The sequence below is a fragment of the Neomonachus schauinslandi genome, chromosome 3, assembly GCF_002201575.2.
Source record: "Neomonachus schauinslandi chromosome 3, ASM220157v2, whole genome shotgun sequence".
Lineage (NCBI taxonomy): Eukaryota > Metazoa > Chordata > Mammalia > Carnivora > Phocidae > Neomonachus > Neomonachus schauinslandi.
Window position 1 is genome coordinate 8991613 of NC_058405.1, and position 141115 is coordinate 9132727.

General features: G+C 40.5%; 4 protein-coding genes across 4 annotated transcripts; 3 read left to right on the plus strand and 1 right to left on the minus strand.

The window, feature by feature from the left end:
• Positions 1-1351: 1351 nt before the first annotated feature.
• On the minus strand, positions 1352-43500 carry BIVM (basic, immunoglobulin-like variable motif containing). Its single transcript, XM_044913512.1, has 10 exons — positions 43175-43500; positions 36862-37461; positions 30931-31057; positions 22789-22884; positions 22057-22161; positions 21743-21837; positions 7755-7887; positions 6378-6464; positions 3662-3758; positions 1352-2182 (listed from the first exon to the last, which is right to left on the minus strand). Exons 2-10 carry the CDS (start codon positions 37337-37339, stop codon positions 1889-1891), a joined length of 1512 nt encoding a protein of 503 aa, XP_044769447.1. The 5' UTR covers positions 37340-37461; positions 43175-43500; the 3' UTR covers positions 1352-1888.
• A 518-nt stretch (positions 43501-44018) lies between these two features.
• POGLUT2 (protein O-glucosyltransferase 2) lies at positions 44019-55021 on the plus strand. Its single transcript, XM_021695999.1, has 10 exons — positions 44019-44200; positions 45493-45698; positions 45821-46026; positions 46392-46469; positions 48669-48841; positions 48957-49194; positions 50488-50697; positions 51579-51668; positions 52861-52968; positions 54789-55021. The coding sequence occupies exons 1-10, from the start codon at positions 44019-44021 to the stop codon at positions 54804-54806; spliced, it is 1509 nt and encodes a 502-aa protein (XP_021551674.1). The 3' UTR covers positions 54807-55021.
• A 17180-nt stretch (positions 55022-72201) lies between these two features.
• TEX30 (testis expressed 30) lies at positions 72202-79058 on the plus strand. The gene is made up of 6 exons (XM_021695994.2): positions 72202-72307; positions 75467-75540; positions 76014-76244; positions 77012-77063; positions 77774-77979; positions 78585-79058. Exons 2-6 carry the CDS (start codon positions 75526-75528, stop codon positions 78756-78758), a joined length of 678 nt encoding a protein of 225 aa, XP_021551669.1. The 5' UTR covers positions 72202-72307; positions 75467-75525; the 3' UTR covers positions 78759-79058.
• Positions 79059-84222: 5164 nt separating this feature from the next.
• On the plus strand, positions 84223-111649 carry CCDC168 (coiled-coil domain containing 168). The gene is made up of 7 exons (XM_021696011.1): positions 84223-84450; positions 85024-85067; positions 89997-94382; positions 94965-96141; positions 98605-101829; positions 101954-109144; positions 109241-111649. Exons 1-7 carry the CDS (start codon positions 84223-84225, stop codon positions 111647-111649), a joined length of 18660 nt encoding a protein of 6219 aa, XP_021551686.1.
• The last annotated feature ends 29466 nt before the right edge of the window (positions 111650-141115 follow it).

Genomic DNA, 141115 nt, shown 5'->3' on the forward strand with positions numbered 1-141115 from the left:
GGGTGGCTCAGATGGCTGGGCATCTGCCTTCGGCTCAGGTAGTGATCCCAGGGTCCTGGGATCGAGCCCCACATTGGGCTCCTGGCTCGGCGGGGAACCTGCTTCTCCCTCTCCCCCTGCTCATGCTCTCTCTCTCTATCTCTGTGTCTCAAATGAATAAATAAAACCTTAAAAAAAATTATTTATGGCCAATAGGCAATCTCTATAAACTCATCCTTAGGTGTCACTGTATTCTTTATGTTGCATTTGTCTCCTTTCCTCTTCATTCTTCCTATCCACCTCTTCTCTGAAATGTTTCATTGAACTCTATGAAATTGCTGATATTCAACTATATTTGACCTACAAAAATGACAACTTCGTTTGGTTCAAGCTAATATAACTAAATTTTCTATTTCCTATTATAAAGTCTTATAGGAATCTAAAATTATAGTCATAATGTATATTGTTTCATTGATTATAAGTCTGATACAAGACAGTTTCTTATAATATACTACTTAGGCGCAACTGTCGCATACTTCAAACAGAATTCCAAGGGTACTCCCTACCTAAAACAAAGGTTCAAAACATTCACATTATTAAAAGTAGAAAACAAAACTTTATTTGATGAAAACTTCTTAAAAGTTTCAGTGTGAAGTAACAAAATCAACAACCTACAAATCTCTTTCAGTCCTTTGCATTTCACGCAAAATATTCTCTTCAGAAAAATGACCATTTCATAATATATATCCCTCTCTGTAGGCTAGGCGTGTCTGAATGGATAAATGGATATAAAATTCAAAAGAGAAGAAAATGAAAATATTTTAAAAATAAAAATCTGAACCCTTTCCTTGAGGTGTATTGCAATGTGGTTACCAACATATTCAGCACCTTGTAATAATCAAGTTACTGATTTGAGTCATGGAACAGCCCCTGAAAAGAAAGAACAAGTCATAGGTTGGAAGCAGAAAAATTGACATCAACTAGAGAGGAGCTCAAATATATGAAATCCACTCTTTCTGAACTATTTTAACACTCACTTCAAACAGCTAATTGTACAGATTTTTAAAAGCAGCTCAGAATTGGGAATATGGATATTTCCCTAATGCATCTTTAATGCTGTTAACAACATAGGACTCCACACTGAGAAGCTAATCAAATATCAGAAGATCTCATTTCACAGATTACCTCAGATGTAGAAACTTTGGATCCCACTTGTTCTTTTATTCTATCCCAAAACAAGGTTCATTGGATAGTAAGATACCAAGTCAAAAAAGTCAAGAATATCCTGAATCAATGCACCAGTAGAAAAGATGAGTTTCTTGAGTCTTCTCTTTTGCCTCTTTTTGAGGATCCTGAGAAAGTTAGTCAGGAAACAAATGAGGCAGGCAGATACTGCTTACAAGTAAAAGAATTCTAGATTCACTAAATAATTTTAAATGAGCTTTAACCATGAGAGGAAACTAGAAATCAACAGCCCCAATTGTGTTTAAAAGGGCAAATGGTGCCTTACATCTTGAGTTTAGGAATAAAACTATCTGCAGCAAATGTCTGGTGATTAAGTCATAAGAAATAATTTCATGCTTAAGTATTGCAAATCATGATGCTATTAAGTGAATTTGTGTTTGATCTGCTTATATGCAATTTATTGGATTTTGTGAAATGTTTTCATACTCTTAACTTTAAAAGGACAGTAATCTGTGCTTATCCACTTATATATCTGAAATCACCCATCATAATCATATACAAGCTTATTTACTGGAGAACTACAAGGTTATGTTGTACCATATGTATCTTGTACCACAAAATCTGTTCCTGTTTAGGGTAGACTTAATAAAACTTCTACTGTCTTAATGCAGTATTGTATAGACCAGTCATGTGTGTAACACAAGATGTTCGGTGCCCAGCATGGTCAGTCATTCCCGTCATAATCACTATAACCCTGGTAGCCACTGTTCCTTCTCTCATGGATACTGGACATCTTTTTCCATGCCAAGTCCTGATGGAAACTAGCACTGAAAGACCGGCCCAGACGCCCATGATGCTTCTTGGAGATATTATCTTCGCTCTCCGATTTAGCAATTCCCTGGGCATGTGTTGGAGGTTGTGATTCTTGTCTCATGGTTCCAAATGGAAAGTTCCAAAGGCCAAATCTCTGCCAATTAAGTCTCTGGAATGCTATGATGCAATGCAAATTCCCCCCAACCTGAGAAGAAGAAAAAGTTGGATTAAAAAAATAAAAGGACTTATGCTAAAACATTTCACTATAATAGTGTGGGTTCCATGGGGTGCCTGGGTGGCTCAGTCGTTAAGCATCTGCCTTCGGCTCAGGTCAGGATCCCAGGGTCCTGGGATCGAGCCCCGCATCGGGCCCCCTGCTCAGCGGGAAGCCCGCTTCTCCCTCTCCCACTCCCCCTGCTTGTGTTCCCTCTCTCGCTGTGTCTCTCTCTGTCAAATAAATAAATAAAATCTTTAAAAAAAAATGTGGGTTCCTATAAATTCCCTTATTTTCCCTCCTTCACCTGCCTCAAAACAGACATCATCAGATTGCCTTACCCTGTATCTTTCTTGACCAGCTGCCTTTACAAAAATATAACAGTGCCCACAGGAGCCAAAACACCTTCCCCCCATATGCCTCTCCACCAGTCACACACACTGTAACTTCCCCATTTGCCTAATCCAAACTCCAAGATTTGGGGTGCCTAGATGACTCAGTCAGTTAAGCGTCAACTCTTGATTTCAGCTCAGGTCATGATCTCGGTTGTGAGATCGAGCCCCACGTCTGGCTCTGTACTCAGTGCAGTCTACTTGGGATTCTCTCCCCCTCTGTCCCTCTGCCTCCTCCCCCACTCACTCTCACACTTGCTCACTTTCAAATAAATAAATAAATAAATATCTTCAAACACCAAGATAATTCCTCTTCCTATCTCCCATACGTTCTTGCTGTTAGTAGGATCATATCAGTGGGATGTCAATCCACAGAACCTACCTTTCCCTAAGAACTTCCCCCAGCCACCTTGTGCACACATGGCTCTGCTTCATGGCCACAGTTCATTGTGCTCAGGAGTGAACACCTGACCCAAGCTGGGCCAAAACTATGGAACTGGGCCAGAAGCAGGTGAGTCTCAGTCTAGACTGCTCATCTGAAAGGGAGATGTAAGTTGCAGTTCCTGATCTTTAGGAAGTAAATAATCAGATAAGAATAGCATACAACTCCCAAAAGAATGAGACAGATTAGGGGCGCCTAGGTGGCTCAGTCATTAAGCATCTGCCTTCGGCTCAGGTCATATGATCTCAGGGTCCTGGGATCAAGCCCTGCATTGGGCCCCCTGCTCAGCAGGAAGCCTGCTTCTCCCTCTCCCACTCCCCCTGCTTGTGTTCCCTCTCTTGCTGTGTCTCTCTCTGTCAAAAAATAAATAAAATCTTAAAAATAAAAAAGAATGAGACAGATTAGCTACTTGGCCCCTGCTAACATTCTTTTAGTTGATACCAGTCCCTTATGAATCCAGGCTATAGTCTTTGCCTTTTCATTCTAAAGATACCCTTGTGTCCTGAAAGTAATTTTCACTTTTCTATCTAAGATAATCTAAAGTGGATTTCTATTATTTACAACCTAAAGCGTGCTGAGTAGAATACTGTATTTTGGCTGGTTGGGAAATATCTTCAAATACTATTGTGTTCTTACCTTCTTTGTTTTTCGGTACTGCAGCCCCCTCTCCAAGTGTCGGATATCTAGATATTCTGGATTTTGAGTGTTGAGATCAGTAACAATATCTGCCCATCTATAGTGAAAGAGAAAGGATAAAGCACACTTTTAAGTACAAAATACCATTGTAATGGAATGTTTTTAAAAGATGTTATTTATTAATCTATTTATTTATTTATTAGAGAGAGAGAGAGCACACGAGTGGGGGGAGAGACAAGCAGACTCTGTGCTGAGCCCAATGCAGGGCTAGATCTCACAACCCCAAGATCACGGCCTGAGCTAAAATGAAGAGTTGGACGCTCAACCCACTGAGACACCCAGGCGCCCCTGTAATGGAACTTTTCACATGAGCAATTTGCTACAATATTACCATGACAGTAATTCTCTTATATCAAGATTGTTCCACCTGCTAAGCTTTAATTCTTTTTTTATGACATTTTTATGTATAACCAACTATGGCCAACATTCTCAGTTTTAAAAGGGTTACTTTCACAAAGAAATACATATGTATCAACCTGTTACATGCCATCCTACAGGCTAGAGTAGAAACAGTCCATATTTCCTTTTTAATTAAAGTCAAGTTTTCAAAAGATTTAAAAGTTACGTGAGGGCGCCTGGGTGGCTCAGTCGATTGGGTGTTGACTCTTAGTTTCGGCTCAGGTCATGATCTCCTGGTTGGGAGACGGAGCCCCGCCTCCAGCTCCACATTCAGCTTAGTGGGGAGCCCCTCTCCCTCCACCCTTCCCTTCCACTCCCACATGCTCATGCTTTCTCTCTCTCTCTCTCCCTTCCTCTCTGAAATAAATCTTTTTTTAAAAAAAGTTAATGTGCATTTATTCACAGACAACATGATTGATTGTATAGAAAATCCAAAGCAATTACAAATTACTTTGGATTATAAAACTACTAAAATTAATGTGTTTGATAAAGATGCAGTATTCAAGGCCTATATATATAAATAAATTATATTTTATTTTTGTACACTACTAGAAAATAATTAGGAAGTGAAATTTTTTAAAGGAAAGTGCCAAAAGATGCAAACTTCCAGTTATAAGTACTAGGGATATAATGTACAACATGGTGACTGTAGCAAACACTGCTCTATGATATATAGGGAAGTTGGTAAGAGAGTAGATCCTAAGAGTTCTCATCACAAGGAGGATTTTTGGTTAACTAAACCTATTGTGGTCATCATTTCACAATATATGTAAATCAAACCATCATGCTGTACACCGTAAACTTATATAATGATATGTGCCAGTTATTTCTCAATAAAACTAGAAAATAGACAAATTTTTTAAAACAAATTTTTTAAAAACCAATTTACAATACCATTAAAACACTTCGGGATCTGTACAGCATGGTGACTATAGTTAATAACATTGTATTGTATACTTGAAATTTGCTGAAAAAGTAGATCTTAAGTGTTCTCACCACACACACACAAAAGGTATCTACGTGAGCTGATGGATATGTTAATTAACACTTGATTGTGGTAATCATTTCACAAAATATATGTCAAATCAGTACATGGTACACTTTAAATATATACAGTTGTATATGTGCATTATACCTCAATAAAGCTGGGAAAATAAAAAAAATTTAAGTAAAAAAAGGAATAACAATATCAAATATTGGTGAAGATATGAAGAACAACTGGACTCTCCATACAATGCTGGTGGGAGTGTAAAAAAATGGTACAAACCCACAGGAGAACGTCCTCCCAGTTTCTTAAATACACATCCATCCTATGATCAGCAATTCCACTCCTAGGTATTTACCCAAGAGAAACAAAACATATAAACATGTCCTCAAAAAACTTGCACAAGAAAATGCGGCATATCCATACGGCAGAAAATTATTTGACCATATAAAGGAATGTAATTTGGTCCAAGCTACAACACACGTGAACGTTGAAAACATTATTCTAAGTGAAAAAAGAAAACAGACACAAAACGCCACAAGTTTTATGATTCCATTTATATGAAATGTCCATATTAGGCAAATGCACAGACAAAGAAAGTACATCAGGGGCTGGGGGGAGGGGGCTCGGGAGTGACTGCTAATTGGTATGAGGTTTCTTTTGGGGGTGATGAAAATGTCCTGGAATTAGGTCATGGGGACTGATGTTCAACTCTAAATACACTAAAATCCACTGAGCATTTTTTACATTTTTAAAGGGTGTACTTTATGGTATGTGAATTTTATTTCAATGAAGCCGTTACTCAAAATTTTTTTAAAGACATGTACATTAATGTTCCCAACAGCTTTACCCACAATAGACCACACTCAAAACAATCCAAATGGTCATCAACAGGAAAACAGATAACAAACTGTAGTATACTTACAGTACCTAATACCACTCGGCAATAAAAAAAGAAGCATGACATGCATGACAGTGGATGAATCTCACAAGGCCAGACAAGAAAGAATATTGTATGACTTCACTGACATGACTTTCAAGGACATGCAAAGCAATTCCACAGTGATAGAACAGAGACTGTCTCTGGGGACTGACAGGAAAAGAGAATGAGGGTACTTTCAATGCAATGAAAATCTTCCATATCTTGATTGGGGTGGTGATTACACAGGTGTATTCAGTTTCCAAAATCCACCTAATTATACAATCAAGATCTGTGCATTTCACTATGTGTAAATCTTACCTAAATTAAAGAGAAAGGGGAAATTAACATACTTTTTACAGTGAATAGCAGGATGTTTTCTACTTGATTCTCCAATTAAGATCCAATATTCTACTTCTTGTGGTGAGAGGGGGCCCCTGCTAAATATAAAATACATTCATAGTAAGCTTAATAAAGGCCATTCACTCCTTTGAAAATATTGCCTCAACTATGTTAATAAAAGATATACTAAAGTTTATTCAAATATGACATTCATTAATGCTAGAATAGATACTGGAGTATAGGCTTGAACAAATTTCTTAAGGCCATTAAAGAGAATCACGCTTAGTTCTTAATCCCTATTATAAAATACAGGACTAAAAAAAAATGAAATATATACCACCTCTCTCAGCATCTAAAAAGAAGAAAAACATCCTAGCATGCTACCAGCATTCTCCAACTAATCCTCTCCTTTCACTGTGTATTTAAAAAGTTTCAAAACGCATCCTAAAAATAAAACCCTAAAGTATACCGATGCCCTAATCCCACCTCTGGAAACTAATTCAAGTAAATCTTGAATAGAGCGAGGGGAGGGATTAGCCCAGCTGTAAAGGCATCTCAGGCTATTGTTAGGTACAGGTGGAGGTAGAGAACTCTCCCCTAATGGGTACAAAGTAGGAGGACCTACTGTGTCACGTTTTATATTGGATAGATGTCTGGAGTAAGGTGAAGTTGCAGAATGAAACCACAGAAGAAACAACATACCTCACCTCCAGAGCAAAGAATAAAACATTTCAGGATTTGGAGAGATCAAGTAGTTTCCCCCTTGCTCCTCATTCACAAAAATACAATGTCCAGCTTCCTGATTCTCCCAGGTCTCAGGATCCTGTCCCAGGACCCCGCTACCCCACAGCACCTTGAGAGGGACTCACGCTGTATGGCCTCCAGCCTCAAAGAACCCATCCCACCCCCAGATGCCTGAGTCATGCTCTCCCTGCCTGACCCTCAGGTTTTACTGAAAGAGCAATTGCTACCCCTTCCTTCTCCTCAAGTACCAAGGCCACTCACCCGGGACAAAGGGGGAACACTGATAAATTCCACATTTTTCACCATGAGAAAAGAAGATGCTGTTTAATGTACTCAGTTGGGACAATTTTTTTATATTAGACTCCATAATTCATTTTTCCATGTGGGACAGTGGATGAAAACACCATGACATAAGATGGGACGTCCTATGCAACCATTTTATAATAAACGTAAGAGTGATTTTTCAAACGTGTTTCCCTTCATGAGTCTGAACAACAGTATCAAAGTGGATAATGTAAAAGCACAACTAACCAAAAGCAATTCTGCAAAAGAATTAGCTAAAATATTAAAGAATAGTCTAACTTGAAAAAAAATAACACACATTTTCTTGGCGAATTATCCACATAAAATATGTAAATGCTTACCTGAATGCTTTATTAGCTTTAACAGGGGTTGCTTCAAAGCCAATTGGACAAAAATAATGATTTTGGCAATGATAGATATAAGCCAGCGATTCATCTTTCAATCCATGAGTTAACTTCGACAAGGCCCCTGAAGCTACATAAAAGAAAAGCAAACAAACTGAGGGACCATAAAGCACTGTAGATGCTTTACACAAACAACTAGTTAAGGACTGAAAGACATTACTTGGAACGCACCGACACTGCTGAGGAAAAGTGAGAAACTACTGACAGATACAAAAACTATTAATACATTTACTTTCAGTTTTACCCTTTCGACTGAAATTCAGATAAACTGAACCGCAAACTAAAGACCTGAACGGTGCCCTTGCTTAGCAAAACCTTCTAGGGGCACCTGGGTGGCTCAGTCGTTAAGCGTCTGCCTTCAGCTCAGGTCATGATCCCAGGGTCCTGGGATCGAGCCCCGCATCGGGCTCCCCGCTCTGCAGGAAGCCTGCTTCTCCCTCTCTCACTGTTTCTCTCTCTGTCAAATAAATAAATAAAATCTTAAAAAAAACACCTTCTAATAGCACATCCTCATCTACAAAATTTAATTACCACATAAAACCCAATACCTCGTGTAAACAACAATGGTTTCAACTTTCCTAGTTGTGCACATCTGTCACTGGAAATTTCTAAATAGACATGCCCATTAGAAGCATTTTTGTTTACAGACTATATAGACTACTGTACTAATATGACTTTGTAAAAGATACACAAAAGGTAAGAATTTTTTAATTAAATTAAAATACTGGCATTCTAGTATGTTCTTCCCATTCCACAGCGGTCATCTTGCACAGCTCCGGTGATATGTACACTGATGCTGATGGGTAAATGTAAACTCCAGATAAGACACAAACCTCCAAAATGCAAACTTTTCCCCACAACACACACTTTAGTCTTTCTACAAAAGCTACCCAGACTAGAGGGACAGCTTTCATACGCCAAGTGATAAGAACATCTCTCAGACAGGCTGGTCATACCACAGAATCCTCTTACAACCATTCTTCCTTTTATATTTCCTACAGCTCTGTTAGTTGTGAAGTCATTTCAAAAGTCTTACCATAAGCAGTAAGTTTTTACCAGCACTCAATACTTAAAGCCATTAACTGAGGTTTCGTTAACTTGCATCTCCTGGAAGAAACTAAATTATTAATGAACAAATAGCCCGTTAAAACTGGAAATCCTAAAAATAGGTGAAGTCGATGAAAGGTGGCAATTTATGGTTTCCCTGATTGACTTTCTGGCCACTGACATAGCTGAAGACCTCTAAGAACAGCAGGTCAAAGCTAACGCAGCAGGACGCCACTGCACCCCTGTACACACAATTTGTGAGCTGCACGGGGACAATAATATTTCTAGCTTCAATCCGTTCTCCAAGGCTTCATCTAGGTCTTTCCCATAGATTTCTACTTCATGGCCTACCACCAGGGCATATCTGCATGGCACGGTGAACTTTTCCACTAAAATTTCTATTTCAAAATGACAAGTGATAAATCTTTCTGCAGCTTTTGGTTGACTTCCCTTGGCAATTTAAAAACTAACATCCAGGGTACCTGGGTGGCTCAGTCGATTGGGTGTCTGCCTTCAGTTTGGGTTGTGATTCCGGGGTCCTGGGATCAAGTCCCGCATCAGGCTTCCTGCTCTGCCGGGAGCCTGCTTCTCCGTCTGCCTCTACCCCTCTCTCTCTCTTTCTGTCTCTCATGAATAAATAAAGAAAATCTTAAAAAAAAAACTAACATCAAGGGCAGTTCTAATGAATGCTCAACAGAACTAAAATTCAGAAGAGGGTCTTATGTCATTACCATAGTTGAACGTCATTATAGATAGGTTCCAGGATCGTGAGCAAATGTAAATGTATGCATTTGGACTCCTAACAAATTCAATAATTACAAAAGATGGTTATACACATAACTGGTTTAGAAAAAACTCTTAAAATCTTTTTTGAAATTGTGAAAATGTCAAATAGAAAGTTTTCCCAAATAACTAAAACTTTAAAAATAACTAAAACTTATAATAAAAGGGATTTTTATTATAGCTTTTTAATGGATATCTTTAAGTATTTCATATTTTCCTTCTTTGAAGTCAAATGTAAAGCAAAACACCTGACTTCGTTAGTGTGGCTGTGAAGAATGATGACTCTAATGTCCTGGACTATACTCAAGATTTCAGGAGCATATGTGATAGGTAAGAAAATTTGCTCTCATTATCCTCATTATCCTTCACATCTTTTTGTCTGCTGCAAACACTCTTTGACCATGTCCTTTTTTCTAGAAGACATGAGGTGGGGGGTTTTTTTCTATAGAGTAACAATTATGGGCTTAGTGCTAGTCAGGGATGTTCCTGCTCCTTACTTCAAGGTTCTGGTTGATTCAGATTAGGGATTAGCAAACCTTTTCTTCAAGGGCCAGAGAGTAAATATTTGAGGTTTGTGGGTCATGAGCACTCCTCACACTCGTCACCTCTGCCTTTGTAGCATGAAGCAGCCATAGGCAATGTGTAAGCAAATGGTTATGACTGTGTTCCAATCAAACTTGGTTTACAAAAAGGACTGTAATTTGATGACCTCTAATTTAAAAATAATTTTCAAACTTTTTTGGACATGGAACCCTTCTTTTTTTTAAAAAAAAAAGATTTTATTTATTTATTTGACAGAGAGAGACACAGCGAGAGAGGGAACACAAGCAGGGGGAGTGGGAGAGAGAGAGAAGCAGGCTTCCCACAGAGCAGGGAGCCCGATGTGGGGCTCGATCCCAGGACCCTGGGATCATGACCTGAGCCAAAGGCAGATGCTTAATGACTGAGCCCCCCCGGCGCCCCCACGGACCCTTCTGTAAGGAAAGTTGACATGGCAGGCTAGTGCATTTAAAGGCTAAAAGCAGAGTTGCTGTGGCCAAAAAGGAGGTAGGGAATCTGGATGCCCAGTCCTCTCCCCTCTCAGCACCAAAGTACTGCCATAGAATTCCCATGGCTCAACTGAGCGCAATTTGAAAATCACTGAATTTCCTATCAATGGAAGACCCAGCTCTTGATAGAAAGACTACAGCAATAGTTCTCAAGCTCGACACACAGGGCTTGTTAAACAACTGATTGCTGGTACCCACCCCCAGAGTGTGTGACCCAGTAGGTCTGGAGTGGGGACCAAGAACTTGCATATCTAACAAGAACTTGCATGTCTAACAAGTTAGCAGGTGATGCTGCTATTGGTCCAAGGATCACATTCTGAGACTTGGTCTAGAATTAATGGAAAATTCCATTTAACTCAATACAGTAAACAATTTGTGAGCACCTACTAACTATACCAGGAACTGCAGGAAAACAAGAGGCAAGTAATGCATAGTACCTCGACCTGCCCTCCTAGGGAAGATAAAACAAGTATTATTACATTATTATTTACTATAGAGTGGAATAAGACAGTGCCACAGAAAAGGGATATAATTCAAAGGAGGAAGAGCACATCAGGTTTGAAGAATCAAGAAGGGTGCCATTCAAGACAGAACTTAATGAAGTGGTAGGATTTCAACAATCCAGACAGAGGAAAGGCCAGGAGGAGAAACAAAATCCTTGCAGGGGAGGGATGTAATCAGGGAACAGCAGGTGGTCTAGTTTAGAATACAAGGTATGACAGCATAGCTAATCCTACCGTAGGGCACCCCCAGAATTTCAGGACAAGGTCAGAAAAAGATCACCCTCTGAAATAAAAGACAGTAAATACAATATTTAATACATTAAGGTGGTCATCCAAGGAAGAACTTCTAGGCAGGAGAAGACACAAAAATGTGTTACTGATAGAAATGAAATTCAGCATGATGTTCAGCCTAAGCCAGAGTATTTCTAAAAAATCCAAAACCTACATGACAAAGCAACCACTTCCAACTCCAGGGCCTGATCTGTATGGCACATAAGAAGGAGAAAAGAACTATGAGAACCAGCTGGACTGCTCTACAGTGAGGAAGAACATACTTCCCGAGCGGCCAACGAGAGAATTCGGGTCCCTTTGGTTATGTATTTCTCACTCTAAGTGAATATATAAACTTTCTGGTATTCTCTGAGTCTGTTTAGTGCAAGTTTGTTCTATAGAGCCTGATCATCTATAGGAAAACTACAGAGAACTCTGGAAGAATTCATCACAATTATTTTATACCTTCAAAGACAAGAACCAGATTCTTTAATCCAGAAACATAACATTATCCTGCAAGGTTCTTCCTCCCTTGACATCTTTTAAATGCAGCTGGTCCGTGGAGGACAGCAGTGGAAGGCCAGTCTGCATTGGCTTTGAACGATGCTAAGGATTTTATGCTTTAAACAAGCACTGGAGCGCTCCTAAAGTAGATGGGTCTATTAACACCGCACGCTGAAAAGTGCCGTGGTGTCTAATAAGAATTGGGAGAAAGCAGCGGATGAGGAAAACAGAATATTAATGCCTAGTCCACCTGAGACGTGCTAAGGCACAGTGGTAAGCTCCTAACAGTGGCCACAGTGAGAGTATATATGAGTCACATCGGGAAAGGGTAGAGGTAGCTGTTCTCGGTTAAGCAAAACTAAGAAGTTATAATACATACCAGAATAAAAATGAAATACATGAACATTAGTATAATTGTTAAGCTAGCTGATTAAAAAAAAATTAATCTAGGGGCACCAGAATCACTCAGTCAATTAAACATCTGCCTTTGGCTTAGGTCAGGATCCCAGGGTCCTGGGATTGAGCCCCATGTCTGGTTCCCTGGAGAGTCTGCTTGTCCCTCTCCCTTTGCCCCTCCCCCCCCCCACTGGTGAACTCTCTCTCTCAGAGAAATAAATAAAAATCTTTTAAAAAATAAAAAAAATTAGACTTTCCTGGCACAAATGTTGGTGGCTAAGTGAACCAACAGTTTTTTTTTGTGTTTTTTTTTTAAGATTTTATTTATCTATTTGACAGAGAGAGACAAAGAGAGAGGGAACACCTCAGGGCGAGTGGGAGAGGGAGAAGCAGGCTTCCCGCGGAGCAGGGAGCCCGATGTGGGGCTCGATCCCAGGGCCCTGGGATCATGACCTGAGCCGAAGGCAGACGCTTAATGACTGAGCCACCCAGGTGCCCCTGAACCAAAAGTTTTAAGTTACCTGAATAATAATAATAGCAATAATTATATTACGTTATGTTATATTATATTATATTTTATTAAGTGAACCAATAGTTTGAATTAGTTGTTGACCACTTACCACACAAACTTTTATTATGAATAATTACAACTCTGAATAAAATACTTCTACTCATATTAACAGTTAATCTGTTAATTTCACCAAAACCCCTGCATTTTGCTTTTATTCCTGAGTGAGCTCGGTTTCCATTTACTGAGGGCCCCCTGGAAATGAGCATGTCAGCAAGCACTGGGGAGTTACAAAGTCGAAGAAGCCTAGTACCCAGGAAAACAGGCCTAATAATTCTTTAAAAATAATTGAAACAAAAAGAATATGCATCTCAAAGTGTTTTTCAAGTGAATAGCAACAAGGGACAATGGTTTTCACTACCGAACATCCCAGAAACAAATGAGAAAAGCCTATTTCTCAACTCTTTCTTCCACAGAAGGAGAACAGGAAGGTCTTTTGCTTGACACTGTACCACTCCTCCCTCTGAACACGGTCAGAAGTTCAAGGGCAGCCCCTGCAAGGTCATGGGTCGCCATATACGGACTCAGGGCTATTGAAAGATGTCCCTATGATCAAGGAGCTGGGTGCACACACTGAAAAGATGAAACATAAGGCTGCAGAGGCCAAATGCCAAACAACAGATGCAAATGATCAGTCTTGTACGAAGAGGAAGTGGCACGGGAAGCGGCAGGGGGAGCTTCAGTGATAGAGCAGGGTTTACACAGGACAACTGATTACTGAGGAGGAAGACAAGAAAAGGCCAGCGTGGGAAGCAGATCAATCATCCTTCAGGAAATACGCACAGAAAAAGACAAAGTCAGGAGTCAAGTATTGTAACAGGGAAAATGAAAACAGAAAGAAAACTGGGAAAATATATTATTAAAATTCATTTGAAGAAATGGCAGCAACCCGCCCCCCTGCCAAGGAAAGGGGGTTGGGGCAGGGGAACAGGTGAATGAGTAGTTTATTCCATTCCTCAGTGAAAAAGACCTGGCGGATATTGGAGGAAATGTGAACATATGGATAAAAAAGTCCATAGGGCCTAGGGCCACACAGCCTAGATTATTAGGGACACTGGTGAATCTACACATCAAATCATTAAGTTAAAAAAGTTATGAAGGTGGGGCGCCCAGGTGGCTCTGTCGTTAAGTGTCTGCCTTCGGCTCAGGTCATGATCCCAGGGTCCTGGGATCTTCTCCTAGGATCTCCTGGGATCTTCTCCCTCCCCCACTCCCCCTGCTTGTGTTCCCTTTCTCGCTGTGTCTCCCTCTGTCAAATAAATACATAAAATCTTTAAAAAAAGTCATGAAGGACTACTAGGCTATTAGGAAATAAAAAAAATACAAACCCTGAAAAGATCTGCAAATGAGAGAGTTTCTAATAAAAGTAGGGAATAAAATCTTAAAGTTGGACGGGACATTTGGACAAAACGAATTTAAAATTCCAGAACAGCAGTTCCTAAATCAACTGTCTCCAGGGCCCTATTAGTATTTTCCCACATTCCATTAATAAGTAACTACATTCTCTTACTTTGGGAATTCGTTTAAATTTACATAACTGATGCTTCTGCTATGCCAGATTTTCTTTGATACCATATTCTTTCTGATACCATATTTCCTTTCATATTATAATTTCAGGGTCTTGGTGATTCCCCTGATTTCCTTTGATTTTAGTGACCCTTCTCTGCATAGGTCCTGCCCCTCTATCCAGATGCTGCTGATAGTAATACAACAAAAATCCATGAACTTCTCTGATGAAATCCTCTTCAGGCTGGTAAGCAATAGGACAAGCAAGTAACGGATTCATGAGTCTTAGGCTCGTGTCTCCAGGGCCCCACTCACAACGCAGTCTTGGGACAGCAGCCCGAGAACTGTATCACAGTACTTTTCCACGTCTCGGACACATACGTGTGACATTCTCTCCATCGATTATTGCATTATTTATAGAAAAGTTCTGCCAATCGCTGCTGTAGGTTAATGATTCTCAGCGTGGACACATCCAAGTGGTTACACAAGACCCCTTGGGGCACAGACACAAAATATTAGAATATTTACTTTTCTTTATTGTCACACTAAAAAACCAATTAAGTTTTACTAATATTTATTCTATGGATTGAGCATGCATGTCACGGAAGTTCACATGTCACACACGCGCAGTCGTCAGAGAAGGGTGGGAGTCCCACAGGGCGGGGCCGGGGGGGGGGTAGTCCCACGGGGCAGGGGGCTCACATCACTAATTACTGTGCCAAGACACCCTTGCTCATCCACTTGCTTCCAGCAAACTTCCATCTTCAGTGTAAATTTTATAAGACCTTTAATGAAGAGAATCATTATTATACTTTGTAATATACTGGAGAACCATTAAATCTTTGCGGCCAGAAAAACATTCTATTTATCTTGTGAAAATGTTATGATAAAATCAAGGTCTGGGGCGCCTGGCTGGCTCAGTCAGTTAGGCACCTGCCTTCAGCTCCGGTCATGATCTCAGGGTCCTGCGATCAAGCCGCGCATTGGGCTCCCCACTCAGTAGGGAGTCTGCTGGTCCCTCTCCATCTCCTTGTGCCCCTCCCCCTGCTCATGCTATTCCTCTGTCTCTCAAATAAATAAATAAAATCTTTAAAAAAATAAATAAAAATAAAATAAAGGTCTTCTAAAAAGTATCCATTTTCTTTCATAAAAATGTCCCAAACCCACTGACTAAATAATGACATTCCAGTAACACTGATACCAATAGCAGTCATCCTGGCAGATACTTTTTTAATGAGAAAAATATGTGAGACACCTGGGTGGCTCAGTCGGTTGAGCATCTGCCTTCGGCTCAGGTCATGATCTTGGGGTCCTGGGATCGAGCCCCGTCAGGCTCCCGGCTTCTCGCCCTCTCTCATTATCTCTGTTGCTATCTCTGTCTCTCTCTCTAATAAATAAATAAATAAAATCTTAAAAAAAAATCTGAAATCAAACAAAACCCTTGTGCTAAGGAGACATGGAGCATTTTGGGGAAAAAAAATGTTTAGTAATGTTTCTATCAGTATATAATTTTGTTGCTGAAAATGATGTACATTAATTATAAAAAATATTAACCATATAATAGCTCTAAAATGTACTAGGAGCATTAAAAGAACACAACACTGGGACCCACAGAAAAACAAGTGGTTAGGTTTGAAATCTGAAATCAGGCAGACTAGGTCTGAGGCCTGAATCTACCACTCACTAGAGGTGCAACCCTGTTCAGCTTACTGAACTTTCCATGTCTGTTTCCCCATCAGGGAAGGGGGAATGATACATCTGTACAGGATTGCTACAGAATTAAAGCAAGGAAGTCTGCACAGTGCCTAGCACACTATACACCTGCTAAAAGATGGTTTTACTAGTATAAAATTAATTTTTAAAACTGAGAAGTAGGAATGTATAGTAAAATGTATGAAAATGCCCTTACATTTAAATGAAATTACCTGGGGCACCTGGGTGGCTCAGTCAGTTAAGCCTCCAACTCTATTTCAGCTCAGGTCACAATCTCAGGGTCCTCGAAATCAAGCTCAGCAGCTGGCTCCATGCTCAGCAAGGAGTCTGCTAGACCCTCTTCCCCTGCTACTCGCCCCACTCACAAGCTCACGCACTCTCTCTTTCTCTCTCTCTCTCTCAAATAAAGAAATAAATAATCTTTAAAAAAAAAAAAGAAATTACCCTCAAAAGTTAATATCATATGAACAAGATGACAGTGGTCAATATGATATATAATATGATCATGGTAATGATGAGTATCTTGTTTTACAGACTGATATCATAAGCTAGCATCACCATAAACTAAAATACAGACCTGGCTAGGATAAAAATCTAGAACCAACATAATTAATATTATTTTCCTTTAATTTGAAGAAATAAAGTATAAGATGTCTCTTTCCTAGAACAAAACATATATACATTCTTAGGAAATGTGTCATGGGGCTAACAGGCAGAAATTATTAAATATTAGTAAAAAGTACATTAAGGAATCACCAGGGTTACCAAAGATGCTCCTTACTTGTCAATGCTGATTAAAAACAAACAAACAAACAAAAAAAAAAAACCAGACCAAATACCTTAAAACCCCAAAACTGTATAAAACATTCAGTATTAAAGCAGGAATAATTAATATACCAAATGAAAGTCAAGCCACTAATCTGAATGATACAGTTTACGGAAAACTCTCTATATATCCATAACTGGTACTGATATGGAAAACAAAGGCAAAAGAAATGTAGCTTAAACTAAAATCTCCTTACAGCTTGCAGCCCATTGATAGACACCTGAAACATGCAGAGCGTGACCTTCCTCAAGGAACCCGTGGCCGCCTTAGTGCCTTCAAGTTTAAAAGGAACCTTATCTTGGCAGCATCTGGCCCTCATGGTCCTGAAAGCCTTGCTTCCAGATTCCTTGGAGATTGGCGCTATCCCTAACCCCCATTAATTAAAAAGTATACAATCAGTCACTCCTCACAATCCCAATATAGCTCTCTCTGCCCACAGGTCCCATCCCATGAATAGGGAAGGCGTGAAGGTCTAGGCAGGAGAGACAGGAGGCCCCTGACTAGGCTCCGGAACTATTCCTGGCAGGAGACACTGAGACAGAGAAGAACAAGAGATAAGGGAACAAACCAAGGTTGCAGAAGAATGTCAAGGCCACAAGCTTTCCAGTCAGTTCTCAATAGAAGACTGCCAGTAAAAGCCCATGGTGACAACCCATTCAGGACCCCTCTCACTCTGGAGAGTTTTTTTCTTTCCTTTCTGCTCTCACCTTCACTTAATAAACTTTCACTTGACTTCACCCTTTTGTGTCACAAGATTCATTCTTCTACTCCGTGAGACAAGAACCCTGCGATCCTGCAACAGTACCACTGCTAATTAAATTGTGCTTGGTTTAGTTCCTATATGCATATCTACAAATAAATCTGTTTTAAAGAGATAGACGTTGATCGTAATACATAAGTTTAATCACAGAAAGATTCATAGCATTCACAGTATATTGTCGTCTAAAGAATTCTGAGTTTAGGATTGTTCCATTCAACAGAACATAAATGTGAAAATAAACACAAATACATAAAGTTTTTAAACTGATCCATCAGTTTTTCTTCCTGGGGATACAGAGACCCTAAATAGCCCTGCCAATGACATAACAAACATACTGGATAAAATATTAAAAAGATCTGTTAAAATACATAACTGAAGAATTTCCAGAGACTAAAAAATAAATAAAAGTAGAGGTCCTATGAAGGCCTTTGTCCTGAGGGTTTCTGCTAAACCCCATAAAAGGTAAAGTTCTACTCTGATGGCTGCAGGAGGTCTGCAGGAAATAAGGCTGGGGGGGGGGGGGGCGCGGGTGGGCAGAATGGAGCGGGAAGGAAACCAAAATATGCCTGTCACCCAAAATATGCCTCTCTGACATAAAAATTATTTTGAGCTGAAGGCAATTAAGAAGCCGCAAATGCAGGAAAAGCTCTCTCAACCCTCCCCCTCCCTACCTAAAGGCAGGATGTAAATTCTCCTTTTACCGGAGACAGACTCTTAGCCCAGAGATGGCACCAGAGGAATCTGCAAACAAACCTTACTCCATTAGTTCCCTCCCACATAAGTAACCTTCCCTGGGATGCCCTGGGCTCCCCAAATAGCCTCCTTTTGTCCCGTCACTTCTCTACAAATGTATTGTTCTTTGTTGCAGATGCTAAGTAAGCCATTCTAAGCCACCAGGCTGAGTTACTTTTCACTGAGGTTTCTCCCACATGAAGTGCGCCGTACGTGTTAATAAACTTGCTCATCTGTCTTTTTGCTACATGTCCCAGCTGAAAACCTAAGATGGGTAGAGGTAAAGTTTTGCCTTCCCTTGCAAGAGGACAAGAGGAGAGAACCCATGCAAAGCTAGAACAACAGAGGCAGTAAAGAGGGGAACCAGAAATAAAGTGACCACGTGGAACAGAGACCAGAGAAATGTGCCGGTCTAAAGTTTGGATTGATGGTGCAGCCAAGATTCCCTCCAAGAATTCAAAATCATAAACCAGTTCAGAATGATGCTATCTGTATCATCAAAAAAAATCTTCAATTAGAGAGTTTAAATAAAAATTGTCCCAGTTCTCCAGGAAATGGGCAAAACTAAATGCAAATCTTCTCTCAAGATTCTTAAATTCAAACCAAGCCCCAAACCCTGCCACAAAAGTAGATCCAAATAAACAGATTACAGTTTTAAAAAATTAAACACAAAAAGAAACACAACATCTCAAGTGAAATCCAAAAGAAACAAGAGAAAGTAGAATCAGACAAATTTTAGATATTAGATCAAATACAGGGAAAAAAAGGTTTATTGTATTTGAAAAAAAATAATAAAGGGGGCTTGAAATTATAAGAAACAAGAGACTTTAAAAAATAAAATGGGGAGGGGTGCCTGGGTGGCTCAGTCATTAAGCGTCTGGATGGCCCATGTCATGATCCCAGGGTCCTGGGATCGAGCCCCGCATCAGGCTCCCTGCTCGGCGGGAAGCCTGCTTCTCCCTCCCCCACTCCCCCTGCTTGTGTTCCCTCTCTCTGTCTCTCTCTCTCTGTCAAATAAATAAATTAAATCTTTTTTAAAAAAGATAAAAAAATAAAAAATAAAATAAAATAGGGAAGGTGAAATGTGTGAAGGTGGTTAAAGGCACAAACTTCCAGTTATAAAATAAGCCAGATATGGGGATATAATGTACAACATGGAGACTGTGGCTAATAATGCTGTATTTTATAGTTGAAAGTTGTAAAGTAAGTAAAGCTTGACAGTCCTCATCACAAGAAAAAAAATCTGTAACTACATGTGGTGACAGGTGTGAGATACACCCATTGTGGTGGTCATTTTGCAATGTATACAACAGCAAATCATTATTATGTTACATATCTGAAACTAATGTCATGTTATATGCCAACCATACCTCAAGTTTAAAAAAAAATTTTAAGATTTGAAAAAGAACTAGGTATTTTTGGAATGAAAAACATGACTGAATTTTTTTTTTAAACTGAAATTCAGTGGACAATTTTCTTTAAAAAAAAAAAAAAGCAAACTAAACACAGTGGAAGAGAAAATTAACAACCTGGAAAGTATATCCTTTGTTAGTTTTTGGTTTTTGTTTTTGTTTTTTTTTTAAGATTTTATTTATTTATTTGAGAGAGAGAATGAGATAGAACATGAGAGGGGGGAGGGTCAAAGGGAGAAGCAGACTCCCTGCTGAACAGGGAGCCTGATGTGGGACTTGATCCCGGGACTCCAGGATCATGACCTGAGCCGAAGGCAGTCGCTTAACCAACTGAGCCACCCAGGCGCCCCCTTTGTTAGTTTTTAACTGTCTGACCAATTCCTGAGGAAGTGTGTTGAGTCTCACCAGGAACAGAAAAGAAAAAAAAAAAAACACACACACACCATTCATTTAAAGCTGTTTTTTTCCACAGGGACAGGCTCTCTGCAAATGCACAGAATTCAGGGAGTAAGAATAAAAGCTAACATTTACTGAGTCCTTACTCTGTGTCAGACAAGGGGCTAGGCATATAACAAATATGTCTCTTTTTATCTTCACAGTGACCCTATGGGATTGGTACAAATACGGAAAGACAAAGGTCTACACTGGACTCAGTAAGTGGTCCTAAATGCCTTGTTCAAGGTCACAGAACCAGCATGTATAGAAACCAACACCTGTCAACTCCCAAGTGTGCCTGACTCATAACCAACTTGATATTCCTGCTACAGGTCAACAGGCTATATCCTACTCTCTGTTCAGTCCTTCACCTTGGTAAACCACGTACCCTCTTTAACCAGACTGGTTAAGTTCCTCAGAGCCCTCTTCTCTACTAGGCCTCCACCTCAGACTTCTGTGTCCATCCTTGGTTAGTCCAGTTTTAGCAAGAATCCTGCTAAGCCAGTTTAAGGAGACTCTGTCACCCTTAATACCTGATCAGTTTCCTCATGCCCCACTCTTGATGTCTAAGCCTGTAGCCTGCCATTGTCCTGCCTACCATAAGAATCCTCTCAGACCAGTTAGCAAGGATTGCCCTAAACCCCCCTTCATGCCCCCTTATAGTAACCTCCCATCCACTCACTTTGCTAATTGGCTATAAATCCCAGTAGTCTTTGTTGTACTCAGGGTTGAATCCCATCTCTGCTCCCATTATAATAATCCACTACAATAGTCTTGAATAAAACCTCCATTACCATTTTAACAAGTGTCAAATAATTTTTTTCCTTAACTATATTATAATTTTCTAATCAGTAAAGTCAAAAGGCTATGATGAAATGTGAAAGATGGAAATTGTCAAATATAACAAGCATATAACTAAAACAGTCCTGAAGATCAATTCCATTACTCTCTGTTACAGCCAAGACTATTCTGTAATAGAACTCTGTCACTTTCAAAGACCATTGTGCTGTTGTTAGATGTTACTATGCAGACCTACCATCAGATATTCTAAAATCCTGGCATTCTTTTTTAGGAAGAGGAACTGCAAATTCCATGTTGCTTCCTGAAAGAGTTTTACCAGCACACACACACACACACACACACACACACACACACACACACACACACCCCATAGGCCCAAACAATACAAGCAATGCATTAAAGTAGTGTTTAGGACATACTTTAAAATTCTAAAAGTTCCACATGCAAAGATGAGAAGAGCTAAAAATATTCACCCATGTTATGAAAAGTACCTTACAGATTTCTATTAAGATTTCCCCCTTGGATAAAGACATATAAAAATAATAGACTGTGTTTAATAGATGTGTTTAAGACAGATCCTAAGGCGTGTGTGTGTAAAAATCTTCTATATGCTTACTTACCAGTTTCTCCAGCTGTTTTGTTCTTCCCATGAGGCTTATATAGAACATATGAGCATCCTTTTACGTGGAAGTGGTCATTAATTTGTCTAAACCATCTGAAAATGACAAGAAAGTTTGCTCATAGCAACAGTTCCATAGCACAGATGGCACTATTCCCATTCCAGCAAAATTCGGGCAGCACCCAAGTTTGGTGTATCTACCAAAGGCTGGGGCCCAGCAGCTGGAAACATGGTTTTACTATCAACACACATCTACAGCACTGTTATTTCGCAGAACTAGAAATAAGGTATTGTCTGTAAGCGAGGACTTCATACCTCATAAGTGTTGTATTTCCAGTGAAAGGACCGAACCTAATATCTTCAAATGGGGGTTGAAAGCCCAAAATACGTAAAGCTTCTTCTTGGGTAATAGGTGGAAGACTACAAAAGAAACATTACCTTTCATTTTACAATTCCAGTCATATGCAAATATAACCTGCCTCAATGTTCATATGTCCGTCTGATTTGCAAACAATTTTAGTAATACAGTTGACCCTTGAACAACATGGGTTTAAACCACACAGGTCCACTTATACACAGATAATTTTTTTTTATAAATACAATGCAGTACTTTAAATGCATTCTCTTCCTTATGACACTCTTAACATTTTTTCTCTAGCTTACTTTATTGTAAGAATACAGTATATAATACATACACACACAAGGTATGTATTCATCTACTGTTTATGTTATTGGTAAGGCTTGTGGTCAACAGTAGGCCATGAGTCATTAAGTTTTTGGGGAGTCAAAAGTTATATGTGGATTTGAGACTGCCCTAACCCCTGTGTTTTTCAAGGGTCAACTATATGCTTAATAGTTATTTTGTCACAAATAATGCATGCTTATTATTTTTAGCTAAAGGCTTATAACAAAATGCAGCAATTTTTTTCTTGATGTATGAAAAACTTATTCTTAAAACTCTTCAATTACAGAAAAAGTGTATTGCTTTTTACTAAAAAACTTCTGAATTTGGAATTTAGGGATACCAATAAATTAATAAATACTTACTTTCCAGCTCCCATTGTGCTATATAAAAAATTCCAACACGAAATTAATGAGGAGATACCACAAGAAGTCTTATATTGTGGTCGGCTTATGCAGTACCTAAGAAAACAAAAGACTGTTTTCTCCACTTGAATGAATATAAAATGTGGATACAGAAATATAATATTCATGGCAACTAAATGTGTTAGCATAATGAAAACTTTACTCATATAAGCCAATGTCAAATCTTTACTCAAAATATTTTTATATTTATTAAGTATATTGTAAATGCCTAACAACAATAAACCATCCAGTTTAATAAAGTTAGCTAAGTTTAACTAACCACAGATGTTATCTAAACCAATGGAAAAGAAATAATAATATATAAATGTAGGCACCAACTACTAAAATTTCAGTGTAAGCTCCTAATTGAGCTGCATACATGATTATTTGCAACTTCAAAAATACTGGAGAAATGAAACAAAGCACTGTCCCCATGTATCAGTTTTTCAGATTCTTCAACTCAGACTAAAAAACAATTTATCACCGACTATGTCCAACTAAAAACCCTTGGGTGAGAAGCAATGGTTCCATTGTCCCAGAGAATTTTAAAGTGTAACACAAAATCCTTCCATGGCACAATTTCATTGCACTGAGTAATCAAGACAATTTCCCAAATTGTCACGTGTCAAGAGAAGTGACTGCAGCTAATGTGAACAGAGGAGAAAAGAAGCAGACTATTCAATCAGAAAAAAAAGAAATAGTATTGGCTTTCAAATTACTTTTTCCCAACTGCTTTCTTTTTTTTTTAGATTTTATTTTTTTTAAGGAATCTCTACACCAAATGCGGGGCTCAAACTCACAACCCCAAGATGAAGAGTCACACACTCTATGGACTAAGCCAGCCAGGTGCACCTCCCAACTGCTTTCTAATGAAGGTGCTCACAGTGGCCAAAGCAAAAAGGAGAAATAAGACTTAGCACTAAACACAGTTTTAGTCTTACCTTAAAATTAATTACAAAAAGAAAAATTACAGATACATGTATGTATATTCATATATGTCCATATAATATGCATAATGGTGCCTCTACAAATCAACAGGCTGAACTAGAACCTTTAAGACTAAGATACAAAAGATGCTTATGGTCGCTTAACTATATGGTTATTATGTAGCCACATAATACACGAATTGTTATGGACTGACCTACACCTCCCTAAAAAGAGTTGAAGTCCTAACCACAGGTGCCTATGAATGCAACCTTACTTGGAAACAGGGTCTTTGCAGATGGAATTGCGTTAAGAGGAGGTCACACTGGAGTAGGGGTGGGCCCTTAATCCAAGATGACCAGTGTCCTTATAAAAAGAGAAGAAGGACACACAGAGAGGAGAATGCCTGCCGGACGAAGACCCAGACACATAGTGGGGGGGAAACACAGATGGAGGCAGAAGTGTCGAAGCAGCAAGCCTAGGAATGCCAAGGGCTGCCAACAAAGCACTGGGAGTTAGAATGAAGCAAAAAATTCTATCCCACGGCTTTCAAAGGGAATGTGGCCTTGGCAACACCTTGACTTCAGACTTCCAACCTCCAGAACTATGAGACGGTTTCTGTTGTTTTAAGCCACCCGGTTTATGGCTCTTTGTTATGGTAGCCCTAGGAAACTCACACACTAATCATCCTCCAGGAAAGACTACAAACTGGTTTACATCCACAAAAGAAAAAACCAATGAACACATTAAGAATGATTTTGTTTATATCTATTTGCAAGGCTGTTTAAAAACGAACTCCTACCCACAGAAATGATCCTGGCCTGAGAGTGTTGGCATTATAGAGCTCTCATTTCAAACTCGGAAGCTAACTTCCCTAAGCTCAGGTATTCATAGCTCCACCAACATTCTGTTCTGCGACTAAATTGCCTATAAATGGACTTAGTAGTCAACATGACTTGTTTCCTACTGCTTTCCATTCCTTTCTTTACCCCCAATATCTTGGGTGATTTACATTCCTTGTTGAATGGCTAAGAGCTCATGGGTTTTGTTGGCACTGAATTCTCACATGATTTGGGAGTCTGTTGCTTCCACACTTGAATGACAATGTGAATGTGACATCTGGGTGACTTTTTCTCTCCTGAGAAACATGACTCCCCTGTAGCCTGGCAGCCAGTGCTGCCATGGTGAAGACCAAGACCAAAGGGATAATTTCCCTTTGTATAACTGTTTTTGCACCTGGGCGCCCAGGACTCCTTATGCTTGAATTTCAGTAACTCCGCTAGAACATGCCTTGGTGCTCATCAATCTGTACTGACTTTCCTTTCCTGGGACACAATTTACCCTTTCAAATCTGCAGACTCTAGCCTTTCCTCATTTGGGGAATATTCCTTCCAGTTGTGTCTTCAAATTATTTTTTTTTTCTATTTGCTCTCATCTCTTCCTCAAGAATACCAGTTAGTACTATTTGGAGCCTCTGTCTGTTATCGGTATTTATCTGTTTGTTTTTTTTTTTAAGATTTTATTTCTAAATAAACTCAAACTCAAAACCTCAGGATCAAGGGTCACACACTCCACCAACTGAGCCAGCCAGGAGCCCCAATATTTATCTGTTCTTTCATCATTTTTATGTCTTTGTTATTTTCCATGTGAGTTTTGTGCGATTGCCTCACACTGGCTCACCATTGACTTGATTATGTTTTTCATTGGGTTGGGTTTTTTTTTTTCCTTGCTTCAAATGTGGTTTTCACCTCTACAATGACTTTTTTTTTTTCTCCACTTCTTTCCAAGGGCCTGTCAATTATTTCCTTCTGTTGTCATACAATCTCTTCTTTGACTTCATTTTGAGAAGTGTGTAAATTACAACTCTTTTGATAAGGAGGGCTTATTCTGAATTTTAACTTTACTTCCTAGACTAACTCTCCCAAAGATGTATATACCTCCTGCAGTTGTCCCTGTTTTTGCTTATTTGCAACTTTTATATACATGTATCAAGTTGCTTCCTCTATGATTTTACTCATCCTTGAATAGAGCCGATTATCACTGAAGAGTTGTCTGCTATCTTCGACTCTCCACTGTCAAACCTGCCCCCCATTTTTGTTTGTTTTTTTTTATAATTTTGGTAGAAACACAACATAAAATTTACCATCTTAACCATTTTTAAGGGTACAGTTGAGTAATGTTAGCTATATTCATATTGTTGTGAAAGAGATCTCTAGAACTTTTTCATCTTTCAAGACTGAAACTCTACACCCACTGGACAACACCCTTTTCCCCCTCCCCTCAGCCTCTGACAACCTCCACTCTACTTTCTATTTTTATGAGTTTGACTACTTTACACATCACATAAATGGAATCTACAGTATTTATCTTTTTGTCACTGGCAACCACCATTCTACGTTCTGTCTCTATGATTTTGACCACTCTTAAGTACCAAGTGAATCACATATTATTGGTCTTTTTGTGTCGGCTTATTTCATCAAGCATAATGTCCTTCCTCAAAGTTCATCTATGTTGTAGCATGCGTCAGAATTCCTTCTATTTTAAGGCAGAATAATATTCCATTCTAGGTACATAGCACATTTTCTTTATTCCTTTATCAATGAACACTTGGGCTGCTTCCCCCTCTCAGCTATTGTGAATAATGCTGCAATGAACGTAGTATGCAAATATCTCTTCACGATCCTGCTTTCAATTCTTTTGGATATATACCCAGAATTGGGATTACTGGACCATATGGTGCCTTAGCTCAGGCAGCTATAACAAATTGCAGTGGAACTGGTAGCTTTGACAACATTTATTTCTCACAGTTCTGGAGGCTGAGAAGTCCAAGATCGAGATGCCAGCAAATCCAATGTCTGGTGAGAAGCTGCCTCCTGTTTAGCATATGACCACCCTCTCCTTATATCCTCACATCATGGAGCAGAGACAGAGAGGAGGAAGCAAGCTCCCTCTTTCTGTCTCTTCTTATAAGGCACTAATCCCATTCGCGGGGGCTCCACCCTCATGACCTAATTACCTCCCAAAGGCCCCACCTCCTAATTCCATCACCCTGGGGGGGTTAGGATTTCAATATATGAATTGAGGGGAGACACAAACATTCGGCCCATAACATACATACTCTTTTTAATTTTTTGAGAAACTGCCATACTTTTCCATAGGTGCTGTACCATTTTATAATTTTATATTCCTACCAACAGTGCATAAAAGTTCCAATTTCTCCACATCCTTGCCAATAATTATTATTTTCTGCATTTTTGATAGTGGCCATCCTAATGGGTGTGAGGTAATATCACACTGCAATTTTGATTTGCATTTCTCTGATGATTAATGATGTTGAACATCTTTTTGTATGCTTGTTGGCCATTTGCATATTCTTCGGAGAAATGTCAATTCAAGTCCTTTGCCCATTTTTTAATCAGGTTCTTTGATATTTTTTGTTGTTGCTGAATTGTAGGAGTTTTTACAGATTCTGGATATTAACCCCTTATCAGATATATGATCTGCAAATATTTTCTCCCATTCTGGAGGATGCCTTTTCATTGTGTTGATTGTTTCTTTTGATGCACAGAAGTTTTAAGGCTTGGCATAATTCCATTTGTCTATTTTTACTTTTATTACCTGTGCTTTTGGTGTTATATCTCAGATGTCGTTGTCAAATCCAATGTCATGAAATTTCCCCCTATGTTCTCTTCTAGGAGCTTCATAGTTTTAGATCTTTATATTTATGTCTTTAATCTATTTTGAGTTCATTTTTGTGTATGGTGAAAAGTAAGGGTCAAGTTCATGCTTTTGCAGGAGGATAGCCACTTTTCCCAGCACCATTTGCTGAAGACACTGTCCTTCCTCTGTTCTGTGGTCTTGGCACCCATACTGAAGATTGTTTGCCTATTTACATGAGTGTTTATTTCTGGGCTTTCTATTCTGACCGCTTTGTCTACAAATCTGTCTTAATGCCAGGACCACACTGTTTTGATTATGTGGCTCTGTAATGTTTTGAAATCAGGAAATGTGAGGCCTGTGTTTCACTCTTGCCATCACCAACTTTCCCAGCAATTCACTAGAGGCACTGTCCTTGGCTGGAAATGAAGGGGTAAGATAATCGAGTGGCAATCAGATCAGCGGGAGGTCTCCTTCCACAGCCCCTACCTGCATTTCTGTAGCGCTGAACTGGATCTCCACCAAGAACTCCAATGTTTCTCCACTGACGCAGCTGCTCCACACCCCTGGATCTAACCAGAGGGTCACCAGATGGTTTTAGGACTGCCACACGAACATTAGGGAAACCTGCGCTGTTTGAGGCCCACCATAGTCTGTGTAGCCCTTAGTGTCCTCTCTCTGTTGGTCCAGAGTGCACAGGATTTGATAAACTTGAATTAAAACCTATGGCTTGGGGATGTTGCTATTTCTTTGTTTCAGGGAAGATAGAGTTTTTCCCTTTTTTTTTTTTTTTTTTTTAAATTGTGCTATTGTTTCCATGGGTTTGAGGTGTAGGTGCCAAGGGCAGGTCACCCCAAGTTGGACAGCTTTGGCACGAACATTATTTTGAGTTAAAAGCAACCCAAACCCAGCAGATTCAGAAAAAGCTCTCTACCAGCCCCCCACAACTGCCTGCTTTTTAAGAGGAAGAGAGCTATTGACAGAGACTCCCCTTTACCTAAGAAACTGATCTGCATAATAGGGCAAACTTTGTTTTTCAAAACATCTCCTTTCACCTTCCTGCTAATGGCCTTCCTCCCCTTTGTATCCTCAGACTCCTACCCCTCTCCTTAGCTCACTAAGCTTCATGTTAGCTCATTGTCTTTGGAATTTCCATGTCTGTGTGGATTCCCTATACATACATTATTAAATTTGATTTTCTCCTGTTAATCTGCCTCATGTCAATTTGATTCTAAGTCCAGCTAGAAGAACCTTGAAGGGCAGAGGAAGGTCTACCTCTCCAACAGAGAGAAGGAATGGAGTAAAAAGACATCCTGTCATATTTAAATCTCTCCCTTCCATCTTGAACACTTCTTCACCAAGCCTTAGGATCAATCCTAGGCACCCTTAAGATTTTCCCTATTTCTTCATCCATCCAAACTTGTTTTACTGGTCTTGCTCGTGACTGGCCTACAACTTTAATTGACTTTCTACTATTTCCTATGGGTGTTTCCACTGCAACCCTAATCTTGTAATATTCTCAGTGGGAAATGAGCTTGTCATCCTGGTAATTTTTCCCCTCAGGTTATTTCTCCCATCTATCCTCTTCATCCAAGCCTTTATGGCTTTACATGTTGTACTATTAAAACACAATTATCCAAATTTGTTTTTAAAACATATCTTAAACCTAAGGGATTAGAAGCAAAAATGGGCAAAGCCTTTCTCCAAAGAAACTAACATTACTGTTTTGGATTATAGTGTCTTTCTCCAACACACTCTACATACTTACTACTACCAGTTTATCTTTGTAAAATGCTCTTTTGTTAAGAAATCATCAATGGGGTGCCTGGGTGGCTCAGTCGTTAAGCGTCTGCCTTCAGCTCAGGTCATGATCCCAGGGTCCTGGGATGGAGTCCCACATCGGGCTCCCTGCTCAGCAGGAAGCCTGCTTCTCCCTCTCCCACTCCCCCTGCTTGTGTTTCCTCTCTGGCTGTTTCTCTCTCTGTCAAATAAATAAATAAAATCTTAAAAAAAAAAAAAAAAGAAAGAAAGAAAAAAGAAATCATCAGTGGTTTCTCTCTACATCATAAGAAAAAAACTAAATCCTTAGCCTGGTGTCCAAGATATAGATCATGACAGGTGTTACAAAGAAAGAATATGAACTTTGGAGTCTGGCTCTCTTCAGTTTCAATACAAGATCTACTTATTCACCATGTGATGTTGGGCAAGTTTCTAGGCTTCTCTGAGCTTCACTCCAAACAAGCTTGTCTAATCTTCATTACCAACAAGCAAGACACTTTCCCACCATCCATTCAAAGACCTTTGGACCCTCCATCCCCTCAGATTTCCTCTCTTAAGACCTAGCTCTTCAGTGAAGCCTCTCTTACGACCAAGCTCCTCATTACCTCCTCTACTAATGGTAGTTTATTCATACTCATCATCTGACAGATTGCCTGAGATATTTTATATTTTTTCTGCTTAGTTCCCATTTCTCACCTACATTTTAAACCTTGAGAAAACAAGGGCCATGTTTTGTGCATCTCTATTCTCAACCCACAGTAAAGGGTCTAATATTTATTAAATAACTGATAATATCTAGCATTTTTAAACCTCATACAAATAATTTTTAAAACCTCAAATCATAGACTAGTAATATTTAAAAGCTATCGTTAATTAAACATTTTTTTCTTTAGAATAGGAACTATATTCTAAGGTAACCAAATAGCCGCAGCTGATGAGTGAAAGTTCTTATTATTAGAAGAATATCAGCTAATAAAAGGAAAAGAAATGATAGAAATTTGAAATATCACCATTTTGCAACAAGGATTCAGGCAACAATTGTCAATGGGGTTTGGCCAAAACCATTAGGTGAAAAGTTGATGGGGACAGGATATTAGTCTGATGCCACTGCCACCCCACTGATTACATGATGGCTGCAGAGGGGAACAAAGAACCTTGGTAATGTGGGCTAGGCTGTCACCACTGAAACCCAGCGATCACTCTTAGAATCTAATCCTGGGTGACCAGATACTATGTACCTCCTGATGTGATGCAATACGGAGGACACAGGATCACACTTAGGCAGTATTCTTGCCTAAAATGTTCAACCAGAATCTAAACCAAGTCTTTATGTCTAATTTCCAGCTTTCAGGAAATACTGAGGTTACAGAAATAATTTAGACAACCATCAAGGGAAAAAAATTAGACAAATCCAGAAGGTAGGACACTCGACAAGATATCTGGCCAAGTCTCTTTAAGAAGTCAATCTCCTAGAATTAAAAACAAAACGAAACAAAAACCGTGAGAGAAGTCAGGTAGAGACTGTTCTAGATTAGGAGGGACATATAGGCCACAACAAGCAAACACAAGGTATGGCTCATGGTTGGGTCCCACTATGAACAACCAAGCGTGAAGTTACTTCAGAAAAATCCAGGAAATCTAACTTTAGCCTGGGAATCAGATACTATGGAAATATTGTTAATTTTATTAAGTATGACAGTGGTATCGTGTGGTTAAGGAAAAAAGTCAATTTTTAGAGATTACCATCTTCTGAGATCTAATACTTTCCGCTGCTTAATATCTTCAAGAGGAGAATACTGAGGCCACTCCCTTTGATGTCTTCCTTTTTTATCTGAAGTTTTTTTCTTGGAAATTTGTTTCTTTACGTTGCCTAGAATACAAGAATACAAAATAAGCAAAATGCTGCAGATGAAATAAACTACCATGGCAATACAATTAATTATGTAACAAAATTAAAAAGCAATGCCACTAGTTCTCAAAATACTTGCGAACATATTGAAGAAATACACGTATCTTCAAGAATACTCCCCTGGCTTAAAGAGAGAGAACAAAAACAAGTTTAAGCAACCACGAGTGTTAGTTCCTATTAGATTCTTATATTCCAATTCCTGATCTGGTTGCTTAGCTAGTAAAAGGTGCAATCACAAAATTTTTGGTTTAGAAAATCAAATTACCAACAGTAAACTATTTAACTAGGCCACTTTCCAAAAATGAATCCTTTCTACAAAACAATAAAACCACATTAATGTAACTCTGTTAAGAAAGTAAAAGCACTAGATCCAATAATGTAATGATGTGATATTTAAAAATATCTCCAGGCCTTGCAGAGACCACAAAATGAATTAAGAATGATACTCACATGTATATTATTAAAATGCAACTTTAGCACCAGAAACTAGAATGGAAAACAAAGTCTCCTTTCTGTGTGTGTGTGTGTATGTGCTTATGCATGAACACACACGCACATGCATGCGCACATACACACAATCTCTCCAAAAGACACATAAGGCAAATAATAGTAGTTACCTAAGGAGGAGGGGAATTGGGAGCTAGACAAAAAGACAAAAATGAAATTAGACTTTGCACTGTTTAATTTTTACACTTTTTATTTCTGAATAATGCTAATGGATTACTCAGGCAAAAATTATTTAATTAAAATCTTAACCATAGAGAACAAACTGATGGTGACCAAAATGGATGGGTGAGCTAGGTGATGGGGATTACAGAGCGTACTTGTAGTGAGCACCGGGTGATGCATGGAAGTGTTGAATTACTACACTGTACACCTGAAACTAATAAAACACTGTCTGTTAACTAACTGGAATCTAAATAAAAACTTTAAAATATATATTAATAAATACCATTCAAGTTTCATGTCACTAAAATACCATTAACATTTCAGACAGCTATGCTCAAATATTTAATAATTTTCACACATACTATATTTTCAATGAAATAATCAAATCTGCTATAAAAATCAAATAGAAGCTAATGTTTTATTTTTATGAGTTATGCATAATTATAAAACATAGATTATATAGATATACGCCTAGAAACAGACATGGAAAGGGGCTTGTTTCATTCATTCAAGATGCTCTACAATGAAACCCAAACGAGCTGGAACTCAGAAACTCTTGTGACACAGGGGATTTCTCTGATTTTTGTAAGATGTCATAGTGACAAACACTATAATATCCAAAAACAAGTTTTTCCCCATTCCCTCTAGCTATTCTCTTTAAGTCTTCACGGAGAACACAAAATTTCTACAGAGCTGAACAACCACTGGCAAACATGAGTTAAGTCTCATTCTGGAAAGTTTCTTTTCACTAATAAAATAAATATTAGAGAGTAAGAAGATGGAAAAACAACTTTCCAACATTTTTTCCCATGTCTTCACTGCCCAACAGTACCTTAATGCCCTACATAGCTTTCCCAGCCACTTAAAATCTTAGAGGCCAATGAAGTGTGGTAATCTGTGACCCCAGCAGCCTCCAGAGTGGTCTGGACCCGCATATTTCCTCTAAGGCTTACCTGAGCCTGCCCTCTGTCCCCTTCTACTTTACTCCTAGGAGCCTCCTCGGCTAAATAAGTGTGGGTTCCAAATGCGCACCCTTCATGAAATCCTCACATTGCCACAAGGAGAGCTGGTCCCACAGACAAAATTCCATGCAGTTCGAGGGAAGCTCTGGCAAAGTGGAAGCTAAGTTTGAGAAGGGAACATAACATATCAACACCTCAACACTCTGTCTCCCCATCTCATCAACTCCAGGAACGTTTGCCCACCTTCCCTTGTCATTGTCATATTCCTTCTTCCATTCCTCACCCTACCAATAATACACCCACCTAGCCCCAACACCAAAGAAACATACATACATACACACCTACCTCTAGTGATCACACTGGCTTTAAGAGAAAGGTCTGAGGATAGCAAATATTAGTAGAATATCTGCCATTCTTTTGACTAGAGGAACTACGGGACAGAGTTTTGGGCAATCACTGTCACTGGAAAGTAAGGTAGGTGGGGAGACCAGAAATAAAAGAGCCAGAAAAGGGGAGACTCAAATTTTGTGTATACATTTGGCCCAAATCTTAGGCTAATCCCTGAACCATGCATAAAGCAGACCCCAAACAGCACAGCTAAGGCTTAAAAAATTGGACAGAGATTTGAAATGTCCTCCAGAGACAAAATCTACAGTTTTAGTCAAACCAAATTCATTGCTGCTAAAATTAAAAACAAACAAACAAATGAACAAACTTAAATCCACTCTTTGGAGGAATATACCAGAATCCAAAATCACCACAACATTTCCAATACCTCGGATACCATCCAAAATTATTGAACATGTAAGGAAACTGAAAAAGGTGATACCTTCTCAAGAAAAAAAAAAAAAGATAAGACCAACTCTGAGATGACCCAGGTCTTAAAACTGGCAGATAAGGATTTTAAAGTGGGTATTATAACTACGCTTTATGAGATAGATACAATCTTCCAGTAATGAAAGAAAAGATAGTAAATCCAAGATAGGAAACAAAAACTATTCTAAAAATCTAAATTCCAGAACTAAAAGAAACAATACCTGAAACAAGTAATTCATTGACTATACTTAAAAGCTATCTTTAAGAGATGCACTTTAGGGCGCCTGGGTGGCTCAGTTGGTTAAGCATCTGCCTTTGGCTCAGGTCATGATCCCAGGGTCCTGGGATCGAGCCCCACATTGGGCTCTCCACTCGGTGGGGAGCCTGCTTCTCCCTCTCCCTCTGCCTGCCTCTGCCTACTTGTGCTCTCTCTCTGTCAAATGAATAATAATAAAAAAAAAATCTTCAAGAGATGCACTTTACTTTCTTTCAGTTATAAGATTTTTATCAAGAGGAAGATGAATCATGTCTTTTCTTTTTTGAGTGGATTTGACACACAATGGTACATTAGTTTCAGGTACACAACACAGTGATTCAACAATTTTAGATATTATGCTCATCTCAAAAGTAGCCACCATCTGTCACTATATAATGCAATTACAGAATCACTGGCTATATTCCCTGTGCTGTACCTTTTATTCCCATAAGGTATTCATTCCATAACTGGAAACTGTATCTTTCACTCCCTTTCACCCATTTTGCCTGTCCCCTCCACCCTCCTCCCCTCTGGCAACCATCAATTTGTTCCCTGTATTTATAGGCCTGATTCTACCTTTTGTTTGTTTATTCATTAGTTTTGGGTTTTAGATTCCATGTACAAGTGAAATCATATAGTATTTTCTGTCTGACTTATTTCACTTAGTATGATGCCCTCTAGGTCCATCCATGTTGTGCCAAATGGTGAAATCTCATCGTTTTTTATGGTTGAGTAGGAGACATGGACTTGAAATATAAAAAGATACAAGTTGAAAATAAATGGATGGAAAAGGATATACCATGCAAACACCAGTCAAAAGAAAGGTGGAGTAGCTAGATTAATATCTAAGTCGCTTTCAGAATAAGAAATATTACCAGGAATAATGAGGGACATTTCATAACGATAAAAAGGTCAATGCAACAAGAGGAAATAAAAATCATAATTGTGTGTGCACTTAATAATAAAGTTTCAAATTGCACAGAAGCAAAAATCAACAGAATTAAATGCAGAAAAGACGACAATCACAGCTGATTTTTAACACCCCATTTTCAGCAATTGATAGAGCAAGACAAAAATTAAGTAGCAACATAAAAGATGTGAACAACACTCTCAAACACTTTGGCCCAATAAATATTTATAGAACACTACGCCCAACAACTACACAATGGGCAGGCATTCTTTTCAAATGTACATGGTACATTCACCAACATGGACAGTATGTTGGGTCATAAAACTAGTCCCAACCCATCCTAAAAGATGGAGATCATATGTCCTCTGTCCACAATGGAATCAAATTTGAAATCAACATTTAGCAAAAGCCTCAAAATATTTGGAAATTAAGCAGCACAGTTGCAGCATTACTAAACAGTAATGCATATATCAAAGAAGAAATCACAAGGGAAATTAGAAAATACTTCACATTAAAGGATAATAAAAATAAAGTGTATCAACAGTCAACAGGCTGTGGCTAAAACAGTACTCACAGAGCAATTTAAAGCACTAAATGCTATAGGAGAAAAGTCTTGAATCAAAAAGCTGAAGAACAAAGCAAACCCAAAGTAAGTAGAAGGAAGAAAATAATAAGCAGAAATCAGCAGAATAGCAGACAAACAATCGAGAAAATTAACAAAGCTAAAAGCTGGTTATTTGAAAAGATGAACAAAATTGATAAAGCCCTAGCCAGAAAAAAAAAGAGAGAACATACATGACCAGTATCAGAAATGAAAGAGGAATTATTACTAAAGACCCTGTAGGTATTAGAGGGCTATAGAGGGTATAAAGAGGACTATTAGAAATAACTTTATGCCAACAAAACCAACAACTTAGATAAAACGGACAAACTAAAATTTGACAGAATTAAAGGGAATCAAGACAACTCCATAATCACCGTAAGAGATTTTTTTTTTCTAAAGATTTTATTTATTTATTTGACAGAGAGAGACACAGCGAGAGAGGGAACACAAGCAGGGGGAGTGGGAGAGGGAGAAGCAGGCCTCCTGCGGAGCAGGGAGCCCGATGCGGGGCTCGATCCCAGGACCCTGGGATCATGACCTGAGCCGAAGGCAGACGCTTAACGACTGAGCCACCCAGGCACCCCTACTGCTAGAGATTTTTAATACCCCTCAGAAAACAGGAGAGATCACTTCCCAACTTCTCTTAGGAGACCTGCATAGCCCTAACGCCAACACCTGAAAAAGATATTATGAAAAAATTATAGGCCAATCACCCATAAAAAATAGACACAAAGTGAAACCCCCCAACACACCGAGAATTACGAATTTACATAATATTCTGCGAAACAAGTTGATTTGGCAGATGAACAAGTAAGGTTTTACAAAATGGTCAAAGAAGCCTAGAACATAATCCCAGTTCTACCTCTTACTAGCTATCAACTTTCCACAAGCAACTTATCCCCTCTGAGCCTCAATTTCTTTATCTATAAAATAAGGATAAGTGTACCTACCACAAAAAAATCCTTTATTACTGTGAGTTCAAAAGAAAGAAATGAAAAGCTGTAGTTTCTGTCACAGGGCCACCATACTGCAATTTCGAAAACTGTGTATTGCACCCTAGGTGAACAGCACCCTCTTAAATTGTGCAGGACACAACCTACTCAGTGGTACCTGGAGACCCTGTTGGGTGCTCTAAAATTTTAACAAGAGAAAGCCACAATGTTATATGGTAGAAAACTAAGCATTTAATCGGGAAAGATGAATTCATGTCTCTGCAAAACTACAAAATAGTGGTATGTTATTCTAGTGACCTCATGAACCATTTCTAAGCTACCACATACTTATCTGCAATACCTGTATTTTACAGCATTCTTAGATTTTTCAAAGCTCTCAAAATGCCCAGGTTATGTGTGAAGTTTCCAGTGGTAACCCATTAATGAACTAAATGTCCTCTGCCCAAAGTTATATTTTAACTACAATGACAGACAACACCACGGCAATGTTCCTTGTTCAGCATTATAAAAGGAAACCGTGTTTAATGGCAAGCTTAAACAAGATATATTGTTTTCTGATTATTTTCACATGTGAAATTCAAGCCTCCTTCCTTACCTGATTTGTGCTTCAAATTTGTGGTCACCCCATCAAATTCAGATTTATCGATTTCCCATGCGAGAGGTAGCTTGCCCAGGCTATTGGATAAGTTTTCCAAGCTATTTTCTTCATTGTAGATGATTTCTGATGTACTCGTTGGGATGCCAATGTATCTTGATGGATTATTTCCAGCAGATAAAGAGGTACTATCAGGGAGGCAAGAAGAGCGGGTTGAATTTGGAGTTTTATAGATTGAGGTTGCCTGGTTGAGAAAGGCATAGTCTGAACAGATGGCATAAATTTTCTCCCGAGTGTGGGTCACTGGACAGCTCCACGGGTAATGACCATCTCCTTTGGGACCCAAGGGTGCCCCCGAGGCACGAGTGCAGAAAGACTGGACAGCACCTTGTAGATTCTCTTCAGGAGACTTTCTCTCAGATTTGTGCTCACCATTTCCAGAATCATTTGCCCTTTCTGCTTCTGCAATGTTAGGCATTGAATGCAACTAGGAAAGTTCTGTTACGAAGGAGAAGTTGCAACTCTTTCTATGACTTGAAAACCAACCGTGACAATTGTTTACAGCATTCTACAGAAACTTGAGAGCTGCAAGATGGGCTCCTAAGAAAAGAGGGAGGAGAAAGAAACATCAACAATCCACTAGACACTACAAAAGCACTAAAAAAATGAATCAAGTATTTCACATGCCTTCATTCAATAAATATTTATTTTACAACTACTATACACTTACAGCCACAATTGCTGGCCATGTGTCTTATTAAAAAATTATTTTACAATAATGTTTTATAATAACAAAAAAGAACTCAATAAAAAAATGGGCAAAATATCTGAAGTCACTTCTCCAAAGACAGCGTAGAAACGGCCAATAAACACATGAAAAGATGTCAGCATCATTAGTCATCATGGAAATGCAAATCAAAAGAACAACAAGATACTATGTCACACCCAGCAGGATAGCTCTAATCAAAAATATAGATAATAAAAAGGATTGTTGAGGATGTGGAGAAACTGGAACCCTCATACCCTTCTGATGGAAATGCAAAATGGTCCAGTCACTTTGGAAAACAGCTCCTCAAACATTTAGAGTTACCATATGAGCAAGCAATTTCACTCTTAAGTATACGTCTAAGAGGAAGGAAGACATACATCCACACAAATGTTCATAGCAGCGTTATTTATGATAGCCAAAAAGGAGAGACAACCCAAAGGTCCATCAATTGATGAATGGATAAATAAAATAAATAAAATGTAGTATATCCATGCAGTGGGATATTTTTTGGGCAATAAAAATAAATGAAGCTCTGACCCATGCTACAACATGGATGAGCCTTGAAAGCATTATGCTAAATGAATGAAGCCCGTCATGAAAGAGCCTAATAGTGTATGATTCCATTTATATGAAATGTAAAATAGGCAAGTCTCTAGTGAGAGAAATTAGATTAGTGGGTTACCTAGGGCTGGGAGGGAGGAGGAGGTTGGGGATGATGGGGTTTCTTTTTGGAGTAATGAAAATATTCTATAATTGATTGAGGTGATGAATGCACAACTTTGTGAATACAAAGCTATTGCATTGGACATTTTAAACAGGGGAACTGTATGGTGTGTGAATTTCATCTCAATAAAGCTGTGCATTCATCACCACGATCAATTATAGTTAGTAGTCACTAACTTCTGATCAGTCTCAGGAAAAACCGATTTTCAAGTCTACATCAATTCCTTCGGGGAAGAAACAGAGAACAGTTCAAAAAGCAACCAAGCACATTTGAGGAAGCTGACGATTTATATGAAAGCAAGACCTTGATAAGTCAGACCATTACAGGTGGTAGAGGAATACTCAATGCAGGTGCCAGGCTGAGTGTGCCCACCTCACGGGGCTCTAGCGATGTCGCTCAAGAGACACAACCCACCCCGGGTGACCGTTTTGACGTTTACTAGTTAAAATTTCTGCCCGTTCACTTATTTAAAAAATTAGAAATGAGAATAATTTTCATAGGTTACAGAAAAATGATTATATAAAACCCATCATACAAATACTGAATGACAAAAACCTCTAAGGCAATAAGAAGTTAACAGAAGAATGATCACTCTAAGTCTGTGAGGAGAAACCAATAAAGGTAATGCCTGTCCTTCACGTAATTTAAGGCAACAGAGCTCATTACAAGGAGGACTCCACATAACTAGAAAAGATTCCATTTTCTTTATTTTTAAGGAATGCTTTCCCTCTATTCAAATCTTCAGATAGTGTTTTGTTTTAGTTTTGGGGTTTTTTTTAGTAATTGGTGCAGAATTTATAGTTCTTTGCAAGAAGGTCAGTTTGGGGGCGCCTGGGTGGCTCAGTTGGTTAAGCAACTGCCTTCGGCTCAGGTCATGATCCTGGAGTCCCAGGATCGAGTCCCAGGATCGAGTCCCGCATCGGGCTCGCTGCTCAGCAGGGAGTCTGCTTCTCCCTCTGACCCTCCCCCCTCTCATGTGCTCTCTCTCTCTCATTCTCTCTCTCTAATTAAATAAATAAAATCTTTAAAAAAAGAAGGTCAGTTTGGCTGGAGCTTCACCACCAAAGATGGAAACCCTAACGGTATCTTTTGGAAACTTTTTTCAAGAAATCCTAGGAGCACTTAGAGCGGATCCCTAGACAGGAAGCTTTTATGCCTTCTCCTTCTTCCTCATCTCCTGGCGTCCTGGTCATGTTGGAGGAAGATGTAAAGAGAAGGTCGGTGCCTGAGGTCACACAGACCAAACTGGGCTTTTCTGAGGAGTCGGTTTCTCTGATTCTTAGCAGATGACCTCACAGAGCATTTTCTACTGATCTGTTACCCTCATGCCTTTCTCGAAAAGCCAGCTTGGTGGGCAGAGGTAGGTATTATTTGTGGTACTGGGGAACTAGAGTGTATTATGCTAAGCGAAATAAGTCAATCAGAGAAAGACAAATATCATATGATCTCACTGATGTGAGGAATTCTTAATCTCAGGAAACAAACTGAGGGTTGCTGGAGTGGTGGGTGTGGGAGGGATGAGGTGGCTGGGTGATGGACATTGGGGAGGGTACGTGCTATGGTGAGCCCTGTGAATTCTGTAAGACTGATGAATCACAGACCTGTACCCCTGAAACAAATAATACATTATATGTTAAAAAAAAAAAGAAGAAGAAGAAGAAGATAGCAGGAGGGGAAGAATGAAGGGGGGAAATCGGAGGGGAAGACAAACCATGAGAGACTATGGACTCTGAGAAACAAACTGAGGGTTTTAGAGGGGAAGGGGGTGGGGGGATGGGCTAGCCCGGTGATGGGTATTAAGGAGGGCATGTATTGCATGGAGCACGAGGTGTTATAAGCAAACAATGAATCATGGAACACTGCATCAAAGGCTAATGATGTAATGTATGGTGACTAACATAATAAAATAAAATTAATAAAAAAATAAATAAAAAATAATGGTCACTAAGCAAGAATGATCTCTTTGGTTGTACTTCTACCAAAAAAAAAAAAGTGAAGATCATCAACATAAGGACATATTTTATATTGATTGTCAATAAAAGCCAACAGTGGTCTGAACACTTTCTCATTTGAACCATTGTTTATGGAAATTTCTCTTTGAAAAACTGTGTGATATTTCTAGATTTTTACCATAGAAGTAAAACAAATGACAGAAAAATATTGCAAAGTACCAAGATATTACACAGAAAGAGAAAATTATCCAAATTCCATGACCCAAACACTGCTGGAGTTTATTTTCTTTCCTTATTCTCTGTTAGATCCATGTCTGTTCTCCCTGTGTCAATGGGAGCCCTTGAGGCTAAGGGTGCTAAGGGTGCTTATCATTATCATGTCCCCAGGCTTTCTACAAGTGAACTGAGCACAAGTTATTACTGATAACAGAATCATTAGAGACAGCAATTACTGTATTATGTTGTAATTATAGCCTCAGGAAATACTGAGATACAGAGGGGGCAGTTTGTCCCTCCACTAAATAGCCTGCAGCTCCTACTGTTTTGTACAATCTTGTATCTCCTTTTGTTTCTATTTTTGTTCCATTCCCAATTCCATCCCCACTCCTAGCACTGGCACCATCCCCAGCCCCTCCTGGGTTGACATTTCTAATCTGGCCTGTGCAGAGGTATTAGGAAATAAAGCTTGGACACAGATATGATCATATAACTCCCCTTCCTAAAACTTCTGCTCTTAGAAAAAAGCCAACTCCTTGTCTGGCCCCATGATCTATTTCTAACTCTACCTCATTCCTCTTCCGCCTTCCTCCTTCCAACCTTCCATTCTCTGGATGTGGTCTCCTCCTATTGACCTCCCTGTATTCGGTTAATTCCCATTTGTACTGCACATATCCTTCAATGTCACTTCAGAGGATTCTTTCTTTGCTCCCCAAACTAGGTTCTGTCACCCTGTACATACTCAGTACCCTTCTCTCACAAGGCTTGCCAGGGTTATCCTTAGGGATGGGCATTTGTGAAAGTTTCATCAACAAATAGTTACGTTTAAGTGCCTAATCATTCCGGGCATTATTTTAAGCTCCGGATTAGGAGCCTAGATTCCAGGAGGATTTACTAGGAGAGGCCTTAGGAATCAGGAGCTGGACTTTTAACCAAGAGGCCTCTTTTTCTCCTCCCTGGTTCTCATCTGTGAGATCTGAGTTTCCAGAGAGGTGATGCTCCATTAAGATTTTACAAGGAATGATTGCATAAGGCTCAATTTAACGATGTATTCTTAGGATCACGGCACAAGCAACCGAACAAAATTTTATAAAATGCACCGCTAGAGTAACGATTTCTAAAAGTCACTAGAACGAACTGTTCTGTAAAATCAACGTTCCATTTTTAAGGTCAATATTTATCGCCTAGGCTACATTCTTTTCGCGTTATATTTTCAATCCGTATTTTTTAAATAATCAAGTTTGCTTAGGGAACGACGATCTTCAGAAGGGTCTTCAGCAAAGCCTCCCCCATAGGACAACTATTATGATCTATTATATTCTGTATGGAAGGCCACGGAGACGCAGGAGCCTGAAAGTGACTTACTGATGGTGAAATACGCGCCCCCGGGCTGGTCCCGGTCCTACTCCCGGGTGTCAGCCCCACACGCTCCGGGCCCCCTGCCGGGTCGGCCCCGAGCCCCTCCCCCGGCTGAGGCCGCCGGCCTACGAAGGATACCGGGTCCTCCCGCGCGCCGCAGCAGCGTCCCACCCAGGCTCCGGGGCAGGCGAACGGAGCTCCCACCGCCCTACTCTGCGAAGCTCGCGGCGCTGCCGGGCTCAGAAGTCGCCGGGACCTAGGCGACAGTCTCGCAGGCCGGTCCCCGCCGCGCCGAGCCGATGTGTGCGGAGGCGGCGCCGACCGACAGGAGGAGCGAGGCCGCGCTCTCTGCCTGCACCTCTCCGGCGGCCTCCCCCGCCCACGAGCGCTCCCCCAGGCTGGGCGTCCTCCAGTCCCCGTCCCCGCAGCGAGGCCTCCGGACCCCTCCGTCTGCCTCCCTCCGCGGCCGGAAGCCAGAGTTCGCCGCTAGAGGGAGCGGGCGGAGGCCGGTGGAGTGACCGCCTCCAACCAGCCCCGGGCCGGGGGAGGCTCCCGGCTCCCGAGGCTCCAGGGCCGGTGGGACGCGGGCAGTTACTGCCCCTGGGCCAAGGGGTAACATACGATTCGAGCTTTGAATGCACCAGTTGATATCAATACTCAAGACAATTGCAAAAAAAAAAAAAGGAAAACAGAAAAGCCTCGCCTGGGCCTCCACCCAGGGCAGCTTTGGCCAGCGGAACCCCCCGGCCCGTCTGGGTTTTCGGGGCAGCTGGCAAAGGTCCAGAGAGGGAAGAGGGAGGGAGAGCAGGGGGCTCTGGGTCCGATTCCGGAGCTGACCGTGACCCCTCCTGGTGACCGCCTGGCCGCAGAGCCGGCATACGGGGAAGAAGGGACGGCCACCGCACGCTCCGGGCCAGGCCCGGCCTTGCGTGGCGTGGAAACCCGCGCCGGGCAGGAGCCATCGGTATCCACGCGGGCATCTCCAAATCAGGCTTTGTTCCCGAGAGCACTCGTCCCTCGTCTCCCTAGCACTTCCCCCATCTTGCTGCCCAGCTCTTCGCCCCACTTTTTCCCGGGAGGAGGACGGGCACGGATGCAGCGGCCTCCACTCGGACGGCCCCCGGGCTCCCGAGAGGCCGTGGCCCCTGGCCACCCAGGCAGCATAGGCGGCGCCCAGAGCCGGCGGGCGGCAGCAGGCCGGGCTCGCGGCGCGCGGGTGCCAGGTGGAGGGCCCCGCGCACTGGGCGCACAGAAGCGGGAAGCCACCTCCGCCCAGCCCACAGCCCGGGATACCTCTGGCCTGTCCGGCGGGGTCGAGTCGCTGCGGCCGCCGCAGAGCGGGCGCGGGACTCAGATCACAGCTTCCCGCGCGCGGCCCGCGACGCGCCTCCGGTTACCCTGGGGCTGGCGTCTCTCGTCCCATTGGAGCGCGCGGGGACAGCGTCCTGGACGGCTGTGCCCGGCGACCGGTTGTCGGATATCATTGACAACACCTTCCTTTCATCGTTTTATACCTGCCCTCTGCACGTGCGGAGGATATGGTGACAATTTTTTTAAAAAATCTTAGTTGTGTCCCCGCACGCCACTCTATTGGGCATCTAGTTTATAACTGTTCCCTGAAAGCGGTGACCGCAAAGTAAATAAATGAGTGAGAGGTGGTAAAACCTGGCAAGATTTCCGCTAGTCCTGTCGCGAACTACAAGTCCCAGGAAGCCTTTGAGCACGGACGCCACTGAGCCATCCACTTGGAGAAGGCCTTACTCAGCCCAGCCGACACGCAGGCCAATCCCCTCGCCCTGCACCTTGGGCTGGAACCTGAGACCGATTCGCCCCCAATGATGCTCCAGTTGCAGGAGCAACACAAGTTTATCTTTGTCCCAAGAAAGAGGAGTAGCGTGGTTCCTGCTCGTTTGAGCAAAACGACTGGCATCCGTCAGCTGGACAAGCCAGCGCTCCGCCTGTGATTTTCCTGGGGAAAAGTGGAGACCCGCGCGCCTGCCCTGCACAGCAAGGGACACCTTTTGGAGTCGTGTTTGCTGCTGTGATCGGCCAACGTGCCCCTGCCCAAGGCGCGGCTGGTCCCGATCACCTCTTACACTTCATTTATCCGTGGATCATTTGAGAGTCGGTCTTGTAAATGTTTAGCATTTTGCTGCTTTACTGCTTCTTTGCGGGGACAGTGCCAGCACTCGCCGAGACCGGCAGAGAGAGGCGACTGAGTCCAGAGAAGAGCGAAGTATGGGGACCCGGGCTGAAGGCAGCCGTCGTCCTTCCCGCACGCTATTTCTACATTCAGGCGGTGGATACATCAGGAAATAAGTAAGTCGAGAAACGGCTCCCTAACTCTTTTGGAATGCAGTTAAAATGTACTGTTTCTCCCGCCCAAGATCCCGTTTTTCCACAGCAGTTTAAATTCCAGGATATTTGGATGCTATCCACATCTGGTTGTAACAGTCTTCCCCGTCCCAATCAATTTTATTCTCTGTAGCTTTAGAAATAATTCCGGATTAGCTCTTCTCCTGGCTGTTTTGATAGGAACTCACACAGGACTGGAGACACAAAGCCCCTGGACTTTGCTAGAAGTACCTTTTCCACCTACTTTGGCATAAGCTGTTGTAAGGAATGTAAACCTAGTTGTTAAAAACTTGGTTGGTTCATCTTTCTCTGGTGCTGCCCTCTGTTTTCAGGGAGACATCTGCAGGTAAGCATGTTTTGAAACTCAGAAAGAAAAATGAAGCACTCTTTGAAACTTTAAAGTTACAGAAACTTATCAGAAAGTATCTGATACAGAATTTGATACAGTATTTGATACAGAAAATATCAAAGTGTGAATCTATGTGTTTGTAAGGAACATTATTTCATTCCACTGAATTCCAGCAATTAAATTGATAACTCAAAGCTTAGTTTTAGAATTCACATACTCTCAAAATGATTGTCTTTTTTTTATTGGTGGATGCTGACTGTGTATATTTTGTAGGGAAAAAAAAACTTGGGTATTTTAAGAGAAACTATCTAGACGTTTTCCAAAGCAGAGGGAGAAAAAAGTTATCAGTTTTGTCACTTGGTTATAACAATTGGGGGAACTAAATACCATCTTAAAAATCTTCATAGCAAGAGCACTCACATTAAAAAAAAAAAACAACAACTTTATACAGTGTCACTTAGATGATACACAACCTACTGGCTTTTGCCCATGGCTGAACATGATTTATAATACTGCTCTTTTAAAGAATCATTGAGAGAGATTTTTCAAAAGGTCATTATCTTTAGAGGCAAATTACCAGGTGCATAGATTGATAAGAATATTTTTATATATAGAATGCGTAAGTGGGTTCTATGTTTACATAAATATGTAGTCTTTATATATTCCCTTGTAATTTTCTAATGAAATGTTTATGTTATTGTGGACATTTGTCTTCCTCTGCTTTTTTTTTTTAAATCTCTGATCCATCACATTCATTCTGATACTACAAGCATGTGAGAGAAGCAGTAAGCATGTATGTTAGGGAGAGAGTATGGAGGAAAACAGTAAGGCTAACAGACGAGAGCATAATCTTTGTGCATTTGTGCCTTGAAATAATCTTTATATGTTGCTGTTCTTCCCATGACAGGTTCACATCTTCTCCAGGTGAAAAGGTGTTCCAAATTAAAATCTCAGCACCAGAAGAGCAGTTCACTAGAGTTGGAGTCCAGGTTTTAGACCGAAAGGATGGGTCCTTCATAGTAAGATACAGAATGTATGCAAGCTACAAAAATCTGAAGATAGAAGTTAAATTCCAAGGTCAACATGTTGCCAAATCTCCATATATTTTAAAAGGTAATTTGTAACATAATTTTAAAACAACAGTATTTATGAAGCCACATAATGGATATTTCTTAGCTGTTTTGAATGCTGAGTGAAATTATTACTGTGATATTTTGTTACTTGTGTGTAATTAGGGCCAGTTTACCATGAAAACTGTGACTGTCCTTTGGAAGATAGTGCAGCCTGGTCACAGGAGATGAACTGCCCAGAAACCATTACTCAGATTCAGAGAGATCTGGCACATTTCCCTGCTGTTGATCCAGAAAAAATTGCAGAAGAAATCCCAAAAAGATTTGGACAAAGACAAAGCTTATGTCATTATACCTTGAAGGATAACAAGGTACGATTTGTGATTAAGGTTTGCTTGTTTGCCTTAGTGATTTTTTTATTTGTTCTGTCCATTTGGCTCTAAGTAGCTACAGAGTTTTATTAAAAATCATTCTGTGGAATGCTTGGCTGGCTCAGTCGGTGCAGCCTGCGACTCTTGATCTCAGGGTGTGGGCTCAAGCCCCAAGTTGGGTGTGAGGATTACTTAAAAATAAAATCTTAAAAAAAAAAAATCATTCTGAGGATCATTGTGATAAGCTTTACCTCAATGAAATCTGCCAGTACTTTTAGATTAACATAATAAACAAAATGGAAATAAGGGTGACGGAAAATAAACCATTTCTAGGTTAACTTAATAAATATTCAATTCTCTTGTAGGTTTATATCAAGACTCATGGTGAACATGTAGGTTTTCGAATTTTCATGGATGCCATACTACTTTCTTTGACTAGAAAAGTAAGTATTTCTTTTCTCTTAGGTATAATAGACAGTTTCAGCCCAGGTTTTACTATATAATTTTTTTAAAAAAATAACAGCATCAGTGGTGTTCTATTCTGGAACCTTATTATAATACTGTTCTGAAGCTTTATGTCACATAGGGTACCTATATGAATTTCCTAGGGTTGCTGTCACAAAGTACTGCAAACTTTGGTGGCATAAAACAGCAGAAATGTTTGTTCTCTCGTAGTTCTGGAGGCTACAAGTCTGAGAGCAAGGCGTCAGCAGGCCTTCCCCCCCACCCCGAGAGCTGTAGGGGAGAACCCTTTCTTCCTCTCCCTGCTTCTGGTGCCCGGCCGGCCATCTTGGGGCTCCTTGGCTTGCAGCCACCTCACTCCAGCTTCTGCCCCTTACCATCCGCTTCCCCCGTGTGTCTCTCTCTTCTGGTAAGGACACTAGTCATATTGGATCAGGACCCGCCCTACTCCAGTAGGACCTCAGCTTAACTAATTGTATCTGCAACAACCCTAGTTCCAAATAAGGTCACATTCTGAGATACTGAGGTTTTGGACTTCAGCCTATCTTTGGCGGGGACAGAATTCAACCCACAGCAATACCTTATAAGGGAAAATGTCTTAGAATAAAATTGTTTTAGTACTAAACCTACTTTGAGCCCAGAGAAGGCTTACTGTATGCTGAATCCCGTTTCTTGGTATAAAGTGCTTTTCGCGAGGTTCTAGTAGAGAACCTCACAGTGATAGTAAACTGGCTGATAGGAAAAACTACCCACATTGTTACCAGTTGCTTAATAACAATTTATTGGATAATCTGTGCTTATATCTTGATTGAATTACTCATGGAAAATCACAGTACCTTCTCAAGCTTGCAGAGCACTTATAGTGAGTTTATTCTGAACATAGGCAGCTACAAAGCATCTGTATTCTGTCTCTTTCAGCTAAGACTTCAGGGTGCTGGCAAGTTTTCCTTGCTCATCTGTGTCAATTTGTGGAAAGATAAGACTGTTCTTCAGGACTCCAGTTTCTCAAGATACTTTTCAGACTGACCAAAAACCCCAAACATTTACCTGTGGCTTGATTAAAAAAAAAAGAAAAACCAAACAGGTTCTTTGAACATGTTTGTACCACTCGTCAGTAGAGGTGGTCTAGTTTGGAAATCCTTAGAGCTGGCTTTGGTGTTGGGCTTCCAGAGTTCAGATTCTGGTCCCCCCACTATCTGCGGTGGGGAGTATATTTCTTAAATGGGCACATCTGGCTCATTAACCAGGAACTAGGGTTAGAGTCCCAGTGCTTTGAGCTGTAATTGTTTTCCAGTAATTCCCTTTCTCTTTCTGATCATCCTAGAGTCTCTTGGCAGCAATAGAACTGAGATTATCTTTGCCATTTCATCTCTTTTTGAAGCCAATTTGCACGTCACAGAAAGGATATCTAGTATGCTTATATATATGACAGTATTCTAAAAAATTACCCACTATTCAAATTGGGGTAATTATCGTCACCTGAAGCTTGTAAAGTTGGTCTTTCATTTGGTACAATTTCTAAATTTTCTTGTGTTTCCAGAATTTCTAATTCCTAATTTTCTTGTCACCACTGGGTGGTCTGGCTGTGCTGCAGGATAGGATATTACGTGAATCCGGCCAAAGTGAAAAGGCAGGTAAATGCCACCCAAGGAAGAAACCTGTGAGGGATTCGAGGTTGCTGAAAACAGACAGCATGCATACCAGCCTCAAGGGCTGTAGCGCTTACTTGTAACAGAGGACAGGGAACAAGATCCAGTCCCTTGCTGTGTGGCCCTACCCTGGGCCTGCAGATCTGCCCACCACCACCCCTGCCCGCATACCCCCCCCCCCCCCACTGCACACTGTGGCTGCAAGCACCTCACTTCTTGCTGCAGTGGAAGCTCCCTGATCCCTCCCTGTGGGGTCTGGAATACGGCAAGCCGGGCAGCCTGAGGGCCGTGGACACCTGCGCTTAAGCAGAACAAGAAGTACATTCGCTCACAAGGAGGTGAGCCCCCGCCCAGACTGCGAGGGCTCTATCTCTTGGTAAAGAAGTGTTCCAGACCTGACACCTGTTCTTACGTGGCCAAGCAGGGGTGGAAAGACTGCATTCACGAGGCTGCCTTTCCCCACACATTGATCCATAGAAGGGATTATCCACTGCCGCTAATGTAGATAAGCTCTTTACCCTCCTTTTCCAGGTGAAGATGCCAGATGTGGAGTTTTTTGTTAACTTGGGAGACTGGCCTTTGGAAAAAAAGAAATCCAGCTCACACATCCATCCGATCTTTTCCTGGTGTGGCTCCACGGATTCCAAGGATATCGTGATGCCTACCTACGACTTGACTGACTCTGTTCTAGAAACCATGGGCCGGTGAGAGACGGGTCTAAGATGACCCAGAGCCTTGGTTTTCTTTCCTTGTTGCGTTCAGCCACCTTTGCGCTGTGATGGTTGGGGAGGAAAATCTGTGGCCCTTTCTGTCTTCCAGAGTAAGTCTGGACATGATGTCTGTGCAAGCTAACACGGGTCCTCCCTGGGAAAGCAAGAACTCCACCGCTATGTGGAGAGGGCGTGACAGCCGCAAAGAGAGGCTAGAGCTGGTTAAGCTCAGCAGGAAACACCCGGAACTCATAGACGCTGCCTTCACCAACTTCTTCTTCTTTAAACACGATGAAAGCCTATATGGTCCTATTGTGAAACACATTTCATTTTTCGATTTCTTCAAGGTATGACCTCAGTTGTGTCCAATCCTTTTTGTTTTTCCAAATGTCTTCATTTGGGGGAGGGAAACCGAGGCCTATAAACGATAGGGGGTGAGAGAGGTGAACATCAAGGCATGAGGCCCCAGGGACCACTGTGGCAATGTGGGTTGTACAAAGTACCCAGACCTGACCTTAAATATGCATCAAGGGAGCTTGGGGCCTGGGTAGAGCTAGAATTTTTTTCTCCAGCTGGCCCTCAAGGTAAGCACATTTCAGCTCCAAATCCTTTCTTATTATTAAATGTATGTATGTGAATTTTACAAATACTTCTCCCAGAGCATCGCAAAAGACTAAAGAAGATATAAACCAGGTGTCTCTTATCAGACTTTCTGATGGGGAAATGTCTTGAAACCCAACCAAATGATTGCCTGGGAATTCTGGGAATTAGGGAGGGCTTTCTGTATCTAAAACCTGGATTGCTCATGTTTCCTGGGGAGGGATCCTTTTTCTCACTCTTTCTTCTAGGCAGTGGGACACTGCCCTGTTCTCCAAACCACTAAGTGGTTTCTAAAGACCCACGTCATGGAAGGAATGGTGGACAAAAGGTAGTCACCTGTCCTCTGTATGTGGGAAGGCAAGTGATTAGCAAACTCTATCTGTGTTGTAGATAGCCAGGTTTTCTTTTGATGGGAAGCAGGTAGACCTACACAATGCCGTAAGTTGAAATGTCAGTGTTTCCTCCATCTGCATATCACAAAGACTTCTGAAAGAAATGGTTATAAAACCAAAGAGAGCTGTTATCAGCCACCCCTCATCAGAGGGTGTTCTGTCATGCCTTTGCTTTATTCCTACCTGTTGAATTTGCTACAACTAAAGACTAATTGGTTACCACAGCTCTATGAATATTTTTATTCATAGATGCCCTTGCCCCAGAGCTTGTTAATTTCCTTAAAACTTGCGTGTAGCCATCTGTAGGCTGCCATCCCCTTAGGTGCTCACATGTGATCAGTAAAGCAGTAGAGGGAATACAGAGTCACGATAAATCTATCTTTCTTAAGACAGCAGTCTTATTATTTTATTGTCTGCTTTAGCGTCGGACTCGTGGCCCCTTTGTGAAATTCAGGAGGGCATTGCCATAAGCCTTTAGCTCTAGGTCAGGTGTTCTATAATAGCATTTACTCCATGGCAGAGGCAGAGGGCAAAATCTGGCCGGTTTGCACCTGACAATGTTGAGGCTTCAAGCGTGGAAAGAGGAGGAGAATCAAGAGTGGAGAAAGGCAATTTAATGACGGCTTTTATTTTACCACTGTCTTGCAGCATAAGTATCAAATAAACATCGATGGCACTGTCGCCGCGTATCGCCTGCCATATCTCCTAGTCGGTGACAGTGTTGTGCTAAAGCAGGACTCCATCTACTATGAACACTTTTACAACGAGCTGCAGCCCTGGAAACATTACATTCCTGTCAAAAGCAACCTGAGTGATCTCCTAGAAAAACTCAAGTGGGCAAAAGATCATGATGAAGAGGTAAGGTCAGTCTCTTCTACCCCAGTAGCAGGGGTTCATTTTAAATGTCTTGTCCCTGAAAAGCATTCAGGGTGCTCAGATTTAGACCCTTACTGTAAATGGAACGCCACCTCCCCATGGCAACACATCAGCCCCCCTCGGGGTGAACACAGGCGCCCAGGCTTGGATTCACTGTCCACTCTGCACTTGAAACCAAAAGCAAAATGTTGCCCTTGAGGATGCCTTGTCTTTTGGTCAGGTTGACCGGAGCCCCAAGCACTGCGTCACCTCTGCTAGCAATGTGAAAATTAAGACGGCCAGACTGGCAGGAAGGAAAACTCACTGCTCTAGATTAGAAGGCGGGATTGCACGAAGTAAACTGAAGACGAACTGCTGAGAACTGTTACGGCAGTGCGTTAAGCTTTGTCTTGAATTTACTTTACAATGTCATTGTCACTCCATTAAATGTGTGCCCTCTCTCTGCAAGAGAGGCTTAATTCTGAAAGGTCCAGTATGATTCCTCAAACTTCAAGTCTAAAAAAACCTCCCTTTGGGCTCCTGGGTGGCTCAGTCGTTAAGCTCAGGTCATGATCCCGGGTCCTGGGATCGAGCCCCGCATCGGGCTCCCTGCTCTGCGGGAAGCCTGCTTCTCCCTCTCCCACTCCCCCTGCTGTGTTCCCTCTCTTGCTATATCTCTCTCCATCAAATAAATAAAATCTTTAAAAAACCTCCCTTTAATCTGAGCATACCCTCTTAAACATTCCCTTTACCACATAAGACTACCCTCAAAGAAATTCCTCCTGCCATTGTCCCATTATATGTGGACTCTGAAGATCAGTTTGCATCTGTCTGCATGGAAAAAAATGTTTCATTAAAGGCTTCTGTTGTCATTGTTCCTATAGGCAAAGAAGATAGCAAAAGCAGGACAGGAATTTGCAAGAAATAATCTCATGGGTGATGACATATTCTGTTACTATTTTAAACTTTTCCAGGTCAGTATTTTCTGAGAGAACAGACATACAATTTGTAATTGGACATGTTAACAGCAAATAATATTTCACTTAATAATTTCTTAAAGTATATTAATATAAGGAGATATATATATATATATATATATATATATATATACATACTTATGTGGGCAAAAAACAGGGACCAACATCAAATAGTAATGAAAATAGTACAAAACCAAAGATTAGCTAGAGGAGAATGCTACAACATAATGGGAAAAGTATTTATGTTCACACTCTGTGTGTGTGGTTAGGAAATTGGCCTCTGATCCTGCAAAGTTACTGTACGTGGATCTGTATCTTATCTTTGTACAATCTTGCTGCTGCCTTACCAGTTCTTTGTCTATAAACAGTGCACAGTATCTTCAGACCTATAATGCTGATCCCATATGAGCTATGATGTCTCTTGGAAAGTGTTTTCATGGACCTAAGCATTTAGGGATTATAATCAATGTATATCTGATCATTTAAAAGGCTAGTAAACAAGTAATTTGCTAATAATACTACTAGATCTAAATTAAGATTTTTGTTTTAATCTCAGAATTGCACGTATTGAGCCCCAAATCTTAGACTCTGCTATAGAACAAAGTCAGTCTGTTTTCTGGTCTGCACTGGCCCCTCCCCCTTTTTCACCTTCCTAGGGGATGGTGAAGGGATGGAGAGGGTGAAGTGTGTAAACTGAAGATCAGGGGATTCACTGTCCAAATTCCTAAAGATCCATGGGGTTGTGTTCATTCATTCAGATTGCATTTACTAGAGCATCACCACCTAGCCCAGAGCAAGCACATTATAGACGAAGGTGGTGTCTGAGGCTGTGCAGGCCATGGTGGGAATACTCTCTATTCTCAAATTCCCAGTCTAGGGGAGATCGTGTGCACAGTTATTTTCACTTCAAGGCAGACAGTAGTAAAACCCAAACCCTACAAGTCGTATATATAAAGGAGAAAATAAGAAGAGGTCCATTAGCAATAGGCAGCCAGTGTCCAAAGGACAGCCCCCTCTCAGAAGCTCTGGTGTTGGGTGTTTAAGGGGAGTATGAAGAATTTTGCTTATCACAACTTGTCACATATGAGTTAAAAGGACCATATTCTAGCAAATTACAGTGTAGTGTATCTAATTTGGTGAATGTACTTTAAGTTACCTAAGGAAAGCTTCTGAATTGTTGCTTACACAGGAATATGCCAGTCTGCAAGTGAGTGAGCCCCAAATCCGAGAGGGCATGAAGAGGGTAGAACCACAGGCTGAGGATGACCTCTTTCCTTGCACGTGCCATAGGAAAAAGGTAACCAGAACTGGCCAATGTCAGTGTAAGAACTAGTGTTGTTCCAAGTCCTCATTCGTTCCTTTAGTCATTGAGTCAGACAGCAAGAATTTGAGCTCCTCCAGGGGCCTCCATGCAGTTCAGTCCACCAGAGAGGCGGATGCCATGGACAACCAGGCTGAAGAAAGGGCGCTGACATGCAGATAAGAGAGAAGACACAGGAACCCCCCTCAAAGCCTTTTTTAAACGTGAGAATTCAAATCACGTGGCATTTGAATAGATGTTTACAGTTTGAAAAGTATTTTCACATGGATCATGTGAGATAGGTTTGGCAAAGTTCAGTACCTCAATTTAGAGATGAAAAAAATATATAACCATGATTATTCATGTTATCAGATTATTCATTTAAGAAGCAATCTCTGTTGATGCCAGCGCATACTGATTTCATTTATAAAAGGCAGATTCACATAGACTTGTAAGGCTAAAAATGACCTTAGGGGTCACCCAGTAATGCCTTCATTTTACGGTTAAAAAACTGAGCTTGAAGAAGAATTTAGCTTAGAATCATCTAGCTAGATTATAGAAAAGCTAAGACCAAAAACTAGTCTCCATCATCAGATTGTGTGTCTGGTTGTGTATAAAGACATGGTGTGGCAGGGGAAGGTTGTTTTGATTGTACTTGTTTTTTGTTTGAATGAACATATATTGTATAAAAATTGTAGTATATATCACACATATATATCTACATATACATATATATTACATATATATACATATACATATATAATATACAGGCTTGATATTATTCTAAGCAATATCCTCATGTCTCTAAATGGACAAACTGAAAACTGTGGTATTGTGACCAAAGATGAGAAGGCAGATTTGGCAATTATCATGCCTGTCTCACAAGGAGGTTTAAAAGGAATAAAGTGATCACTATCCCCAGTGGTGTGATGGAACCAGTTGATAGGAGCTCGCTGACTGTGACATATTCAGGAACTTTGCACATTCATTAATTTCGGGTACCTTGGAATCCACCTGGTGGGAGAGTCACCATGACAACATCAGGTGCTACAAATCAGAGTTTTGGTTATTTTGTTTTTATTTTGTTCTTTGGGAGTACCCACTTGCCACTAAGTAACTAACCCCCAAGAAGTGGTAATTGATCAGTATTAACCCCTGTCAGTGCTGGAAGTTCATAAAATGAATTAAAGCCATTGAGCAAAGAAAAATTGCCAGAATTGGGGGCACCTGGCTGGCTCAGTCCGTAGAGCCTCCGACTCGATCTTGGGGTCATAAGTTCGAGCCCCACATTGGGTGTAGAGATAACTTAAAAATCTTTGAGAAAAATCGCCAGACTTGAAATGTACCCTCATGAGATTTGTGATATGGTAACATAACACTTGTTGGCTCCAGATGAAACTGGGCAGCTCCTTTCTCCAGTTCCCCCCCACCCTTTTTTTTATTCTTCCTCTTTGTTTAAGTGATTTTGAGGAGTGCCAAATCAGTATCTTCCCCTGACTGGTGCACTGAAGGGCTTTGTTAATTTCCTTCTCGTTGTCTGCTCTAGCCCTTCACTGACATGATTCACAGCCCAGACTCTTTAGGGGAATGCAGACGCTTAGATGTTTGTGTTGGCCATCAGTAATCCCATAAACCACAATGTAACTTTCTCCAGGGGTGATTCCAAGCATAGTCCTAGGCCCTACAAGCCTCCAGCACCAACTTGCCTTTTTTCCTCCTCCCATCTTTAGGGGAAAATAATTAATAGACTAACGGAAGTTTTCTTGACTCATCTAAGACTTCTTGATGGCACTAAATATTTTGCTTCTTAATTGCAGACCAAAGATGAACTCTGATATGCAAAATACCTTCCCTTCAAATAATGGTGCTCTGAAGACTCTTCTTAACTGAAAAGAAGAATGTTTTTTAAATATTAATTCCATGGACAGTATAAAATCCACTGTGTGACTGTCCGGATTATGAACATATGTTTCTTATGATGCAGTATTCCCATGACGATCCTTTAAAGCACGGTTTTAAAATTTTATAATAAAACCAATTTTATTTTAAAGGCCTGTGTTGTGCTGATTATTAGCTGTGTTTGGGCCATGGAGCGGCGCAAAGAGCGGGTCTGGGCCCTGGCCGTGGTGTGGAGCGTCGTGGCAGCCACTACCCACCCAGACACAAGGCTTAAATGACAAAGCTGTGAACTGCAGTCTTTATGCCACTGTGATTTTGGATATTCAGCCTCATGGCCAAACATAATTCTAACTCCTATACCTTACAAGGCCTTTCATAACTGGCCTCTGCCTGCATCTGTAATCCAGTTTCTCACCACCTCCTAACATGTACCCTGAGGTCCAACAACACCAGCCCCTTACCATTCTGTAGGGGCCTTGCTTCTTACCTTCCTTGGTTATTTGTTCTCTTGGTCTGGAATGCCAGGACTGTCTTCTCCTGGCTTGGATACCCTCCAGTGCACATCTCAGGAATCCCTCTTCCGAATCTCCCCATCTGCATACTTGTATGGCTGTCATTACCCCAAGGTGTGGTAGTGATCTCATCATCGCCAGATTTGAAGCAACTTGACTGCAGAGACCATGATCTCCCATGTAACCCAATAGGGTGCCTGCAACTAGAAAGACTCAATATCGAATGGGTGGATACTGAAAATCACTTTGAAATGGGATTAAGAGAATTAAAAAGGAGCTAGAAAGCCTAACACTGAAACTATAATATAATGTCCTACAAATTCCTTTACTCAATAGTTTTCCCTTCCATCTAAACACTGGTTAAATAATCTATTGCAAATTTTTTAAATTGTGGGATGTGGGGCGCCTGGGTGGCTCAGTCGTTAAGTGTCTGCCTTAGGCTTGGGTCATGATCCCAGGGTCCTGGGATCGAGCCCCGCATCGGGCTCCCTGCTCCGCGGGAAGCCTGCTTCTCCCTCTCCCACTCCCCCGCTTGTGTTTCCTTTCTCGCTGTGGCTCTCTCTGTCAAATAAATAAAATCTTTAAAAATAAATAAATAAAGGAATAAATTGTGGGACGTATCCTATACACAGAAAAATATAAAACATATCTGCATCTTAAAAGTATAAGAAAACACCATATAATTACTGGCAGATTCTTCTTGACCAAGCTTCACTCAAGCTCCTGAACCTTCAAGGGCCATCTGCACTTTGTAGTAAAGTCTCATTTGGGCAAGCACTCTGCTAAGTCGGTTTAGAAAGAATCCCCATCCTCCATATCCCATCACTCTTGTTACCTAATTGGGTTCCTGGTCCTCCCCCATCCCCCAGGTGATTGATCGTGCTGGCGTATTCTCAGCAAGAACCCTGTTGGGTCAGATTTCCCCCCATAATCCTGACGATGTTTCCTTAGTAATTTTCTATCCAATGACCTCCACCCTGCTCCTTGGCTGTAAATTCCCACTTGCCCATGCTGTATTTGGAATTGAGCTGGTTTTATACTGAGATCTCCTTTCCCCTATTGCAATGGTCCTGAGTAACATTTTTTTTTTTTACCACTTTACTGTCTAGCTCTGATTTTGCTTTGATCTTACCACTCGAGGTCAGAAATGGAACGCTGCTGGTTCCTTAGAAGTAACCTCTGTCTCCCACCCTATTATCTCCTGCTCACCTGCTCCCATGCAACCACTACTGTGATGGTTGTGGTCTTTTCCTTGCTATCACCTACATATACTTCCCTAAGAAATGTAGTTGAAGCTTGCCTCTTTTTAAATTGATATAAATGGAATCATACTGAAGATACTTTTGTTGTTACTCGCCTGTTGATGCGTAGAGTGGCATTACATTCATTTATACATGTACACAGAATTTCATCGTATGAATAGGATCACTCTTTTATCCCTGCTATTGTAGATGGGCATTTGGGGTGTTCCCATTTTTTGGCAATTCCAATGAAAGCTACTATGAGCATTCCTATTCATGTTTCCTGACTCCATTTGCTTGGGAATAAAATTACTGGGTTATAGAGTATGTACGTCTGCAATTTTACTAGATATTGATTGTGCCAGCTTACATTCTCCAGCAGAGTTGAGGATTTCTGGTTGTTTTAATTCCTTGCCAACACTTGATATTATCAGATTTTTAAATTTTGTTTTGCTAATCTGGGGTAAAATGGTAACTCATTATGTTCTAATTTTCATGTGTCTAATTACCAATGAGGCTGACCATCTTTTCATATGATCCTAAGCCATTTGTGTTGCATTTCCTATACAATTTTTATTTGTTTATTTACTTAGTTTAGTTCATTTCCCTACTAAGTTGTTTCACTTCCTGGTAGATTCATAGAAGTATATTTTAGAGCTAGTACTTTGTTGAATGAATCTGCCACATGCCTCCTATTTTATGGCACGTCTTAGATTCTTATTGCAGTATCTTTTAATGTTCAAAAGATGATGATTTTTTTCCTTCATAATTGAGTTTTTATTTATTCTGAAGATCAGTACAGACATTTTAATTTGTACACAATGCTTTTTTTTTTTAGGATTTTATTTATTCATTTGAGAGAGAGAGAGAGAGAGAGCACAAGCAGGGGGAGAGGCAGAGGGAGAAGGAGAAGTGGAGTAGGGAGCCCGACGTGGGGCTCCATCCCAGGACCTGGAGATGACCTGAAGCAAAGGCAGACGCCCAACCATCTGAGCCACCCAGGTGCCCCAGTTTGTACCCAATTCTTAATGCACATACCAAAAATCTAAAAAATCATGTAGTTGTGATTCTTTTCTAAAACTGACTCCAGTGACTTTCCAGCTTAAAGTTTGGAGGCGAATTTTCCTTAACAGTATATCAAGCACCAATATCTTCAAATGTTGATATGCTATTACACTGTTAAGTCCCATTAATTCACAATTTAATGTCATGTACACTACATACTCGGACCTTTCAATCTTGCACAGCGCATTAACAAAGTTACTATGAAAACAACGATCAAGACCAAGATGTTACAGAATTCACAAAATTCTGACAGGAAGAGCCAAGATCAAGGAGTGGTTTTCTTTAGGAAACAATCCTACCAAAAATGACAGGGATATAGAGGTCATTTAAAATGTCCAAGACAGGCGCGCCAGGGTGGCTCAGTCGGTTAAGTGTCTGCCTTCGGCTCAGGTCATGATCCCAGCTCCTGGATCGAGCCCTGAGTCGGGCTCCTTGCTTGGCGGGGAGCCTGCCTCTCCCTCTTCCTCGTGTTCTCTCTCGCTATCTCTATCTCTGTCTCTCAAATAAATAAATAAAATCTTAAAAAAAAAAGTCCAAGACATATTAAGTGCACAACTGACTCCCAATTGCCATTTAATATGCTTTGTATTATAAAATATAAAAACTACCCCAGCTATGGAATGTTGAGCTGACACCCACGACAATCAGAGCATCCCCTATTCACTATCCCACTATTTTCTGGTTGTAGCAAAAAATAAACAATTTGCTGGTCTCCCCAGCAAATGATTTCACCTCTTTAAAAAAAAAAAGCATTTACACTTAAAAAATGGGATGAGGTGGGAATCCTTCCTTCTTAAAATTGTTTCTAGGGGCGCCTGGGTGGCTCAGTCGTTAAGCGTCTGCCTTCGGCTCAGGTCATGATCTCAGGGTCCTGGGATCAAGCCCCACATTGAGCCCCACATCGGGCTCCCTGCTCGGCGGGAAGCCTGCTTCTCCCTCTCTTGCTCCCCCTTCTTGTGTTCCCTCTCTCACTGTGTCTCTCTCTGTCATATAAATAAATAAAATCTTAAAAAAAAAATTGTTTCTAGAGCTACTAAAAAACTTGCGTTTACAAAACAGTTGATAAAAATATTCCTCTGGATTGTACAAGGAGGGAGACAGGGACTGCTGATAAGGCAAGGTATGTGATGTCAATCAGACTTGGCTTCTTTCTCTCCCGTTTCATCAGAGGCTGGACTCTGCTTGTTTTTAGTTTCCCCAGTTCCTGCAAGTTTTATTTCTTGGTTAGCCACTTCAGCCTGGTTTCCCTTTGTTCTCCTTTTCCCCTTTGTTTGCACTTTTTTGTCTGAAGATTTATCCTTTCCTGCTGCATTTTTTGGCTTCATTTCCATTTTTGCGGGAGCAGGTTTGGCTAACAACCTCCCCCAGCCCAGGGCGGAGCTGACCTTCCTCTTGGGCATCCAGGCGGCAGGGCCAGCGCACAGAGCCTTCTCGAAGCCTGGCTGCCTGGCCACTGCCACTCCTCCTGCCCCCAAAGATGATGATTGTAACACGGAGGAATACATCAATCTTTTCTTTTATGGCTAGTGCTTTTTGTAACTTGTTTAAGAAATCCTTCCTTATCCCCCGAGTCATGGAGCGGTTTCCTACGTTATCTTTGGTGTAAGTTTCCTAGGGCTGCCTTGGCAAATTATTACAAAATTGGTGACTTAAAACAGCAGAAATGTATTCTCTCAGAGTTCTGGGGGCCTGAAGTCTGAAATCAAGGGGTTGGCAGTGATGGTTCCTTCCAGAAGCTCTCTCCCTTCATGCCTCTCTTCTAGTTTCTGGTGGCTTCTAGCAATTCTTGGTGCTTATTGGCTGGTAGACACATAACTCCAGTTTCTGCCTAGGTCTTAACAGTGGTCTTCCCCTCTGTGTGTCTCTGTATCTTCTCCTTCTCTGTCTCTTATAAAGACACTAGTCATCACATTTAGGGCCCACCCTAAGACCAGGATGACCTCATGTTGAAAGCTGTAATTATATGTGCAAAGACTTTATTTCTAAGTAAGTACATTTCATAGGTAGGCATGTTCGGACTTGGACATACCTTTTTCAGGCCACTATTCTACCCACTACATCTCCTAAAAACATTCCTTTTGAAATTAGGAACATGAGGATTCCCACCATCACACACTACTGTTCAACGTATTGCTGGAGATCTGAGCTAGCATGGTAAATCTAGAAAAAGAATTAGAAAGTAGGATTGAAGAAATAATAAATAAAAATGTCATTAAAAGCAGATAACCAGCTTCAGTACATAGAAAACCCAAATGAATCTACAGATAAACTGTTGGAATTAACAAGAGAATTTTGCATTTGCCAAATACAAAACCAACATATAAAGTTCAATTGCATTTCAACATACCAGTTAATAACAGAAAACAAAATGAAAATGTTTAAGATAGCACTTACAATAGCTTTGAAAACTACGAAGTACATATTTGAGGAACTAACTCTAACAAAAATGGACAAGACCTTTACAGAGAAAATCATGAGAACTTAAAAAAAAAACTGATTAAATTAAAAAATATTACATGTTCATGAATTGGCAAAATCAATATAAAAGATGTTCTTTTCCCCCCCACATGGTATACAGAGTCAATGTAATCCCAACCAAAATATGCCTTGCCCCTTTTTATGTGGAACTTTGTGAACTTTTTCTTTAAAAATGTACAGGCTTGTGAAGTACAGGAAAAATTAAACACTCTTGAGGAAGGATGAATTGTGAGAACTTTCCCCACGATGCAGCCAGACTTTTTATAATGCTATAGTATTTAAGACCATGTGATATTGGTGCAGGGATACAAAATATAGAATAACAGAAAAGTGCTGCATAAACAGACACAGACCCGTGTGTATGTGGAAACTCAATCTACAATCAAAACTGCAGGAAGGTTGGAAAACGGTTGCACATTGCAGTGCAAGGAGCTGGGACACCTGGGTTTAATGATTCTGGTCCTAATTCCAATGTGTGGGGAATTCCCCACACTACCAAGCGATTCTTACACACCAGCTGGGTATCCTGCAATTCAACTCCATTCTGACACTATCTACCTAGAGAGGCATCAGGTTCCACAAGTTAAGAGCTCAGTCCCACAAGACTGCCCTCCACTTCAGACTGCAATCTCAAATCCAGGTTGTTATCTGTACTTCTGACCAACTGCTATAAATCATAGATTACCATGAACCCTTCTTTGGTTTCAATTGATTTGCTACAATGGTTCACAGAAATCAGGAAACCAGTTTACTCACTAGAACCCTGGCTTGTTATAAAGGATATCAAGGATATGAATCAACAGCCAGATAAAGAAATACATAGGATGAGGTCCTTAACAAAGGAGTTTATGTTCTTGGGCCCAGTGGCACATGGTTCTGGCTCACCAGCCTGAAAACTCTCTAACCCTCATCCTTTGGGGGTTTTATGGAGGTTTTATTACAGAGACATGATTGATCAAATCATTGGCCATTACTGATTGACTCAACCTCAAACCCCTCTTCCCTCCTAGGGAGATTGGGGGCTGGAGCTAAAAGTTCCAACCCACTAATCACCTGGTTGGTTCTCTTGGCAACCAGCCCCATCCCTAGCTACTTTACAAAAGTCACCTCATTGCCATAACAAAAGACACACTGATCACTCTCTTAGAAAATTCCAAGGGTTTTAGGAGCTGAGTGCCAGAAATGGGGACAAAGACCAAATCTATATATTTCTTATTATAAATCACAATATCACAGGTACGCTTATATGGAAGAAAAGCAATTCGATCCCTAGCACACACTATATCCGAAGATCAGCTCCAGGAAGATTAGTGACAAAACATAAAACATAATATTTTTAATCAGCAAAGAGGCTGTCTCTACATTATGCTAGTAGTATAAACTTTAGCAGCTGAAATGGCTGAAGAATTATTACTTCCTTCACTTTGTGGCTCCGATCAATAAAGCCTTAGGAGTTTTTACCAAAAACTCTAGAAGTTTCCAGAACATCTGTTTCTCATTGCACAAGTCTTTTCCCCCCTCAGCCTGAGAAGGTGCCATTTCAATCTATCACAATGACACCGCGACTGATGGCCTGTGTGTGTTCCCTGGGCCTCAAATGTAACACTAGCATAGCAGGAATTCCTCTTCTGAGCACCGTGTCTAGTTGTAAAAACAAGGGAAAAGTAGGTGCTGACAGGATGGCATTCATAATACACCTCTGCCTGTCTTATAAATCTTGTGTTTAAGTGTAAATGAGGAGAGTTGAGATCCCAATAAGGAATTCAAGAGGGGTGACTTTGATTGTTGGGCATGGAATGTGTGACCTGCGGATGGATGGTAACCTTGGCAAGTCTCATGGGTCGGTGTCCTTCAAAGTCTGGTTTAGAGCACCAGACTTCAGTTTGAACATTTGAGGTAGGGTATGAGAAATTGAATTGAAAGCTTCATATGCTCATATAAATGTATATGAATTTTTCCCTCTCCAAAAAAACGTTTTCTGCAACTTTATCTCTTTTCTGCAATTTTTTCACTCAACAATACCTCAAGGATCACGGCAAGATATGCTTGCAGTTGTAATGCTTCTTGCCGCGTAAGAAGGGAGAAGTCTGGCATGTCCCCAGATTTACCCTGCCCATCAAGGGTTCATAGTAAAATAGTCTTGCCGTTGCCTCACAAAAAAAGAAAACAACAACAACAAAAACCAAATAAGAAAACCACAATACATCATGAATCTGTTCCTGAAAGAGGACTTTCACTACCTCCATTTGGAATGCAAACCTAATTAAGTTCTTCTTTCCAGCTTTCTTTTAACTTAGGAAAAAGACTGTGGGGGGCAAAGCATCCCCTAAATGGAACCCAAACTACCCCCCCAGGCAATAAGGACTTCCCTGAGCCAACAGGACACCATGTGATTGACTCCCAGACAATGATCGATCTGACTTTCAATGCCCACCTGCATGTACCCACTAATCTTTGCCCTACGTTTTCCTTATGTAAACCTGGAAGTATTTTTGGCACTTTGGAGATGGTCTTTGAGACACTAGTCCACTGTCTTCTGGGTGTTGGCTTCACTGAAATGAACTTTCTTGTATCACCACCACTCGTCTCTCTGCCTTTGGATTTTGTCAGTGGGAGCAGTTGAACCTGGTCTGTTTGGGACCCTGGGAGCCAGGCACTCTTGTGCCCCTGCCCCCCCCCCCCCCGCTACCTTTCCATAGTCTTACATTACATTTTTCTTAAAAAGAAGATCTTGGATATGGAGAGAGGATGTGGCTATAAAGGGGAGCGTGGGGGATACTTGTGGTGATGGATCAGCCCTGTATCTTGATCATAGTGCTGGTTAGCAGAATACAGCACGTGATAAAACTACATAGAACCACACATACATGTGCACACACACACACACACACAAATGAGTGACAAGGAAGAGGACAGTTACCACCTGCACTGGGCTTGGGGTAGATTTATTCATTCAAGAAATATTGATTTGCCAGGCATGATTCCACACACAGGAGATTCAAGGTAAAACTACCACAACAAAACACCCTGCCTTCATGGAGTTTGCAGTTCAGTGAGGCGACAGACGCATTCACAGGATATTAGGGGACCAGGACAGAAGGATAGGAAGAGCGGGTGAGGTGATTAGGTAAGGCCACACTGAGAAAATGCCACGTAAGTGAAGACCCCAAGAAGATGCAGGGTTAGCCACTAGAGGAAGAACAGCCAGGGCAAAGATCCCGTACTGGGGGCATGTCTGGTGGGTTCGACCGTGAGGATAGCAAAGAGGCCTGGATGCCTAGAGCTGAAGGAGCCAGGGAAGATGACCAGTAGGAAATAGAAAGGTAAGAGGTGACAGGACTGATCATATTGTTAAAAAGGAAACCACAGGCCCCAAATGGAGTCCCTTAGAGTAAGACCCCATGTCAGCAAACCAAGACTTAATACTAACTTAACTGCAGTTTCGATCCCCACCCCCACCGCCAATGTAACCTTTAACCAGGCAACATGGAATGTCCTGGTCGGCACTACAGCACTAGGAAATTTACTGATAGACCCCTTCTGTTCCCCTTAGGAGGAGGACCTTGCCTAAAACAATGCATTACTTGCTAACAATTTCCTTTCCCCCAACATTCCCCCCCCCCCCCCCGCCTTTAGAAACCTTTCTTCTTGGGGCGCCTGGGTGGCTCAGTCGTTGAGCGTCTGCCTTCGGCTCAGGTCATGATCCCAGAGTCCTGGGATCGAGCCCCGCATCGGGCTCCCTGCTCCGCGGGAAGCCTGCTTCTCCCTCTCCCACTCCCCCTGCTTGGTTCCCTCTCTCGCTGTGTCTCTCTCTGTCAGATAAATAAATAAAATCTTAAAAAAAAAAAAAAAAAGAAACCTTTCTTCTTCCACAGCTTGATGGAGCTCCCTTTTATTTGCTAGATAGGATGCTGCCCAATTCATGAATCATTCAATAAAGCCAATTTGATCTTGTAGGGGCCAAGGGCAGGCTGCCTTAAAATGTGCCACTTTGGAAATTGATTATTTTAAATAAAAGTTACTTATGAGACAGCCCATGCAAGGACACTCAGACCATGTTCTGTCCCCCTGAAAGCAGGAAATGAATCTCCCCTGCGAAAAGTACTCTCCCTGTACCAGTAGGTAAAGAGTCATCCTTATCACCAGAGATGGAAATTTTAGAGCTGAGGAAGCTGTATAAGCAACCTTTGTTACTTTTTACTAATTTGCTTCCCCGACCCAAATTCTGTTTAGAATTCCTTACTGATTGAAGCCCCCAGAGTTTTCTTTGTTCTGTCAATTAAAAAGTATAAAAAGTGCCTGTCTTGATCATTTCTTTAGATCTCAATTTCATAATTGGGCTTCTGTGCACATGTAATAAAACTTTGGGGTTTTTTTTCTCCTGTTAATCTGTCTCATGTAAATTTAATTCTTAGTCCACCTGGACGATCTCGAAAGACAGAGAATTTTTTCTTCCCTTCAATCTGTTAAATTAGTCAGTTGAGTTTTTATTGTTTAACAATATAAAACTGAGGAGCTAAGATGGCAGAGCAGTAGGAGGACCTTAGGCTTGCCTCCTCCCTGGAACACAGCTAAATAAATACCAAATCATTCTGAATACCTGAGAAATCGATCTGAGGACTGACAAGATGAACTGCACAACTAGAGGGAGAGAAGAGGCTACATTATGGAACGTAGGAGGTGCGGAGACATGAATTGGGGGAGAAACGGATCACAGGTGCTGTAGAGAGGAGGGAGCCCTGTCATGGAGAGAGCCTAGAGGGACAGAGGAACACATGGGGGACTGCGCAAGGAAAACACTCCCCCAAAGCCACTGACTGGGAAAACGAGAGGGGCTGGTTTTTGTGAGTTTTTACAACCAGCAGTGCTCAAAGACTGGAGTTTTAGAGGTCCATGGAATGGCTGGTGTGAAGCCCTGAGGGCGAAGCAGTGCTCCTGGAGAAGGAGGGCAGGTAGCCCGGGAGCAGACGGCAGCAATCTGAGGATCCGCTGGGATGCACTGGGAGAGACGGTTCCCCCTTCTTGGAGTGCATCTGGGAGAGGTGGCGTTGCCTCTCTGAGACAAAAGAGCTGGAGGGTGCCATTACCCACCCCTGCCCCTCAGCATAAGCACAGAGATGCCTGCTGAGGGCTGCTAACCCGGACACTGGCTCTTTCCTGCACTTTTCTCCAGACTCCACATCCTTGCGCTTTGGTGCAACTGCCCTTCTGGGACAAACTGGTACCAGCCCCAGCATGGAAGAACTTCCCCCAGAGGATCAGCGTGGGTCCACGCTGCACTGGTCGCTAAAGCTCGGAGTTTTAAAACTCAGCTGGCCTGCCAGGGATAGAACACAGGTTCACTGCACAGCCAGGTGGGCAAGTGGCCTGGACATAGACAGGGTGAAGGCAGGGATCTGAGGAGCACCTGGGACAACCCCCCCCCCCCCCGCCCACATGCACCACGTCTACTGACCAGAGTTTTGCAAAGCTTCAGCTCTAGTAGAAATAGCATCAGGTCTCTTTCAAAAAACAGACCAGGGTCCACCTAGTTAAAACTTGTCATAGTCTGGCCAAGGTCCTAACACTCCCCACTACAGGCAAGGAGAAACGCTGCAGAAGACTGACATAAGGGAACCAGTAGCCAAAACGCTCAGCAGAATGCAATAGCACACACCAGAGACACTTCCTAAAGCACCAGGCCCTAGACAGTATATGACGTCTTCTTTATGAAGCCATTACTCTCAGTAGCAGGAAACATAACAGGCTTTCCTAACACACAGAAGAAGACAGAGACCTAGACAAAATGCCAAGATGGAGGAATTCACTCCAAAAGAAAGAAAAAGAAAAGGTTACTGCCAGGGATCCAATTGAAACAGATATAAGTAATATGCCTGATCCAGAATTTAAAGCAACAATCATAAGGATACTGGCTGGGCTTGAGAAAAGTATAGAAGACACAGGGAGTCCCTTACTGCAGAGATAAAAGACCTAAAAACTAGTCACACCAAAATGAAAAATGCAATAACCAAGATTTGAACCCAGCTGAATGTAATGACCATGAGGATTGAAGTAGTAGAGGAATGAAAAGTGATATAGAAGCTAAAATTCTGGAAAATAATGAAGCTGAAAAGAAGAGGGAAAGAAAAATATTCACAAATGTAGACTTAGGGACCTCAGTGACTCCTTAAAGCAAAATACCATTTATATCACAGGAGTCCCAGAAGGGAGGGAAAAGGGGACAGAAGGTTTACTTGAGGAAATTATAGCTGAAAACTATAAGGAAACAGACATCTAGATCCAGGAGGCACAGAGAACTCCCTTCAAAATCATCAAAAGCGAGACTACATCAAGCCATATCATAGTCAAATTTACAAAATATAAAGAAAAACTCCTACAAGAACCAAGACAAAAGAAGTCCCTAACTTACAAGGGAAGACAAATAAGGTTAACAGCAGATCTTTCCACAGAAACTTGACAGGCAAGAAGACAGTGGCATGATATATTCAACGTGCTGAACAGGAAAAATATACAGCCAAGAATACTCTTGACTAGTAAGGCTAGCATTCAGAACAGAAGGAGAGAGAAAGAGTTTCCCAGACAAACAAAACTAAAGGAGTTTGTGACCTAACCAGCCCAGTAAGAAATTTTAAAGGGAAATATTGAGTGGGAAAGAAAGACCAAAAATGACAAAGACTAGAAAGAAACAGAAACAACAAAACAACAAAACAAGTAACAAACAACAAAACAAGTAACAAACAACAAAACAAGTAATAATATGGCATTAAACTCATATCTATCCATAATGGACTAAATGCTTCAATTAAAAGACATAGGGTGTCAGAATGGATAAAAAAAACAAGACCCGTCTATATGCTGCCTACAAGAGACTCATTTTAGACCTAAAGACACCTGCAGATTGAAAGTGAGGGGATGGAGAACCATCTTTCATGCAAATGGACATCAAAAGAAAGCTGGAGTAGCAACACTTATACCAAACAAACTAGATTTTATTTATTTTATTTTTAAAAAGATTTTATTTATTTATTTGACAGAGAGAGAGACAGACAGACAGAGAGACAGAGAGAGAGCAGAGGGGAGGGAGGGGGAGGCAGAGGGAAAGGGAGAAGCAGGTTCCCCGCTGAGCAAGGAGCCAGATGCGGGGTTCAATCCCAGGACCCTGGGATCATGACCTGAGCAGAAGGCAGACGCTTAACCAATTGAGCCACCCAGGCACCCCCAGACAAACTAGATTTTAAACCAAAGACTATAACAAGAGATGAAGATTACCAAATCATAATAAAAGGGTCTATCCAATGAGAATATCTAACAATTGTAAATAATTATGCCCCCAACATAGGAGCACCCAAATATATAAAACAATTAATAATAAACATAAAGGAACTCATTGATAATAATATAATAGTAGGGTACTTTAATACCCCACTTACATCAATGGGCAGATCATCTAAGCAGAAAATCAACAAGGAAACAATGGCTTGGAATGACACACTGGACCAGATGGACTTAACAGATATATTCAGAACATTTCATCCTAAAGCACCAGAATACACATTCTTTTCGAGTGTATGTGGGATATTCTCTAGAACAGACCACATACTAGGTAACAAATCAGGCCTCAGCAAGTACAAAAAGATTGAGATCATACCATGCATACTTTCCGACTACAATGCTATGAAACTTGAAGTCAACCACAAGAAAAAAATTGGAAAGACCATAAGTACATGGAGGTTAAAGAATATCCTAGTAAAGAATGAATGGATCAACCAGGAAATTAAAGAAGAAATTTAAAAAAATGTATGGAATAAAATGAAAATGAAAACACAGTGGTCCAAAACCTTTGGGATGCAGCAAAAGCAATCATAAGAGGGAAGTATATAGCAACACAGGCCTACCTCAAGAAGCAAGAAAAATCTCAAATACGCAACCTAACCTTACACCTAAAGGAGATAGGAAAAGAACAACAAGTGAAGCCAAAAGCCAGGAGAAGAAGAGAAATAATAAAGATTAGAACAGAAATCAATGATCTAGAAATAAAAAACCCAGTAGAACAGGCCAATGAAACCAGGAGCTGGTTCTTTGAAAGAATTAATAAAACTAGCCAGACTTATCAAAAAGAGAAAGGACCAAAAAATAAAATAATGAATGAGAAAGGAGAGATCATAACCAACACCATAGAAAGATAAACAATTAAAAGAGAGTATTATGAAAAATTATATGCCAACAAATTGGGCAATCTGGAAGAAGTGGATAAATTCCTAGGAACATATAAACTACCAAAATTGAAACAGGAAGAAATAGAAAACTTGAACAGACTGATAACCAGCAAAGTAATTGAATCAGTAATAAAAAATCACCCAACAAATAAAAGTCCAGGGCCAGATGGCTTCTCAGAAGAATTCTACCAAATATTTATTTTTATTTATTTATTTATTTTTTAAGATTTTATTTTGTTTGAGAGAGAGGTAGAGAGAGAGCCAGAGAGAGCACAAGCAGGGGGAGGGGCAGAGGCAGAGGGAGAAGCAGACTCCCCGCTGAGCAGGGAGCCCGATGCGGGGCTCAATCCCAGGACCCTGGGATCATGACCTGAGCCGAAGGCAGACGCTTAACCAACTGAGCCACCCAGGCGCCCCTCTACCAAATATTTAAAGAAGAGTTAATACCTATTCTTCTCAATCTGTTCCAGAAAAATAGAAATGGAAGGAAAAATTCCAAACTCATTCTATGAGGCCAGCATTACCTTGATTCCAAAACCAGACAAAGACTCCATTAAAAAAAGAGAATTATAGGCCAATATCCCTGTTGAACATGGATGCAAAAATTATCAACAAAATACTAGCAAATTGAATCTAATAGTACATAAAAAGAATTATTCACCACAATCAAGTGGGATTTATTCCTGGGCTGCAAAGGTGGTTCAATATTTGCAAATTTATCAACTTGTACATCACATTAATAAAAGAAAAGATATGAACCATATGATCTCAGTAGATGCAGAAAAAAACACTTGACAAAGTACAGCATCCATTCTTGATAAAACACTCAACAAAGCAGGGATAGAGGGAACATATCTCAATATCATAAAGGCCATCTATGAAAGACCCACAGCTAATATTATCCTAGATGGGGAAAAGCTGAGAACTTTTCCTCCACGGTCAGGAACAAGACAGGGATGTCCATCTCACCACTGTTATTTAACATGGTACTAGAAGTCCTCGCCTTAGCTGTCAGGCAACAAAAAGAAATAAAAGGCACCCAAATCAGCAAGGAAGAAGTCAAACTTTCACTATTTGCAGATGACATGATACTCTATGTAGATGACCTGAAAGGCTCCACCAAAAAATTGCTAGAACCGATACACAAATTCAGTAAAGTTGCAGGATACAAAATCAACATGCAAAAATCTGTTGCATTTCTACACACCAATAATGAAACAGCAGAAAGAGAAATCAAGGAATTGATCCCATTTACAACTGCACCAAAACCCATAAGATACCTAGGAATAAACCTAACCAAAGAGCTAAAAGATCTGTACTTTGAAAACCATAGAGCACTTATGAAAGAAATTGAAGATGACACAAAGAAATGAAAAGACAGTCCACGCTCATGGGTTAGAAGAACAAATATTATTAAAATGTCTATACTACCCAAAGCAATCTACACATTCAATGTGATGCCTGTCAAAAAACCACTAGCATTTTTCACAGAGCTAGAATCCTAAAATTTTTATGGAACCACCCAAGACCCCAAATAGCCAAAGAATCTTGAAAAAGAAAAGCAAAGCTGTGGTCATTACAATCATGGACTTCAAGGTATATTACAAAGCTGTAGTGATCAAGACAGTATTGTACTGGCACAAAAAGAGAAAGATCAATGGAACAGAACAGAAAACCCAGAAATGGACCCATAACTATATGGTCAACTAATCTTCAACAAAGCAAGAAAGAATATCCAATGGAAAAAAAGACAGCCCCTTAAACAAATGGTGTTGGGGAAAGTGGACAGCAACATGCAGAAGAATGAAACTGGACCATTTTCTCACAAGATACACAAAAATAAATTCAAAATGGATCAAAGACCTAAATGTGAGACAGGAAACCATCAAAATCCTGGAGGAGAACACAAATAACAACCTCTTTGACATCGGCTATAGCAATTTCTTATTAGGTCTCTGGAGGCAAGGGAAACAAAAGCAAAAATGAACTATTGGGATGTCATCAAGATAAGTTTCTGCACAGTGAAGGAAACAATCAGCAAAACTAAAAGGTAACCTTTAGAATGGGAGAAGATATTTGCAAATGACATATCTGATAAAGGGTTAGTATCCAAAATCTATAAAGAACTTATTAAAGTCAACACCCAAAACCCAAATAATCCAGTTAAGAAATGGTCAGAAGACATGAAGAGACATTTTTCCAAAGAAGGCATCCAGATGGCTAACAAACACATAAACAGATGCTCAACATCACCCATCAGGGAAATACATACTAAAACTACAATGAGATTCACCTCACACCTGTCAGAATGGCTAAAATTAACTCAGGAAACAATAGATGTTGGTGAGGATGCGGGGAAAAGAGAACCCTCTTACAATATTGGTGGGAATGCAAACTGGTGCAGCCAATGTGGAAAACAGTCTGGAAGTTCTTCAGAAAGTTAAAAATAGCACTACCCTAGATCCAGCAATTGCACTACTAGGCATTTACCCAAAGGATACAAAAATACTGATTCGAAGGGACACACGCCCCCTGATGTTTATAGCAGCATTATCAACAATAGCCAAATTATGGAAAGATCCCGAATATCCATCCACTGATGAATGGATAAAGAAGATGTGGTGTATATATACAATGGATTATTACTCAGCCATAAAAAGAATGAAATCTTGTCATTTGCAATGACATGGATGGAACTAGAGTGTACTATGCTAAGGAAAATAAGTCAGAGAAAGACAAATGCCATATGATTTCACTCATATGTGGAATTTAAGAAATAAAACAGATAAACATAGGGACAAAAAAGGAGAGAGGCAAATAATAAAACAGATTCTTAACTATAGAGAACAAACTGAGGGTTGCTGGAGGGGAGGTGGGCAAGGAGGGGGGTGGGTTAAATGAGTGAAGGATATTCATGGGGGCACTTGAGATGAGCACTGGATGTTATGCACAAGTGTTGAATCACTAAATTCTACTCCTGAAACTAATATTACTGGAATTTAAATAAAAACTTGAAACTAAAACAAAAACAAAAAAATAATAGAAAACCTTGGTGGTCATTGTAAGGGCTTTGGCTTTCCTTATGAGAGAGATGGGAAGCCTCTGGAAGGCTTTGACAGGAGGTGTTTACATTTCAACCAGGTCCAGCTGGTTGCTGTGATGATCAGGTAGCAAAGAGGTGGAGGCAGAGATGGGAACAAGAGAGCATTTAGTAGATTATTTCAATAATCCAGGCAGAGGGCGCCTGGGTGGCTCAGTTGGTTAGGCGACTGCCTTCAGCTCAGGTCATGATCCCAGGGTCCTGGGATCGAGTCCCGCATCGGGCTCCCTGCTCTGCGGGGAGCCTGCTTCTCCCTCTCCCACTCCCCCTGCTTGTGTTCCCTCTCTCGCTGTGTCTCTCTCTGTCAAATAAATAAATAAAATCTTAAAAAAAAAAAAAAATAATCCAAGCAGAGTTGAATGGGGGCACTCCAACCAGTCCGGTAGAAGCAGGAGAGGCAGCTGGCTTTTGTTTGTATTTGCAAACAGAGTCAACAGGATTGACAGACTGTGGGTGTGAAAAAAAGAATAATGAGAGTTGACCTCACGTTCGTGGACCTGCGCAACAGTTGGAACGGAGCTGCTGGGATAGGGAAGGGTCCAGCGCGGAGTGAGCCGGGGGTGAGGCAGCGACTGGAGGCGGCTCCTGAGCCACCCCGGAGCTGGTGAGTACCTGCAGCCCCGCCCCCAAGGAAATGGGTGGAAAACTCCCGCTCCCAGCGTGCTGCGCGCGCCGGTCCGCGCGCCCGGGGGGCGGGGCCTGTGCGCGTGCGCCGAGGCGGAACGGGCTGGCGGGTGCGGCGAGGCGGTCACTTCGAGCGCGGTAGTTTGTCCCGTGAAGGGGAGTGAGGACGGTTGGGTGCTCTTGGCCACCTTCCCTTCCCCGGTAAGTGCGGCGGCGGTGGCGGTTGGCGCCGCCGGCGGGGCCGGCCTCCAGAGGAGGGTGCTGGCGCGCCTGGTGGCCCCATTTGAGACATTTCGAGCTCGCGGCCGTCGCCCCTCGGGGGCTGTTGGTCGTCTCCGTGAGGCGGTCGGTGTAAGCTCGGTGCTCGCGGGCCCGGCCGCCGGGGTTTCGCCCGCCCGGCAGATGGCGAGGCCGGAGTGAGGGAACGGGGCGGGCGGGGAGAGGCGAGCCGCGGGGGGCCGTGAGGGGTCGCGCCGGGCCCTGGGGACGGCCACCGCGCAGCCCCGCGCACGCGCGCCAGTTGAGTGAACGATTGGAGCCTCAGGTGCCTTCGAATCCCAAACTCCTGGGGGACCTCGCTCCGAATTTCTGCGCTGGGACCGCTCGGTGTCTGTTGTGGACCCGGCCGGATTATCAACCCCCGGAAGACTTGAACTCTTAACGTTTTTGTTTGCCCACGACTTGCAGCGTACTGCTGTAGATACGATAGATAAAGCCCACGGCTGTTTCTGGTTGGAAGTTACGGTTGGTTGTGGCATTTCGGTCCTTCGGCGTGAGATGCGATCGCTTATTGCACGCTGAGCCTGAGTAGTCCTGCAGGTCACTCTCGAAGGCTCGCGATGTGGGGACACTGCTGAAAAGTGCAGAGACTACCGACTCCTCGTCACGGTGTCTCCGTAGCTCCCCGTTTGCAGAGCCAGACTTGTCCTGCTCTATGCGAATTCAAAACCGGAGGCTGTAGCCTAGACTGCCGAGACCAGCTTACGGTGGGGTCATACTGTTAGTAGTGGTAGTCCAGAACATGTGCACCAGTCGTGAAGAATAGACCGTTGAGCAGGAGATCTGGAAGGGAGTAGAGTTTTTCTGGAAACACACACACACACACACACACACACGAGTTGTTGAGGAGTAGTATTCGAGGCTTAAGATAGTGGGTTGAATACGTGTATCTGATATTACTCCCTCCTGAAATCTCACCAGAATTACAGTAAAGAAGTTTTTTAAAAGACGTAAATCCAAATGATGGAGAGAATGGGAAAGGAAACAACAGCAGTAAAATATTGGGGTCTGGAAAGCAAATGTTCTTCGCAAACCTTAGCTTAATTCTAAACCTGCAACAAGGAATACTGTGGAACAAGTCTCTGCAAACCACAGAAACTGGCAGCACCAGACACCTTGAGAACTGCCAGTGAAGGAAATGGCGTTGGGGGCGTAGGTGGAGGACTTGAATAAAGCTTAAACTTAGGTGAAATCTGTTCGAGAAGCAATTCGATATCTACATCTCCTTCCCTATTTCACATTTTTGGGTGACTGCCTTTCTCCTATTAGAAGGCTGGAGGCTATTCCCTTGAGAACATAAAACAGGATCTTTGAACCAGGGGACCCCAGGCACACTTAATTATGGGGCTACATTTATGAAAGCAGGGGCACTCTGCACTTTGCAGTGTCCCCACATCGCGAGCCTTCAAGAGTGACCTTCAGGACTACTCAGGCTCAGCTAGACTAACTCCCCTCAGGCTCAAATAAGAATTTTTCTACACACACATACACATTTGTGGAAAGACAGATGGTAAGTTGGTCACAGTGGTTGCTTCTGGGAAAGGAAAGGAACTAGGTGGCTGGGGGAGAAGGATGTGAGGAGACTTAACTATTTACATTTTTGTTCTTTTAAAATTCTGTACCATATGCATATATTACCTATTCAAAAATCAAATGTATTCCTTAAAAAATATAATTTCAAATGAATATACCGTTTGATACAGCAGTTCCTCCCCCACAAATTTATTATATAGGTTTGTCTACACAAGAAAATAATGTAAGTACATGCCATTTATCACCATATTTTAGCAAAAGATTGGAAACAATCTCAATGTTCATTAATAGATAATGGTTGGTGAAATAAATTATGTACGACCCTTCCTTGGAATATTCTGCAGCCATAAAATGAAAGAAGCTCATTGTATAAAGAAAAAAGTAAGCACAAAGTGGATTTTAAATGGTGGGGGATTCAGAAAAATATCATGGATTTATTTTTTTAAAAGGAGGGGTATGTGTGTATATATGTATAAAATATCTGGAAAGATATGTAAGAAGTAGGTAATATTAGCTGACTTTGGAGAAGGGATCTGGATAACAAGGCAAAAGTGGAATAAGGGAGGCTTTTCACTGTATATTTTTGGTACCTTTGAACTTTGAACCCTCTTACTGTTATCCAGTGAATGAATAAATAAATGTTAACAGGAAATAATAGATGAATAGTGGAGATGTTGGTAATACCCTGAACAATAAAAGATCTCTTACAATAGGAAGGAATGCTGCATAACAATCCCAGAATCTCAGTGGCTTATATTTCATGTTCTTGGTTCTTCAGTGGCTTAGATCTTAGCTGGATTAGGCTGGACTCCAACTTTAGTTTTGGGTTCATGTCTGCAACATGTATCTTTGTTCTGGGACCCAGGCTGAAAAAGCAAAAATACCTGGAAACGTGCTCTTCTGATGGCTGAGGGTGGGAGTTCAAGGGGGGCTTCTTGAAATTTGCCCTGTTTCTGCTCAGAAGTGACACATTGCAACTTTTACATATATTCCATTAGCTAAAGCAATGTCATATAGTCAAGCCCCAAGTCAATAGGGTACAGATGTATGTACACTGTGCCTACTGGGAGGCTCTGCAAAGGCACCTAACAAAGGGTGTGGATATATACTTCTGTTGCAGGGTAGGAGGAGGAGTTGGGAAAGATAATGATGAAAGAAATGGGTTAATAGAAAAATACTCTGACATTAAATTGAAGATAGTTGGTTGAGAATAAAGATGCTTAGAAAAAAAGATATGCATATATGCCAAGATGCAACATTCTACTTTGGTATGGATTTTCTTAAGGTTTCCTTGTCAAGGTATCACATTGGCTTTTCTTATGTAACATCTGCCATCCCCACACCTGGCCCTGTAACCCAATTCTGAGTGCCCATGGTTTTAGGAAGTTTGAAAATAATTAATGAAATAATGCACCTGTAAAAAGGCACTAGTTCTTAGAGAAGTAGTTCTAAATTTGTTTATTTCAGCTCTTGAATGTGTTCATTAATAGTTCTTATGTCATATCCATGTCTGCCAACCCACCTTTCACAACAGAATCTTCTTTTCAGGGAGATGTCCTTTGCTTCTCAGATGTAATGCACTTTAAGTTTGTTATTCAACAGTGAAAATGAGTCATACAGAGGTAATACATATTTTCATACGTTCTGCATCTTCAGGGTTCCTTTTTTTTTTTTAAGTCATGTGGCTCCAGAGTAATTTTCTTATTTTTAACTTGTACTGTGAGAGACAGTTAGCATTAGTGGTTAAAGGAAGGACTTTTGGAGCAAACTGCCTGAGTTTGAATCCTAGCCACTAGCCTATATAGCTAGTGGCTGTATAACCTTGGGCACATTACTTAACCTGCTGTGCCTGTTTTCTCATCTATAAAAAGTATTTGCTTCATAGAATTATTAGGAAGGTTAAATAAGTTAATACATATAAAGCACTTATAATAGTACCTGACACACAATAAGTACTTAAATATTAGCTGTTGTTAATAATGCTTTTTATTTGGAGGCCATGTGAATCATGGGCCTCACAGAACAAACATAGTTATTTAGTTGTCTGAATAGGCAAGGAAGTAATTTTTGATCCCTTTATTCTCTTGAATTCCAGGTTAAATTAAAAATACCTTTTGGAAATAAATTACTAGATGCTGTTTGTTTGGTACCTAACAAGAGCTTAACATATGGAATAATTCTTACACATGGAGCGTCAGGAGATATGAACCTTCCTCATTTGATGTCACTGGCATCCCATCTTGCATCTCATGGTTTTTTTTGCCTGAGATTTACCTGTAAAGGCCTTAATATTGTACATAGAATTAAGGCATATAAATCAGTTTTGGTAAGAAAATTTCTTTATATTTACTTATAACGGAATTTTGTTTTAAAATTCTTAATACATTTAAGACAAATTCTATTAGCAGTCATTTGGTTTATCTTAAAAAACTTCTAATGAATATTCTTAGAAACTCAACAGTACATGAGGGCTGTATAGTAGTCAGATTTCTCTTTGCTCTCAGTTTCCATGGAGATGAATGCTCACATCATAAATGTTCTTTCATGGTACTACCAAGGAAACTATGATGTAATTTTCTTAATGGAATTATATAACTTCAGAATATAGTTCTGGATATTTGCCTACTATACTATGAATGTACAAATATAGTACAGTTTTGAAACTGTAAAATCCCTGGATAACACAAATTTGAAATTTTTAAAATCCAGATTATTTCAAACTTGCTAAGTTTTTCAGGGCTTTAAATTACATTTTGGTACTATTCTGTATTGGTTGGAAGCTTTTACTGGCTGTTTTTTTTAATGTAATTCTTTAAAAATATTTTAGTACTTTAATTCTTTTAGACAGGCCAAGTAGTTTTTTTTCCTCATTTATTTGCCTGTATTTACCCAGCTATGATTTGATAGTGACAGCATGACCAGAAGAGCAAAGAACTAGTTTAGTTGCCTCTTTCAAGAAGAATCCCTTGAGATTTTATGGTTGTCTTTGCAAAGAGTTTTATACATTTCACTAATGATGAGAAATACTTGTTGGTTTTCCAGTGGAATATTTCATAGGAGAAGAACTGATAATTTTTTGGTTGGTTTTTCTAGAATTACCTAAAGACCTCAGGAGAATACAAACTGGCAGGTGTTTTCCTTGGTGGTAAGTTGCAATACTTGCTTTTAAATCTATTCATATTAATATAGGAACAGGTGATCAGGAATTAAAATTAATTGATGATAGGAAGCTAATTTAAGAATTTTTTGTTTTGGGGCGGCTCAGTCGTTAGGCATCTGCCTCTGGCTCAGGTCATGGTGCCAGGGTCCTGGGATGGAGCCCCGCATCCGGTTCCCTGCTTGTCGGGAAGCCTGCTTCTCCCTCTCCCACTCCCCCGGCTTGTGTTCCCTCTCTTGCTGTGTCTCTCTCTGTCAAATAAATAAATAAAACCTTTAAAAAAATTTTGTTTTTGTTTTTGTTTTGGTAAGTCACTTTGTTGTATAACATCAAAGTACTTTATATATTTAAAGCAAATTTAAATCTCATAAATACGTATTGTAACCCAAAGAGCTTTTCTTTTATTTATATCCCTGAGTCACTGTCTCTCAAATGATTCTTCATAAGGATTGTCCTTACCTCAAGTATTCTTCAGGGGAAAAAAAAAATTCCATTTTTTTTTTGACTTGGGATCAATGTTTAGCATTTCATGAAGCTATAGATGTCCATTATGGGTATTATAACTTGATAATTGCCACCTTTTGGAGTTAAGTGATAGAGTTATGGATGAACAGTAAATGAAATCTAATTTGCCATATTATCACTTCTATATATGAATGTTTATATTTCAAACTGAAATTAATTTTAATTGATTTTAGGTCGTTCAATGGGCTCAAGAGCAGCTGCTTCTGTAATGTGCCATATTGAGCCAGATGATGCTGATGATTTTGTTCGAGGTCTCATTTGTATTTCTTACCCACTGCACCATCCAAAGCAGCAACATAAACTTAGAGATGAAGATCTCTATCGTATAAAAGATCCTGTATTGTTTGTGTCAGGCTCAGCAGATGAAATGTGTGAAAAGGTGAATTATAACTTGATGTTTGCGTAAATGAGAGTGAATGAAAGACAGTGTCTTGGGAACAAGATGTTATCTGCAACTTTCTGTCTCTTTAAAAGGTCCTGATTGGACTCATGTTAATTTTGTGACTTAGTTACCTGTTGCTTTGGAGAACTGAAAAATAGAAGCATACTGACAGAATTCATCTCCCTGGAAAGAGTTGCTAAATGGATTGACTCTTATTTGGGAATAAAAGATTAATATCTGAATTTTGTGATTTTGGGATTTATACTAGACCGTACATTTGATTTATCATTTCAACATTTAAGCAGATTCTTCAGTTTGTTAAAAAATTGACTCGAGAAAGAGTAACTTGTACATGTTACTATATATTGTCAGTAATGAATGCTTGATCTGTTCTGTGGTATTGCTGTATTTGAGAGATGTGGACTGCCACTTCTGTGGACGTTTCTTTGCATATTCCATTGCCTTGAAAGTTGTCTGTAGAGTAGGTATTTAATGAATATTTAGTGAATGGATGCCAGTATAGGTGGTGCAGGGGAGAGAGAGGATCTTTATTAAACCCTAAAAGAGCATTAGTCTAGCATCCTCTTCTTTTTTTCCTTTAGAACTTGTTGGAGAAAGTGGCACAGAAAATGCAAGCTCCCAATAAAATCCACTGGATTGAGAAGGCAAATCATTCCATGGCAGTGAAAGGACGGTCAACAAATGATGTTTTCAAAGAAATAAATACACAGATTTTGTTTTGGATCCAGGAAATCACTGAAATGGACAAGAAATAATTGTATTTAGCTAAAAGCTATGTTATTTTGAATACAGATTACAGTCCATTTGATAAAGAACAGCATACCTCTCAGCATTATGAGATATTTCAGATGAATTTAATGTTCTTTAATGTTTCCCCCATTTTTAAAACATGTTTTAATTGTGGAAATTAAGGTCCTTTATAAAATATCTTTTGAAAGCACTGTTATAGTTGTATAAAGATGATGTACAAATATTGAAGGTGGTCTAAATATAATTTATTTTCATTAATATAGTTACGTTGTGAAAAAAAATTAAACATTTGAATTTTGTTACAATGGAACTTTTGTCTTATTTGCTATGCAACTGAGAAAGTACTCTTCATTTTGCAGAGCAGTGTCTTTAAGAAAGGAAAACAACAGTTTACTGTGGTAAATTTAGTCAGTTTTATAGAATGTATGCATTCATTCCCCGAATCTTTTAATCTTGCGGGATAGGAAGATACATTTTCAAATATGGGGACTCTGAACATTGTTTTTGGGATGAAGTAGCTTTCATTCAAGAAATGTTTCCTGAAATGTAGGTCATTTAAAGTTGATTTTTTCCCTGATTAGGTTTGTAAAGATGAGTAAATACTTAAGAGCTTAAATATAATGGAGGAACTTGATGTCTAGACCTCTCTCTGATTAAGGGGAGAAAGAAGTAAGAACTAAACCGTGGGACTAACATCTGTGCTGTATCTAGGCAGAGTTAGGGTACTTACTTTTGGCTTGGAAAGTTCAGTTAATACCTGGACTGGACTTGAGTAGTATTGAGTTATATATTAAAAACATAGTGTCTGTATTTCCTACAAAGGGCACAAAATGTGATGGGGCTGATATATAAGTTTGTAGTAAAGAGTCGTTTTCTATAGTAAGATATTAACTCTTTTTCCTGGCTTCTTTACTACTCTAATATTAGGCCCTTCAGACAACCTCAGGGTGGCCTGAGCAGCTTATAGATTTTTGAGGTCCCTCATTCTTCTTTCTCTGATGGAGTCAATGGATTTTAATTATTTGTTCATTTTTCTAAATAGTACATAAAGAACAGAAGCCTAGATAACAATGTCCAAATTGTTTTATATTATAGAATGAAACTATGAAGTCAAATTTTCTATATCACTCAGTGTATAATAATTACTTTTTGACTAAATTTCTCAAGGCCTAAATTTTTAAAAATTGTATATATTTAATCATTGATTAACATTCAGAACTTTAAAACACTACTGATGTCAAAATATAAACATGTAAAAAACATCCAGAGCTGACAAATACAATCATAGTGTATAAACAAGTATAAATCAATTGGGAAATATTAATACTGTAAATCAGAAGTAAAACTAATGGGAAAATGAAAAGGAAAACTTATTGTAGAGCAGACTATAATATAAAAGTACAATGAAGAAATAAATTTAAAAGGTTACTAGCCAGGTTATATAGTTATAATATTCAAGTTTGCAAATTAAAGTATAGGCATGATATAGATAACCAAAGATACTATAACAAATATAGAGATAATGTAGGTCATTTAAAGTTGATTTTTTTCCCTGAGTGGCCTGTAAGAAACTTCCTGATTGATGAAAAGGCTTGTCTTTTGAGAACTGTGTACCTAGTCAGGGGTGGGGAACACATAACTCCTAGAGAGAGATCAGGGATCTGTGTAAGGCCGAAATGAACATCTGTGAAAAGGTTCCAGCTTTTCACAAATTTGCCATTGCAGGAAAAATGAGCATCCCCTTCGAGTTTGAGACTATGGTCAAAGAGCTGTCCTGGCATCTCTGGTAGGCACCCCTGATTAATGGCACAACCACTACCTAGACCAGTAGTTCTCAGCTAGTGATTTTGCCCCCTAAGGGACATTTGACAGCCTCTGGAAACTTGTTTGGCACAGGGGGCGGCAGTGCTACTGGCATCTGATAGGTAGAGGAAAGGGATGCCGCTAACAGTCTGTAATGCACGGGACCGCCTGCCATAACAAGTATCTGATGCAAAATGTCAGTAGTGTCCAGGTTGAGAACCTTGTCCTAGCCAACCCTAGCCGTGGGAATATCTTGAAATCCTTTCTCCCTCACCATTAGCTTTTCTACCGCCTTCCAAATCCATTTGCTTCCTTTCAGTTGCCAAGCCCTGGGTTTTCAGTCTCAAAGTCTGATTTTATCCCCTCTTCTGTTTACACTGCCATCACTCTAATGTAGGCCTTTATCAATTCTCATCTGCATAATTGCAGTAACCTAACTGATTTTCCTATTTTGTGGTCTCCTTGCTTCCACAAATCAATTTGACACCCTCAACTCAAAAACTGCTGACGGATCTCCAAAAGTGGCTAATATTAAGTCTTTAGGTCAAGGCTGTCCGCAATAGGCTGTATCAACTTTTTAGCGCATCTCCCCATACTCTGAACGTGTACAGCACAGTACTCCAGTTAACCTGGACTGTACAAAGTTTTGGAACAGTCTTTCTGCCTCCTCTTCCTGAAACTTTCTTGTTGGTCTTTGTTACGAAATCCACCTCATCCTTTAAGACCCTTAAATTATTTTTCCCTCTTTACAGCTTTTTTTGAATTACCGCAACCAAGTATCCCTCCTTGGAACCCATATAGTATTTTCCTCTCTTTGTTGTGAATCACACTCTGCCTTCTTAGTACATTATTGGCATATTTGTGCCATATCATATATTAAATACCCCCATGTCAGGGAATGGTTTTTACTGATCTTTGTATCCATAGAGCACTTTTTTTTTTTTTAAAGATTTTTATTTCTTTATTTGACAGACAGCGAGAGAGGGAACACAAGCAGGGGGAGTGGGAGAGGGAGAAGCAGGCTTCCTGCCGAGCAGGGAGCCTGATGCGGGACTCGATCCCAGGACCCTGGGACCATGACCTGAGCCGAAGGCAGATGCTTAACGACTGAGCCACCCAGGCGCCCCATAGAGCACTTTTTAATTAGTTGTTCAGTGCCTTACATATTCATTGTTCAGTATTTGTTGTATTGAACTAAGATATTTAGAGGGAGAATTTTTAACCATTATGAGCAATCTCTGGTTTTATATTGCTATTTTATATGCCTATTATTGGGACTTTTTCCTGATACATTAAAAAAAGCCTAGTTCACAGTGTCCAAAAAGTGTAAAGAATGTAACATTCATAGACATAATAGATTTTTTAAAAACTTAGAATTTTGGGGGGCGCCTGGGTGGCTCAGTCGGTTAAACGTCTGCCTTCGGCTCAGGTCATGATCCCGGGGTCCTGGAATTGAGCCCCACGTCTGGCTCTCTGCTCAGTGGAAAGCCTGCTTCTCCCTCTGCCTGCCGCTACCCCTGCTTGTGCTCTCTCTCTCTCTCAAATAAATAAATAAATAAAATCTTTAAAAGAAAACTTAGAATTTTTTGGAGTGTTCTCATAGTGTCTGTATTACTGTTAGTGATGGGGTTTCTCTTGTGTTCATTATTTTTTTATTGTCTTCATAATTTTTAAAAAATAAATCCAGCTTAGCACTTACTTTTATGCAGCTTACTTGAGATTGACATGGGAAGAGGTTTCTTGTGTAAAGAACAGCGGTGTCTACACTGAGAACTAGGTGATTATACCTTTTTAATAGGCAAGTACATAGGTAACAAACATGCAAAGCCCTAACGGGGGATACTTTTTACCTCTACGTTCTTCCCCTTCAGCAGGAGTGGTACACAGAAGTTCCTTTTCAGTTCTTACAAAGCTGGTCTGTGGTACACAAATCAGGCATTCAGTGCCATAAAGCTCTGAAAGATCTAAGGAGCTATGAAGCGTTAAAACATTGAATACAGTAGTTAACATTAAATGTATTCGAGAATGCCTGCTACCAGGCAAGATAAATTGAGTATTTTGCCAGCTGCATTAAATTCTATAGAAAAACCCAGCAGAATAAAATCACCCTGATTGTGTATGTGGATGGGGCCTCAGAGAGGAGGGTATACTTTATCGTAGAAAAATCCGGAGGGGGACGCCTGGGTGGCTCAGTTGGTTGGGCGACTGCCTTCGGCTCAGGTCATGATCCTGGAGTCCCGGGATCGAGTCCCACATCGGGCTCCCGGCTCGGCGGGGAGTCTGCTTCTCTCTCTGACCCTCCCCCCCTGCATGCTCTCTCTATCTCATTCTCTCTCTCAAATAAATAAATAAAATCTTTAAAAAAAAAAAAAATCCGGAGGAATTGCTGAAGTTTCTTCAAGAACTAATGAATGCCTGCCCTGCATTCTGGAGGGCTATCCTTTGCAAAGACAAACCCCAAGATCATAGTTAAACCTAAGTAAAGATTGTAAATACCTGTAGGCTATAGTCTGGTAGACAGAAAGACTATAAACTCTGAGGCTTAGGATGTGTCACTGAGCTCATTATTTCCAATACCCCAGGAAGATAAGAGCTCAATAAATCTTTCTTTCACTCAGTTATACTTAATATGACAGAAGAGACCTGAAGAGTTAACTCCATTGAAAAGAATATACTTCTTTCCTCAACCCACCTTGAATAAGTGAAGACAAAGAGAGAATTAATCTTCAAAGAGAAAATACTCTAAATCCAAGGTAGTGTTAACACTTTTCATTAATAATCTAGACTGTCTTGTGTTTGGACTGTAAACTTACACACCTACTCTCTAGACTTTGAGGGAAAGTGAGCAGTACTTAAAGCTGGCTCTACTCCATGCTGATTCTGACATCAGGAAGCCTCCCAGTAACTGTTCCTTGGAATCACCAGAGACAGGGCGAAAAGGAATTCACCAGGAGACCATTCCAAAATCTAACTTTGGTTTTCAGCATAACAGTAGATTGTTAAGGAACATTGCTAACAGACCCCTCTAGCTAAAAGAATAAAATAAGACATCCTATTAAAAAAAAAAAATCAGGCAATAAGAGACAAGCTATCATGTCCTACCTAGTGACGATGAGACATACTAAAACATCATTTGGTATTTACCTGAAATTTAAACCGGGGCATTTAGTTTCATTTTTTGTTTTGTTTTTACTAAATCTGGCAAATCTACATATTTTCCTAATCACAAGCATAAAATACAGTATTCCTGGTGGGTTATGTCTAATTCAAATTTGTTCTGCATTTTTTGAATTAAAGGGTAGTAATAATCCAAGGGATTGTTTATAGAATTATTTTCTTTTTGTGAAATTAATAAAGGATTATTTAAAAATTTTAAATTAAAAAAACTAAAGCAGCATACATGTCTCACCAATGAATTTTCATTATTGCTAAAGTAAGTTGACATGAGCTCAGTTGAATACCCACTATGACACGTACCTCCCTTTACTTAGGCCCAGAGCAGGCCCTGCTGCACTTGATCAAGACACTGAGCAGCACTGGAAATTTTTTTCTGGCAGAGCACTGCATGTGGTTATGAGATGGGCATACCACCTTTTTGTGTTTTGGGGCATCCAAAATCGAAGACTTCGTAATGAGACATCAATCTATCTCACATATTACATAAAAATGTCAAAGCAATTTTATTTCTTTAAAAAAGCAGTGCGGAATAGACTGGAAGATAATACGTTTTGGACATTGTGGGAACTTGTAGAGTCCTGGACTCAAAATGATTGGATGGCAATCTTTTTTATAATTTTCCTAGGGATTATTGTTGAGATCATACTCATAAAGATCTGTACATCCTTTACTAAGAAGCCTGCACTTCCAGAAAAGGGTAGTTCAAGTGCCCAGGAGGTAAGAACAAATGGTTGATTTCTTTCTCTCCTATTTTTCAAAATCATACATAAGAATAACATAAAATTGTAGAACTCTGATATTTGGATTACTCCTCTAATATTTGTTTATTAATCTCCCTTGAAATAGAAGGAAGACAGTTGCCTGAAAAGCATGCAATTTGGTAAATATTATATAATTTCATATTTTAATATAAAACTTGTTCAACCTGAGCCTCTCCTATTGGTGCTCTGACCTTTTTTTTTAATTCCCACTTATCTCTAGATAACTGTCCAATTCCTTCATCTTCAGAAGAAAGGTAAGTGATATATTTTGAAATTAAATGAAACAGGTTGGTTTTGTGCTATTTAAAATTGCATTTATGTCTGAATTACAGAAAAGGATTTTCCGTATGTATAGAGGACCATAGCTACTTGACATAATTCAATCTAACATTGATTTTATTTTATTTTTTCATTTTTTAAAAACTTAAATTAATTTAGCCAACATATAGTATATCATTAGTTTCAGATGTAGAGTTCAGTTAATCATCAGTTGCATCTAACATTGATTTTAATGGTTGCTCTGTTCCAGGCTGTGTTAATGTCTTTCGTGTACTATAAAAATTATCCTTCCAAGTAGGTAGTATTATTGCTGTTTTTACAAATGAGGAAAGTTTACTGAGGTTTAGTAACTTGCTTCCCTATCCAACCTCTCTCTCCAGTACACATGAGTAAGTTGTAACACCAGTTCTGATAACTCAGTTGAAAAAAATATCATTTAGCACCTACCTACTGTGAACCAAGCAAACTCTGAGCTAGGTATTGCAAGAGTGACATTCTGTTTATACAGTCAGAATCCATCAGCATCCTGAAGATATACCAGTGCTAGGGATTAAATATGACATCACTACTCTTGTTGCTATTAATATTTTAATTGCTCATATCAAAATCTGTTCAAGAATCACTAGATATCTATTCTACAATGGACATTGTGTTTGATATTGGGATACAAACAATAAAACAGTCTGTTCTCTAGAAGCTTACATTCTTGTGGAAGAGATATATACATAAGGATGATTGCCTTGCAGTATGATAACACAGTGATAGAAGCATTAGGAAAACATTTAGGAGATACCTAAGCCAGCATAGGGTGTTGGGGATGGCTTCATGAATAAGGTTGTGCTGGAGCTGAATTTTAAAGGATGAGTGAAAATTAGTCAGAAAAAGACAGCAGGTTAGGAGGATAAGGAGGGCATTCAGGACATGAGTAGAGGCAAGGAAATAAGAAACAGTAGGGTATATGCAATAAACTATGACTACTGTTAAGGAAGAGATATGGCTCTATGGTGGGCAACATATTATAGTGAAAAAACACAAATTTGAATTTAAAAAAGTCTAGGTTTATGTCATAGTTCTGCCTCTTAATGACAGTATAGCCTTAGGCTTAAACTCACCGATACTCCATTTCCTTACTTTCAAAATAGCAGTTAGAAGAATTACCTCTTAGGAAATCATGAAGATTTTGCTAAAATGATATGTGTAACAAAGCAAAAATACTTTGCCCTGGCACCAGAATTATTTTTGAGGGCAGAACCATATTTGGGAGAGCATCTTAAATTATTTTGAAGTGAAACTGCTTGAATTATTGGTGGAAGCCCAGGCATCACACTGGTCAAAGTGCATCGCATCAGAGACTGAGTGAATTCTGTCTTATGAGGTGGGAGAGAAGAGAAAGGTGGAGGGATGGGCAGAGAGGAGGGAGGAGCAGGGGAAAAGACCTGAGGCTTGGTACTGAATGACATTAAAAGACATCAAAGGATGAGATCACCACTCATTATCTGAAATCAGGGAGAGTCTTGCTGGCCAGGTATAGTCTCAGTGAGCAAAGCAAACTGCTCCATCGGACATTGATCCAGTTTTGGGGAATGGTTTGTTTCAGGGTTGACATCAGCCTTAGAAGTGTGTTGGGAAAGCCTGCCACCATTATATGACTTTCAAAGCTTGGAGCTGTCACTGACTGGTTGGTTTCAGAAGCGTATTTCCTAAAGGGTGTTATCATAGATAAAAATGTTTAAAAACAGAATTGGTATTTATTTGTTACCATCACCTTAGGACTGTACTATGACTATATTCCATTGAGTGGTTTAACGGATTTACAACTACTTCTGGTATTTACTTGTTACCATGGCTTGTAGAACTGTCAGTCTTTTCCTAGGAGTGTGGGGATTTCTTTATTTTCCAAGGCCAGGGTGCCTGTGTGGCTCAGTGGTTAAGTGTCTGCCTTTGGCTCAGGTCATGATCTCAGGGTCCTGGGATCGAGCCCCACATTGGGCTCCCTGCTCAGCAGGGAGTCTGCTTCTCCCGCTCCCTCTGCCCCTACTCCTGCTTCTGTGCATGAGTGTGTGCACGCGTGCTCTCTCTGTCAAATAAATAAATAAAATCTTTAAAAAATAATAAAAAATAAATTTTCCAAGACCAGTCGAGATTGCTGGGAGAGGCCAAAGGACATTGCAAAAATGGGGAGACACAAACAATGTTTAAGTGGGTGTTACTTGTATTGCTGTAACCAATGCCCCTCCATTTCTGCCTTCAGTGCTGAGCCACTTTTATGGGTGGTTAATATATGTGGATTTCCCCCCCCTTACTGAACTAAAAGAAAGGGTTGGGTTGTATGTCTGGGTCAGCTTGTTGTGGATGAGGGTTAGTAATCAGAAACCTACAGCAAAGATTGGTCACTCAGCAAATATTTACCGAGGGCCTGCTATGTGCCAGGCGTAGTTGTATGCCCTTGAGATATATTAGTGAATAAAAACAACAGTGATTCCTGCCTTACATTTTAGTAGGAGGGAAGTCTGATAATAAAAAACAGTAGGATAAATAAAGAAATAATATAATATGACAGAACATGATAGGATTTATGGTAAAACAAAAGACAGAATAGGGTAAGAGGAATGGGGTCTGAAAGTAGGGGAGGAGAGGTAGGTTGCAATATATACAGTGGGATTTGCCTAAAGCCTTGAAGGGATAGGGGAGTTAAGCAAACAGAGAGGTAGAAGAGTATTCCAGACAGCGGGAGCAACTAGAGCAAAGACCCTAAGGGGCAGTGTGCCTAGTGTTTTAGGAACAGTAAGAAGGCCAGTGTGGCTGGTGCAGGGAGTGGGGGGGTGACATAGAGGATGGGGTCCGAGAAGTAATTGGTGACCAGATCATGGTTGGGCCTCTTAGGCTATGTTAAGGACAATAATAGCTTTTACTCTAAGTAACAATGGAGAATCATTGTAGAGTTTTGCACAAGGAAGTGATATGTTCTGTCTTACATTTTTAAAGCATTATTCTGCCTGTTGTGTTGAGAGTAGACTATATTTGGTCAAGGGTCTAAGCAGATGGCAGGCTATTGCAAGTAACCCAGAGTGAGAGATAAAGGTGAATGACACCAGGGTGGTATCAGTGGAGGTGGTTGGTTTCAGAATATACTTGGAAAAGTAGAGCCAACAGGGTGTGGATGTGAGAGAGAGGAGGCAAAGGTGACTCCCAGGAGTTTTGGCCTGAGCAAGTAGGAAGTGCAGCTTTCGTCAACCTAGATGAAGAAAACTGAGGGTGGAGCGGGCTTTGATGGGGAGATCAGGAATTTTGTTTCCTACTTGTTGAATTGGGATATTGATTTGATATCTAATAGAGGTAGTAAATAAGTAGTTTGGGAAAGATGTCTGGTAGAGGTAATAAGTTTGGGGGTTGTTGGCTTATGGACAATATTAAAAGCTACAAGAGAGGATGGGATTTCAAAGGGACTGTGAGAAGAGAAAAGGAACAAGGACTGAGTCCTGAGACACTTCAAAGAGGTCCGAAAGAAGAGGAGGAACCATCAAAGGAGACTGGGAAGGAGCTACCAGGAAGTGAGGAGGAAAACCAGGAGAATTATGATGGCCTTGAAGCTTGTCAAATGGAGACTATGTGGAGCTGGTATACAAGATAGATATCAGACCCGTATCCCTTATAAATAGAAAAGCAAAATCCTTAACAAGATACTAGCACACCAAATCTAGCAGAATATTAAAAGGATTATACACCATGATCTGGTGGGATTGTTCCTAGGAATGCACAGCTGGTTCAACATATGAAAATTATCTAGCATTGTTTTATTATGTTTAAAAACACAGTATTGCATTGCTGAAATATCTGTCTTGCATTTCGGCTTTCCTCTTTTTCCTGAAATGTGTAAAAATTAATTCTTTTTATGTATTGTATTTTCACTATTTGTTCTACTTTTTTAAGTGCATAATTATATTCTTGTCCTGATGAAATTTTATCCTAATTATGTTTGGACACTGCTATAATTTATTGGGGTCACTTGATTCCCCAGAATGCTTGTATGTTCTGCCTATATCAGTTAGGATATTTTAATTCTCAAGTAACAGAAAACCATAATGCAAACTGCCATACTAAGAAAATTTATGGTATTATATAATAGGAAATCCTGAGTTAGACTAGGCTGCAGAATTGGTTGATACAGTGGCTCAACAACTTCATTAAGGCCTGTATCTCTCCCTCTGCCTTTCTCAGTGTTAGTTTTATCTTGAGGTGGGTAGAAAGGTGACCACTAGAGTTTCAAAATCAGAACAGCAATGTCCAGAGGAACTAAGAGATCATTTCTTAGGAATGGGGCAACTTTTTCCACAAGTCCTTAAAAATCTTTGTCTTATGCTAGGATTAGTTCATGCCCGCTCCTAACCTAGTCACTTGGAAATGAGATGATTGTTAGACTTAGCCTAATCGCTTGATGTAGAATAGATGGTGGAGAGTCCACTTCCATGATCATTATTCCAATCCAAAGTTGTGCTGAGAAGCACTACCCTAAAATGTAGGCTTTTCTGTCAATCAGAAATAAACAGCTGTTAAAATAAATTTGGATTTATTTATAGAAAACAATTGCTTATGGTATTGGACATTCTTCTGTTGTATCTAAATTTTCATAAGAGTATTTTTATCCTTGTCAAAACTTTGATACAGAGAACAGAAACAAACATATTCTTTGTAAAAGGATATGATCTTTTTTTAAAGATTTTATTTATTTATTTGAGAGAGATTGTAAGAGCGAGTGCACGAGCAGGGGGAGGGGTGAAGGACAGGGGGAAGCAGACTCCCCACTGAGCAGGGAGCCCATGGGGCTCGATCCCAGGTCGCTGAGAACATGACCTGAGTCAAAGGCAGATGCTTAACCGACTGAGCCACCCAGGTGTTCCTATAAAAGGATATAATCTTAACCTACAACTTTGACTCATTGCTGTCAAAATAGACTTTGGATGGGTTTTTGAGGTAAAAAAAAAAAATCCCTCGTTCTCTGAGAAATGAAAATAATTTACTTCACTTTGTCAGTGGATTGATTTATGAAATGAATGAAACTAGGTTATGAATTGTTTTGTAATGTGGATAATGACATTTCAATTTATCTTTCTGTTGAGCTATGTTTTCATATACTATATTGGGTTTCCATAAATCTAGAGAGAGTTCTTGTATGCAATATGTCCTAAGTGACAACTCATTTACATACTGTATTCTTATATTCAGAGTTGATGACTTTTCAGAAAGAACAATTACTTCATCACTTACATCTGAAGAAAATGAAGGTGACTTTGAAGATAGAGTTTCAACAGCAGATGAAGTAATATGGTCAAGTACCAGTGAAAGTAAATATCAAGTAAGTCACTTTAGTGAAAGTCATATGATATCTTCAAATGGGACTAGCTCATCTTTGTCACTGTTTCGTTCAGAAGTAAAGGAATTTTCTCCAAGCCGTGGAGGGTATCCAGAAAATGAACATGAAACAGTACAATTTTCATCCAAGAAATTATTTTCAATAATGAAAACCAACAAAAATAAAAATTTAGTATTTTCTTCTGACTTTAACTTTTCGAGAAGTTCTAGAATCACTACAGAAAGTGAAGATCTCAATGTGGCACCATGCCCTCCTGCCCACTTATTTCTTTCTAGAGACCAAGTCAGACTTCTGGAAGAAAATGTGAGAAATCAAATTGCTTTAAAATCCAAAACTACATTAGAGAGTAAAACTACTTATCTGTACTCAAGACTTCAAGAGTCCTTGATCCAGAATCAACATTCTGTTAGAATGGGTATTTCTACCCAACCACAAGATTCTTTTCCAGGACAGAATGCTCCTCAGAATCAACATTTTTATGAAACCAGATATAGTAGTCAAGCCCAACAATTTGTTAACAACCAAGAATCAGTCAATAGCCAGCCTGATATCATGGCCAGATACGTTGCTCTACCTCAAGATTTGGTGAGGAAGCCATTTTCCAGCAGCATGCAAGACTCCTTCCAGACCCAAGATATGGACAGAAGCCAACATTTGGTCAATGTCTCATATTCTGTTGAGACTCAAGATTCAGTCAAGGGCCTAGAGTCTGATAAACACTTCGAACAGGCCCAGTATTCTGTTTGGCTTAAAGATTCAAACAAGATTAAATATTTAATTCGGGGGCAAAATGCTATTTTTAAGAATGCCAGATTTCTCGTTTTAATGCTAAGTCCAAATTCATTTGCAGAAGGGGTGCTACAAATAAAGACTGTAAAGCCAGGGGGCCAGAAACAAATTGCCTCATCAGAATTAAGTCAGTATTCTGTATATGGCTCAGGGCCTCTGTCACCTATCCTTAAAAGGCAGAAAAACAGGAGAAAAAAATTACCCAGTAAAAGTAAACTTAGTCTCAAAGTTCCATCTCAAATGTCAAAGAAAACACCAACTCTACGGGTATTTCAAATGACAGTATGTCACACTTCAAAACCTAGCAAGTTTGGATACAAGTATAATGCTAAGAAGGAAGAATTACATCAAAGATGTATATCAGAGATGGCTTTGCATCTTACTTATGTTTCCAAGCTTATTCCTCCTTATGTTAAGAAGTATGCCAGAAAAAAACTAGTGAAAGTCATGCCAGGTGTAACAGGATGTAGACATTCTCTGTCATCAGATGCAGAGAATGTCAGTTATGTGGGGTCTATTGAGAAAAGAGGAACCTCAGGCAGTACTAAAAATAAAAAGCAGCATGGCAGAGAAAATAAAGGACAAAAAACCATTTCACCAAAAATCCCACCTCAGCTAGAACAGTCTTTCATGATCAATACTTTTCAACTAAAATCACCTTGTTCTTCCTTAATAGAAATGACCTGGAAGAATAAAGGGTCTCTTAAAGACCCAATTACACAAGCAAAGGAAATTGGTATTGCAGAGTTTTGTGCCCCAAATAGTAAAAAAACATCTGACCTGCATATTCCAAAGCAGGAGTCACCTTTAAAAGAAGCTTTATCAGAACCTTGGCAAAAATTTGTCTCCTCTCCCGAAGTGGAATCAAACAGGAGACTGAAAACACAGGAAGACTTAAAAAGTACAGAGAATTCCCATCTTCCACTTTCAAGTGGAGAAAAGTTACCAACTAGTTCACCAGAAATGCAAAAGTGCTTTCCAGATGGAAACACACAAAAGCAAAAAGATTTTCTAGAAATTGTTCTGGAGACCTCAGAGGTTAATCTGCTTATATCACTAGGAATCAAAGAGCATGAAAGCAGTGAACAATTAGCAAGTGTAAAAACTCAAGACCGTACAGAAGATGTAATTCTGAAGGAAAAGAAACCACTACTAACACTTCATGTTACAGAATGTGATAACCTAAGTGAAAGTGAGGGACTGGAATGCAACACTAGAAGCAACATAAAAAATATGCAAGGTAAAAGAATATTTGCTACATTTCACAATGCCACCAACACTACCATTTCTGAACCACCTGATAGGGAAATGCATAGCGGATTAAAAGGCAAGACAGATACATCAACAACAGGGGTTAGTCATTCAGTGGTAAAGCTGGAGAAATTACCAGATGAAAAGAAAACATGGGATGTAAAATACATTGAGAAGAGATGTATATTTAAAAAGTCACAAGAACATGACAGAGGGGAAGAAGAACAAACTTTTCAAGAAGCAGTTCCAGAGCTAACACAAGATTTCAGCCTCAGCCTGCAACTAAAGCAGAAGCCTAAATATGTCAGATTTGAAATAAAACAGAGCAGTTCAGGAAGCAGAAAAACTCAAAGTAAAGAGCAAGAGGTACAACCACAAACTCTTCCTACAGAAACAATTTTGGGGACTAGTCCATGCCCCCCGATGGATCCATTTCAAATTGAGGTAAAGCAAAGCAGAGACAGACCTACAGGCAGAGGAGCTGCAGATCCAGAGAATCCTCTTCCAGTGCTAGAGAACCCACGAGTTGGCGAAGTTTTAATTGAAACAACAGAATGTGGTGTCCCATTTGGTGGAAGCCCCAGAAAGATACCGGATGATCATATTACAGAAGAAAAGGCAGACCTCCAACAAGTTTTACCTGCAACTGCCCTGGGGTCTTTCATTATCTATATGCTTCCTTTATCACATTTTAAAAGGCAGCAAATTAGAAAAAGATTATCAGGAGCAAAAAGGGTACTCAGTCCCAAATCTATAATTATGAAAGTAAAGAAGCCAACAAATTTACTGATGCCTCATATCAGAAGGCATGGTACTGCAAGTCTTAGGAAAAGATTGAGAGGCAATTTTAAAATCCTAATTAAAGAGATGCTGCAAGATAAAATTGTGGCAGATGTGCTTGTGAATGTTACTTATCCTCACATGTCTATTTTGCCTCGGATTAGAACACATGGCAGATTAAATGCAGAGAATCACGGTCAGACCAAGCTAAAACAAGAGAAATCAGAAGATGAAAGGGAAGAAAAGTATTCAGATTCTATTAATAAAGGCAGTGACTCTGGCAACATATTAGAAGAAGTTAAATTGCAAGATGAAGTGAGAGGAGACAAAGAAGCTCCACCAGAAGCAGTCCTTCATGACAGCTGGAACCTCCAATTGGATGCCAATCCAGAGAAGGAGCTCAAAGCAGAGGAAGACATACCTCAACCAATTACATCCATGGAAACCCTTACGGAGTCTGTTTACTCTTCCATAATGGATCTATTTCATGTTGAGACTATGAAGAAAAGCCTAACAACACAAGCGGACTTAAAATGCACTGCAGATTCTGAGACACCTCTCCCAACATCAGAGACACCTCTCCCAACATCAGAAAAATCATTGGCTGGAGACCCTCCAAACCAAATAAGAGAAAGTGATGTTCTAGATTATGGAAGTGATGCAAGGGAAATGGGTTACTTTTCTGCAGAAACAAGTTCTGCAGAATTACCAAAAGATTTACCAGCAACTTTTCCAGAGACTTTTAATTGCCACATGCCTATTTTAACTCATTCTAAAATGAATAAAAACAAAGTAAGATTCTCATCCACAGAAGGTTCAGTGAAGCCCAGATCTGTACATACGAAGACAATGAAGCCGTCAGTTTCACAAGTATTTAATAGCACAGGTCAGAGAAAGAAATTGGATTCCAAATATAAGGCCAAGTTGGAGAAGATCAACCAAGCTAATGGATTGGTATATGAATTTATAAATACCCTTTACTCTCCCATGCAGAGCTTCTGTCATGCTCAGTTAAAGCAAGGGGAATTAGGGGAAGTAAGACCACGGTATGTTGATTTCTTTGACAAGAGCAGAGCATTCCATGACCGAGAGGAAAAAGTGGAAGATGGAGAGGAAGTGGAGCAAAAAACTTTGCTAGAAGCAGCTGCACAGCATACCCAGTATCTCTGGCCCGATGCCTGTCAAGGGAAGAAGACCCACCTTGACGAACCAGACTCAGCACTGGACTGTTTAACACAGGAGCTGTCTGTTAATGAGCAAGATGCGCAGCACCAAGCATGGTTTGTACAAACTGCTTTGCAGACTGGCCACCAGAAGGGTCCTCGAGAAGCTGAGGAACTCAAGAAAACCAGCGAAACAGAAAATGACAAAACAGCCCCTATGGGTCCAAAGATTCCATCTCCCAAAGCACAGAACTCATCATCTGATACACATTTGAACACCATGACAGAGTGCGGCTTACCATATGGTGGAAACTCTGGGAGGGTACTAGATTCTTATTTTGTGGAAAACAATTCAGAGTTACCAAAAGATTTGCAAGTGACATGCCTGAATTCTTTTGATTCTGTTGAGCCCTTTGTTTCTAAATCTGAAAGAAAGAAAAATACATTAGATTTAGGGAGGAAGCATATAACTGCAAGTCACAGATACAGAACTATTAGAGGGGAAAAACCATCAGCTTCACATATGCTTAATGGTACACAGAGCAAGGGACTGCAATGCAATTTTAAAACAAAGATGAAAAATCCACAGCAAAATAAAAACAGGGTAGATGCATTTCTCAATGTCATTCAGTCCAACTTGCCTATTTTGCCCATCACCAAAATGAGTAGCGGGTTAAATGTAGAGACAGATATGCAGAGGATAGCAAGACTTGGTCATATGCAGCCAGTGCAAGAGAAATTGCTAAATGGAAGAAAAGTATGTTGCCCAGATTATATTGTGAGTACTTTAACTAACAGTGTGAGAGATGAGAAAGAGGAGGAAGGGAAACATGAAACTTTACCACCTCCAGAGAATAGCCGAGTCTTTATATTCAATGCATATCAGAAGGAGAATTGTGACCTTGTCAAGTCAGATGAGGAACTGAAACAACCACGAAGTATAAATATTCAGGTACAACCACGAATACATGGTACCCAAGCTATTTTAGGTTCTGCTTCATGCCCCATGGTGGATCAGTTTCAATTTGGAAAGCTAGAGAGTTATGCTAGGTTTTCACCTCCAAAGTCAGGGGAAGCAAGGATGGATGAAATCATTTTTTCTACAAGAGAGTATGGTGTCCCATCTGATGCAAATCATCAAAAAGAACAGGCTGGTGGTATTGAAAAGAAAGACACAGTGACTTTTGATTTCTGCATACCTGCTTTATCTACATTCAAAAGGAAGAAACATTTAAAAAAATATTCAGACACGAAAACTTTAGTGAATCTCAAATGTGGAATTTTAAAAGCAAAGAAACCATCGGTTTCATACATATTGAGTATTAAAGGTGGTGCTAGCCCAAACCATAGAAAAGAATTGGAATATAACTCTACAACCAAACTGGAAAAGATGGATCAAGGTGAAAAAATGGCAGCTAAAATGTATTCTTTCATGAGCATTACGTCTGATATTAATAGGTATAGCAATACAGAAAGAGAAAAAGGTATGTTAGGAGAAAGAAGTCTCAGTTCTAAACAAGTAAAGCAAGCATTATTACCACATCAAGAGAATATTACTTCAGATGACACTGAAGAGAACAGTCTTCAAGATGCAGAGGAAGAAAGAAGTGAACAGGAGACATTAAAAGTAATTCCACAGCACAGCCAACACTTCAAATTCTGTTCAGGCCAAAGGGAAGAGCTTGAACTTCATCAATCAGAAAACCATGGAAGAGGGAACATTCTCTTTGTTACTGAACAAGGCATCTCACAACAAATGCAGCGTACAGATTCAATGCAGGGAGAGAAGCCAAAGAAAAGCTACCAGACACAAAATGGTGTAATATATACAGCAAGTTCAAAGCTTCCTCTTCTAAAGTCAAAGAAATCACTAATTGGTCAAGTTTTAATGGATACAATGAAAGGTGGTGTCCTAAGTGTTGGGAGCCATATGGGGGAATTGTACAGTCATGATAAAGAGGAAAATGCAGAGTTTAAAAAAGATCTACAAGCAACTGTCCTGGAGTCTTCAGATGTCTCCACACCTGATCTATCTGAATCTAAAAGGCAGAGAAAGACATTTACAAGTAGAGCCTTAAAAAATAAAATGAGTCCCAAATGTGTAATTATGAAGGCAAGGAAGACACCAACTTCACCAACATTTAAAGGGAATGGTTATTTAAAAAACCTACATCCAAAGACCCTGAAATCACAGATTATTGACTTGTTAATTCATATAAAATGCTCTGGGGTATTGGAAGATCTTATTGCAGAGAGAAAGGAAGGATTAGCACAAGAATTACCAGCAACAATTCTGGAGTCCTTGGATTTATCCACACTTGCTTTACCTGCGTTGAAAAGAAAGAGAAACAATTTAAAGTATATAGAGAAGAGAAATAAAATGAGTCTCGAATGGGTAACTTCGAAGGCAAAGAAGGCAGCGATTTCCCAGACACTTACTATCACAAAACATGGCACACCAAGCCAAAGACAATTCAAATGCAACTTCAAAATCATGATGAAACAAGGGAAACCCACGGTGGACATGACCCTAAATGCCATCTCCTCTCCTGTTCCTGCTTTACTTGACATGAAAATGTGTAACAGAATAAAAGCAGAGTCAGATGTGTCATGGAAAATGAGATTCAGTCACGAACTGCAACAGCAAGAGCAATCACCAGATGGAGAGAGAGCCTGCTGTGCTGATTCCAGTGACAGGAGGGGCCCTGCCTCCAAAGACATGAAGGAAGTCAAAGACCAACGTGAAGAAGGAGCCCCGTGGAATTCTCTACACTCCAGTTTCATTGCTGGTAAAATGAAGGAGCCTCACTTTGTGAAGTCAGAACTAGAACTGAAGAATTCAGCAAAGAAAAAAAGCCCAGAACCACTTAACACAGCCCCGGAGCTGCAGCAACAAACACTTTTCACACGAAGTGAATTACAGTGTGTTTCTTGCTCTATTTTGAATTCACTTGCCCTTGAGAAGCAACCAAAAAGAACAAAAACACAAAAGGCCTTAAAATATGCAAAGAGTCCAAAGATTTTATCTCCAATGCTGGAGAAATCAATTCCTGAATCTTTATTTGTTACAACACAGAGTGACATCCCGTCTGAAAGAGGCCCTAGGAAGGAACTTGCTAGATCTACTCCAGAGGGAAAGACAAGGTTGCAAAAGGATTTACAAGTGAGAAGCCTAAAGTGCTTTGATTTCTCCACGCCAGCTTTATCTGAATTTGAAGGTTGGGGAAATTCAGCACAAATCCCCAAGTCTAGAAATGGGAAAGCACAGATGGCATCAATTTTAAAGACAATCAACATCACTAAGTCTGATGCTCTTAGCCATGGAAAGGAACAGGACTTCATCTTGGAAAACATGGCCAAAGAAATATCTCAAAGTATGTCAGGTATATTTGTGAATACCTTCCCATCACCTACACCCGTTTCACCTGCCATCAAAACGCACAAAAAAGTAAAAGCAAAGAGAGACCTATTAAGAAATAAAAGCAATATTATACAGCCAGAACAACATGAGGGGGAAAGACTGTGTCCCTATTCTTCTAATAAATGGAGCAACTCAAGCAGCACATTAGAATCAAGATTGCAAAATGAAAAAGAAAGAGAGGGCAACAGAGTTTTATTTGAAGCAGGTCTCCAATTCCTGTATAATATAGGAAGGAGAAAAGATCAAAATATGCTTATTACAGAGCAGGATGTGCAGCAACAAACACTGGTTTCAGAAAATAAATTGGGATCTACTTGTTCTCCTCTGATTCCATTTCAAACTGAAGAGCTGAGCAAGAATATCCCATCACAAAAAGACATGCCACATGGAATAGGTCAAAAGATTCCATGTCCAAAATCAGGGAAAGCAGCGTTTGACTACTTTTCAGCTGATGAAACAGAGTGTAGTACTATTTCTGATGGGAGCCCTGCAAGGAAGCTAGATGTTCACATTGCAGTTTCCCTCCAACCTGAAGAAGAAGAGGAAGACATAAAAACTCAAAAAGTAATGAAACACAGAGTTGATCAAAATATCTTACCTACCAAATCAGGGAACTCAGTACTTGTAGATCCAGGTGATAAACGCTCTAGAAGGAAAATGGGTGCCAAGAAATCTAGAGTGTTGCAAAGAGATTTACTAACAATGTCCACAATATCTGTTTTATTTGACTCTGAAAGTCAGGAGGAGATACTAAAATTTTCAGGAAGGAAAAATCTTAGGGGTCCCAATTGTGTAACCATGAAGGCAAAGAAGAAGGCTCTTTATTCACAGATGCTTAATATCACTCAACATGATAATCTCTACTGTAGAAAGGAACAGGACTACAACTTAAAATCTACAATAAATGACATGCAACAAAATAAAAGTATAGCAAATGCATTATTGTCTCCCACACCTGTTTCAACTGATAACAAAATGGATATTGAAATGCATAGTACATCAGAAGCAGAGATGGATCAACCAAGAGTAAAACTATGTAGCCGTACCTCTGCAGAGCTAGGGAAATCACCATGTGATGGGGAAGTGTGGAAGGCCAATTCAGCTGATCCACAAAACAGATCCAGCAACACAATGAAAATGAACGTGCAACATGAAAGGGAAGAGGAAAATATCAAAAAAATGTTATCGGAATCAGTCCCACACTATAACCAACACTTCAGTTTCAGTGCCCATCATATGAAAAATTTTGGTTCTTACCAATCAGAATCTGAACTGAGTGATTTAGAAGTCAGAAGCACTTGGAATTTGTCTTGTGCAGCACAAAAAATGAGGCAAGAAAAATGCTTTAGAGAAACTATTTTGGAGCCTGTTTCTAGACACATAATGAATCTTCTTCAAGTTGAAACAGAGAAAAAAAGTCTTCATCAAGAAAGAATTAAATGTATGGGAGGACTAAAGACTCCATTTCCAAAAGCAAGGAAATCAGAGACTGGTTCAATACAAGGTGGTGGTCTCTGGGGTGGAAATCCTAGGAGAAAATGGGATAGTTATATTTTTGAGAAAAAGGCATGGAATCAAAATGACTTAGTAAGAATAGTCTTAAAATCTTCAGGTTTTTCCAGCCTTGATTCATGTGAACCTAAAAGCCAGAGCTACCCATTAGAGTTTGTAAGCAAGAAAAGTATAATAAATCCCAAGCATGTAACTTTGAAGGCAAAGAAACGATCAGTTTCACAGTTGCTTAATATCACAGGATGCATTACAGGAAGCCATAGAAAGATGAAGGGGTGCAAATTTCAGTACAAGATGAAAACGAGGCAGTGGTTTGAAGGTGTGGGCGAGGCATCACTCCTTGCTGCTGAGGGAACTAAGATTCCACCACCCAAGTTAGTGACTGATGAACGCTCCCTCGATGCAACAGCAAGGGGCACGCTATATAACAGAACACTTCACAGAAATCTGCATGGTCATATTACAGAGGAAAAGGCAGAGTTATGGGAGAATTCAGCCACAACTTTCCTGGAGCCTGTAGATTTCTTTACACCAATTTTATCTGACTCTGAAAGCCAGATAAACACAGTACGATTATTAGAAGAGAAAATCACATTGAATCCCAGATGTTTAACTCTGAAGGAAAAGGAGCCAGCAATTTCACAAATACTTAAAATCAGAGGGCGGTTTACCACAAAACGCAGGAAAAAACTTGGATCCAATTTAAAAACCAAAATGCAACAGATGAGTCAAGGTAAAAATGTGGCTGATACATTTCCAAATACCATTTACTTCACACCAGATACCTATGACATTGAAAGACAAAGCAGATTCAAAATAGGGATGGACAGAGTATCAAGGTTTAGTCATGTACAACCAACACAAATGCAGTTGCCAGTTGAAGGGCTAGTGATTTCACAACCATTTAATATCACTGGCCATGCTGCTTTAAGCATTAATGAGCAACAGGGAAAGAAGATAGACAGAAAGAGAGAGAAAACTGTATTAAATGTGGACCTAAAATTTGTATATGATTCTATGCCTATTTTATCACACCTAAAAATGGAGCCATCACCTAGTACCTGGGATATCTATGAAGAATCTTCTGGAAAGAGAAATGCCCTAAACAAAGCAAATGCTAGTTCTGCTTATGCCTACATACCTATGTATCCTAAAATCATAAAACATAAAGCTAAGGCAAAAACAGCAGGTGTGAAAAACACTATGCACATCAGACGGATGAAATTGAAGGCAAAGAAACCACCTGTCTCCCAACTGTTTAATACTATAGGATGTGGAACCAGAAGAAACAAAAAGGAACTGAGATGTGACATTAAGAAACAGAAGGAGTTCCAGCAAGATAAAACCATAGCAGATTTATTTCTGAACACTGTTTGTGATTCTGGATCTCTTTCATCTCAAATTAAACAATTTACAGAAGTAGAAAGGGAGAAATCCAGGCCAAGAAAGCCCATAAACGTTCCTCCACAGCTAGAGCTGGAGAAGTCACTAAATAAAAGAAAAATGTCATCTTCAGAGTCCACTGATATAAAGAGTGCTTTCTCAAGAAATATCAAAACACTGAAACAATGCATTAGAGAGCAAAAAGAAAAGCACCAAATTGTTTTACTAGACCTTCTCCCACAATGTAGAGATCAGTTAGTGATTAGCCAACATGTGAAGAAGGAGCTTGACCATGTGAAAATAGGAGTAGCTTTGAAAAGAGAAGTATACTCTGGTCTAGCTTCCCAGAAGAGGGAAATCAATTACACTAGGTTCGACATCCCAAGAATCAGAACTCATACAGAATGTGAATTCCTTGTTGCTCCAAGAGTAAAGCACAAAGATGCAGATGTCGTCAAACATTCAGTTTCAATTCCATGGGGGAGAGGAGTATCCCAGAAAACCAATATTTCATTAAATTCAAAAGGACAGAATATATTTCTTACAGAGTTGGATGCTTCTCATCAAAAGACTCACAAGGAGCAAGAATTTCAGAAACAAGGAAGTATTTCACTGACAATTCGGGGGTCTTTTGCCTACCCCATTATGGAACCTCCTCATTTGAAGAACACAGGAAAGGTAGCTGAGGAAGATATATACACTAACAAAAGGAATATTTCACATTTATTGAGAAGAGAAGATATAAAAGAAACCGATATCTCACAAGGTTCAAAAGGACAGAGGTTTCTTTGTACCAGTCTGGTGGGCCAGCAAACTATGTCTGCAGCGCAGAAAGGAGAGGTGAAACCAGCTGGTGTTCCTGAAAGTATTGTGGATTCTGTGTCCCGCCCAAATAAAGAGCCTCTTCAGGTAACACAGGCGGTAAATACAAAGAAGGAAGATGTAAGCACTTCTCTAAGTTTACGTGTAAATCCAGGGAGAAAAGAGCGATCAAAGTTAACGGATATTCCATTAAGATTAAATGGACAGAAATTGACTTCTGAAAAACTGGGGGTGAAGCAACTACATAGTTCTAACCAGAATAAAGAAAATATTCTGGAATCCATTTCTTCTTGCATGTTGTATCAATTCTATAATGAAAAGCTAAAGAAAAAAGTCTCAGCAAAAGGAATGAGTTCAAAAGTTTTGAGTTCAGTAGTAGACAAAGCATTGAATGAAGCAGATACTCCAGTAGATCAACCTTCTCTTAGCTTGCATAATAGAAGAAGAAAAGAACATCAAAAAGAAAGTACATGCAAGGTTCTCCCAAAATCTGTTTCTCATTCCTCGATGGATGTACTTCAGATTAAGTTGCCATGTGTAAAAAAAAACATTAAAGGCTCCAACGTACCACACTGCAAATACAGAAGGAATTGGCTTGCTTGTTGAGGGAAAAGAAGAAGAGCATCCAGAATGTATACACTATATTTCTCCAAAGTCTGCATCTCACTCTTTGAGGGATGTATTACAGAGTAAGATACCATGTGAAAAGAAGGCATCAGAAGAAGTAGTTAGCACTGTGGATTACATTCCAAGTACAGAAAAAATTAGCTCGCTCATTACAGGAAAAGAGAGCAAGGTGCACACAGGTAAAGGTCAATCAGGTATGAAACTGACAAGCTTGTGTACTTCCTTACCATCTCTATCACAAACTAATGTGAATTCAAGAATAAAAGTAGGACAAGATAAGTCAGGAATACCAAGGAGCTGCCTTCCACCACTAAAGCTCCAGGTATCACCAAATGTCAGGAAAACTTCATTTGCAGAGTCAATTAATAGAGGTAGTTTAAGCAATGTAAGAGAATCAAAACATTTGCCACAGGGAAAAAAAGAGGATGGAGTATATGTGAAAGACATAAGGGGCCTCAAATGTGTCACTTTTAAAGGAAAGAAAACACCTTTTGAACACACACTGCATGGAAAAGAACCACAGTGGAACAACAAAGAGCAAGAGGAAATGATGCAGAAAGATAAAAGTAATCTGGACATAGTTCAGAGTAAACGCCATGCTTCCATTCCTTCCTCACCTCATGCGGAGTGGGATCCTGGAATAAAAGAGGTGCTCATGCGAGGAATCACAGGATTTTGTCTCCCATCACTGACGCTCCAGGAATTATCAGATACAATGGGAATATGTGAGGAGCCAGCTGATGATATTTTAAGCAGTATAAAAAAGGCAAAATATATGCCACAGAAAGATGGAGTGGAAATGGCTTTGGAAGAAATCAGGCATCCCAAAAGAATAGCTTTGAAGGCAAAACGGACTCCAATTGCACACGAATTACAGTTGAACATCAAAGAAAAAGAGAAAAAGATGCAGGAAGATAAAGATAAACCAGTTGGGATTCGGAGCAAATCTTGTGTTTCCATCTCTTTTCCACCTTACTCAGAAGTGGACACAAGAATAAAAGGGGAAGAAGCCTTGCTAATAAAAACAAGACCATCTTTCCTACAAACAGAACTCCAGGAGTCATCAGATAGAGGAAAAATAGCATACAAACAGTCTATTCATGGTGAGACCTCAAACAGTGTAGAAGAATCCAAGGAACATTATATAATGCAGGAAGAAGAGGAGAAAGTAAAAATGGTAAAAGTCATACTTTTGAGGAAAAAGAGATCACCAATTTTACAGGAAATCCAGCTGGACATCAAAGAGCAAGAGGAGAAGACACAAAAAATTAAAGGTGAGCCAAATGTCCTTGTGACCAATACTAGCACTTGCATACCTGCTCCTTCTCATTTACAGTTGGATACAAGAATAAAAAAAGCAGACTATGTAACTGAAGTAACAAGATCCTCTCTTCCAGAACTGTCACAGCAGAAATCATTAGATGCAGTGAAAAAAGCAAATAAGTCCACTGATGGTGATATCACAAGTGATGTACAAGAAGCAAAAGAACATACACCACAGAAGGAAGAGACTAATGTAGAGAAATCAGCCAAGAGAGACATGATGCATCCAAAAGATAAAGATTTGAAAAGAAAGGAAGCACTATTACAGGACATACCATTGAATCTTAAAGAGCAGGTGAAAGAGGATCCAGAAGGTGAAGAGCAGGGGAAAGTGGATAGAGGAGGTAAAGGTGAACAAGAAGTAGTTCTGCCCACAAATTGGGCTTCTGAATCTTTAACTCACCATGAATTGAACACAAGAATAGGAGAGGAAGACAGGCAAGAAATAACAGGATCCGCTGTTTCACAACTACAGCTACGGAAATCATCTCATGCAGGGAAAATGGTGTATACAAAGTCAGCTGGAGATGATATTTCAAATGATGTAAGAGTAATACAAGAGTATGAGCCACAGGAAGGAGAAGATAGAAGAAAAATAGTAAATATAAAATATATAATGTATCCCAAAGGCACAACTTCCAAGGCAAAGGTATTACCACCTCCACATGTACTCTGTATCTCTGGGGGTTGTGACGCCCAAATTAGAGAAGTACAGACAAGCATAAAAGAAAAATTAAGATACATACAAGAAAGAAGTGAGCTAGGTAAGGTTCTGACAAGACCTTCTCTGCCTCAGTTTAAATTAAACAAAAGTATAGAAGGCAAGGAGGAGAAACAAGTATCAAGACCGTTTCTTCTACCCTCATGGCCAAGGGAATCATCAAATGCAGAGAAATTAAAACATACGGTACTACCTTTGAATGATACTTCAAATGATTCAAAAAGAACAAAATACATGACACAGAAAGAAGAGGATAAAGCGAATACTTTTGAGAAAGACATAACGCATTCTACGTATATAGCTTTGAGGGCAAAGAAATCACCCCTTTCCCTTATAGTCAAAACAAAGAAACTGCAAGTGAACATCAAAGAACAAGTGAAAGTGGGACAAGAAGATAACAAGGAAACCGTTGTGCTTCCACACAAAATTCATCCTTTTCTCATTTCCTCAACTCATCTTAAGTGGAACACAATAAAAGACGAGGAAGGTGAGCCAGGAATAATAATAAACGATGCGCCACATCTTGAGCTCCAAGAATCATTGCCCTCAGGGCAATTAGCATCTACAGATTCACCTGATAGCCATGTGAAGAAAGGAGACCCACGCCCACGACAGGCAGAAAGGAACGGAGTACAAACAGGAGCCATGAATGGCTCAGTGCAGCCCCAGGGCACAGATTTTAAGGCAAAGACATCACCACCTTCTCATACATTCAGTGTCACTGAACACGGTGCTTTGAACCAGAGAAAGGAACCACAGTGGCATATGAAGGAGAAAGTAGAACAGGAGCAGCAAAGAACAGGAGATCCTGATGTGGCTCCGACAAAAACTTCTTCCACACCTTCTCCATCTTACCACAGATTGGACACAAGAACTAAAGTAGACAAAGATTTGCTTGCAGTTACAGGATTCTCTCCTTCACAATTGCTGTGCTCCAAGTCATCAGGTGCAGGAAAAATCAGATATGCAGATTCCAATGAAAGTATTAGGTCATGTAATGTAATAATAAAAGCTTATCAAAGTATGCCATATACAGAGGTAAAGGACAGAGTAAAAATAAAAGGTGGGAAAGATCGAAGATTCCCCCAAATAATCACCTCGACAGCAGAGACATCCCCACTTCGACATCTACCCAGTAGAAAGAGGCTACCTTTGAATATTAAAGAGCAAGGAAAAGAAGTGCCAGAAGGCAAAAGTGAACCAGAAATGGTTCTGAAGGAAACCTGTGCTGCCTTACCTTCTCCATCTTACCTGAAATGGGACACAAGGATGAATGAAAAGGAAGACACACTAAGAATAACACAATCCTATTTTCCACCACCAAAGATTCAGGATCCATCCAGTTCAGGCAAAAAGCCATATACTAAGTCATTTGATGGTTGTGTGTTAAAAGAGAAGGATAGACTCAAAACAGATCTTGAAAACAAAATGGTCCCAATACCTATGGCTCTGAAGGCAAAGGAATTACCACTTTCACGTATACTCGATACCAAAAAATTGCAGTGGAAAATTAAAGAGCAAGAGAGAAAGGTGCAGAAAGATGAAAATGACCTAGCTACGCATCTGGAAAACATTTGTACTTCTTTACTTACTCTACCATATCTTAAATTTGGTTCAAGAGAAGGAGAGGGGTACATGATAAGAATTACAGAACTGCCTCTCCTGCACCTACAGTCCAAGGAATCACCAGGTGCAGTGAAAACAACATACGCAGAAACAACTGATGGAGAACTTTCAAATGATGTAAAAAAATTAAAAGAACACACATTACTGAAAGAAGTGAGGGACAGAGAGAAAAAGGTGGATATGAATAGTATGGTGGATCCCAATGATAGGTATTTAAAAGCAAAGAAATCACCTAATTTACTTAGATACAATCTAAGTGCCCTTCGGTGGAAAACTAAAAAGCAAGAGGGAACAGCTCAGGAAGGTCAGCGTGAGCCAGGTGGTGCAGTGCTGACTAAGACTTGTACTTGCAGATCTCCCCTACTTCACTTCAACACAAATACCAGAGTTGAAGAAAAGAGAATACCAATATTAACGAGATCCTCCTTTCCCACAGTCAGCTCCCAGGAATCATCAGATTCTGAGGACATGGAATGTATAGAGCCCATTACCAGTGATATTTTAATCAGTCCACAAAAAGGAAAATATCATATGCCCCAGAACAAGGAAAAGGATGGAGTAGAAATAGTAAACCTCATGTTTCCCAAACATCAAGAAAAGAAGATGCAGGAAAGTGAAGATGAACCAAGTGTGGTTGTGGCCAACTCTTCCTCTCCATTACCATCTCTCCCTCACCTGCAGTTGGATAAAGAAACACAGGTAGGTGATGAAATGCTAGGACCTGCAAGGTCTGTTGTGCAGCGAGAATCAAATGCCGGGGAAGTAGTACATACAGAAGCAATCCATGGTGATGTCATGAAAGACAGTCAAAATAAGAAACAACTCGTGCCTCAGGAAGAGGAGCAGTACAGAAAAAAAACAATAGATAGGAGAAATATGACACACACCACAGATATAAGTTTGAAGTCCAGGAAATCACCTCCTTTACTTATGCTCCATAGAACAGAATTGCATCTGAACATTGGAGGGCAAGAACAAAAGAAAGATGAATGTCCAGGTAAACCAGCTGGTACAGTGCTAAGAAAAATTTATGTTTCCAAACCTCCAGCTGAAATTACATTGGATAAAGGTATACAAGTAGATGAAGAAAGGCTTAGAATTAAAAGACTCTCTCTAATTCCACAAATGCTTTCAGCAGTATCAGATACAAAGATGAGAGCAGATACTGGGGCAATTTGTGATATAAGAGAAAGAAAACAACATATGTCACAGAAAGAAAAAAAGCACGAAGTGAAAACAGTAGATATGAGGATCAGGATGCATCACAAAGAGGCCAGGATTTCGTCAATTTCACATATCTTTAACACAAAGGAATTTGTGTTGAATATTAAAGAGCTAAAGGAAAACGTATACAAAGGGAAAGATGAGCTACCTGTGGTTCTGACAAGGACTTTTCTTTCTGTCCCATCAGCACCTTCCCTTTATCTAGACTCAGGGAGCAAAGTAGACAAAGATGTGCCAGGACTTACAGGATCCTCTCCTCCACAGCAAAATCTCCAGGAATCATCAGACACTCAGAAAACAGCAATTAGAGAGGTGGTTGCTGGTGATGGTGAGATCGTTAAAAAAGCGGGACACTCTGTGCACCAAGAAAAAGCAGTGCAACAGTGGACCTCAAACTTCATGATCAGTGTACAGCGAAGGAATGAACCTCCACGAGTCAAATCTGAAGGAGATCTGAGTCAGTTAGTTTTAAATTCACAGCATGAGAACATTTATTTAACAGGATTTGGTACCATAAGTGGGAAGAGGCTGGAGTATTTCTTTACAGGACAAGAGGTTCAGCCAGAGAAATACAAAACAGAAACTTTCACTACATTTCTTTCCTACCCCACCATGGAGCCCACTAAAATTGGAAATCTGAAGAAACAAACTGAAATAATGGATAACTTAAACCATAAAATAAGCCCTAAGGTTTTAGTTACACCACCAAGGAAAATATCCAAGAAAATGTATATCACATTTGGTGCCCCCATAAGTGCAAAAGGATTTTCTGTTTCAGAGCAAGATGCCCACCAACAAAAAACTTTATCAAAAGCATCTCCAGGATCTGCAGATTCATATAAATTTGATAAGCCAGCGAAAGATGTACATAATAACGATAAAGTGAGCAAAATGCTCTCTCCCGAAGTGTTGGCCCCACAGACAGAGGGATCACTTGAGAAAATGAATATCGCAGAGTCAGATACCTCCCCAATTATAGAGGAACAAGAGATTGTTGTGAAAAAGCAAGTGGTTCTACAGTCTGAAAGTGGACATAAGACCTGGCTGGACTCCAGCTTTTCTCTTAAGTTCCCACTTCAAAATGGAAGGCAGAAGACGCCATTGGAAACAGATGTACACAAGCAAACTATAGTGTACCCCAGAATACAAATACTACCAGGAATACACATGGATATTACAGTGTTTGATACCATAGGAGGGAAAAAAGAGCAGGGATTGCCAGTTCCACAACAAGAGGAATATATTCTAGAATCACTTCAGAAGTCTCTTTCTTCCCACTGGACTTTTCCACTTCAATCTGGAGATCTGGAGGGAAAAAATAAAATGGACACAAGCACTACTATAAATCTGGAGCAAAAAACATTAGAAATGGAAGAAGGGGAGTTAAAAATAGACACAAACATAGCTATCCGTCTGGCAGCAGACAAAACAGAAATGCACAAACATACCATGGTCAATCTGGAGGAGAACAAGAAAAGGGACACAAGCAATACCGTAAACCTGAACATTCCGTCTCTAAAGGCACAAATACCTCAAATTAACACTCAGCTGATAACTCATAGAGCAAACAGCTGCCCAATCAAGCAAAAACATAAAAAGGAACTAGAAGTCTCTGGTGCAAAACAAAATATTCAGCCACAGAAATTGTTTCAAAAACATGTTCTGGATTCATTTTATGCCTATATTCCTCTTTCTCTCAAATTTAAAGGCTGGAAAGGCAGGTTAACAGTAGCAGATTTGAAAAGAGAATTGAGCCCCAAATATTTAACCATGAAAATCCCAAATCATCCAGTTTCACAGATTCTTAACAACATGGGACATGGCACTCCAAGCAATAGAAAGAAATTAGAGTATGACTTGAAGAAACCAAAGAAAACAGTTTTGCGGAGTGAAGATGCCTCAGGAATATTTGTCAGAAGTCTTTCTATTTCCACGGTGAGTTCATCTCAGATAGAAGAAATAGTAGACTCTGAGACAAACCGAGGAAGAGAAAAGATACTCTGTCCTTCTGAATTCCAGCAGAAATCACCACACACTCAGGAGAATAGCTTGAGCACTGTAAAAGAAGGGGACCAGAATTTTACAGACACAGCTCCAGAGGATTCCCAGCCCTCTGTGGTAGAGGAGCAACAAATGCAAAAACTCCCCAGTGTCAAATCAGAAGCAAACCTCGGCAGTGAAACAAAGGAAAAAAATTTAATTCCACAAACCAAAGAAGAAAGGGTTGTTCCAGGGCACGACAGCTCAAGGATCATAAAAGAATCTGACTTGCGTATGACTGAAGAAGAAGGAAAGGCACCAAAGCCCCTTCTGACACCCGCAGAGGGTCCACTCATGTCTGACGAGCCAAAGGACAATGTGGAAGCCCCCATGGAAAGTACCCTCAGTATGAGTATTTCCCCTCCAGGACTAGAGGAACCACAACATGGGACTCAGCTATTCAATACCATGGAGTGTATCTCACCCCCTCGGTGGGGGGATCAGAGTGAACCCGTCCAGGCTACAACCGCACAAAACGTCCAGCACCAAAAACCTTTTCCAGGAACCGGGCCTATACCATCCCAAGTTAAAAGTAATGAAATAAAAGTAGTGGCAGGTAGTACAAGTACAGAAAGTTTACTTCCTCTTTTTGAAGCAATTAAAAATATCTTTGAATCCCAGATAAAAAATATGATCTATGACAACATTTGTGAAGATATACTGAAAAAAGTAAAAGCCCCAAAACCTGATGATTGGAAGTTACCACCACGTGCAGGGAGCCCAGATACAACGTGCACAACAGTACCTCCCGAAGTGCAGCCAAAACCCATTTTGGAACGTTTTACTCCCAAAGAAAACAACAAGCTCACTAATCATTTCGAGTCAAAAGCATTTGAAATAAAACTGAATCTGATACCAGAGATGGCAAAACAATCCTTCCAAAAGTTCAGCTTTTATCTAAATCAGTCTTTTTCAGAAGATAACAGTTGGAGGCTATATCCGAGACATAAAAAAATGTGCTTTTTGTCTCTAAAAGGGATTGATACTGTAGAACTTCACTTAAAACAGAAATGCGCCCAGGATTCACCGCCTGTCAGCTGTATGAAGACACTGATTGTCAGTGTTTCAAGGGACAGCGAAGAGATCACTACAAAGTTAAGGAGGATTAGTAAGCTAGAAAGTGGAGTGTCTTCAGTGACTTCAGCTAAGCAGATGCCATGTCCTCATATTCTTCAAAACTACTCAGTAGAAGAAAAAGACAAACTGCTCATACACTTTTCTATGAAAACATTGGAGATTCACATGAAAGCCTTTCCCAGAATTGTAAGAGAATCTTGTGCAATGGGCAGTCCTCAGAATATAAGGAAGCCTTTATCTAAATGTATTCATTCTGGTTTCAAAGTACCAAAACGAAAAAATAGAATTTTGTTACTTTTTGAGGAAAAATCTCTTCATCAAATAGATCTTGATTTACAATACAAATACCTTCATTTTCTCCTGGGGCTTCCAGTCGGAAGTGTATTCCCTAAACCAACTGCACTTCCCAAACATATTCTTAAGTTAAACACAGTTGCAATATGTGAAAATATAGATAACAGGGGAGAAAGTGGTGGTGATCTTTGCATTGACATGGAACTGTTAGAACAGCACATCTCTTTCAAAAATCAAAGTCCTCATGAAAACTCATCGTTGAGAAAATTCTGGGAGCCAACCCTTGTGTGTGCTTCCGACCCCAGTCAACAAGGCCCAGTGCAGAAAGATACTACAGCTCTTTCAGAGTTAAAATCTCACACGACTCTGGAAAAAGATAAACAATGTCATGTATGGTTTCAAGAAACAGATATATGCAAATCTTTTGATTCAAAGACTCAGGAAAGCACTCCCAGTTTAGTTGATTCCCACTCAACTCAGATTTCTGAAGATTTTACCGAGAGTCAGACAAATATTAAGAGTTCAGCCAACTTGGAGGAATGCTCAGCTCTTGAAGCACATGAGAGTGAAGAATGTATGTTTTTGGAAGCCAACCCTTATTTAAGTCAGGAATCACAAAACATTCTATTTGAATTACAGAAAGGCATTCCTTTGGAAAATCTCTACACGATGAAAAAAAGCAAAACTAATTTGAAACCATTGTACAGGGAAGATTCAGGTTCCCAACATATTAGAGCCTGTAGAAAACACTCCTCAATTGTCACACCTTCCTATGAATCCCACAAAAGCGGGAAATATAGGTCATCCTCTAAAATGCCGTCTCCTGACTGGTTGCGTGGCCACGGTTCATTAAATGCTGTGGAAGTTCTGTCTAGATCATCTTCCATTCCATTCAGTGAAGAGAAGTCTTTGTGGACTGCAAGGTGCAGAACCAACCATTCTTTAGCTCCCTTAACAGAATCAAACATCAAATTACATCTTGCAAAAGGCCAAGGCAAACCTCACAGACATCTGGAAAGCAAAGAAGGAAAGAAGGCCAAATCTGATTTATTTAGAAAGAACAACATTCATTGGGACTGTGATTACAGTTATACATGGACTAAAGAGAAATGCACAAGAAAGAAGAAAGTCCGTAATTGTGAGTCAGAAAGATCAAATTACTTCTCAAGCAAACCTAAGTTACCATCAAAGCTTCATCAAGAGGATATCAACTTTCATTCTGAAAGAAAACAAAACCAGCCATTTTTTTATGCCTGTATACCAGCAGATTCACTGGAAATTATGCCCCAAACCATTCGCTGGACTATTCCCCCAAGAACTTTAAGGAAGACAAACTTCAGAGTTCCTCTGGTGGCAAAGATTTCAAGTTCTTTCAATATATGGACTTCATCCAAAAAGTTTTTGGAGTCCCTCTTGGAGTCCTTCAGTCCAGTTCATCAAAATAGATACTAGCATACCTAGATTCCTCTGAAGTGGAAAGCTGATTGCTATTGTGTTATTCTGTGAAAAATAAAATCAGATAAAGTCAAATGGTTTCCTCATGAACTGTTTTCTAAACTGATATATTTTATTTCTGCAGTAGATTTGCACAATTGTTCTGGGAGGATAGGATGGAAGAGCAGATGACTTTGGGCTTGATCCCACCATGCAGTGGGATCTCCTTTTAGTTTAAGCTGCCTCCTCATAATCCCACAGGAGATGAGCAGAGACATGGAAGCCTTCTTTCCATCCCACACAATGACTGAGGGTGAGTCAGAAGAAATGGAGCCTATCAATGAGATTGGGAGAGAAAGACCAGGAAGTTGGGACGGCATAGAAACTAAAGGGAGAGAGTTTTAAACAACAGTGAGGGTTCAACAATGTCAAAGGTCACAAAATACAGGTATAAGTCCTGGTTTTGAGAAACCATATTCCTGTGATGATTTTGTCCTCCTTCTGGACCTCAGCAGCCGCTCATTGGCCTGCACCTGATCACCGTCTGCCATTGCAGGGTCACCTAGTCATTTCGGGACCTCAGTCCAGAGTACCTGCCATCTTGTAGGAACATGCTCTGGGAGGGGCAAAAAGTCATCCTACAGCACTACCGGGGGGAGGGAGACTGCCTCCCAGTGTACCTGCACGACCTGCCTGCCTCCAGCCACCTGCCCATGCACTTCCCTGCCCTGGGCTTCAGGGCCCCTGGCTCACCTGCTGGTGCAAATGACTGAGAACTCCATCTTTGCCCTCGGGGCTGATGACCCCTGCTCAGGCTCTTGAAGGAAGTCCAGGAAAGCCAAGTCGACCCAGGGGCCTGCGGGAGAACAAACAGATGTGTGGGATTGGGGTGGGGTGGGGCAGCAGGATTTTTAGCAACAAGTGAATATTTTTAAAATGTATTTTGTACTAGCTTATTCCCAGTATGTGAATAAAGTATTGGTCTCATTCAGAAGATAAATTTTGGGGGGCTCAGAAATATTCCATAATGTTAATCATTTTGTTATTAAATGACAAGATAGATGATAGTTTTTCATGCCACCATTACGTTCATGCTAGGAATAACAGTGCTTCCTTTATTATAAATGCTACTTGAGCTTTTTAAAACACATATTTACTATGCTTGGAATATTTGGGCATGCTTAATAAAACAAACAATTACAAAATATCCCATTGTTTTAACTAAGCAAAGTACATAATTTTATACAATTTACACACAACTTTAATGTTAACAATAGAAATAAAATTATTTCACTTTTTGATATTTAACAATAAAAAGACTTTAACTCCCAAGACATGCACTACAACCAATTTAATAGATTCTGTCATCAGAATGATGGTCTTGGCAACTTATACGAGTTCTGTCCATGGGGTTTGACAATCAGATTGAATATGTGAATACTTTTTATTATAGAGAATATTGAGCATACACACACAAAAAAACAGAATAGTAGGATGGACCTCTGTGTACCCCTCACCCAGCCCTCGAACTTCAACCTATAACTAAACCTGCCTTATCTACTTCTCATCCACTTCTCCATTAGTATTTTGACACAAATCAGATATACTAATTTTATCTATAAATATTTTCTATATCTCAACAAGATAACTATTTTTTTAACAAAACCATCTCACATCTTAAATAGTAACAGTGATTTATTAATATCAAATATTCAATCAGATGATTTCCAATTATGTCATAAAGTCACTTTCTAAGTTTGTTCGAATTGGGATATAAAGAAAGTTACACTTTGCGCTTGGTCTTGTAAGTCTTTTTTAATCCATAGGCTTCTCATTCCATTGGGGTTTTTTTTCCTTACAATTTTTCAAATTGAAGAAACCAGGTTTTTTGTTCTATAGAGTTTCCCATGATCTGTGTTTTGCTAATATTGCCCCCATTGGCAGATTGAAATGATGAACTACGGATCCCTAATTGTTCCTTAAAAAGGTCTTCAGCTAGATTACATAACGTGCAGCATTTCAAATAAAATGTATTTGTTTCAGAAGATCAGCTGTCACTTGTGGCAAATTAGAAGCTGCTAGAGCTATAGAGCTCCCAAATAGTTAAATGTTACATAGTTAGAGCTCTTACGGCTGAAATAGCAAAATTTCCTACCATAAATGATAGGGAGGGATTGAGTGACTAGTTCTTGCATCGTGAAGACATTTTGCATCATGAGACATCAAATGTCTGTTTGTTAATAGAGAAATATTATAAGATTCTGAATGTGAAAGTAGATACGAAAGGGCATATTTAGAGTAAGAAAAGAAATCAGTAGGAAGTTCAAAATTTGTAAAGCTGATCAAACCCAAACCATCATAATCCAGAAAAATGACATTTTTTTAACTGCTTAAACTTTTTTCCAACATTTTTTTTTTGGCTACACACTCTTTGATCACCTCTTTGAAAAACAGTTTTATAATTTTTCATATAGAGATCAAAGGTAAACCAATCTTCTAGTGGTTGATCAAAATTTATTATTTATTACTGACAATGTAGAAAATGCAGGCACTTTTGTTGACTCAGTGGCCATTTTTCATACCATTTCATCTGGAACCACCAGACTTCATTAGAACACGGTACATCAAATCTGTAAGATGCAAGCTGACAAGCCAAGATGTGTAAGGTGTGTTACATTACACACAGATGTCCTTGCTGTTCGTGGTACTGGTATTGGTTCGTACCACAACAGCAAACGGTGGTAAACTCTGTATCATGCAATCCCCATGAAAAAAGAAAGTATGCTAAATGTATTCTGTGTTCTCTGCTCTTTTGAGTATATTCTTGTCAGAAAAGAATATCCTTTTTGACTAGGTGTTATAGAGAATGATTCATCAGCTTATATTTTTACATACCTGATGGAAGATTTTCTATAGACCAGTTTCCTATACCTCCCCTCCTTGTCCCATTTTTCCTCTATAATGGACATTCCTCCTGCATGGGGCATTGTAGGAGGCTTTCACATGACCTTACCCCTGACTTCATGTCTCAACCTGGGATGTGTCCTCCACAGTGGGCAGAAGGATTCCCGGCACCCATTTCTACACTGGGATGGCTAGCATAACTATAGACAAAAGTGAATGTCAATCACAACATTTAGCTCCCCGAACCCAACCTAAATGCACCCTAACTCCACTTGCCTGGAGATGGATCCCAAAAATGTTTACAGCCTCTCTGATCTCACCAAACATGAAGTCAAATATGATAGATGGTAAGGCAAAGTAGAAAGAGATAATATTTTTAACTAATTACAATTAAAATACCTCAAATATTTATAATTCTTTGGGGGCCCTACAACTTAAGCTTCTTGAGTTTTTATGGTACATCTGCTTATGCAAATTAGATAACAGGAATTCATTAATTAATATCCATATTCTAACATCAAACATTTATTCAGTGTCCGCCATGGGCCAGGCCTTGTCCTGGGTGCTGAACTTAACAAAAATGAAGAAAGCACAGTCTTGACCTGGGAAGCTCACAGTTACAGATCAAGAAGAGATGATATTTGCAGAGCCCTGTAACAGGCTCACACACGCACACATACATAAACACAGTTTAGTGGCAGCTCATTTCCCCAACACACAAGTATTTGTTCCTGCATCTTTGCTGGAGAAAACAGAAGCAGTTCTGAGGCCACAGTTACTTGGCCTAAGCCATCTATCAAGAACTACCCATTTGCAGTGGATGTTGGCAAAACGATTAACATCCAAGGCAAGTCTTCTGGTGACCCACGTGGCCTGGTTTCTTTTAGATACACAAGACTCTGGGGGAGCTGAGAGTCCTGTGTTTCCTTTTGGCTTTAAATACCTGAGTTATAACAGATGCTGATGGTGCAGCCAAGTGCCATTAAAACCGGGAAGAGAGATTTCCAAAGTTTCAAGGTAATGAGGGAGGGAGGATTTTTCATAAGCTATCCCGTGCAAGACTTAGATTTAGGTGTGAGAATTTCCTAGTCCTACTGCACACAACTACATCCCTCAAGGGCCTTGACCCATTACTTGGAAGAAACAGAGGAAGCAACAGGAATTCATCCTCAAATCAGAGGTTCCCAAACTTTCTCAGTGCCTTTAGTGTCTCCGATTACACCCCTAGACCAAAATAAATAGCTAATAATTCTTCATATTAAGTAGCTTAGGTCTAAACAACCTCATTATTACTCGTATCTTAACAACTTAGAAGTTGTTTGAAAAAACAATATAAATTAAAAATTTTTTGATTTTATTCTTAGATAACCACAATTACTTGCTGTTGGGCACTGCACAACTTTTCAAACTTTAGAATCAGATTGGACACTCCAACTGATTTTTGTGCAGTGTTTTATTTCAGCAAAAGCTAGAAAACTCAGCTTCACAAATAAACTGAGGAATGGACAGGAATGTAGAACCATCTAGTAACGAAAGTGTGAGCTACATTGAGCTAGTAGTTCACACAGTGTCCAACAGATGTCGCTGCGTTTCCCTCACAATTTAAAAAATACTCCATGTGGCCACAGGGGGACATGTTTGGTACTGCCAACTTAAGTTTGTTGCAATGCTCTATTTTTGTAGTTTGTTCAAGAGCAGGTCTTCAAGAATAATAGGACAATGAAGGTGATGTGAGTGGGGCAAAGGGATAGATTAGTGAGAGACTAAAGCTGGATGGACTCATTTCTTTCTCCAAGCAGATTACCCTACACACACATAGTCACTCTAATTTGTGTCCTCTTACTTTTGCAACAACAAAACTGGTGGGCCTTAGTACATTTCCATAATCCATTCACTCCCAGTTCTCCTAGCTGACTATTTTATACCTTTACTTCTCTCCTCACACCTCTAATTCCTACCCCATCCTCACAAGCAGATGACCTTGCTTTGTAGTTCACTAAGAAGGGAGGATAATTTTCAGACTCTCTTCCCACCTGCACCTACCATGGATGAACGATCCCTGCTGCTATCTCAAGCCAATGCCTCTGCACATTAGATCCCATTCCTTCCCATTTACTCAAGGGATCATTTTAACATTCTCCCCTCTTTGTACTATATCCTTGTTTTTTCTCTTTCTACTGGATCAGTCCCAACAGCATATATGCTATTATTTCTTCATCTAAAAACAAAACAACAACAACAACAAAACGGGTCACCTGGGGGTTCAGTCTGTTGAGCATCCAACTCTTGGTTTCAGCTCAGGTCATGATCTCGAAGTGGTGGGATCGAGCCCCATGTTAGGCTCCACACTCAGTGCAGAGTCTGCTTCAGATTCTCTCTCCCTCTCCCTCCTGCTCTCTTCTTTCTCAAATAAATAAATAATCTTTAAACAAATAAATAAATAAAAACAAAAAACCCAAGAGATCAAAGCTCCCAAATCATCTCTTAACCTTTCTTCTGCTGCCAGCTACTTCCCCATTTAGTTTCTCCTCTTAGCAAGAAAAGTCCTCAAAAGAATTCTTCACTCACTATTCCATTCCTCTATTCCACTGTCTTATAAATCCACACCAATCATGTTTTCCTCACCACTCCACTTAAATTTTTCTTATGAAAGCCATGAGCAACCTCTGCATTGTGAAATTTAATGCTTTAAATCCAAATTACAAAACCTCTTCCATTAGCAATATCTGACCCAGGACCCAGGTGAGCTCTCCCTTTCTCTTGAAACAGTTTTCTTCAATTGGTTTCCATGATACCACAGACTTTTGGTTTTCCTCCTGCCTCACTAGCTCCCTCTTCTCATTTGCATCTGCTCATTCGTCTTCTTTTCCCTCATCTCTTAAGGTACTTGGTTTCCTTCCCACTCCCTCAGTGATCTCATTCAGTCCATGGCTTGAAAGATCTGTATGTTTGATTACGCCAAATTTATATCACCTACTCAAACTCTCCCCTAAACCCTAGACTTAGTTATCTAATTGCCCTTTCAATTTCTCCCCTTGTTTGAGGAATAGATGTTTCAAACTCATATAACTAACACTGAAGTCCTGATCTTCATGTACAAACTTGATCTGTCCATAGCCTTCATCTCAGCTGATGTCAACTCTAATCTTCTAGTTGTTCAGATCAAAAACCTAGGGTTTGTATCTTCTGGTTCCAGAGAAGATGGAATAACACATGCTGCCCTACTTCTTCCTTTAACTATAGCTACAAACTCTGGACAAAATACACAGAACAAATACCAGAAGACTCTGAAAGGTGAAAAAATTAAGGCAAATTAGCCAGGGACTTTAGGACTCAAAAAAGGGTATGGAGGTGAGTTCTCGGTCTTATTTTTCCACCAACATATCCTGCTCTGGGGACTAGAGAATGTCAGAACCCAGAAACACAAGGAGCAGACAAAATAAAGACCTCAAGAAACAACTTCTCCCTGTAACCTAAGGACCAGGAAAGGGGAAGCTGAGCAAGACAGAACCCTTTTGACCACACCTGTCCTACTCTTCACAAATATCACCAATTATACCCTTTCCCCTCTCTGCTAAGTATTCTAGCCAGCACTGGTACTGTGGGCCGAGCCCTAATTCCCTCCTTGTCCTCTAGTAATGAGGTGACACATCTTTCCCTTCCTACCAGCCTGTGGGTAAGGTTTCCATGGAGACTGTGGGTGGCACCCAGACTTCACTTCCACCATGCAGGAATGAGGTGGCATCAAGTGGGGAAATGATTACTTAGAGAAAAGAATTCCTTACATATGCATATGAAGTACTGGGAGACTCTCAATCAACCTATTCATGAAATGTGCCAGAATCAAACAGCAAAAGGTTTTAGAAGTGAATTCCCATGTGAAATGCTAACTGGGATTCAGACTTAGTCCTCTACGTAGCACACAAATGGGGCAGACTAAAATAACAATGCAAAACCTTTGAAAATTCAGTTGACATTTCAACAAAAATGGAAGAAAGAAAAACAAAGCAAAAATGGGCCAGGATGTATATTCTAAAGCCAAATAGGGTAGCTACCTGCCAAATTAGAAGAGTTAAAGAACTAGAGTCTCACGATACCCAAAAAGTCCAGAACACAATCAAATATTAGTTACAATACCAAGATCCAGGAACATCTGACTTCAGTGAGAAAAGACAAAATCTGTCAAAGATTTTAAAGCAATCATCACAGAAATGCTCCAATAAGCAATTAGAAACAAATTTAAAAAAATGAAGTGTCAGAAAAGAAATAGAAGATATAATCAATTGAAATTTTTTAAACTGAAAAATAAAATTAACAAGCTCATTGAATGGGCTCAGTAGCAGAATGGAAATGACAAAGGAAACAGCCTGTGAACATGAAGGTAGATCAGGAATCTGAGGAATTCCTAAAGAAATTCATGCCAAGATATATCATCATAACATTTTTGAAAACAAAAGACAAAGAGAAACATTGAAAGTATTCAGAGAAACAAAACTTTTTCTATAGGGGAAAAACAATTAGAGTAACAATGTATTTCTCATCAGAAACCAAGAAGCCTGAAGAAAATGGCACCACATTTCCTAAGTGCTGGAAAAAAAAGAGCTTTTAATAGAGAATTCTATATTCAACAATATCTTTTTTTAAAAAAAGATTTTACTTACTTATTTGAGAGAAGGGAGGGGCAGAAGGAGAAGCAGACTCCCCGCTGAGCAAGGAATCTGATGCAGGGCTTGATCACAGGACCCCAGGATCATGACCTGAGCTGAAGGCAGATGCTTAACTGACTGAACAATCCAGGCACCCCAACATGGGACTTGATCTCATGACCTGAGCCAAAATCAAGAGTCAGATACTTAACCAACTGAGTCACCCAGGTGACCCCTAAATGGTAAGGTTTCTATATTCTGCTATTAACTACTATTTAAATATGTTTGTGAAGTTCTAGGGAGACTCTCAAATGACTAAAGCATGAAACCAACCAGAATCAACCCAAAAAGTTTTAGAAGTGAACTTCAATGTTGCAAACACCCAGAATCAGTTCCTGAAGTGTGTGTGTGCTATATATATATGTATTTTTATTAAATATATTTTATTTTATTAATTTATATACAATATATTATAATTAACAATATATTAATATAAAATATGTTAAGTATATTTTATTAAATATAAATTAAAATATATATTTTAAAATTATATATACCATAATGTATTTTAAGTTATATATATGAATACACACACATATATGATATGTTCAAAATAATCTTCAGAGAAATCAAAATTGATTACCAAATATCTTTCAAGTAATTCCCCAGAGGAATGCAGGAAAAGGGAAACGAACAAAACACAGAGGAAACAAACATTTACAAAATATAATAAAATGGTAGACTTAAGTCCTAACATATTATTTCAGCCATAAAAAAGAATGAAATCTTATTGTTTGTGACAACATGAATGGACCTTGAGGGCATTATGCTAAGTGAAATAAGTCGACAGAACAAGATAAATACTGGATGGCGTCACTTATATGTGGAATCTAAAACCAAACAAACAAAAGCCAAAAAAAGGAGCTCACAGATACAGAGAACAGGTTGGTGGTTGTCTGAGGCATGGGGTGGGGGTCGCTGATATGGGTGGAGGAGGTCAAAAGAAATCCGAAAGGGGGAGGAAGATGCCGGGAGAGGAACTGTGTTTCTTGCAGCATCCAGTGATGATAGCTCTATGCAATTTAACATTCCATTTCTTCTAAAATTCCCTACCACCAAAGCTAGATTCCTATATTTTTCCCAATTTCATTTTAAGATGCATACAAATTTCGTATTTAAGATGTTTGCTGGTTTTCTTAAAATACTGTCAAATATCTATTCCCAATCCCTTCTGCACAACATATAAACAATTCCGTGGCTTTTCCAGCAACTCAGATACGCTCCTTAAATATCCAGAAAAGCAGAATACCACATCTCGGCCAACTCATTAGTAGATTTAGAACATGCATATCATCATAGGATTACTAGGATTATTACAAAATAAGCCATATCACTTCTCCTTGCTGACAAAAATAGACTGGCACTCTGGGAAGGAAAGCTTGCCCTTCTTCCAAGAATCTCAACTGATTGTGAGCTACCGCATGCTACATTTACCAGGCCTCAGCATTACTCTGTGTTCATTCTAAGTCAGTGTGTCATCAATTCTTCAAAACTCAGCTGTTGTGGGCATATCATTTTCTAAAGGGAGTAAATAAGTTGCAACATACATTCTAAACACTAAATAATACCATCCTGATGTACAAAGCAAAGCCATGGGACCATCCACCATACCATGAGTGGCCATTTTCATTAGGGAAATGCCGGCCCCACACATGAGCCAGGGAGAGCTCATCAGCTGACACGTATGAAGGACAAGGCACGCCAGAAACACATTATAGCATTTACTCTTCACACAGACCTAGTATTACTACCCTTTCCATTTTACAGATGTGGAAATTGAGGCTCAAAGTTTCAATAATTTGCCCAAAGCCACTGGTTAAGGGACAGCCCTCGACTTGTACCCTCAGTCTAATTTCAAAGGCTCATTAAAGAAAAATACGATTCACATTACCTTTAAAGATCAGGTATGAGATTTCAAAGGTGGCTACTTCAAGCTAGTTCGTCTCTGCTTAGAAAAGTTTGGGGAGCTCTGGTCTCCTCTCTGTCACTCCCTGAACCCGGCCCTCCGACCTCCACACTCTTGTTTGTCCAAACCTGCTGCTCCTTCCAGGCCAGTGGAAGCTAATGGCTGTGTGGGGAAGCATGGAGCTGACCGCCAGGAGCCTTGGGTCGTCCCAGTTCTGCTACCATATGCTGAACCTGCCTGGGCTCTCCTTTATAAAATAAACACACTGTACCTGATTTGTGATCTCCCCTATCTATATCCAAGAGCCTCAAAAAAGATACTTGACTTTTTAGTTAGCCTAATCTCAGCTGTCTCCTTTCAGCTTAATCATGATTTGCAGTGAATTCTCATAAAGCGTTTCTCGACAGCTCACACCAGCCCAAGTGATTTCTTTCTTCTCTGAATTCATGGCTCATCATTTGCCATGTAGAATGCTGTCCTGACATTATTCTTGCCCCAGGACCCAGGAGGAATACAAAAGGAGACCCACATACCATTTGTCTAAATATGTAAAACTTATAAATCAAACTAACAAGCTGTTATAAAAAATGTTCTACCCTTCTGCTGTGACAAATAAATCTTCATAATACCCTGGAAGCCCAGGCTCAAATTCAGAATTCTCAGACTTCTTGGAGATCTGCTCTGGAAAGTGACAGTGCAGAGAGGGCTACTCTTGATCCAGGATGCTGGCTCGCAACCCACCCCCCTTCCTTCCCAACCTGGCTCCATTCCCACAAGGAAGGGGAACATCATGCTTATGGGTGTGGACACATTAGCACACACAGGCAAGCTTCATCAGCCTTACCCAAACACACACACACACACAGAAGTCCCTTGCCCACCACTGGGTTCTGCCTTGTGTGTTCTTCCCATGGATAACAGACTTGGGAAGAAGCACATTCACTCAGGTCTGTTTGGACAAGGTATAGTGTAGTCCCAGGAACCTAGAGCACAGTCCAGAAGAAAGTGGGTGGTCATGACCCTTTCTCCCCACCTCCCATCACACACCCTGGATACTCCTTGCCTGGAAGGTGAGCTCTGCATGGAAGAAAGTTGGGTGCTCTAAGACCTGGGTGCAGAGCAGGGGACCCTCTTGTGGGTATCTCTGGGTGGTACTAATTTTGTGACATTCTTTTTATCCTTTCTTACTTTTATCTCTATTTCTTCTTGTGAGATAAAATCTTCAGATAGCTTTGCTTCCTGTGGGTCCCAGACCTTTCCTAACCGTCATTTAGGTAAGATAATTGGATATTTTACTTCCAGCCTACTGACAGGGTTTTCTTTGCACAATGCCTTTTCTATTACAAGATTCCCTATTTAGCATTTATACAGAATTCTAGAAACCTAAACAATCTATCATCAACCATTTGGAGTTAACCATGTATCCCTAGAGTCATAGCTCAAAAGTATTCTCCACTTCATATTTTTCCATCTTGAAGTCGATTTTCTAATTCATTATCATTTATTGTACCTAGCTTTCTGTAGTCTGTTCACCACATGGAGTGTGAGTGACACAGCCTGGAAACCACGCGTGCCCCCATCTGTGTTTCTGTTGCCACCTGGTTAGGTGCTACTTTGGCTGGATATGGAATCTTGGGTTGCAACCATTTTTAGCTGCAGTTCATAAATACTATCTGTTTCCTAGCCTCAAGTGATGACAGAGGAGACATTCAATAGTATTCTCAATCTTTTTTTTCAGTAAGTTTATTTTTTAGTGTGGAAGCTCTTCAGTTTTGCCTTTATCCTTGGAGTTCAGAGCTTTTCTGGGACTTGCCTGCATCTAGGTCTGCAGGCTTCCGTGGAGTAGGATAGTCCTCTCAATTCACAATTGGGGTCTCTCTCTTGTTTAAAGGTCTCAGTGTATATTCTGTTATTGCACCTCTCTTTGCTCTTTGTCTCCTCTGGAAAACCTAATATGTGCACAGAAGGTCTTTTAGATGTGTCTCCCACGGTTCTCATCCTTCCCTTCATGCTTTAGACCTGTTTTTGAGACTATCTTCCACTTGATCTCCTCGGCTACAAATGTGTGTCTTAGCAATGAATAGCCTCTGATTCAATGTATCCACTTTTATGCATTTTTTTAAAGGAATGGTTATTTTTATTGATGGATTTTACAACATTTTTTTTTTAAGATTTTATTTATTTGACAGAGAGAGACACAGCAAGAAAGGGAACACAAGCAGGGGGAGTGGGAGAGGGAGAAGCAGGCTTCCCATGGAGCAGGGAGCCCGATGTGGGGCTCGATCCCAGGACCCTGGGATCATGACCTGAGCTGAAGGCAGACGCTTAACGACTGAGCCACCCAGGCGCCCCGGATTTTACAACATTTTAATTGAAGGATAATACATAAACATGCACAGATCGTAAGTGTCCAACTCAGACATTTTTGCAAGAATACACCAATCTAACCATCACCCAAATCAAGATATAGAAAGTTGCCCGCATCTCATGTACCTTCTTCATGACCCCTTCCAGAAATTACCACTCCCACACAGAATCACTATTCTGACTTTCATCACTATAGATTTGTTTTGACTTATTTTGAACTTTATACAAATGGAGTCATAGGATATGTTCTTTTTTAAAAAGTACATCTTTATACCCAGCGTAGGGCTTGAACTCATGACCCCAAGATCAAAAGTTGCATGCTCTACTGACTGAGCCAGCCAGGCGCCCCATAGAATATATGCTTCCTGTGGGTGGCTTCTCTTTTTCAACATTTTATCGGGCCATTCATCCATTTAGAACCGGATGGTTTATTCTCCTTGTATAATATTCCATTGTATGAATGCACCATAATTTATTTATCCATTCTAATACTGATGGACAAACAGGTTGTTTACACTTGTTGGCTATTCCACCCCTATGAAACATGCTGTTACAAGCATTTGTATAGGGGTACATGCGTTTGTGCAGGCCTGTAGGCATACACACTCCATACTCTTATGTGTGGAGTTGCTGGTGCAAAGGGCACACGTATGCTCAGCTTCATTAGATACTGCTAAGCAATTGTTCAAAGTAGTTGTACCAGTTCATACTCCCACAGCAGCTTATGAGAATTCCTGTTGCTTCACATCATTGATAGTACTTGTATATAATAATTTTTGTCCCATTTTATCCATTCTGATGGTTACTAGTGATATGTTATTGGGACTTTAATTTGCACAATTGATTCTTATTTAATAAACTGCTATCCAGTAAACTTACTAAATTCAGTTATTAATTCTACTACTCTGCCTATAAATCCTTGGTGTTTTTTCCACATACACCATCATATCTGAAAATAATGGTAGTTTTATTTCTTCTTTTCACTGCTATATGCTTTTTAAAATTTTTCTTGCTAGAACTCCTTGTTCAGGGATGAGAGAAGTGGTGACAGCTGGTCTCATGGTCTCATTCTCAGTCGCAGAAGGAAAGCCTTCGGTACTTCAGCGGCAAGTATGATGGGTGCTAGGGGCTTTTTGCAGATGCTATCCCTAGTTTCCAACAGTTTGTTTAACCATGAATAGGTGTTAAATGTTATCAAATGTGCTTTTCAATCTGTGAGATGATCATACAACTCTTCTCCTCCCCACCCCCTTTCTAGTAATGTAATTTTGTGTATTAAACCACCCTGATGTTCTGAAATAAAACCTGTTTAGACATAACATATGCCCTTGTCGTGCATAACTTGATACACTGTTATTTTGTCTCCTTCAATTGCCCACTGAATTTTTAAATTTCAAAATAGTATTTTGTTTTGTTTTGTTTTTTAGTTCCAGAGTGAATTCGTATGCCAAAGTCAAGTCTCTTTGAATGTTCTTTTTTATGCACTTATGCTGGAGTTACCATCTGGGGCCGTTTTGAAATAGCTCTCTGTTACTAGGCCCTGCAGGTTCAGTGCGTTCTGCTGGTTCTTCCGCCCTCTGCTGCAACCACAGTGTTTCCTTGTGCTCCTTTGTGGCTCTAGTCATCCCAAGGGGCTCAGACCCAGCTCCCAATGTGCCGTAAGCAACAGGTCTATAAGTTGCAGGAGTCCCTGGTGGCAAGTTGGCCATTCCCTGTGGACATGGAGGAGTCTATTTTCTCAGTCTTCTCAGCTGCAAGGCCAATACTCTCCCAGCCTTGCAACATGGGAGGGTTCAGCCCAACTCTGCTCTTTCTCTGCAGGTCCTCAGTGGCAGAGGCACGAGTAGGTAATCCTAAGAAAAGCCATGCGTCTTTCCCTTCTCGGGTCTGTGGATCTGCACAAGCCAAGCTCCTTCCATGAGCCCCTTTATCTAGACCATCTCGAACTCTCCCCTGCTGGTCCTTGGGCTGTCTTGTAGATGGTGGTGGGGGAAAGCTAGCAAGGTCCCTCCCCATGTGCACCCTGGCAGATCCCAAGGCCCCTTCAGCATATCAAGGCAAACCATGGAAGTCTGGACACCCAGCAGCTATTTTGCTCAAAAGAAGTCTTGGGAGAGGAGGGAGTCAGGGCTGCATTTAGGTCACTATCTTCCCAGAAAGCAATTTTTCTAATGCACCTACTGAATCTTTTTTTTTTTTAAGATTTTATTTATTTACTTGAAAGAAGAGAGAGAGCATGAGCAGAGGGAGAGGGAGAAGCAGTCTCCCTGTGGAGCGGTGTGCCCGACGTGGGGCTCGATCCCAAGACCCCGAGCTCATGACCTGAGCCAAAGGCAGACGCTTAACTGACTGAGCCACCCAGGTGCCCCACACCTACTGAATCTTGAAGGATTCAGATGAATCACCCTCCCAGATGCCTTTCCCTATTTATATCCTATAAATAATACACGGCAGTGTTTTCTTTCACATGATCACATCACATCATTTCTTCGCAATGATCACATACCGTCAAATCTTAATTTTTTCCCATCTAATGAATGAAAAATGGTATCTCATTGTATCTCTCCTTAAATAGCTGTATTGAAGTACAGTTGAAGACAATAAACCACATAATCTTAAGGTATATAGTTTTCTAAGTTTGACTTACTTATGCACAAACATGGTAATGAACATATGCATCACTCCTAAAGTTCCCTTGTGCTGCTTTCTGACCCCCCACCGTGCCCTCCTTGGCCACCCGGCCCCCGTTCTGCAGGGAACCACTGATCTGCTCTCTGGTACTATAGACTGGTCTGGTTTTTGTAGAGTTTTATATAAATAAATGGCACAATTATTTTGAGATTCATTCATGATGTTGCACATATCAGTCACTCACTCCTGCTTATTGCTAAGCTGTACTCCATTGTATGGATATACCATAATTTGTTTATCCATCTACCTATTTCTAGATACTAAGTTATGTTCAGTTTTTGGCAATATGTACAAAATTGCTATGAGCATTCATGTACAAATCTTTGTATGAACATATTCTTTCATTTCACTTATATAAATATCTAAGTGAATGGCTGGGACTTATGACAGGCCTATGTTTAACTTTTTAAGAAACTACCAAATTATTTTCTAAAGTAATTGCATATTTTACATTCCCATCAGCAACGTATGAGAATTCCAGTTTCCCCATACCCTCAGCAATACTTGGTAGTATCAGTCTTTTAAATTTTAGCCATTATCATAAGTGTTTAATGGTATTTCTTGGCTTGAATTTATGTTTAATTAATGACAAGTGATTTTGATCAGATTTTCATGTGCTTATTTGCTATCAGTATATCTTCTTTGGTAAACTGTGTTTAGTCTTTTGTGCATTTTTTACTTCGTTGTTTTCTTATTACTGAGTTTTGAGAGTTGCATTTTGTAGAACATTTTGTAGAACTGGATATAAGTCTTTTATCAGATATTTGTTTTGCTAATATGTTCTTTCATTCCAGGCTTGTATTTAATTATTCTAGTGTCTTACAAAGAACAGAACACCAATAGTCCCACCACTTAAAATTTTAACTTTGCCTTGGTCATATTTGCTCCCAGGTTTTCTTCCAGATAGAGATACACTTAAAGGTCTCTTTCCACAGATGTAGTATGCCAATCTTGGACTTCCTGCCTCTCAGCTCCAAATTCACCCTTTCTTGACTGCTCTGAAAATGTATGTGACTCCTCTATAAATTTTTCCTTTGTCCGCTGTACTGGTACTGAGCTTTGTCAGTAGAGAGTGCAGGAGGAAAGGGTTTTGCCCCCTCATTCAGGTGTGGCCCAGCAGTCTGGCAGACTTCCCTGGGGCCCAGCTCCCACGGAGCCTGCAGCTTCTCTGTGCTCTGCATGCAGTGCACATACTGGGGGGTCTGGCGCCAGCCACACCCAGCAGCAGCTGCCCCCAGAACCCCTGGGTAGTTTTGTAGCTCAGTCCTTCCCTCCCAACAGCCTTCTGCGGCACCCTCTAGGGCAGATTTCCAACGAGTATGACCAGCAGAACAACACTTGGACAAGTCTTCTGCCATCCAGCAAACCACAGCCAGCCGTGTCTTCTCATACAAATCTGGACCTCAGCCCTATCGGTTCATGGGTGAGGAGCATGGCAGGGAGTCTTATCCCAGCTCTCAGTGTCGGGGCTGCTCCTTATATTTGCTATTTCTATATTCTTCAGAGTTCTCTTCTTACTAGCCAGTGCCTTATTATTCCAATCCCCTGTCACAGTTATAATTCCTTCCATTTCACTTTCTTTGTTAAATTACTGTGTGGTTTCTTTCTCTTTATTGGACCCAAGCAGAAATAGGTACCAGCAAATGTCCCTTTCAACAAGTATCTTAAATTTATATTTTTCTAATAAGGTATAAAGTTAATTAATACTGCTGATGTAGCTGCTTTTACATCCGGGTGTTTGGTAGGGATTTATGTGTTCTATGCTTGTGTTTCCCATCCCACAAGTGCCAAAGGGGATGGTTCTGATCAGGAAGAGCAGATATAGAGAAGTGACAGTACTCTTAGGGACTCACCCTCCCAATTCCTCTGAGCTGTATGTCACTGTGACTAATGGATATGTCCAATGGGCAGAGGGACACAGCCTCCACCTCAATGCACAACCTAGGGGGGTGGGACTTGTGACTTCCCTGGTGTGACCACCGAGCACACCCCTTTTGAAAACTGCTATTGACTAGCTCTTGGGCTCTGAAACTGCACGCCTGACTCATGGAGACCATGTGACCTGATAGTCCCATCATGGGGAGGGGTGGGGGGGTAAACTCAGACTCAGTGATGAACAGGACGGGAAGGACCCAACGAGTCTCGCTCAAAAAATGGCATCCAGCCAGGCTGGCCCGAGCAACATGTCAGCTTTATGGGAAAAGGTAGCTTCTAGCCCCCTGAGGGAAATGTTATTCCCACTTCACCACTGAAGCAAGCCTTCTGGCTCCATGGGGCCCTCAACTCACAAAGGGGCACAATTGGGCAATAAGAAACTTATAATCATTCAGTTCATTTAATGAGTTGAATATATGAGAGAGATACAGAGAGAGACCCAGCTTATTGGACATCACGGGAAGTACCAGGACACCAATTTCTTCCTCTGAAAATTGGCAATTAAAAGGAAAGAATTAAGCACTCGTCTTGCCTTTCAGGATAATCAAATAGCCCCAGTTGAAGAGAGAAAGTTCTTACTTACAGAGGAATTCCAGCTAATAATTGTGTAAGGAATGATGGAATCAGAAAATCACCACTTTGTCACCCCTAATGAAATAATTGAGTCATGCAACAATCATCAAAAGATAGTATTACTTGATCAATATTTGGTGGAAAGCTATAGTGGAGAGATCAGGGCTGTCACCACCTGAACCCTTTGATCAATCTTAGCATCACTAAAAATAGAAACCAGATGCCTCCTGATGTAATTCAATATGAAGAACACAGCACCAACTGTAACATATTCTTGCCAAAAAAAAAAAGTTAAACCTGCTCTAGTCAATTCTCCCGGGTGAGCTAGAGGAAATACAGGGGATGGAGAAGAAAGTTAAGTAAAATCACAAGGAAGCAAAGAAACGAATCAGAACGTGGGACATTCTATGGGACAACTCATCTAACTTACTGAAGAAGCCGTGGCAGGAGAAAGGGCGGGGGGATTCCATTTGATTAAAAGGGACTAAAAAAGCAAAACAACCAAGTGTAATGAGTGAACCTTGATTCCAACCTAATCTGAATAAACAATCTGTATAGATATTTTTCATACATTTGGGAGAATTTGATCATGGTCTGATTTTAAAATGATTCTGAAGAATTATTGCTGATTTCATTAAGTGTGATAATAACATTGGGTTAAGGAAGATAAAGTTCTTACATGTTAGAGACTGAAATATGTGGGAGGGAAATGACACAATGTCTAGGATTTTCTTGAAAATAACAAAGGAAAAGGAAAATGGAAATGATAACATGAAACAAATGTGGGAAATCTCAGTGACTGTTGAACCTGGGCAAATGGTATGTGGGGATTCATTGTACTATTCTCTGCAGTTTGTGCATATTTTATGGTAAAATGATTCAAAGCCTTTTAGACCCTAGATTAAATAATATAACAAAATAGAAATTAGAAACCATGAAAATGAACAGCAAGGGAACCACATGTCAAAAATTGGGGGGAGGTGGAAAAAATATTCACAGGAAACCTTGTAGCCTTAAATGTCGCAATTATGAAAAAAAATAGAGTGAAAAAATTAATAAGCATTTAAATGAAAAACTTAGGAAAAGTTATTCTTCTGCTGCTGGCCAAGATGGGGTAGCAAGGGGCTGGGTTTACCCTTCTGCCTGAAACAACAAGAGTGGCTCCCAAAATATTGAGCATCAGGCCACAAAAGAAAGTAATCCCAGAGAGACACCAAAGACGTGAGCACCCGGATTAACGCAGCTCACTTCCTGCATCAGACTTCTGGGCCATGAGTTGAAGAGACAGATATCGTTGTTGGAGAAAAGGCAGCCAAAGCTCAAAGAGCAGAGACACAGAGAGAAGAGAGAGTAGCATGGAGCTGGCAGGGGACAAATAGATAAAGGACCCACCTCCGTTCTTAAACAGAACAGGCAAAAATGGGTGAACTTGGAGCCAAGAGGCAGAAAGTCCATGATCTGCACAAGGTATCTGTTGAAAGGGACCTTTACTTGTATCTTTAACTTGAAAAGTGCCCAGGAACAAATATGATAAAAGGTTAACATTCTAACTGGTGGGACTTTTGGTGTTTGTGACATGAGCTTTGTAACTTTCTGTATATTTCAAGTTAAGCAAAGAAGTCTTGGTGAAAAAAAGGGATTGATACATTCTTTAAGCTCGAAAAAGTTGAGCTAGTAGTTCAATCCCCCTACATCTACAGAAAGTGATCTACCTCAACTTTTTACACTTTTGTGATCTGAAATGTGTTGAAGAAATAAAAAAGTTGTTCCCAATGCTCACTCATACATTCATTTACTCATCGAACATGTAATGAGTATCTTCTCGATGCCAGTAACCAGACCAAGTACAGGCTCTCTACCCTCAAGTTCCTCACAGTCCAGTGGGCAAGACGCAAACCTCAGACAGTTAAACTGGACCATAACCGAAGAGAATGCAAGCGGACTACTTACCAGGAAGAGGTTCTAGAAGTCTTCCCGGTGCAGGGATTTCTGAGCTGTGCTGAAGAAGAGAAGTAAAGAGAGACAGGAAAGATTTTTCAGAGACAACAACTGTTTGAAAAAATAAAAAGTCTAGTTCAGTTTTCACCTATAAAATAATTAAAGCAAGAGAATGGAAGAAATTAGACTCTACATAAGAAATGTCTGTAAAGAAGAGCTATCTTCTAAATAAAATAATAATTTTGATGGTGTTAAGGCATTTATAAACAATCTGTAATCCTACGGCTGTCATTGTGCCCACAGAGTTTTAAAAAAGGCTGTACTGGGGCTACAGTTAATTTTCTGGTTATCTGCGATGCTGAAGGTTTTAAGCAGTTGGGATAACTGAGCATGCATTTCAGACTGCAATCAACATATTCTGGGATAGGTGACACAGATATCATTCATGAAATGTGCATTTTAGCACATTCATCTTCTCCTAAGTGAAAGTAGTGTGACCTTTGCGTGTTCTCTCCTGTTTATCCTGGGTTTTGCGAAGAAATACTGCAAGTAAGATTGCTGTTTTCCATGTATGTGCAACTGAGTATTTCCGATCTCATTGTCTATGAGTTAAGGCATGCTGCATTCCTCTCCTTTGGGAGAAGTCACTGTTGTTGTTCCAATACCTGAAGTGATTCACACGTCTGGAATGAAAAGACGATCCCATATCGGTGCCGCTGATAAAGCCATCGTTATTGCTGTGCTGGGCAGACAACCAAGCCAGTAACTAAATCAGCTGATCTTTGACACGTGTAAAGCACTTAAGCTACCCTGCAATTCAGGGTTTCAACTTGCACTGACCTGACGATTGAATTCTGATTTCCACTCAGGGCTTTCTATTAACACTGTGAGAAGCCATTGTAAAAGATTGACTCGTTAAATGTTTTCTCACAAAACTAACATGGAACCCACCCTAGTGATTGCGATTAAAGTCTCCTTAACTCACGAGAAATCTGGAGGACTTCTGTTGCCATTTACTTTTGTTAATTAGTACTTTCATTTGGGGGTTAGTTTTAGGTTCACAGCAAAATTGAGCAGCAAGTACATGGAGTTCCCATATACTCCCTGTCCCCACAGGTGCATTGACTCCCCTACTAGCCCACAGAGGGGTACATCTGTTACAACGGATGAGCCGACATCGACCCATCGCTACCGCCCAAAGTCCACGGTTTACACGCTTGGCGTTGCACATCCTGTGGGTTTCGACCAACGTATCATGACATGTACATTTTTTTACTGTGTCTATGGTTTTGCCTTTTCCAGAATGTCATGTAGTGGGAATTATATGGTAGGTAGCCTTTTCAGACTGGCTTCTTTTACTTAATAATCTGCATTTAAGGTTCCTTCATGGGCTTTTTATGGCTTGGTTGACAGTTCATTTCTCCTTATTGCTGAACAATATTCCATTGTCTGGATGTTTCTTTGTCCATTTACCTCCTGAAGGACATCTAGGTTGCTTCTGAATATTGGCAATAATGAGTTTATGAGTAAAGCTGCGATATGTGTGTGCAGGTTTTGTGTGGACACGTGTTCAACTCCTTTGGGTAAATACCAAGGAGCACTAACTGCTGGAGAGCATGTTTTGTAAGAAATGCCACACTGTCTTCCAAAGCGGCTGGACCCTTACGCATTCCCAGAGTTCCTGTTGTTGCACCGTCTGTCCAGCATGTGGCGTCATCACTGCTCTGGATTTTGGCCATTCTCATGGATGTGTAGTGATATCCCATGTGCAGTGTTTCTAGTGATCATTTCCCTGATGACATTCGGCGTGGAGCATCTTATCATGTGCTTATTTGCCATCTATTTATCTTCTTTAGTGAGGTGACTGTTTAAGGTCTTTGGCTCATTTTTAATCAGGTTGGTTTTTTGTTGTTTGTTGAATTTTAAGAGTTTTTTTTAAAAAATATTTTGGATAACAGTCCTTTATCAGATATGTCTTTTGCAAGTATTTACTTCAGTCTATGGCCTGTCATATCTTTTGGCATATATTTGTCTTTTGCAGAGTAGACGTTTTTAATTTTAGTGAAGTCCAGCTTATTAGTTATTTCCTTCATGTTTGAAATTTGTTCTTATTTGACTCATTATTTTCCTTTTTACTCTGATAAAGATTACTGTCCTATAAGCATCCTGCTGCCCTCGAAGAGATGACTAACTGAAACTTTCCTCCTCTTCGTTGCCCTGGTATCCATGCTGATGCCTTTTCTGCAGATCTCACAAAATTGCTCTTAGCATTAAATGAGATAATGTTTATGAGTAGATTCTGAAAACTGAAAGCAGCTGTATATATCGGGTGGCATGAGCAGTCTCTTGAAAACGCACACACACTGGCCTGCAGGCACACGCATGCACACACATGCACACACAAGCACACACACTGACACACAGGCACACACACGCACACACAAGCACACTTTTTTTCTTTCAGGACACCAGTTTAAAAGAAACTGACTTCTCATTACAATTGACAGCAGTCTTTGGAATCTAAGAGATAAGAAGTGGCAAATGTCATTTTTGATTCCCGAAGTTATCGACCTTCACTATATTAGGGAGACTGTGGGTCTTTTCCAGTGCTTTTGTCTCTTCAAGCACCAAGAATTATTCTGTGGTTTTGCAAGATTTCCCCAATTTATGTTCATCTCCTGCTTCAGGTTTTTCTCTCCACTTGTTTTGATATGACTAAATAAAACTGCAGTGAACTTTGAATAATTGAAAACAACAAAAGAAAACAGAGAAAAACGGTGAGGGGAGGGGGGCAGGAACAGAGGGAACGGGTGAGGGAGAGAGGAAAGGAGAGTTTTCTTGCTGCCGATCTAGTTAACAACTCTAGAAAGGAAGGTGTCATTCTTGGCAAATGTCCTAACCGGGCGGTTTGTGATCCGTTCATGTCACCTCTATCCCATCAATTGTGGCAGTTTTGTTTAAGGTCAAAGCCAGCATTTCCGGGAAATTGGGACAGTTTAAACCTTGGTTAAGTGACTAAGTACTTGGTCTGGGGTGTTTTGGAACAGTGGCCACAATCTGTTTTTCCTTTAACAACATCTCCGTTTCCAGTATTTGTACTGGTGTGTTCTCTCTCTCCATACATGTGAGTGCGTGTGCGTGTGTGCCCCTGGTCCTTTGTCCCTTGTCACACATGTCCCCATAAGTGCATTAATGTTTTCTTTGTCTGCTTCTTGGAGTCCAAGTCCACAGTACCTGGGGCTCAAGTACTTAGACATAATGCTGCTACCACTTAACAAAAAGGAATAGATAATATGAAGAGATTGAGAAAAGAGATTAAACTTCTGTTTCACATGAAATACAGACACTGAAGAAGACAAAAATAAAACTTACAACCCATTACAGGGACCGGGGCATTGATCACATCCAGTGGGTAAGGGCCGCCAATTCAAACAATATTTATGATTCATCTATTAATAAGAAAAAATTACTTATTTTTTTAAAGATTTTCTTTACTTATTTGACACAGAGAGAGGGAGAGCACAAGCAGGGAGAGTAGCAGAAGGAGAAGCAGACTCCCCACTGAGCAGGGAGCCCAACAGGGGGCTGGATCCCAGGAAAAGCCACTTACGGATCACGACCTGAGCTGAAGGCAGACGCTTAACCGACTGAGCCACCCAGGCGCCCCAGTAAGAAAAATTTAAATGCCTTGTGATCTTACAACTCATATAAGAGAAAAGCAAATTTGACAACAATCCTGAAAATTCACACGACATTGCCAGTTACGGGTTGTAAAGGTAAAAGAAACTTTATCAGAGTATCACTAATTAAAATAAATTTAAATTAACCATGACAATAGAAAAAAAACTTCATTGATGGTTTATCTTTCCTACAGAAGTAGGATAATATATTGGTATCATATAAAGTAATGAAAAAATAGGGAGCCAGAATTTTCGGAAATAATATTTTTAAAGCATTGCAGAAAGTTAATTGATATAACATCTAAAATACTATTATATAATAATTATTATATTGTTATATTATTATGTGATACGGTTATAAAATTATTTGGTAATATATTATTAGCATTATTTTAAAAATACTTTGTTATTTTTCATCTTTTAAAATTTTATTTTTGATGATTTCTCATCTTAAATATTACTTTTGTATCCAATTCTGTATTTGTAATTTTAATTTTTTTCTTTAAATAAAGAGGATACTCCCTGCAGGTTTATACAAATTTCAGGCTTCCCAAAACGTAGATTTACTCTGGCCCCAGATCTCATGTCCTGTCAACCCAAGGACATATCTTTTGTCCCCCAAGTGCATCAAAACCCCAAAGTCTTTGGATTCCAGAGCCTACACACAAATCTGATACACCCCAGGCTTGTGGTGGCATGAACTCATTCACTCACTAATGTGTCTCTAATTCTCTCCTTTTATGCTATTTAAGGCCTTCCCTCCTTTCAAGGTTGGACATGCATTTTTTTTGTTTTGTTTATGACAATCTATTTTTTATTATTAACATATAATGTACTATTTGTTTCAGGGGTACAGGTCTGTGATTCATCATTCTTACACAACACACAGTGCTCACCACAACACATACCCTCCCCAGTGTCCATCACCCAGCCACCCCATCCCTCCCACCCCCCACACTTCAGCAACCCTCAGTTTATTTCCTGAGATTAGAAGTCTCTTATGGTTTGTTTGTCTCCCTCTCTGGTTTTGTCTTGTTTCATTTTTTCTCTCTTCCCCTATGATCCTCTGCCTTGTTTCTCAAATTCCTCATATCAGTGAGATCATGTGATACTTGTCTTTCTCTGATTGACTTATTTCGCTTCACATAATACCTTCTGGTTCCATCCACATCATTGCAAATGGCAAGATTTCATTTTTTTGATGGTTGCGTAATAGTCCATTGTATATATGAACCACATCTTCTTTATCTATTCATCTGTTGATGGACATCTAGGCTCTTTCCATAGTTTGGCTATAGTGGACATTGCTGCTATGAACGCTGGGGTGCAGGTGCCCCTTCGGATCACTACCTTTGTATCTTTGGGGTAATACCTAGTAGTGCAATTGCTGGGTTCAACTTTTTGAGGAACCTCCATACTGTTTTCCAGAGTGGCTGCACCAGCTTGCATTCCCACCAACAGTGTAGGAGGGTTCCCCTTTCTCTGCATCCTTGCCAACATCTGTCCATTCCTGTCTTGTTAATTTAAGTCATCCTGACTGGTGTGAGGTGGTATCTCATTGTGGTTTTGATTTGTATTTCCCTGATGCCAAGTGATGTTGAGCACTTTTTCATGTGTCTGTTGGCCATTTGGATGTCTTCTTTGGAGAAATGTCTGTTCATGTCTTCTGCCCTTTTCTTGTCTGGATTATTTGTTCTTTGGGTGTTGAGTTTGATAAGTTCTTTATAGATTTTTGGATACTAGCCCTTCATCTGATAAGACATTTGCAAATATCTTCTCACATTCTGGACATGCATTTTTAAAGCATATTTGAAAACACTTTACCCAGTACCTTATGTGTTCAGAGTGGGAAGGAATGTGTCTATCAGCTTTGTCAGCTAACATGACTGGAGTGAACTTTTATTTTCTTCTGTAACTTTATGGATGCACACATATCCTAGGGTCCAAATTCCTCTCGAATGAACTAATGATAATCCCGACATAGTCCCTGTAATGTCCAAAAGTGTTTCATATGCTCTGCCTCACTTGACCTGTAAGAGAACCCGGGGCATGGTAGAGCTGTTCTCACCCCAAACAGACGGGGCAACAGAGCCTGGAGATGTGGCTTCCCTGCGATCGATCCCCCAGCTGAAGCCCAGGAGCTGCCCCGTCCTCCCTGATGCTTTCCATCTGGACTGAGACTCAGATACCTCCGCCTGTTTCCCCCGAACCATGACAGCATAGCTGCAGATGAAAACATGCCTTTCTCAGATCCAGTCCGCCCTGGAATGGGGGGAAAGAATGAAAGGAATTCCCCTTTTGTGCCACATCCCAGAATAGGGCCACCAGGTAAACATTCTTTCCTAATAGAAATCTGTTGGGAAAACATTATTACCTTCCTGAACGCTAGTCAACTGCTGTTGCTAAAATCGGAGCATGATTCGTGACCACTAAGTCCCTCTAAAAAGTGCCATTTCCAAGCAGCTGTTGGCCATGTGGAAGGAACGGCTGGCTTTGGAGATGTCTGCCTTTGGGGGAGGGCGGCTGTCAGGCTCGTCACGGTCACGGTCACTGGAGCCTGGTGGTCCTGACAGGAACCCTGGAACCGAGGGGTGGCCTCTCACCCTCACTCTCCAAGTTCAATCACTGTGAGAGAGTTTTTCCTTATTGATAGATTCATTTGGTTCCATAAGCCATTATTTACTAAATTGTATTGTATTTAAAAAAAATTTTTTTAAGATGTATTTATTTGATAGAGAACGGGAGAGAGAGTGAGAGAAAGCACAAGCAAGGGGAGCAGCAGAGGGAGAGGGAGAAGCACACTCCCCACCGAGCAGGGAGCCCAATACGGGGCTTGATCCCAGGACCCTGGGATCATGACCTGAGCCGAAGGCAGACTCCCAACCAACTGAGCCACCCAGGCGCCCCTATTTACTAAATTTTAAATTAGGAGGACTGTTGTTATTAGCCAACAGACCCCAAATTCCTAGACATTTCAATGTCAGAATCTCCTATCTAAACCCGTTTCCCAAGCGTGACATCCCTCCCTGTAATTAATATCACAGGCGTATGGCTCAGCTCCAAGCGTTCTTGGCCGTGTGGATGACATGACCCCTGGCCATTACCAATTGTGATTTACACACTGTTGCAGGGGAAGATGCTTCTAAAATAACAAGAGAATTTCTTTGAGGGCGAAATCTGTTTTAAGACCTGGCTTGGGGAAAAATTAAAATAGCGACCAACAGCTCAGTGCATCTCCTCTCCAAAATGCTCCCAAGGCCGTTGAGGCTGCTCCTGGGCATCTGGTGAGAGCCGCTCTCTAAGGCCGATGATTTATGCTCCTTTCCTTGTGGTGGGTGTGGGGGGCAGCCATGCGCTATTTTTAAGATAAAATGACTATAACTTCACTTGCCGTTTCCAAACGGATTGGATTCTTTCACTCGTATTCTCCTCCCTTGCTGGTAACATGATGTAGATTTGAAATGACACAGAAGGAAATTCTTCCATGTCCACCAACTATAACATTTCTGATGGTGGTCTTTCTTCGGCGGGAGGAGGAAGCCATCGTGCTCATGCCCCAGGCAAACCCCGACAAGAAGAGTTGCATTCCTGTCCTGCCGCCTTGGCAGGATGTCCGTGGGTGGTGGCCGCACAGCTGGGTGCTCTGAATCCTTCCATCCCGCTGGTGGCGTTGTGGACCACCCCCCGCCCCGCATCTCAGGGGCTGCCCCCGATGGCTGGCAAACGAGTGGGCGTTGAAGCAGCCCCTAAATCATTCGACAGAGAGGATTATGAACCCAGAGCCTCTGTGTTGGCAGAGAGTTGAGGGACCTTAAGTTATGGAATCACGTTTCACTCTGAGCAAATACACTGGAAACCCCACGCATCCCTGAGTGTTGGTTACCAGGTTGTTTCGAGAACATCAAGTTCTGCCATGACACCCCAGTGCCCTGGAAGGGAGTTCTTACACCGTCTCCCCTGTAAGTAAGTATGGTGGACATATCTTCTTTTGTCTGGTCAGCAACCCTTCCTTTGTAGAAATTTGGGGAAGGTCATGTGAAAAGCAGGGAGCCCCCCCCTTTGCATTCCCGGGGAGCAGCAATGCATCGTGAGCAGTGACGAAATAGCTCATCAGGTTCTTGTCCGTGGTCGCCGGGAGCTTGTGCCCACTGAGGGAGAGGCAGGGAACCTCATCTGGAGGTTCTGAGTTAGGAACAGCTCCGTTCCCTCCACAGGTGATAGCCAATGAGACTTAGACCATCCTCCGTCGTAGAGAGGATGGGTATCCATTTTGAAGTTGTATTTATGGAAATAAGAGAGAATGTACACACAGGGTGGCCAGGAAAGGGAAGAAGGCCATCCAGAACTCTTGCTTGTTGTGTGGCCAACATCCCTCCTTCAGTTCCCAGTCCTACTCCTCATGATTTGCTGGGATGCTTCTCACATCATCCAGCCCTACCTCTAGGGCTAGCTTATGACAAAGTTAGACCAGTTGGAACCTTCTCCCCTGGATCTTGAAACTGTTGGGCATCACTCACCTCTCTCAGACACATCTGCGTCCTCCAGCTGCTGGTTTCTGCATCCGTGCTGAGGTGCTGGAATCCTCCGGAAGCCCTCTGAACCTGGAATGGAATCGTTCTGAGCTGTGTATTTTTTTTTAAAGATTTATTTATTTATTTGAGAGAGCGAGAATGAGAGAGAGAGAGAGTACATGAGATGGGGGAGGGTTAGAGGGAGAAGCAGGCTCCTCGCTGAGCAGGGAGCCCGATGCGGGACTCGATCCAGGGACTCCAGGATCATGACCTGAGCCGAAGGCAGTCGCTCAACCAACTGAGCCACCCAGGCGCCCTTGAGCTGTGTATTTTGCCTCATCTCCCAGCCTTGCCCCAGGGGTGCAAGTTTTCTTGCCCCCTGCAGCAGCTGGCTGTGCAGAACACCCCTTCCCTGGATGATTCCCCCCCCGCACCCCCAAATCCTCGTCTCCAGGTCTGCTCCCGGGAGAAATCTGATGGAGCCAGAGGGTGTGATGTTGGATCTCTCTATTGGACAGTCTGCAAATGCTAACCCACCCCATTTTATAGGCAAGGATACTGAGGCTGAGGAGGCAGGGATCACCCAGCTAGCAGACCGTGTCTGTAGGATGGAAATTAGAATTGACCCTGTGGCCCCCGGCTGGCTCAAGCAGTAGAGTATGAAACTCTTGATCTCGGGGTCATGAGTTTGAGCCCCATGTTGTAGGCAGAGTTTACTTTAAAAAAAAAAAAAGTGTCCTGAGAATTCACCCTGCAACTCCGATCCCCCCCACAAGACAAGGGTTTCTCAGGCTTAGCCCTAGAGACATTTTGGGCAGGGTCGCTCTTTCCTGTGAAGGGTTATCCTGTGTAAAGCAGACCATTTGTCAACCCACACCCCCTCCCCGGCCTCTATGCACTAGATACCAATAGCTCCCCGCCCTAGCTGTGACGAACTACAAAATCTCCAAATTGCCAAGGGTCCCTGGGAGGAGGGGCGGATTCCTCCATGGTGAGGACCACTGGCTGAGAAAGTTAGGTTCAGTTGGAAAAATGCTGTGAGAGATCAGAGGTCTACACCGTTGAAGAAAGGCAGAGAGACCGCACACTCACAGCCTGTTTATTGACCCTGTATAAACCTCTGGTCCAATCTCGTGTGTTCTGACTCCAAGTCTGGCCCACTTTCCATTATGCTGGCTCCCTGAGATCAATTGTTCCATTGTTCTGCTTGTTAGAAAGTTCTTTCCTATTGAGACTAAATGTGCTTCCCAGGCACTTACTTCATCCGTGTGTCCTCCCGAGCCATGCCCGAAGCCTAATCCCTCGTCAGGGGCTGACATTTCAACTATGTGAGAGTCAGTCATGAGTCCCCTCCCCTATAGATTGGCACTGGCCGGGCGCCAGGTGCTGAAAACACACAGAGACGGCTGTTGGACTTGGAACTCAAACGTCTGGAATTTCCAGGGGCCTGGAGTCTATGTGCTTTAAAGCTTCCAGGTAATTCTGATGTAGCCAGTATTTGGGGACACATTCATATACATTGCAATCAGTTTTTAAAAGTTATTTATACAATTGTAATGATGACCATCTTTTTGCTACTGCTTATATCTAGGGGTGCTTACATAGCAGTGCTGACCCCTGGTGGAAACCAGTTACCCAACTGACACCATCAGAGACCTGGACCACTTGGGGAGTAGGCAGCATTCGAATGACACGTTTGAGCAAGGCTCCAGGTCACCTCCCCTAATTTAAGGGAATGGGAAAGCAAACCTAATGGTCATGGGACCACAGCACATCCAGATGAAGATCCTAACTTAAAAGAAATGCACATAAAGAAAAAAAAAGTGACAGCAGCGAAGAGAGTACCAAGGTGGGGTGAAAAAATTAAAATAGGCTCTTGTATGCACTCAAGCTCAATCACTATTCGCTCAGCCCCTCATAAACGCGAGTGATTGTTTAAGTCCCATTGCCAAGGTTTTAATTTACATGCCCTATATTCTATTTTAAGGGTTCCCAGGCTTCCCAAATGAACACATGATTTTCCTCCTTCTTTTTTAACTGCCTTTTTTTTTTTCAATGAAGGAAATTGCAATGGCTTGCTTTTTTCTTGGAAGAGTTTTTCCTGGTTTCCTGTTCATTGTTGCCCCAGCTAAATACTCCTCATGCAACCTTAAGCCTTTAACTCACGTCCCTTCTAGTTAGATGTTCTCCTGTCTTCTCTTGGTAGAGTCCTGTGTTATTTCCGGCTGCTCGGAGCAGGGTCCAGGACGGTTCACAGCAGGCACGACTCCTCC

What these genes read in the sequence shown, in the direction of transcription:
- POGLUT2 (XM_021695999.1), top strand. Translation starts at nt 44,019, where the DNA reads ATGTTTAGCATTTTGCTGCTTTACTGCTTCTTTGCGGGGACAGTGCCA. An exon ending in GTGGATACATCAGGAAATAA is followed by an intron (nt 44,201 to 45,492) that starts GTAAGTCGAGAA and finishes TTCCCATGACAG; the next exon opens with GTTCACATCTTCTCCAGGTG. An exon ending in ATCTCCATATATTTTAAAAG is followed by an intron (nt 45,699 to 45,820) that starts GTAATTTGTAAC and finishes GTGTGTAATTAG; the next exon opens with GGCCAGTTTACCATGAAAAC.
- TEX30 (XM_021695994.2), top strand. An exon ending in AGGCATATAAATCAGTTTTG is followed by an intron (nt 76,245 to 77,011) that starts GTAAGAAAATTT and finishes TGGTTTTTCTAG; the next exon opens with AATTACCTAAAGACCTCAGG. An exon ending in CAGATGAAATGTGTGAAAAG is followed by an intron (nt 77,980 to 78,584) that starts GTGAATTATAAC and finishes TTTTTCCTTTAG; the next exon opens with AACTTGTTGGAGAAAGTGGC.
- BIVM (XM_044913512.1), bottom strand. Translation starts at nt 37,339, where the DNA reads ATGCCTAACATTGCAGAAGCAGAAAGGGCAAATGATTCTGGAAATGGT. An exon ending in GTATTAGATCTCAGAAGATG is followed by an intron (nt 22,885 to 30,930) that starts GTAATCTCTAAA and finishes TTGTTTTCTTAG; the next exon opens with GTACTGCATAAGCCGACCAC. An exon ending in AGCACAATGGGAGCTGGAAA is followed by an intron (nt 22,162 to 22,788) that starts GTAAGTATTTAT and finishes TTTCTTTTGTAG; the next exon opens with TCTTCCACCTATTACCCAAG.
- CCDC168 (XM_021696011.1), top strand. Translation starts at nt 84,223, where the DNA reads ATGTCAAAGCAATTTTATTTCTTTAAAAAAGCAGTGCGGAATAGACTG. An exon ending in TATAAAAATTATCCTTCCAA is followed by an intron (nt 85,068 to 89,996) that starts GTAGGTAGTATT and finishes TCTTATATTCAG; the next exon opens with AGTTGATGACTTTTCAGAAA. An exon ending in CTGACGAGCCAAAGGACAAT is followed by an intron (nt 109,145 to 109,240) that starts GTGGAAGCCCCC and finishes AATACCATGGAG; the next exon opens with TGTATCTCACCCCCTCGGTG.